A 143,910-nucleotide genomic window follows, 5' to 3' on the forward strand; every position below is an offset into this window, starting at 1 on the left:
TCTAGATTCTAGAGTCTAGATTCTAGAATCTAGAGTCTAGACTCTAAGCTAGGGGCTTCTGAAAGAGGGAGGGATGCACAAAAAGGATCTATGGAGGCCCATTTCTGCCACTCCGATCAAAAAAAAAAAGAAAAATCTTGTATTTTATAATTATGACTTGGCTATCTCAAAATTATGAAATATTATTTCAGAATTATTATAATAAAATATATTCAAATGTATTGACTAACTCATTTTATTCTAGATTAGCAAGATTATGACTATTTAATAATTATGAGTTGGATCTCATAAGATGTCCTGAAGATAAAATATTATTTTCATAATCGTGAGATACTAAGTCATGTTTATGAGATATATTAACAAGATGCAACATCTTTTTTTTTTATCAGAGTGGCAGAAATGGGCTTCCATAAAATACGTACCAGCACTACCAGACACACAATCCTTCATTCTGCATGGGAACTTTATCCAGAATAAACAATCAAACTAAATATGGGTGTGAATTGTAGATTTTAATCTATATTATTGTATCGCAAATTATCAGCCAACATTTCATGAGACTAAACATTTTTGTAGCAGTGTATACATTCTACTCAGTGTTTTTAAACAAACACATGTACAGAAAAATGTAGGTTAAATTAGTTTTTGTTTATTAAATATTTTGCTTATATAAAATCACAGCTGAAGTTGTCACACTGTGAAATGAGGAGGTTAGGACCCAAGATGCAGACCAGGATGACACAAGGCAGGAGTAGTGAAAACGTAAAATTCCTTTATTTAGGAGTAAATCCGAAGGGCTGGAAGCCAAAAACCAAAAATCCAAGAATCAAAACCCTGGGAATATCCAAAAACACAAGAGATCTAAAGAAATTCCAAATACCTAGAGAAGGGAACGAGAACAATGCTGACACAAACAATGGACCAACAACCACACTGGACAGGGTTATATACACAAGGGCTGGGTGATTAGGGAATTGTGCACAGGTAAGACCAATAAACAGAGGAAGGGAGGAAACCAGACCTAAAAATGGGGAAGGTATTCAAATGAACTAGAGGGAGAAAACAGACTAGATAAAACACTTAACAGAAGACTAATGATAAAAGGTGTCTAAGGAAAAACGTAAGGGAAACCTAGAGACCCTGGAGAGGGTTGGGGACACACAGGGACGCTGAAACCTGGGGGAAACGCCTAAGGGCAAAAAACCTGGAGTGGCCTGGGGAACACAAGGAGGCACATGAGGAGGGATGCAGACAAGGAGAAACATGCGGAACACAAGGAGACACATGAGGGAAACCTAGAGAGGGATAGAGAACACAAGGAGACACATGAGGGAGACGCAGGACGTAGACCATGACAGAAGTCTTCTCAGAGCACAAAACAAGCAGAAAAAAAGTTTACTAACTCCAATAATATGCAATTTATACATCTTTGTGTTTATTTAGTTGAATAACATTTCAGTCTAGATTCAAGCCAAAACCTACTGTGGCTAAAATAAAGCACTTGTATGATCCAGGACAGCTAAACACTAATTTTGTCTTTAGCTTTGATTGTGTTCTGTTTACTGTTAATCACTCTGTGTCAGAAATAAACATTATTATTTACATTTTATAGGTTAAAACCTGAAAAGTTTGTCCAATGGGGCAAATTTCAGTGTTTGTTTAATTTCAAATGAAGCATTTCTGTGTTTGCTGTTGGGAAATGCAAACAGATAATATCAAACAAAAACATTAAACATCAATAAATTGTGAGTTTATGGAAGTAAAAGTGTAAATAAATACTTAAATGATTAAAACTTTGATTATTTACAACATGATCCACTCACATCTAAACACGACAAAACAAAGTGAAGTTTGACTTTCTCAACCAACGCATTTTAAAGAATATTGAGATCTGTTTAGTGCAGAACCAGCTTTGCACCTTAACAACTTCACTTACATTTCTCAAACAAGACCAGTGCTGCATAAATGATGTATGAAAACCTGTGCATGTGTCTGAATCGAGTGTTAGTGATAATGCAGGCAGGCAGGCTAGCCGGTGAGCTGTAAGCTAAATAGTTTAGGCTCTCCTGGCTTCAGGCCAATAAACTCTACAAGATGAAAGCTGCCTTTCGGCCACCTTTTAGATTGGGCTGACATGGTCCCAGCTGCCTTTAACATCCCTTTAATAACTCATTATGTTCAGTTATCCACTTAAGCTGTTTGTAGGAGCAGGTAGCCATAGACTGAAACACCTGCTTTTAGTCGGCGACGGTCCCCGTTTAGTTTGATGCTGCTGCAGCTCTGGAAGTGTTGTCAGTTCAATGGGAGGTGCCGTTACGTGCTTTTAAAGTCCTTTGAAGAGGAAACCTTGGATGAGAGTTTCATATAAACTGTTTATGATCTACTTATATGTCCTCTTCAATTCAGAACTACTATATCACTTTGAGCTGGGTGTGAGGACAACAGCACAGAGGCTGACGCACCTCTGCCAGCACTCATTTGTTTAATAAGCACATGGAGTCGCTTCGCTGGCTCCTAGCTATTGGACGGAAAGTGCCACAATCATTAAGTTATTTAATAGTTCATTGAGTCTCTACAGTTGGCTGGTAATTAAACAACATTCGATCAGCACGGCGAGGGACAGGCAGTGGGTGATATTAAGCAGATGAGATGGTCATAACACTTGCAAACTGCTTGGGTCAACTGATTGGCAATTAATGTTCTCACCAGCTGCCACTAATGAAACCTGCTGAAATGACTTTGAAAGCTGAAAAGTTTCCAACACACTGGGTTTGTCTATCTAATTATCTTTTTTGTTATCTAAAAGCAGGATTTTGAGCATTTGAGCAAATTTAAATGCACAAAAAAAACCTACAAATTTCTCAAGAGAGTGTATTTTCTTTTTAAACTGATAAAGGATAAAAGTTGGTTTGGATGAATGCAAGAGATTGAGCTGATCTTCCTCAAACTAAGATCACTCTAAAGTCCTGGGATACGAGCAGGGTGTTGTCTGGAATGAGAAGTGGTTGTTATTTTGGTGGCGAGGATTCATGAACGGTCAGTCTAGGAAGAGGTGATGGTTCACAGCTTGTTCTAAATTAAGAGCGCAGGAGCAAGGTTGAGTGACCGGCAGAGGTGCTGCGTGGTGGCAGGCCATTGTTTGGTGCCCCCAGGCCTCAAGGGGGCCACAGAGGGCCGACAAACTTTGAAGTCAGAACCATCACAGCAGTAAGTCAACGAAAAGCTGTTATCTGACAGCACTGTTGGCTGTCCAACACTCCCTAACGGGGCTCATCTCCTTCCTCGTGACTGCTTTACCGCACATTTCCTCATCTGCACCGCCCTTCAGCATGCTTCCTAGTCTGCGCCGGACAACAGCGCTTTTTGCTTGGGGCCCCGTGTGTGCTGTGGGACTTTGCAGCTGATGGCCGATCCAGAGGTGTGAGAAGACGGAGGACACTGAGGACAGCTGTGGCAAAAGGGGCCGGTATAGGAGTGGAGACAGTCGAGTTGCACCTGGAACCCAAATGAACCAAGGTTATTGGTGGCATTAGTGACTCATCTGACAAAAAGTAGCTGTCCAGCTGCTTCTCAGGGTCTGATGAAGAAAGGAAACCAGGTGAGTCTGCTGCTCAGAAAGGGCACACCCATCAGAGGGAATAACATCTGTATTAGGAAATAACTGCAGCAGTGGCATTAATCCACTTTCATCCATCCATTTCCTGAACCCGCTTGTCCACGTAGGGTCGTGGGGGTGATGCCTATGTCCAGTGGTTACTGGGCAATCAGGCGGGGTACACCCTGGACAGAGAGCCAGTCTATCGCAGGGCAACACAGAGACACAGGACAAACAATCACACACACTTACACACACACACACACACACACACACACACACACACACACACACACACACACACACACACACACACACACACACACACACACACACACACACACACACACACACACACACACACACACACACACACACACACACACACACACACACCTAAGGACAATTTGGACAGACCAATCAACCTGCTGCAGCACGCTAGTGTGGTAGAGTTTTTAAAACAAACAAACCTTTTTTGGGGGAGCAAATGTGTTAAAGGGAGACCTAGCAACATTTTGATATTTTAAAATCATTTTCTTGAGCAAGTATGTGCTAAAATGACCCTTTACAGAGGGCCAGAATATTCAATTAGCAACGTGGCAGCTGCTCTGTTGGGAATTGAGCTGACATACTTGGCGCTGGAGTCTGGTTCCAGCACGTTTCCTGCATGCTTTAGATTATGAACACAGCTGATTTGTTTAATTTAGTGATAATCTGGTGCTGTCGACACTAATGAAGGCTGGGGAGACATTTCAGCTGTTAGACTAAGGTGTTAAAATTGTGAACACACAGCGAGCAGACAGGTTTTGCTTTCAGTTCTACAAACGGACACTAGAGGATGCTAAATCCAAGCCAAAACTGCCAAGTTCCACTTTTAAGCCTTCAGTTAGAAAAAGATTATGTTTGTGAATCGTGAAAAGGCAAGGACAGCTTTCACAGAACTAATAAAACAAACTGTTGTAAAGAAAATTATTCTTCAGGATTAGAACTGTTTCTCTGAGCTTCTTAATGAGAAAAATACTTATTTATCAGTTTTTATTGACTTATGTTCTATTTTGGCATTTAAAATGAAAATTGACATGACATAGAAAAATTGTTTAATTTTCTGAAAAATGGGTAAGATTCTTAAGCTGTAGTGTTCAAACAATAAATTCACACATTTTAAGTTCAATATTTCTCTTTAGTGTAAATAATCTACATAAATATGACAAGAAACGACCTGAAGGCAAAGACATTTCAATGATTATTGCTATTATTTTGAAGTATGTCTAAGAGTTTTCTTTATTTTCTTTTTTATTTTGGGGGTTAAAGAAAATCACACTTTAGCACAATGAATGATGCGGGCTAAGTTTCCCTGTGATGACAGCGTTATAATGATAGTAGAACTAGCTGTGACAAAATAATGGATTCTGAGCACTGAGCTCAATTCTCAGCGGGATAGCTGTTGTATTGATCATGACTGGTGAAGTCCCATGAAAACAGCTGAAAGGTCAAGGCGGCGGGGCTCTGTCTGCAAAGCACGAAAATATCCAGAGTTTTCTGTGATTATAATCAGTGAACCGCCTCATCTGCACCCTGCAGCCAGTTAGCATTTGGATGGGAAAATGTCTGGAAGAAATGTTACTAAAATGAGTAAAGTAATTGTTTAGTCCCCTTTTTTCTTTTTTAATTTTTGCTTGTAGTAATCCTGTAGAATTAACTTCAGAAAAAAAAACAACCAGATGTTTGGAAGAGGAAATGGAAGCCAGTGGAGATGGCGAGCTGAAAAAAAAATCATATGCAAAAGCAAAGAAAGACAACAAGGCTCTTATTTTTAGGGATGTCCCGATGCAACTTTTTTTTTTTTTACTTCCGATACGATACCGATAATGCAGCCTTCAGTACTGACCAATACTGATATCAATCCGATATGATATCAGCACAAATCATACATACTTTTACCTATTTCATACTGTACAGTGATCCCTCGTTTATCGCGGTAGATGCGTTCCAGACCTGGCCGCGATAGGTGAAAATCCGCGAAGTAGGGACACCATATTTACAGTACAGTACTATAATGAATTATCGTATGATCACATTCTCATTTTGTGGGTAAAACTCAAGAAAAAAAATGTTTTACTTGTTTTTTTATAGTTTTATTACAAAAAGTGCATTTTATGATGAAAATGATGAAAAAAACCAGAAGTTTCTTGATATTTCGCATAGAGAAATACCGCGAATCGGTGAAAAATACCACAAATTGGCAAATTTCCATTGAATAAGGCTCCAAAGAAAAAATCCGCGAAGTCGTAAATCCGCCATAAACGAACCGCGAAGTAGCGAGGGATAACTGTAGTGTGGAATGAATAACGGGCTTGATCAAGTGACAATACTCAAACAGAAAACAAAAGCCAGCAACAGTAAGGATAAAAAACTGACCAATTTTATTAACCTTTGGTTGCATAAATGTGAACAGCTGAGGTTAGGGACATAAGGAAAAAAAAACACAATATTGTTCACTGACCATCTGCTACAAGTTGAGTGAATAAAGTTTCAATTTCACACACTGCAAAAATCCTTATGCAATGTGTTGCGATCCTGCTTCAAATGCACGATGAGGTTGGACATATTAACCTTCCCCGGTTCTGTTTCACCACGGGAAACTTGTGCATGGCAAGTCCTGCACTGAGCCAAACTGTCTTTCTCGGACTTTAACAAAAAACACAGCCACATGGCCGACATTGTTCCTTGCTACTTTGCTAGCACATACTGTTCTGATCACATGGACTTTGCATGCTGGATCTTGGGGCTGTTAGACAGAATTGCTGCAATGGAATTTCAAGCGGAACGTGCTTCTAATATCAGAGATTTTTTATGCAGGCTGATATAATCCAATACAGTGTCTTTGGGCCGATATCCGATATCAGTATCTGAACGGGACATCCCTACTTATTTTATCTCAAACAGGTCAAAGAAAAACATAAATGTCAAAGTTTCAGTGATTCTAAGAAAACATAATTAATTTAGGTTTTAAAAGGAAATAGAATAGAATAAAATTGACTTATAAATCCCACAGTGGGGAAATTCACTTGCTACAGCTGCACCAACACTTAGAGAAAAGGAAAAAGAAAAATAATAACAAGATTGCAGGTAAACACAAAGGCAATAACTTATTACTGTAAACTTCATCCACTAAAAACATTGAATAAAATTAAAATTGGGTTTCCAGAACTTGATGGACACAAACATACTAATGGACATACAAATAGAAGATAAGCTTGACATGATAAAATGGTGAAGACTTACCACTAATGTGTCATCAGCAAACTTGATACGGTTGGAGCTAATCTTAGCAGTGCAGTGATGGGTCAGTAGTGTAAACAGCAACATGTTGAGTACACAGCCTTGTGGAGCACCCGTGGTCAGTGTGGTGGTGCTTGAGGTGCTTGAGAGGCTGTGGCCTACACGGACTGACTCAGGTCTTCCGATTAGAAAATCTAGGATCCTGTCATGACTCCCGATCTTTCAGCCTTCATGCAGCACACCTGGTCCCCTCATCAAGCTCCAGCCAAGCCCTGTTTCCCTAGCAAGCTCAGTCTGCACCTCATCAACTCCATTCATCTCACCTGTTCCTGTCATCAGCCTCATTCACCACACCTGTTCCTCCTGCTTTATAAGAACCATCCAGCTATCCAGTCACTGTCAGTTTATTGAACGCCAGTTGCTAGTACATTCTCCAGCCATTACTCACCTTGCCATCGAGGATCCAGAACCCTGCTCCGTCCTCGACTTCGCCTTTTGGAAATCCCTGTCTGTTCCTCAGCATCTCTGATCTTCTGGTTTCGATCCTGCTCCGTCCCCGACCTCGCCTTTTTGGATTACCCTGTCGAACTATTCCCACCTCAGACCTCTGGTAATTCACTCCTAATAAAGACTTTTTATTTTACTCACTGTGTTTGGCGTTATCACGGGTCTTCCGATTTCAGTTTGTGACAGATCCAGTTACTTTCATTACTGAGACCCAAAGTGTTCAGTTTGTTCATGACCTGTTGTGGAATTATTTTTACTAAATGCCAAGCTGAAATCAACTAACAGAATTATAACGTCAGTCAAATGAATTTGTTTTGGGTGAAAATTCTTGATAAAACATAAAATACAAAGACATATATAAAGACTTGCTAGAGCACATGGTTACTCTAATGTACTAATAATGTGAGTTATTAATGTTTATTTATTATTCAAACACCATTTCTCCATCGATACTTCAAGATACACATAAAATATGTTAAGTGAAAAACCTCCTTGTGCTCAGAAACAGCTAAACTGTTGATGAGTGGAAAAGAATAAAATTATTTGACAGCTATAAATTCCAGTTATATAATGATCGTCATTAAAAAAATGTCATTTGAAACATTCACATGTAAAAATCAAATCCCGTCTACTTTGCTCACAATGCAGCTTTGATAAAGTTAAAACTGGGTTAAATATACTTTTTCTCCCAAAACAACAAAACCAGTAGGGATTTTTTTTTTTCATTTTTTTTAAAGTGATACAATTAGATAAACAGTACTTATGACCAGAATCAAATGTGTCCTCATTCAAATTTAATTTTCCATCGCTTCTGCCCTTTTAATCATCTCCTTCCCGGTTGAAATGGAGCCAGACAGAAAGAAGTCATCTTCCAGCGGTTGAAAGAAAACAAGGCCCATGTGGCACACAATGAATCCAGTTCAAGCTCTTTTAGTCAATCCATTTCCTCCACGCTGTCTGCGTTGTTATCCAGACCCCTGACCTGCCGTCTGCCAATTCAGACCCACTGGACTGAGAGAAGGTAATCAAAAGTTCTGCGTGGACAAGAGATGAGGGGCTTTGGTCCGAACAGAGAAGTGGGCCATGCCCTTGAGATAGCAATAGATGGGAAAAGGCAGATCAGGGTTGTGCTGGACGGAGTCTTTGTTCACTCAAAGTGAGAATATAAAGTGATAGTACGGGGCGGAGGTGAGCCGTTTGGGTGAGAAAAAAGGGATTTCGACTGGAGGATCTCCGCCTCGTCTGCCACCGTCGAACCCTTTTAATGAACATTTAACATTCACAGGGAAAAGAAAATCGATACGAGGAGTGATTTTCCTGTGTTCAAATGATTTGCTGTTAGCTGCCTTCAACATCGAGAGAGAGAGAGAGAGAGAGAGAGAGAGAGAGAGAGAGAGAGAGAGAGAGAGAGAGAGAGAGAGAGAGAGAGAGAGAGAGAGAGAGAGAGAGAGAGAGAGAGAGAGAGAGAGAGAGAGAGAGAGAGAGAGAGAGAGAGAGAGAGAGAGAGAGAGAGAGAGAGAGAGAGAGAGAGAGAGAGAGAGAGAGAGAGAGAGAGAGAGAGAGAGAGAGAGAGAGAGAGGCATCATGGGAGTCACGGAAGAAAATAACTGAAAAAAAGAACAAAGTTGTTGTGAAAACCTTGAAATTTCTATCTTTTAAGGTGAGCCAGAAAAACTCTTCTTTAATTCTCGGCATCCTGCAGCACTAACTGTTGAACTCTGACATTTAGGCAGATATATTGTTGATTCTTTTTTTTTAAGATATATATAACGCTTTAACTAATCATTGTAAAAATGTATTGGAAGTGAAGCTGAAGACTTGATCTAGTGGCTAAAATAACAGTTCAGGATGAATTACAGCATCCCAACAGTAAATTGATGGATCACCATGAAAATGGGTATCTCTCCTGTCACCGTGAGATAAAGACATTGACTCTTCCTGAGCACCTGACTTTTCACTCAGTCAGAAATAGGTTGATGTTTAAGAGTTATATACAGATAGATAGATAGATAGATAGATAGATAGATAGATAGATAGATAGTTGCATAGATAGATAGTTGCATAGATAGATAGATAGATAGTTGCATAGATAGATAGATAGATAGATAGATAGATAGTTGCATAGATAGATAGATAGATAGATAGTTGCATAGATAGATAGATAGATAGATAGTTGCATAGATAGATAGATAGATAGATAGTTGCATAGATAGTTGCATTGATAGATAGATAGATAGATAGATAGTTGCATTGATAGATAGATAGATAGATAGATAGTTGCATTGATAGATAGATAGATAGATAGATAGATAGATAGATAGTTGCATAGATAGTTGCATAGATAGATAGATAGATAGATAGATAGATAGATAGATAGATAGATAGTTGCATAGATAGTTGCATAGATAGATAGATAGATAGATAGTTGCATAGATAGTTGCATAGATAGTTGATAGATAGTTGCATAGATAGTTGATAGATAGATAGATAGATAGATAGTTGATAGATAGATAGATAGATAGATAGATAGTTGATAGATAGATAGATAGATAGATAGATAGATAGATAGATAGATAGATAGATAGATAGATAGATAGATAGATAGATAGATAGATAGTTGCATAGAGAACGTAAACATTTTCTTTAAACCATATCACCTGAATTAACCTCAGAAAGGAAATAGATGAAAGAATGATTGGGTCTGAAAAATCTGGTTTCTTCTACGTCAAAGGCCAAATGAGTATTTATCGCCCCGCCCACCTTGGCTTATGACCGCAAAAGGCTGTATTGATTTTGCAGCTATCAGAAGCTAAACATTAGCATTAAAAAACTCCACAATATGGCGAAACGCATTCAGGCTACTGAGGGCAGCAGTAGCTCAGTACTGAGCGGGTTGTCCAGTAATCGGAAGGTTCCAGGTTCAATCCCGGCTCTGGACAGGGAATTCTGCTGTTGTGTCCTTGGGCAAGACACTTAACCTACCTTGCCTGCTGGTGGTGGTCGCAGGGACCAGTGGCGCCTGTGCTCCGCAGCTTTGCCTCTGCCAGTGTATCCCAGGGCAGCTGTGGCTACATTGTAGCTCGTCACCATCGGTGTGTGAATGGATGAATAATACACGGTAGTGTAAAGCGCTTTGGAGTCCTTACTCTGAGAGGTGCTGTACAAGTGCGGGTCATTTATCATACAGCTTGACCATATACATTCCATATGGGGCCCACCTATGTGTGCTGGCTGGGGCGATTAATATTGTTCAAATTGGTTGCATGGAACTAACATAAGTTTGATACCTGTGTATCTCTAAAACGGTGCTACATTTTTCTGTGTGTGCAATTACCCAAAAGTTAAGAGCAAGTAGTGTTTGCATTTAGCATGTGGTTGTATCAAACACAGGTAGTGTAGAGACAGAGAAGGAGCAAGCTCATGAATGTTTAATCTACTTTTTCAATGTGCAGTCAAAACAAGCATTTATGTTCCTCGAGTCGATATGCAGTGGGGATGCGAGGACGCTGATCTATGTTTAGCCATGCAAATGTGGGGATTAAAACTTCAGGCTAGGCTGTGGAGCGGAGAAGCATTTGCTGCTAAATTAGTCAATCCCAGAAAAATAAATTTGCAGGCACACTCTTAGAAATCCTGAGAATGAAACTCTTTTTTTTCCTTCTTCATTTTTGTTTTGCAGGTCTCTGACAGAATATAATGGAAAAACACTTCTACAAAGTGTTTTATGTCAAGAACGAACAGAATTTACTGACTGGCCATGTTTTCCATGACAAGCCACCCTGTTTGGTGAGTGATGGCCTCTGGATTTGGCAAAGCTCCATCATCTTGGAGACATTGCCCATCTACTTCAGCATCAATCAGCCTGAGGTGCAAAACCTTCCTGTGTAAACGTCCATTTGGGACTTTTCACTGATGCTTCTCCCTCAAAGTTGAGTCATTTGTTCCACTCTCAGACACTCTCTAATTGGATTGTAAATCTTTTGTGATGATTAATCATATGACTTGCTTCAGATGTGCTAATGAGGAGCTATTTTAGCTGAATGACATCATCACAAATCACCTCTAGCAACCCGAGGCTGCAGGTTTTAGCCTGTGTCTTTTTCAGTCGTCCAGGGACTTAAATTGTCCGTTGAATGCTTTTCTGTGACAACTTGAAACCTTAAAGGTCTAACTTTTTATGCTGTGTCAGGAATAGGTGGGCGTGTCACCTTTAGACATCTCTCTGCACATGCAGTTGTCAAACATTAAGTTAGTCTGTCACCCGAAAATGTTTTGCCATTTGCAGACTTAACTATTCATTACTGAAGATGCCAAGGATGAGTGTGTTTTACAGCTTGCCATTAGAGCATAAGTACTGTGTTATACTCGGGTGCTCCCTGTTCTTTCGTAGCTCATTATCAAAGCTTCGGCTTTCATTTGCAGGTTTTTTTTTCCATCTTCAGCTTTGAATTACAAAAAAGTTAGCTTTTTATCTGGGCAGTTGAAAACAGTTAGTGGAAAATAAAAGATGTTCAAGTATTTTCATTAATATAAAAATATTACTAAATTAGTCTCTGATTCATTGTCAGTTACTGGATCAATGATCTACTGTCTCATGTGTGTGCATATTCTCCCTTATCCTTACTGAGCGTCTGTGATACTTATTTCATGTCATTTGATCACTTTAAACTCATGGTGGAAGAGAATAAGTCCATTTTTGATGGTATGTGAAAATCCTGATGTGCTTTGTCCAGGAAATTTTATTAAATATATACAATACTTTAAATTGTGGACATTTGAAACGTTGCTGCAGTAAAAAGATGAGAACTGCATGCATGGGTGTTTGGTAAAAAAGTGATAGACTGGTGAACCTTGAGTTTTAACATTGGCTGAACAATTTTTTTTCTGTGTAAACGAGTATAACTTTAATGACATTTAAAATAGAACTCTGCTCATAGTAATTTCACCAACAAAATACTTTCAGATAACATAAAAATGTATAAAATAAACAGTTTGACTATTTTATAATTAGGAAACCGTAAGATCAGTATTTTTGGGTTTCTCAACTGCAACTGAAACAACAGGTTGAACTATTGCTAAAATAAAAATATTTCCCTTTTTCTGTAATAAGTTCATTTATATGGTGCCAAATCACAGCAAGAGTTGTCCAAAGGCATTTTACAAGGTAAACATTCAAATTAAACCTACTTATCAGGGCATTGAGTTCAGGTAATTATGTCAGTTATTAAAAACATTTAATATGTAAGAAAGCCCAGCAGAGTGCATCCAAGGCCACCTTAACCAGCTGATAGGCCCCGGGGCAGAGAGGCTCAGTAGGCCCCCCACGGGAGGAAATATGTGTGCATGGAGGAGCGAGGAGGTGATCTGGATAACCGTTTTTGTCATGTGCTCGGATTGTATTTGTGTTAGTGGTTGTCCTTCCCTTTATTTTTCTGTCCCTTAAACCCTAATTCATGTATTCATCACATCACAAATCTACCAATACAACAGCATCTTAAGCTGGGCGGACACTTAAACTCAAGCTCAAACTGTACGACTTCCTCGCAGAGCAGATCTCACGAGTCATGTGCTCACACTGTCTGACCCAGTTCTCGGACGCGACCTGACTGCTCACACTCTACGTCTGGTAGCAACACGTTGAACTTTAAAATGTGCTAAAAATAGCAGTTTTTACACAACACGTCAGACTTTTCTTTGTCTTGTTTTGCCTGTTGTCCTTCAGGAGTGCTGCAGGAGGACACACAGGGATTTATAGGGTTGGATGAGGAAAATGAAATAAAGTAAATCTGTGTTTTGTGATCAGTTTAATTTGACATGAACATGACGAACATGCTTTCATGACAATCCTTGTCACTGTGTGTAAAAGACGTGTAGAAATAAAAACAATGTGTGTTATTAGGGAAATAGCGGGTGAGTGGTGTTGATGCATGATTGTGCATGCAACATGAGCGGTTCTGGTACTTTTTGGGTCGCAACCGCTCGCTGCGCCGCTTCAACCCTCACAAGGAACGAGAAAAATATCAAACACTCTAGAAGTCCGTGCGAGCTCACGATTGCTGATCGGTAGCGGTCACGCGGTGTTAATCGCCTCTCGTAACCCCCTGTACACTACACGACGCTCAGCTCAAAACTCGCCCCGATCTTGTGGATTCTCGCACGAGTGGAAAATCGGCTCAAAAAAGTGAAAAAGTCACACAGTGTACACCCGGCTTTATATGGTGTCCCATCCGAATCCCTCACCAAACTTCAACACAACCAGAATATCCTAACTCACACCTGCTCCAACGACCACATCTCTCTTGTCCGTTCCACACCTCTATTGGCTTCTTCTCACCCAGAGCATCACAAGTCCTCCATAACCTGGCCCCCTCCTATCCCTGACCTGCTCCACCACTGTGCCCCATCCCACTTCCTCCTTTCCTTTTCATAATAATCATCTTCTGCACACAAACACCACAGAACATCAGCAGGTAAATAAAAACAGCTCCAACAACAAAAACATCTCCAGCTGGTGGTTTTAGAGCAAGAATAAAGTAAAATAGCTAAATATAAAATTTGCCAGAACACTAAGTTGCTGTAGGTCCGCAAAGTTGCTCGCGTGCACACACACACACACACACACACACACACACACACACACACACACACACACACACACACACACACACACACACACTCACACACAGAGCAGATTATTATTAGACTGAACTCACCAAATTAGATTTTAATCCCAGCTCCTCCGTTGTCGAAGGGGAATATTCAGGCTTTTTTAATCTTTTACTGAAGAAGTTTGGGAGTCGTTTGGTCTGGCTGGGTCAAATGGACAACTGTTATCCCTCCAGTAACGTGAAATGTGGAGTTGTGACACGTCTTTCTTTTATTCTTTAGTTTGAGCTCCGAACACCCGCACTGAACTACAAGACTTGTCTCCACTAAAACGTTAGCTTGTTTAACTTGTTTAATCAGTGATGACGTTTAACAGTTAAACTGACTGGATCAACAGACTTGAAAAAAAAATGTTGAGAAGTTCTCTACTTTTTTTTTTCCACTTCATCGTTGTTTTACCTTACAAAAACAGTTATCCAGAGCACATCCTCCTCACATTTAAAGGAACACACCCTGAAATAATCCAAACTGTTTGATTGGTCAGCTATGGTCCAGAGGTCACATGGGAGACGTAGGTCACTTGTAATCTGGATAAATCAGCAGCCTTAAATGAGCATCTAAGATGATTGACTGAACACGTGACAAATAATAAAACTGAGTTTTTTTTATGATTGTTTTGGTTTAACCTGAAATGATAGAGCTCTAAACCTCATAGGCCCCTGGCCACGGCCCTGGTTGGCCCATGAATTAAGGCAGGCTTGAGTGCATCGAGTCACTGACTTGTGTCAGAGACTTGACTAAGCAAGCATGTAGCAACAGTGGAGAGAAACACTCCTCTTTAACAGGAAGAAACCTCCATCTGTGTGACTCCCTGGGGGGTTTAAGAAGACAGAGCTTGAAAAAAACTTAAAAAAAATTGATGAACAGCAGTTGCTATAGACATACATCCTTGCAACTGTTACTTTGTCCTTCGTCGGTTACTGTAAGATGTAGATTTAAACATTTTGCCATTTTTGGTTCTAGCTTAACTGAATAAATTGCAGTGCTAACGATTCCCTCCAAGACCTTTTTGTAGTTTTCAAATATATTTTTCTGATGAACCTGCTTAATATTTGCTCCCTGAGGCAACACAATGTTAATTTCTTTCACATGCACCAAAGTATGTGCCGAGCCTATTTAGCATTGGTTTAGGCCAAAGGTCATTGTTTTTTCTCCACCTTAGCTACCAGGGTCTGTTAGTGATGCTGAAGTCAGGCATTGGTGCTATAGAAACTTGGTCTTGCCTTAGAAACATTAAAAATCTAAAAACACACAAAACCTTCAACTTTGTTTAAAGCACAAGCTGACCTTTCAGCTGTGTTTGCTGTGCTTGTGGGGAAACTCAAAGAACTTCAAGGCAGAAACCGTATCAGAAAAGCACTTTAGTAGATCAGTTGGGAAGGTTAAAAAAGTTTTTTGGTTCTATAAAAAAATGGCTCCCTGCAGTATTAAAACAGCAGTAATCATATGCAGTAAATAAAAAACATGAAACAAAAATGAAAATAATTGAATAAAACAAGTAAACTTTGGTTTCATCCAGGAGGGTGCTGAAATGTCCCAATGAGGAGAGTGATGTCGACGAATTGGAACCTGAAGAAATTGGAAGGATGAATATAAAAATAATTAGCGTATGTCAACGATGGAGGAGGAGATATAGACGTGTTTTAAACAAGATTTTCAAACTGGAGCTAGTACAGAGAAGCTCAGAAAAGAGAAGTGAGATCTCTCTTGGCAGCGCCTCTCAGAACTTTAACAGTACTGTGTTAATACACGGACCGCTTGATGGAAACCAAATAATCAGAGGCTTGTCTCACCTGTGGCTGTTACTAATCGAGTTGCCTGAGGCTGTTTCTATATTTTATGACATATTAAACAGGTTTGATTGCACATACTATGACCTGAGGGATGTTAATCAGCATCTATTAACACAATATGAGCAGGCAGTGCATTGAGATGTCCTAAACACTTTCCATACCATCTTGTAGATAAATCCCTTCTATTTTAATATTTTTTTGCATAAAAACATTTGAAATGGAAACAAAAGCAGACAAAGAAAGAATCTGACAATGGTTGCTCCAAAAACAGTGACTGTAACAGCGGTGATGTTTTCCAAATACAGCCGGAATCAGAGAACTGACTTGGCTCCAGAGAGGACGTCCGCTTTAGCCGACATCTGTAAGTGTGTAACACTTAACTTCTGAGAGCTCGGAACGGTGCTTGTACTCTGTGGAGAGGGCCGTACTTCAAAGCAAGAGCTGGTTTCTGAGAACATGCTAAAAATGGATGCACACCAGGAAAGATGTAGATCACACCCAGAGTCCAAAAGTGAGAACTTTATGATGAATGTTTTAAAAGAGGGATGGCGGTAGATCAGCAAGGAGAGTAACTTCCATGTCCACACTGAATAACCTCAGGCGAGACACTGGACTCCACTTTTTATTCTGATGTTCTCATCAGCATGTGTTTTTGATGAAGACAAATCCCTGTACAAAGTTGAATAGAGGAACTTGTGATGCATAGCCTAAAGTGGTCCTATATTTAAAACACATTTACCTTTTTGTTGTTAAGTATAGGCAGCATGGGGTATCAGTTGTAGCAAACCAAATAGTCTGTGCCATCTCCAACTTTCCTTCAGAAATCAGAATTATTGGAACGGTCAAGGAAAAGCTGGTTAAACACGGCCAACAAACACATACCCTTGAATAAGCACATCCCTACCCACTTCAGTGTTTAGAATTTACCAGTGGTGGTTGTGGGAATGCTAACGGCACAAAGAAAAAAAAACTGGAGCACTCACATTCCAGGATGTGCTGGGATTATACAGACGTAGGCCCTGTCCACACGTAGCCGGGGATCTGCCAAAACGTAGATATTTTTCTACGTTTTGGCCTGTCATCCACACGAAAACTGAGTTTTTCTCACACGAAAACGGATCTTTTTAAAAACTCCGGCTAAAGTGAAGATCTGCGTTTTCTCCGTTTTGGGTGTCTGCGTGTGGACAGACAAAACCGGAGTTTTAAGGTCCGCAACGTCACTTTCCGCGACAAAAAAATCCTGACATCACGTGTGCGACCTGTGTTTACACTAGCCGACAGCATGGATGCCCTCAGAGCTGCGCTCGCTTTATCAATTGTCCAAGCGCTTTTTGCGTGTTTGTTTTTGCAAGCGGAATTACTGCTCCTTGCGGAAGACCACAGACGAAGGACGAGGTTAAGAACGGGGGAAGTACTGCCACCTACAGGTCTGGCATGTCCTTAACAACGTATTTATCCGGGTACGTGTGGACAGAGTTTTGTTTTAAACAAGGTGGTGTGGATGCAAGTTTTTGGAGGGGCGGATATTAGTTTAAAAAAAAAAACAGCTACGTGTGGACTAGGCCTTAGATTGAATGCCAGAGAGATCCACAGCTTGCGGCCCTTGTTTTTCTGGAAACCCTCACAAGGCATCACCACCGGTTTGACCCTCACTTCACTGGACACACATTTGTCCCTCGTTCCAGACCGCATCTGCATTTGGTGTGAACGAGGCTTAAAACTCCCATTCAGCATGCGGCCCATGCAATATTTATGTTTGGTTGAGTGGGCGGGGCAAAGCATTCTTTCCAACGTAGAGGTATATTAGGGCTGCATTTGGCCGATTACAAGGGCTCCTTGGACATGTTGAGCCCCGATAAAGTTTTATATGTCGCACGAAAGTTCAAAGAGCAGTTCACAATTGTAGAAAAAATAATACTTTCTGGGATTGTTAAAAAGTTTTTTTAAAAATATATGCCATATGTCATTATTTTTGCCAGGTGTCAAAAAAAGTCCTCAAAGTTATGCAAGGACAAACTCATAATACCTAAAAAGCCTACAGTTAGAGCGTGCACATTACCATCAAGACAGCAGTAATGTCATTAAAGGGAAACTATTTTAGAAGGATAGTTTAACAGTCATCTCAGGCCTGTTTTCACCCACCCATCTGCTAGTCAGAGGTCATTTAGGGGGCTGGACTCTCCACCAAACATCCAAGTAGTTAATCAGCTTTGACTGCCCTGGTTGGCCTCAGCAGCAGGGCAGTCAAAGCTGAGTAGAGTTTTGCAGCAGAGATTAATCTCACTGTACTAAAGTATCGTCTTGGCAGCTGTCGGCATGTGCTGTCCACCCCATTGATTGAGTCTGTCTGTGTAGGCAGGGCTGAATAATTCTATTTAATGTATGAGGAGCAAGGGGTTCCAGGCCTGTCACTGTCAGTGTGGACTGATCCAACTGGCCTCATGCTAACTTGGCCTGGCAGGCCTCCCTGAGGGCAGAGTGTGGCTTCAGGGTGAATGGAGGCATACTCAACCTGCCCGTGCTGATTCATCAAAAAGGAAAGGAGAACTGTATCTCCAGGGGATCCAAAAAATGATCTGACAGCGTGAGAGAAAAACAGAGGATGAGGGCAAAAGAATATGACAGGCTAGAAACTGAGAGAAAGAAGGAGAGAACAGGGAGAGATTACTTCAAACTAGTTAAAAAAACTAACAAAAAGGTGTTTTGGGACATTGACCTGATTACTGCACAGATGGAATCAGCAAGGTGTGCTTGGCATAAAAGAGGAAGGCCTGGTCATTACTAAAGTGTGAATTTTGCAGAACATCAAACCTGGTGAATACATTAGTAAAGCAGCATGTCAAAATAAAGAATACCAAACCTAAAACTAAAGTTTCCAATGAAGGCATTTCAGATCTGTTAACAAAACTGTTTACTTAAAATGTCAGTATGCATTTTCCCTGGCGATAGGGGGCAGTACATACCTAAATCATTGCAAGCAAGCAGTATTTTTGTGTTCAAGTAAGACCTTATCAATGGATGGCCCTTAGGGTCAAAAATCCCTGGGAGCACAACCTCCATCACTGGAAACAAGTGAAGAGGTAAATGTGTAAAACGACAAACATCCATGAATAGTGAAAGGTTTGTAACCGTCACAAACCAGCAACTGCATTTTGTCCTCATGGGCTCCTGTAGAAGGGAAACATGGCGTCTAATGTGGCGTCGCCCAGAGACTCTCATGCATTTTAAACCAAATGTTATATGGTTATATGTTATGAAGCCACCAATTGTTTTAAATAACTGGGCATCACTGAATTCATTTTCAACACTTCTATGGGTATTTCCAGAGATAAATGGTAAAAACTACACATTGTCTCTAGCGTTGTCCAATGTAATAACTTTCTACTTTAATGAAAAAAGATTAGTCCGTTTGAACCGATGTAATTAAAAAAAAAAAACATCTAAAAATACTCCAAAAGTAGTGATTTATGCAATTTACCCACAAATATAAACTTTTAGCTCGATTATTGGGTTTTTAACAGATATCTGATTTACTGATATTGTCTCACTCTTCATTTCCGATATCGATATCTGTGGGGTCCACCCTAAAAATAGAAAAACAAAACAAAATATTTTGGGATACTAACATCACACATCGGCTTTAAAACTTAATATTTTCATTTTTTTTGTGCAAAATGACAAATACTTCTATTTACGTCAGAAACAGGAAAAGTGCCTTTATTTATTTTGTCTCCAACAGCAGCTGAATCTCATTCTCTAAGTGTGATGCTAAGATGTGTTCATTAGTTCATCATTAGTTAGACATTTATAAATTTGTTCAGATTAAAAAAGCAAGCCTTGGGAGAAGATTCTTGTTTAGTTCTAATCGTTTGCTAGCTGGCTAGCTACACGTAGCTACGTGCCTTGAGGACAGTGTATGTTCACTGCACAGGGACAATTTCTACTTCACAAGTTGTGCCAAATAAACTAAAATTTGTAAAGAATTTTACCTAAGACGTGTCATTATTTGACATTTTGAGAGAGAGGAGAAATAGTTGAAGAGTTTGATGTATAATACCTGTGTGTGTATTGTGACATCTCCTGAAATGAGAGAAACCATGCACCCATTTGACAAACAAATTTTGTTGTGCCAGTGCAACCAGCTGATTGGCTGCTTCAAATGTCCATGCCCACGCCCCTCTGTGGGGCGTGTCCAGGGAGCGGCCTGGGGTAGAACATGTCACCCTTGGAATCTGATTGGCCACCTCAGGTGTCACCACACTGAATTCCCTTTAAATAGGCTTTTCATTGTCCACAAAAGGCTTGAGGTAAAACAAAAAAGCATAACCACTGCTGCCACATATGCACAATGTAGTGCCTCACCTAGGCCACCCCATTTGAAAAGATCTGGACACGCCACTGCCTGTGGGTGCAGCATAAAAGGCTGTTTGGTGAAACTCCAAGGAGTTGAGACTGATCAGAGAGGTCTCCTTGATAGCCTCTGTCTGTGCGGCAGTTTGTGAGGCCCTTTGGAGACTGCTTTTAAAGTGAAAAAGACTCACCTCCCACAATGTGTCTAAACCTCCTCCTAATGTTGCAACCCCACAAGCCGGGTCGTAAGTATAGTGAGTAAAGGCCCGCCATTAAAAAACTGATACAGCAGTAGATCAGGAGATAGAGCGAGTTGTCCAGTAATCACAAGGTGGTAGGGTGGATCCCGGCTCCCACCTGAGAATGCTGCTGTTGTGTACTTGGGCAAGACACTTAACCCACCATGCCTGATGGTGGTGGACGGAGAGAATGATGCTGCCGGTGTACGACAGGCCTCGGCTCTGTCAGTGCCTCCCAGGGCAGCTGTGGCTACATTGTAGCTCATCATCACCAGCGTGTGGATGTGTGACTGATTATGTTGGGAAGGGCCTTGTGGGATTGTAAAACCCATGGAAGCCACTATCCAAATAAGGGCCATTTTTGCCAACATGAAATTTTAATGCTGATATTGGCTGATATAACCGTTATTAATGGCAACTCCCCCTTACAGCAGAACTCCTTCATGCTTCTGGTATTTATGGATGTAAAACATCAACACTGCAAATCAAACAGTCAGTGGTAGAGTCACGTTGATGTTAGCCAATCAGAGGCAAGACGTCTGAATATCAGGAAATAAGCCTTCAAATCTTGCGATCTTCTGCTCCCTCTGCTCTGCCTCACTTGAATAAGGAGCGGAAGAGCTTGTTTCCCACAGAGATGGACTCACAAGACATTCATTTATACAAGAGAACACTGCAGACATATTGAAATACACAAGTGAACTTGGTCTTTAAATAAAAAAATAAAATGTAAATATTTGAAGATTTTAAATTACGTGAGAATGTAATGGTCACAAATCTGTGAATTTGTAAAGAAAACAACATCAAATGGCAATTATTTGTATTTCAAGAATTTTCCATTCAAAGTACAGAAAGTCACCACTTCTAGGGTTAGTCCTACATTATTCCTACAGCCAGAAAGAAGCGACAAATCACATCTGGTTCTAAAGAACACAGGCAGCGACTATCTTTTGAGTGGCAGAATATCACTAAATCCCACACTCCGGGTGTTTAGGGTTTAAAAAAGGTGTCCTAATGAACATTTAAAAGAATCACATCAGTAAGATTCATCCTCTGGGAGCAGTGAATAACAAACAGGTGGCTGAGTTAAATGAGCCTACATCAGATATATGGATCAAAAGCCCTCTAGCTACTGCAGGAAAACACTGCTGAAGTAGCGAAAAGTAAAAAATGCATCTTATACAGAATGAGAGCCCTGAACGACATAACAGCTATTATTATCGTGTAGCTGTGATAACTATTTCATGTGATGGTGTTGTAGCTGTTGGTAAACGTTGATCCAGGGCTCCCCACCCAGCCTACAAAGACCATTCCAGAGTGAACACTAATCAAACGGTTGCTGTGCTCACGAAGCTTTAATCAATGCTTTTATTAATGGTTGACTGCTTACGACAGAAAGACAAGCCAGCTGCAAAGATATTTCACACCCTAATCAAGTTGAAAAATGGCTATTCCCCCACTAATGGCTTTGCCTACAAATATGTCACTGTTAATTTAAAAGCTTTTTATCCAGGCGAGCGATGGTGCCACAGTTATTTTTGGTCAATTTTCAAAGGAATGGTGCAAATGGGATTGTCATATACCCAGGTAGCATGTTGACTGTAAAATAGTGGGGTGTCTAATAAATGTTTTGCACTGATTTATCATTAGGATTCAGAATAAATAACCACCAAGAAGTTAATCATAGTTATTTGAATGTACAGTGAGACCGATTTGGACATGTCCTGCTGGCAGGAGTCCCTCTCGGTGACACAAGACATGCCAGAGGGAATGCAGGCTGTGCTGGAAATGTCTTGTGGTTCCACTGTAGGAGCTGGTGGAGACAGGGCAAATTTGAGCTTCTGTCTAAGGTTGCATCATCTTAAAAAGTGGAATAATAGCCCAGCACCTGCCTGGCCTCTCATCAGCACCAGTTGAAGCAAACAACTTCCTCTAAAACAGCCTATTTTCATGAAAAACCCAGTAATCTTGTTTTGTTTAACACATTTGGAGTGGTCTCTGGCATAAATGAATGCCTTGAGAGTGGATCTCTGTGGGAATAAAGCTCTCCTGCTACTGTTTCAGGAGGTAGAAGTTAGGCAGAGCAGACAGGATCCGAAGACAACAGGGTTTTGATTTTTTTTCTGATATTTGGACATCGATCGCCTCTGACATAAACACGACTCTACCACACATTTTATTTTAATTTTTTAACATTGATGGTTTATCTCCACAAGAAACACATGCCTGAAGGAGTTCTGCTGTGTGGTGGAGTTGCTAATGCAGTTAGCTTCTTCTACAAGCCAAGATGTTCTCTTTCTGATTGGTGATTGTAGTGGTTAAGAACCTCTCCTTACTGCTGACAACTGTTTGACTCCCTGATGAAGGCTGAATTGCCGAAACATGTTTGGAGTTTAAAAAAAAGTCCATACAGTATGTGACGTAGCCATTCCAATAAAGGCTTTTTAACTTTTTCTATTTGAGAGTGCCTTGGAGTTTCTCTTGTTTTTTTTACCGAATATTCCCATCCAAAGAGCACCTCAAAACAACTTATGTTGAGTCCAGGAGGTACTCTTTATAAAAGTTCTTTATAATCCAAGACATTCTCTGCTGTTTCCTGGATGCTAAACCAACAACAGCCTTCCTCATATGAAGCCAAGATGGGTGAGCCCATGAATGATAACATTTCAAAGGAACACGCTAGTTTTGGCTTGCTTTCAGCGTCCCGTAGTGGCAGTTTTATTTCACCGTCATTAAAACTAAACTTTTGAACTCTCCTTTGGGCCATTCCCATCTTTACCGGGTCGGCCCGAGCCGGGTAGCGTAGGTTGTTTACGTATCTGGGTGGCCTGGTATTTTTCCGGGCCAACCAAGGCTCATTCTCAGCCCTCTTCTCGAGGGGGTCTGCTTCAGGCCGACCAGGACCAACACACCCACTGCTGACAGCAAATTCACACCTTCCATTAGAGCAAGCCTCTGATTGGTGGGTAGAATCAGCCCACATGGGCTCAAGACAAGGATGTGTGGAATCAACCGGGCCAGGCTGGGGCCGACTGGGGCTACCCGGCCCGGGCCGACCCGGTACAGATGGGAATGGCCCACTTGCTGTGCGCTCAAGTTTTTAAAACCTCGATCTAACAGCTGAAACGTCTTCTCAGCTTTCATTAGTTTCTACAGGAGCGGCTCATCTTTAAATTCAACAAATCAGCTGTGTTCATGATCTAAAGCATGCTGGAAATGTGCTGGAAGAACACTCCAGCACTAGCATGTTGGCTAGCCACTTTACTGTTGACTAACAGAGTTCCTGGTAAATAGTATGACCAAGACTCTGAGAGGAGGAATTGTGCATTTTAACATTTACAAAGGATATTATATGTGTACTGAGTATATTGTTAAAAGATTCTTAGATTCCAGAGAACTATTTTCTTAAAGGTCAAACTGTGGGACATCTGTTGGACACATGTGACCTTTAAGCCTTCAGGAAGCACAGTACAAGAAACTTTTCCCCTACATGTTCAATAAAGCCATGTGGGCATGAGTACCTTTGTAGGATTCACAGTTTTGTTTTATTTATTTCATTTATTTGGTCAACCCACAGGTCCTCCCTTCTTTCCCTCCACATTTCTTTTTTTATTATACACAATCTTCAGCAAATAAACTTTTTTGCTCTTTAGCAGACCGGCCTCCTCAATTATTGTGACTGTTATGTTGCTTCCCCCACACCCTAGACTGGAGGGAATGTAACAGGAGGGTTAAAAGGTAAGCCGTGTAAAACAAATGTGTTTTAAAAAAATATGTTTATTGTTTTTGCAATTTGGAGAACTTCCCAATTTTACTTAAAATGCATTTTGTATTTGAGTTTGGTTAAAAATAATATATGTGATCTTTCAGTTAGGGTAGACCGAGCTAGCACTGGGTGGTGCACACAAATTAGGATTCAACAGTTGTTTGAGTTCAAAACTGGTTCAGTTTCAGAAATTCTGTCCATCAACTGAATTATTAGTTACATTTTAGAGTGTGTATAAATCAATTCAAGTTTATTTATATAGCGCCAAATCACGACAAGAGTCGTCTCAAGGCACTTCACATAATAAACATTCCAATTCAGGTCAGTTCATTAAGCCAATCATTAAAAAGTTTCCTATATAAGGAACCCAGCAAATTGCATCGAGTCATTGGTCGTGTTCGAGCTGAGCTGCGCCTCGCCTGGAAAACAGACGAGAGCAAATGGAAGCAGCAGGGGGAGTGGCTGAAAGCCGGCGTTCAAGTCGGACAGATTTCCCTACGCGTGTAGCTCGGGGGTGACGATAGCTGAAGATATCGCGTTAGAGTTCATACTTGTTTAATTATTTATTTTAATTCTGGTGCCTGTTAGCAGCTGAAACACATCCTCACGTGCTTGTGGATATAATATATTGTATATGGAGACCTGACTGTAATAATAAGTAAAGGTTATCAGCTGTAGGTTTAGTGTGCTCATAGGAAACGTGACAAAAGAACACAAAACACATTTCTCTTTATGGACTATACAGTTGTCATCATCAACGTTACATGATTTACAGAATACATGTGACCAACTAACATTTCTCATTCTACCACCGGATGTGTGGATCAAAATATGAACCAATCAGATGTTAGATCAGGTGAGAGCCAGGCGTTTCCCGTCATCCTCTAGGTTTTGCAGCCGAGGGAGAGCAACTGCAGCGCCTTGCTCCAAAATCTGCATCCGCCTTGATCTCACGAGGATATCGTTGCCTACGTATGCATGACGTCAGAGCAAGTCGGCGTCAAGTCGGACACAAATCTAACCGGCATGCACTGCTCGCCGATCACCGCTGATCTAATCCGCGCAGAACTGGCTCATCTCGAACACAGCCACTGACTAGTGTCAGTGACTTTACAGCAATCCTCATACTAAGCAAGCATATAGCGACAGTGGAGAGGAAAACTCCCTTTTAACAGGAAGAAACCTCCAGAGGATCCTGGCTCAGTATAAGCAGCCATCCTCCACGACTCACTGGGGATCGAGAAGACAGACACACACACACACACACACACACACACACACACACACACACACACACACACACACACACACACACACACACACACACACACACACACACCAAGTAATGTTTCTATGGTTGCATTGTGAAAAATTCTATTTGGTGAGAGATAAACTTTATTTTATTTATCCTGGTGAATCTATAATTAAATGGGTAAACTAGTAGTAGCACATCCAACGTCAAGGAAAGTAAAGTGTTATTATCAGCAGAGGGAGAATGTTTAAGTGGTTAGCAGCAGTGTTCAAGCCGATGGCCCCCTCCATGAGGCACCACAGTTCAGTAGAACATCATTGTAGCTTCTTCTGGGGAGAAAAACACTTAGAGAAAAAATAAAGTTAACAGCTGAAATTGCAGGAAACAATACAGTTAAAGTAGGAGACATCTAATTTTCAGCTGACCATGACCCCTACATATCAGCATCGGTATGAGCAATAGAAAAAAAACATGATCGGTCAACCTTTAATTTCAGTCCATGGGTTTTGGAGACACTATTCTACCCTTTCTACTTACAGTCATACAGTGCAAAAGCCAATCCTTATTGGTGCTCATTTCATTAATTAGAATTTATCGTTGTTGTTGTTTTTATAATAACAAGATCTTGATTAATTCATTAAATTGCTTTTTGAGTATAGCGGTCTTCATTCCAGCATGCTATATCAGTTGACAAACTTCAGGATCCAATCTTCTTATTTTTGACGCAGTCACTTGTCTTCTCCAAAATTCAGTCCAACAATCACTTTGCGGCACAGCCTCGTGTTGTTTTACGTTTTATTAATAGCAACATCAGAGTACTAAATGTACAGAGGACGAATCCAGTGAGAATCGCATTTACAGTGCTTGCAAATACAGAGCTTAGTAGTACAAGAGTAACCAAATCAAAGTCACCTGGAAATTGAAACATTTACCAATAACTACAAAAAGAAGAGATGTGGCTCATAAGACACAAAACAAAAGTTTTACAACGTTTAGTCGTCACAGAGACAGACTGGAGTCCCTTTTTTAAGATATTGTCGGAGGTGTGTGTGTGTGTGTGTGTGTGTGTGTGTGTGTGTGTGTGTGTGTGTGTGTGTGTGTGTGTGTGTGTGTGTGTGTGTGTGTGTATAGTCATAGGTCTTATACAAAAGGTAACAGAGGTACTCATTGATATATTAAACACAAATATAAAAAGTTTAAGAGTCACAAAGTACAAACTTTTTATTTTTATGGCGACAACACAACTGGAGTCATTTTCCTTTGTTGTTGTTATGAAATGAAATCATAATTCAGCTTCAGTGAAAAAACCACATGTGGAAAAAGTCCCCTCTTCCCTAAAAATAAGAGCTAAACATGCTTAATGTTCTCATCCCTGTGTTGTTTAGTTATTAACACTTTGATTTTGACTTTCAGGGAAATGGGCGACCAAGTCTTCATTTACTCAACTGCTCTTCAGTTCTGCCTCAGATTCCTTCGACGTGGCACTCGTTCAGGTCTAAGTGTCGTTGCAAGGCATCTTACAGCGCTGGAAGCCTTTTTGAATCAAGCTGCAGATTTGGGTCATGTTCCTACTTGCCCTCTAGCCGGGTGGATTATGAGAAAGTAGAGGATGCTGGAAACAAAATGCTTTTCTCTCTCTCTGTCTCTCTGGTCTTTGACTATGTGGATTAGCACTGACAGTGGTTTAGCTCTTCTGAATAGAAAGAAAAGTAAAAACATGACCCAAGCAGAGTCAAAGCCCTCCGCTGTAAATACAGTAAGCGCACAGTATGTGATTTTCCTGAAAAGACGAGGAAAAACCGAGTAAGGAGCTACAGTTTCCTGACAGCTAAGGATAATGATTCAGTAAGATTAATAGTCAGATCTAACATATTCCTCCTCTCGTACAGTCTTACCTCATTGAGCACCCTATTGACTTTGACAAAATTTAAACCCCTCACTTGTCACCATCAATGCCATGTGTGGAAAATGTTTCTTGGCTAACAAGACACCAAAAAGACTATAATGAAGGTGAGTCAATTCATTGATTCCTTTCATGGTAATGCTTCAAACAATATAACCGAGGCCAAAAAAACCCTAGACCGTGATATATTCAGCCAACATCGAATTCAAAGAACACATCAATGAGTTACACTCTGTTTGTCTGACATGCAACAGGAAGCACAGGACTCGTAAATATTCCTTTTGTTTCATCTCAACACAAGAGCCTCCTGATTTAGTTTTATAAGCTGCTGAAGAGATGGAAACAGGGGCTACAAAACACTCGATTGATGTCAGCAGGGAATGCACCCAGAGGTGGTTTCTAGAACATGATCTGACCGGCCACACGAGCCGTTTTCCTTCCAGGGACAAAATACAACCCGTCTGAGCTGTTGGGAGAGGAAAACTGACATGTTAGGATTTCTCTATATATATTAGCTTTCAGACAGAGGTGTAAAAAATGATGGTGGTGAATCTCCATGTTTTAAAACATTCTTTCACTAAGGAAGTCCTTCACTGAGAAACCATTTTTATGTATTTTTTTTTAAATCAAGGAGTTTATTGTGCTGGCTGAACGTGAAACTTAAGTCCTACAACTATTTCCTGCATTACCCTCTGAGAGGAGATAGAAGGTGAAACGCTTAGATTTGAAAAGCTTGCCCACTCTAAAGCCTAGTTTATGCTTCGGCGCCAGCTCCTAGGGAGAAACGCACACGCATTGACAGACGTTTTGCTTCGTCACCTGGGGAGCATTGCAAAGCAATTCCCCGCCGGGACAACAGGGGGCGTAGTTCTTTGGTATCCTGTCATGTATGTGGTCCAAGGTCGTACATTTACTATTGTTTTTTTATTGTGTTTTTTTTTCTGTATTTCAGATACTTTTGTAACATTTGTCCATCATTTGACACATTTGTCCCTCATTCTTCTTCACCTCTTCATGCGCTCGCCACCTCTAAACCCATGTTTCCTGTCATTTCCCTTTACGAATAAAACACTTGCACGTATCTTTTTCACTCCTGCAGTCACGGGTGAATAAAAGTATATTTTTAGAGTTTTTCCACAAGGTTTTCTTCAAGCTGCTCCATTTCTGCCACTAGATCTCTTTGGCTCTCTTTATTTTTTTGAGAGCAAAATGGAGGTGCTATTGACGTAAGCAGCGTCCTGACCAATCATGAGCTTCCGTTCTATGTCTCGTTTGACAAATGTTTAGAAAAGGGGGCTAGACTCCGTCGGTCCGCCTGCTGGAGAGCCCTTGCAAGGATAGATATGATGTTGTGTGTCTTCGTACCGACGCAGACAAATAAACTAGGCTTAAGTCAGGCTGTCGCTTGGACTAACCCACATCGGCTCAAGACGGGGAAGGCTGTTGTTTTAGCTTACAGGAAACAGCAAAGAACATCTCAACTAGTAGAAGCTAACCGTTAGCATTATCAACTCCACCACACAGCAGAACACCTCCAGGCTTGTTTTATTTATGGAGATGAAACATAAACGTTACAATGCTAACTGAGTCAACGGGAGAGTCGCGTTGCTGTTAGCCAATCAGAGATGATCGAGATGTCCGGAAATCAGGAAATAAGTCCAAATCATGTCGTCTGAAGCTACTTTCTTCACCAGCTGAGTTATTCATGCTGATACAGGTGCATCTGAGCAGCCCCCACCGTTTATTCCTACAAGAAACCACTGCAAATACGAGTGAAGGACCTCTGTAAAATATGTCACACATGTTTTGTGTCGTTGCATTTCTCTTTGATGTCTGCTTGGAATGCAATTATTTTAGTTAGCAGCTAGCTGTCAGTGCAAACAAGATCTTCAAGGCTAACTGAAGTAAAACCTCTGAAAACCATTTCAGAATTCAAGTTATTTCATTAATGTCATAAACAAAATCAAAGCCTATTGAGTAAAAAACTAGATAATTAATAATTTGTAACAGAACATTACTTTTTTCTTTAGGAAAGAATTCACAGGTAATCATATCATCTAAATGTGTTACAATCGTGTAAAGGCTTAATTAGGATTTAGAAACGACTTGAAATGAAGGATTGTTGTCATCTAGTCAATACCACTGGCAGAAAGTCAAACCACCAATGCAGAGCAATGTTGACCTTTGCAACGGACCATTTTTACACCGTGCATGTGCTGTAGTTGTTGTGCACTCAGTTGTTCAGTAATGTTTTTTGCATTAATGTCGCCAGGTAGATTAGATCATGTGATGTGAGAATGAAACCAGGAAGGATGTTGGCGAAGCCTCCAAACACTGAAAGCCGACAACTTTGTTTAAAAAAGCTGTTTGAGGCACAGAAGTGCTTTTCACCATATGCCTGTATGAAAACTGTTAACGCTTACACACCAACAGCAATGTTGTAAGTGTACATGTATGTATACATGATGTACACTACTGTGTACATCATTCCAGTTTAGCACCTTAGCATGCTTGTGATCCATTTATTTAGCAGAGGGACACTTGTCACAACTCGCATGCTAACACATGGTATGGCATTGCATGGCTAAATAATAAGGCTTAAGCTGAAAAACTGAAAGCTTAAGAAGTGAATCAATTCATGAGGATTTAATTTCTTTCACTCTCACCCAGCCTTTTTACTGGACGCGTAAGTTATGCGTAATGTAGACATGTTTAACTCGCGTGCACCATTCAAACCAGGAGCGAAAGCATTCCATGCAGCTGGTCCCACGAGGTCACAATATCATGGGAGAATTGGAACACCATGATTTTACAAGTTCACATGATAACAAGCACGGAGAAACTGGAACTCAGTACGTGACTTTTATTTTGACAGTTTCCAAATGTTTTATATGGTGTTTGTTTTTGACTTCCTTTCTGAACTCGATCTGAACTGTCGAGATTAAAACAGCGTCCTCAGCAATTTGGGTGCATCCCAGAAGTATAAAGCTTGGTTTATGCTTGACGCATTCACTTTCCGCGCGGTGATGCGGCTCGCGGCTGGAACGCGCTTCACAACTCACAGCGTTTATGGTTCATGCGGCTTGTCTCTGCCGTGAGCCAATATTCTCCCAAACTGTAGGGGGCAGCATGGAGCTCTACAGCATGCATCCAACACTACACCATAGTAGAAGTAGAAATTACTGTTTACAACATGACATTTCAGCATTTTTAACAGCGTTCTCGTCTTTTCCGACAGTGCGAGCTATTTCTCTCCAAGAATTATTAACAACATGTTGATCACGGTGATCTCTGAGAGCTGAATCATACAAATGTCTGTATTTACGAACCTCTGCCTTACTAGTTCTTGCCGGTCCGCCATGTTTTCCGCGTCCGTCCGTCCGCGTGGTTAGAAATTTTCCGAGGTGCACGTTGCGGAAATCTTGGGCCGTGCGGAGACGCGGTGGAGGGGTGTGAATGTTAAAATGACGCAACTTTTCCGCGCGGAGCCGTGCGGACCTCGTGGACGCGTCAAGCATAAACCACCCTTAAGAAGTACGTTCCACTGACATTGCACAACGTTTACGTGTCCGGTGGAAAGGAGGGGTTACTCTGCAGTGCTCGCAACAACAAACCAAACTACTGAGGACAATCTTCTCCTGATAATTACATGTAGCATGTTTCTGGTGAATAAATCATTTTTTCTGGGGAAACTGAGGCAACATGAATGTGCAAACACTAAAAAAACATAAAACGGGTGCAACCCAGCGTAGATCAAGTTTAGTTGGTTTCTTGGCAGCTACTGTTGGATTTGCAGATTAATTAATTAGTAATGTCAAATTCCACTTACGAATAACGTTAAAAAGAGCGAGTCATTGGTTCTCCAGTCAACCGTGAATAGATATACTCAAGATATTATCAGAACACCTGATGAAATCACTCGGCACTCCTACTTTCAGACATTCCACCTGAAGATGACTTCTCAATTCGGCGAACTATTGCAGCGTCTACTAAAGTATTGTACTGATTAGCTAAAGATATAACACACGTACTGCTGGAAAGTGCAGATAAGAAGCTTGGCACAAGGTTAGTTTTGTGTTTTGAAAGAAATACTTTAGATATACATGTAAACAAAGACTTTCCCGACCTAGCTGGAACCTTTCCCGAAAAAAAGGAAAGGTTTTGAAAAATAGAACACACCTGTACACAAATAGAAGCAAATATATAGAAAATACATTTACACGTGTAGAATTTACAGTAAGTTTCATTTAACCCTCTGACGAGTATGATAACACTCTTCATTCAAAAATAATGTATTTGTCTAAGAAGTAGTGTAGCCTGGCACACGTGAGGCTGAACGGGTATCGTTCATTCATGAGTGGTTTTCACGTTGTGAATGGGCCAAAGCAGGAGTTTTACACCACAGTGTTTATCCCAATCCTTCTTTTTAACACTTTGAGAACGGCACATTCGCATGTAGGCCATGTTCACACATGCATTTAGAGTCCATGTATGCTCCAGAGCTACTTCTGCTGTGTTTTTGATCTGAATTTCTAAGAAAAGGTGTTATTTTATTCACCCTCTTTTGCAAGAATTATTTCCAGATAAGAAAAATGTGTGTGCATTGGAGAGATTCTGTGGTGCATTCGCTGCAAGTGAGCAAAAGAGAGATTCTTTTCTGCTGACCTGGATGTTCCTTTCCACTCGTTCTTTGCTTTTCCATGCAGGAATGACAAGCACGAAAATGCTCAACTTGTAGCTTCATCCATCATTCTTAATGTGTTTCTAAAGAAAACGTATTGATTTCCACACAGTTCTCTGTGTATCACGTCCAGCCACTTGTGTGCTCTAGTAGGAAGCCTCTCCACTTCACCTCTATCTGTGAGAGCAAACATCCACAGGGAAAACTCTTCCGCTGTCAAATGCCGAGATGAACAGCCAGAGTGGAAAAAAATATCCAAACCAAACTCTTCTCCTAAACATCTTCAGTGTTCACGTGTGAGAAAGGCTAAACTGTTGGGACAACCTGTTTTGCTCATCCTTTTTAAGTCGAAGCACCACTTTACTGAATAACAAGTGGAAAAATTAATCGTAGACATCCAGTGAAACTGTACATATTGCTGTTTGCAGCCAGAAATGTTTACAAGTACAGAAATGTGTTTGTGCTTTGTACAAACCTACAGCTCAATGAAAGGTAGATTATTTGACAACTTCCACAAAAGCTTCGTAGCACAAAGGTTAATTGGAGCTTGAAGTTTCATAATAAAATCATTGGTACTAGAATCTTTTTCACCACAATGGACGTTTGGCTATTTCAACTAATATAAAGCAACACTAAAGAGTTTTTAACACATTCCGCTATCACTTTCAAAGTGGTTTCAGTTTGAGGCAGAAACTTTACCATTTTCTCACTGGACAGCATTCTGCTGCCTTCTGCTGACTAGAAACTGAGGTTTCTAACAGTTTTGTGGCACAGGTAAGTTCACAAGAGGCTGCTCTCTGCCTGTTTTGTGGCTGTTAGCTGTTTACACCATATTAGATATGAATATGTAGACAGGCACTGGAGTGCGTAACAGCCCTGCCTCCATACTGAATGGATTCCCTCACTCTCCAAACCCAACTGGACTGAACAGGGTGGGGCACTATGTACAGGCAACTTTTCTAGCCTACCTGCTGGGATTTTATATATTATTAAAATTTGATTTAAATATATTTGTATTTTGATTATCATGCCATACCATATGTCTGATTTTATGAAAGAGCATAGTAAAGTGTGTTGTTGGGTAAACAGTAGAAATAAAAGCACTGGGGACAAATGGGAACCCATCCAAGATGGCAGCCCACTGCTACAACAGCTCCAATAGGGAGCATAAGTCACTTCCGCATCATGGGCCCCCGGAAGAACGAAAAAATGAACGTATGTCAACGGGGCTAAAAATGCTATTTTTCTAATCCACTTTGCCTTACGCCCTGGATCACGTTGTACTGCTATTTAAATGAAAACCAATGATGTGTATTTCGACCACATCAGTCACATACTTTGAGATTTATCAGCTTGTAAATGTTTGTAATTAGCATGACTACACACTAGAAATCGACACGTCGCATATGTGACGTCACCACATAATCTCCCCCCCTAGCGTAGCTGCTACTTACCAAATTACCAGATTTATGGTGGTTATTTCCTCCTGTGGGATGTTTGCTGAACTTACAGCCTTTCCCCTCTGTTTTCTCCGTGTCTGAATCGATGACGTCACTTTCGTAAAGCGCATTTGTAGTCCTGGACTTATTTTCACACAAAACCTAAAATAGCGTTTCCCCCCGCTCGAAAATAAGTCCGTTCTTGGTATCAAAATGTGTCTTTAAAATTCACAGACATCATACGTGAAATCCATGGCACAAAACAAGCGGAATTAGAAAACATCGTTTTAGCCCCATTGACTTGCATTCATTTTTTTCGTTCTTCCGGGGAACCATGATGTGGAAGTGACTTAGGCTCTCTATAGGCAGCGTCAATCCACGTCGTGTCTACGTATTTGATGTATGTGGTTTACTGTCCCGGTAGCTAATTTAAAGGCTAACAGTTAGCGTTTTCAGTTCGCTGATGGTCAATAAAAAGTGTAAGAAGAAGATTAAAAATAATTTTTTGTTGGCATCATGGTGAAGCCTGGAAGCAACAGTAAAAGAGTAATGTCTTAAGAGGTGTCGCAAAAAGCTTAAACCAGAGTGAACATCGGCGTGGCCAACACTGGTTTGAGGGAGCTGAAGGAGGCTACGAAGTCACCAGTGACCTGGCATTTTTGTTACTGGACTTGTAAATAATAATGTTTTTTATCCGATTGTAGATCTTGGTATTTTGTGGCTTGTTTGGTATCAGTTAGCACGCTAGTGTTAGCTCGTTGCTATAGGAGGTTGCAGCAGGGTCTTTTACAACGGTTGTAATTCCATTTTCAACCAGTAGGAGGGAAAAGCGGGGAAACTCTTTAGTGTTGCTTTAAAACTGTAGTTGGTAATTGTCTTGTCCTTTTTCCTCTTTAATGACTAAATAATGGGAACAAAATGCTTTTTAATATGTTTGTTGCCGCAGTTTAAACTAACTGTGCACATTCCCAACTTCCTGCCTGATGAAGCTGAAATTCTAATATGAATACTTGTGTTTGTATTGTTCTCAAGTGCAGAGTGAAACTGGTTCTGGAGAGAGCTGACCTTTACATCACATTCCATAAGGGAATGCCTCCACATTTAGTCCCTGTAATTAGAAAAGAAAAGAAAAAACAATGAGATGAATCTCATTTAAGTCCTAAGAGATGCCTCAGTGGGACTTCCCCATCTCTACAGTAGACTCCTTTATAATCTTTGCAATACTTTTGAATTTAATTTGGAAAATTTATTTAAATTAAATTATAGATGTCTCGGCTGTCTAAACAGCTGATGTGTCAGTAATTATGAACTGTGCAGGAAAGCCAAACAGACCTGAATGTGTGCGAATGTGTCGTCATGCTCTAAGCAGTGTGTAGTTGCTGCTTTCATTCAAACTTTCCTTAAATGTCCTGCTGTGGGGTTTGTTAAAGCATGCCCTGCAGAAGCCTTCTGTATGTTTTCTGTTGACCTAAATCAGATTCAAGTGTCACAAAATGAGCAATTTACATGGAATTGACTTGCATTGTGTAGATGTTGTCAGGAATGGGTGGGGATATTTAAGTAACTCAAACAGTGGTCTCCGGTTACCCAGACATCCTCTGTTAGGGCTGTGGCAGGTTCTTCAGTGTACAAAAATAGACTTAAATATTCTGATTGTTAAAATGGGTCTAATATAAATTATTTTTTACCATCCAATAAAGCATTAACCACCTCTGATTTTCCATTATCGCTCTTCCAAAAGCTTATAGAATACTGATTTATATAAATATGTTTTAGATTCTTCTGCAACACATTTCTTAAAACTATTTGAAAACAATTCCAAATACATTAGTATTTTTTTTTTACATTTCAATAAAAATAAAATTAAAACAAAACAATGTAACAGGAGTTGATACAGGGTTAATATAACACTCTTGTTTGGTCCTTCGATTTTTGTAAAACTTCCATCTATCCATGTTGTGGCACATAGTGGCATTATTGGCACATTGTTCAGAAATAACTGTTCATCTTCCACCCAAAGCGGCTCCTTGGGCTCCTCATTTCACATCAGAAATGTTTTCCTTGAGACACCCGGGATGTCCACAGTCTTGTTCCATACATCCTTTAAATATATTCATATATACTCTATATCTAAATGAATGTAGATTTCCGGAGAGATGGAAAGGCAGCGTTTGCTGCTGCTCTGCTTGTAATCACTAAAAAAATAAATATCTTCACCAGTGTCTGAGATGTGATTACACTATTTTACAAAAGAAGCCGTTTTCTTGTTCCCAGACTGGATCCTGTGGGAATGAGAAGGAAACCCAGTTACTTTTTATTATCAGGCCAAAGCAACACAGTGTTTTTCAACTTTGCCTTCTTTTCTATCTACTTTTTTATTTAAAGGTGCAATATGTAAGAATAAAGGAAGGATGACATCCTGTGGTCAAATGTGGTTACTGCAGTTTGATCTTTAAGTAAAACATCACTCTCTTACTGTCATTCTGTGAGTGCCATGGCTGTTGCCAGTTCGGCTCAGCGCCAGCAGATTCTAGACGGTGAGTCATAAGAGTTCCACACACTTTCTGTCTACCTCTGCCACTTCCAAACATGTCCAGCAGAAGACAGGATCAGATTTAGCAAGTCACAAAATTATATACATATATTTACATTTACAGTATGTACATATATTTACGAAGATGTCATGACCAGAAGCCACAGTTCATGTGCGCCACGCCTCAAAGTAACACACAGAGGACCATTAGAGGCTTTATAAAGCCAGAGGGTGTCCTTCCTGACTTTGTCCAGCTGGAAGCAGCAACAAGCACACTCCCTAAAGAAGATAGTCTTCCCTGCCTGCTCCTAGAAAGCATTTACACATGATTTTGTGACTGGGTGAACTACGTGTGAGTGACTTTGTGAGAGGGTGATGTGGTTCATATCTCAGCCTATGGGATGAGCTTGGTCTTGTTTTCTTCCTGACTCTCCTAGCTTACGGCGTGTAGCAGCGAGAGCCGACAGACCTCTGTAGGATTGCGCTCCGCACCTGCCTCAGATCGAAGGCGCAAAAGCGGCTTCATCTTGGCATGAATTATTTACCTTAACTGTCTTACCTTTACTTGGATATACCGTAAATCCTCTAATACAGGCCTGTATTCAATTAACGGCCGGGTCTCATATTTTGGCCGGTGTCGGCGGAGGTGAATAATGGCCAGTCTCTTATTGTGGCCGGGTGGAATGTGGTAACAAGCAAGTACGGGGAGCGGTTGTGTCATCGTCTCACTTTTGATTTGCCAGTGATAGACCGCGAGGGTAACATTAACCGTGCGGAGACGAAGAGGAGGCGAAAATTTTATATCAAGTTTAAAGAGAACGTGCGCTGCAGAACACTGGGGAGCAGTAGGGGTTGTATGAACTAGTCGACTTCACTATGGTGACTTTTTATGCCTGTCATCGACTAGTCGCTGTCACGTGATAATGACCGGCAAGATGCAGCCCTCGGAAAAGACAGCAGCCTGCTGTCAGCAGGTGACAAGCTCCTGCGCTCGGAGGGGCAACGCGCTGTGCCAGAGCGTCGGTACTGACACGCGATCGTTCATGTCGGTTCATTTCCTTTAATGCTTTCTGTCTTTTATTTGCGCCTGATGTGTTTCGCTGCTGTGGAGCGGGGCCCATCACCTTGTCCTCCGGTGACGCACCGATCACGGATGCGGCCGCCAAGCAGGGAGCACTCCTCTGTTTTTGCGGTCGGTAGATCTGCGTCCTGAGCATGGCCACAGTAACATTATCAAATCAGGTGTCGCCACCTCAAAAACTAATTTAACATGCGATCGGTCATGTCAGTTCATTTCCTTTAATGTTTTCAGTCTTTTATTTGCGCCTGATGCATTTCGCTGTGGAGCGGGGCGCATCACCTTGTCATCCGGTGACGCACTGATCACTGATGCGGCCGCCAAGCAGCGCACACTCCGCTGTTTTAGCGGTCGGTAGATCTTTTAGAACTGCAGTTCAAAGGTAACTCATAAGGTGAATATATATGACCCCAGGTAGCAGTTTTTCTTTAGGATTGAGAGGAGATGCAGGAAGATAATAAATAGGCAGGACAGAAAAATAGTCAAATAAAAACAAGTTAGTTTTTGTACCTGGTGGTTGCAACAACCAGACACCATTGAAGGTAATCAGAAGTGAGGAACAGAAAATGAAATAATTATTTTAGTGTTTAGAGCAGCAGGAACTCCGAGAGGCTGTAGGCGCATCAGTGAGTTTGCGGCCACTGCGCAGGGGGAGGGGGGAGGGCTGAAGCAGAAACTACCGTTGTTAAAAGAAATGTGTTTAACTTTGAAAATGTGGGCGCAATTTTAATTGTCAAAAACTCCAGCGAACCATTAGTTCATTTTGCTCAAATAGAAATAGAGGCCTGCCTCTAATTCTGGCCCTCCTTCCAATAAAGGCCTGGAGCTCGATGAGCTTGAGTCAAATACAGGCCCGGGCCTGTATTAGAGGATTTACAGTATGTCAAATCACAATTGTAGTTTTAAGCCCCTTTTGTTGAAACAAGCTGAAACCATGACACTAAGTGGTTTCCTGGTTGCAAAATAACGGCAGAAATGCGACCAGCGCTCCATCATGCACCAGCATGTGGATTGACTCCAGAGTTAAATAAAAAATGCCGACATTGCAGCGTTAGCTCGCTGGAAACACGGCAACCCTGCAGACTCACTGATTATAAACAATGACTACGCTTGTCTTTTGTGTTTGTTGAAAGAAAAACTGACAATCCCCAGCACGCTGGGAAAGAAATCTGATTCAGTGTAACTTTCCAACACGATTGAGACATTAAACCATTTTGTGATTTATTTTTTTCACAGTAGAATTCTTACATATTGCTCCTTTAAGGGAGGCGGTATCCAAATGTGTCTGAAAAAGCAGGCAATCCATTTTTATAATGATGAAAGACAAAGGCTAAAAGTTGGACGCTGTCTAAAAATCAATAAGGTAAAGGTTTATTACAGCATGCATTTAAACCTATCACAAACATGTAGATGGATGAGAGGATGCATTTGTTTCATGACTCCAGCTCTGACAGAATCTCCTCCAAAGCTGAAGTAAATAATGTGTGCAGACAACAGTTAGGCCCTGTCCTCTCAACATTACCTGCAAGCAATATTCCTTTGGAAAATCTGGGTCAATAGCAAATTATGTCTCCCCCTGGCTTTCACCAACACTGCAGGGCCAGAGCATGTGTTTAATGTTGACACTTTGAATTTCAAATGCTAGGCCATTTTGGCATATATTAGTCAGGCATATATTAGTCGTGCATAAAGAATGAGTGAAATGCCTTTATGGTCCTCGAAATGTTCAGAACTCTATGCTTTTAATGTTTCATGACGGAAATAATTGTCACCATACAGAAGTGATATATTCATAATTAGGGTCTTGTCTGTGACAAAGACCTGAGATTGTGCTCTGAAATGTGTCTCCAAGCTTGTTTTCATCACTGCACGGAGTCGGGGGAAAGAGCATATCCGTGTCACAAACAACAAACATATGCCAAGTTCCTCTCTATTCCCAAAGTGGGGCAGCATCACCATGAGGATGGAGGTAGCTAAGGCTCAGACGCTGATTCACAGGGAGGGGACAAAGTGGAGCGGTACTCACCGGAGCGTGAATTCAGGATGTCTTTCCCTCAGAAGATGAAGAAAGCCTTCAGCTCGTCAACAAGAGATCTCGAACCATTTCTCCGACACGAAGGCCACAGGGATCAGTTGTCTTTCAGTGGGGGAGGGCCTGTTGGGTGAAATCAAATGAATTAGGCTGATTGAGGTGATGGTATTTGAAGAGCAGTACGTTTTTCCCCCTCCTGAGACTTTACGGGGAACATCCTCCACGGTCTAGTTACATCCCTAGTTACCCTTCAATGCCACAGTCAACACTGATGCTGTCCCATTCAGACACAAACATTGCTTCACTCACCAGTCGTGATTTCAACCTGCTCAAAACATCAGTAAAAATCTTTCATACTTTACAATTGGACACTGAATGCATCATCTCTGACACCCCTGCCAATTCACTGCAATGCATCTGTGACGGGGATGTAGGTGGCACCATCTCCGCCGGCCCTGTAGCTTAGATGGCCACATCTCTCTGCTCAATGAACACAGTCAATTCTCTATCAATTTACCATCAATCCTTCCACATAATGGCTACATGATTTCTGTCAGCACACCTGTCAGTTTAAAGGAGATGGAGGAGACACATCAGACGCCGAAGGAAAAAAGTTAACTCTTCTGCTTGTTGATTTGTTTTAAAGTTATACTACAGGGATAGGAAAATGAGTGTATGATGTTTGACACAGTAAGTTAAGAAGAGTTTAGGTAGATTCTATAGGTGAGAGAAACAAAACAGGCAAATAGAAGAATCCATGATTTCAAATGAACTTGTGTTAGTTATAATATAAAATGAGATTTAAAATAGTATCCTACAGTAACAGGCATCGACTTGTCAACACATTGTACATTTTTAAAGACAAGCTGCATGTGCTAGTATCTTACTGAGCTTCGACCTTTGGTGGCAACAGTCTGAGGTGCCGTGAGCCGATAGGCAGGGCAGGCTTGCTTGGAGACCCCAGGAGCACAACAAACTCTAAACGGAGTCAGAACCGCAGCAGTAGTGATACAGTGAAAAGTTGCCCTTTGACAGCAGTGTTGGGCATCTCACACTCCCTGACAGAGCACTTCTTCTCCCTCCTGATGGCTGAGGAAGAGACCAGCCCCACACTTCCTTGCACACCCCAATCCTAAGCCTAAGCAAAGGATTAAAAAGCAACTAATTAATCATTTTAATTCTAATCAACTCTTACACCCCATGCAGCATGGCTTTAGGGCACATCATTCAACAGAAACGGCAACCGTTTACTTTGTCGAAAGGGTTAAGTCTATGATAGACAGAGGAGGAGTGGTTGGTGCAGATTTTTTTAGATCTACGAAAAGCATTTGACACTGTTAACCATGATATCCTCCAGTCTAAATTTGTTCAGTTCAATTTTCACAATTTACTTGCAGCTGGTTCAAATCATATCACACTAATCAAACTCAATGTGTCAAAATACAAAATAACAGATCTTACATCTTGTTACAGGTGTACCACAGGGCTCAATCTTGGGTCCAGTTCTATTCGGTCTTTACATTAACGACCTACCATCGGTGTGTCATGGTTGTGAAGTGCTTATGTATGCAGATGATACATGATTTTTGTTAAAGGTGATGATCATTTTGAGGCAGCTGCACAACTTACAAAGGTCATGGTAAATATCTCAAACTGGTTGAATAGCTGTCATTTACAACTAAATTTCTCTAAAACTGTAGCGATGTTTTTTACTTAAACAAAAAAAGGTTTATACAGAACCTAATGTTTTTTTTCTGGGAAGAGGATTCAAAATGTAAATGAATACACATATTTAGGTATTATTTTAGACAGTAACTTGACTTTTAAACATGTTAAAAAAGTAACCAAATGTATATATTCCACACTTGCAAATTTTAAGCTCCTCAGAAATCATATGTCAACAGAAGCTGCAAAAATGTACATGTTTGCTCTCATAATATCTCACATAAATTATTGTTTACCTGCTTGGGCCTCTGCAAACTCCACCACTTTAAGTAGGTTAAAATCTTTATATAAACAGGCTATCAAAATTCTAGATAAAAACCAAGATCCTTTCATCATTGCACAATCCTTAGTAAATATGGGCTCCAAAATAGGAGCAATCTAGTCATTTTTAAAAACTGTTGTCTTATGTACAAGATCAAAAACAGCTTAGCTCCACCTCCTCTTTGTAGCCTTGTAGAACCTGTTACACGTGTTACTCGAGGGGCTGCTGGAGTGGATTGTGTGATACCATGCAGGAAAAGTTCCTTTGGACAATCAGTTTTCACCTATGAGGCGGCTAGAGTCTGGAATACAATTAATCAAAACATGAGACTGTCATATACAGCACATTTAAAATACAATCAAATAAATTATTTATTGACACTCAAATTTGTCAGCACTATAATTTTAAGAATCAACGTATGAGTGTTATTGTTAGAGTGAATATGATTGATTTTGTATGTGTGTATGTGTGTGTGTGGGGGGGGGGGTATCTCTATGTAATGATGTTTTACTTGTATTGTTTTTAAAATGTTTATAACTTTAAATGTTGTTTTATACTATGTGCCAATCGGCAGGGGGACTACCAATGAAAATTAGCCTTTGAGCTATATTTGGGTACATTTACACACTGTCCCTCTACATCAAAAAAAAGTTATTCAATTATTAAATTCAAAGAAAACTGCTGTATGCTGCAGACAAGGAAGTGTGAGACCAGTTTTTGTGGAACTGAGGCTGGGGGAGGGTGGTTGGCACGACATGTTCTGATCAAGGGAAGGGGAGACTGGGAGATGGTCAATTGACGCATTCACATCTGGATCGTCCCAGTCTAGCCCTGGGTAGTCTGTGCATTCTCCGTGGTCGGCCGACCGTTTTTTTTGGACCTGCTTCCTGGTGGTCAACATCGTGTAAAACTGACCCAACACACCCACCAGTGACTGATTGGTGGGCAGAAGTTCTACCTACCTAGTAGAGGAAGCCTGATTGGTGGCTGAAATTAGTCAGCAGTGGCTTCCCGCATATGTAATTCATTATCAGTCTGGATGCAGTGGAGTACTGGTGTGAGGAGCACACAGGGGAACATCATGGTGTGAATCAAGCCTGGCCGGGGGGGGGGGGGGGGGGGGGGGGGGGGTGAAATTGCCAAATATAAACCTGTTGACCTGGAGCCCCAAGCAATTGCATGCCTTGCCCACTGGCACACGAGACCTCTGTGCAATTTGACACAAACATTCAAATGACATCTACACCGTTGTTACAATAATCTTTTACTTTTTTCCACATTACCCCCAGGACCCAACCATATACTAAACTTGCTGCAAATGCGTTGTAGATACCAACCGAGTGTGATGTTTATTAAAAATCTGTTGCATCCCAGTGGGATTCGGTCTGGTCGTTTTTCAAGGGTATACAGTTGTTTCAATTAAATGCTAATAAATCAGATGCAGAATATTATGTGAAATTTCTTAGTAGAACTATGTATAATATCAGCTAGCAGACCAACTCTTCACGTCAATGCTATCCTTCTGAGCAGAGTGGGTAAAGGTAGAAAGAAAAAGCTTATATTTGACTGGAACTAAGCCTCAAATGCACCAGAATGAGGCTCAGACTGAATGAGATCCGAAGTTAGACACACAAATACCAACACTATGAACATTTGCTGACTGTAACATGAAAAGTCTCATTTAGTCAGTCCTCCACAGGTGTACCTGTTTCCGTTGTAGGCGGTTTTATAGACAGGTGTCTGCTGGATCATCTCATCAGTGTAGATGGGAACAGCAGTCCGAACGCACTCGTGTGAGCACTGAAGACTGTCGTTGTAGGCAGTGAATATGTCCACCTTGCTTGGCACGCGTGCCGGAGTGAAGTCTGTCAGGTTTTGGCAGCTTTCCTCCTGCTGGTGGATCTTTCTCTGATGGCTATTGTGGCGGCCATTTCCAGACTGTGCACAGCTACAAAAACACGCACCAAAGACATGAAGCAAACATAAAATCATACCTTGTACCTTTGGGCAAACTAATAGATTTCTATAAAATAATGGAACAAAGTTCTGCAGCTCAGAGTCAAAAGTAAAGGAATCTTTCCTACCAGTTTTTGAGGACGAGTGTTGTGATCAAGGCTGCGATAACCATGATGAGAGACACAGTGATTGTGATAATCTGGTGAACTGCCAAACCTGCAAAGAAACAAATATGAACGTTACAAAAACAGAATCTCCTTGCAGTTGCAGGGTTTCAAGGAGAGCTTGCTAAGAAAATGAAGGATTCCAGCAATTAAACAATTACATTTCAGAACAAAAATATCACCTTTTTGTGTAACTAAAGAAATTCAACCCAACTCAAATGCATTTTTCAGCAAGGGTTCCTCTCAGAGAACTAGTATGCTTTTGGATTTACGCTGAAAGTAAAATTTGCTCAAAGGTTTTAATTTCAGAATTAAATGGGAGCAATTGTTAATATGTCATATCAAATTAAAAATGTGATCAAAAGATTATCCTGCAAGGTAATCAGACTTCTTTGAAAATGAAGACAGATAGAGGCAGTACCAGAGAGACACTTTAACTGATCTGCTGGGCCTTTGAGGGGGAAATGGCAGAGGAACCTGTTTAAATGAGAAAAATCACCTCTGTGGAAATGGCAAACATCACAGAAGGTGTAGTTTCACATTCAGCTTCCAAAACAACATTGACATTCCTTTAGAGTTGTTTTTGTGCTCAGTGTGTCGAGATCTTCTTTTAGTTTTGTTTTGTATTCCTTAAATCACGAAGAGAATTTTCTCTATTTTGTTGCTAACTTTGTTTGTTTTTATTTTTTGAATGGGTATCACAAAGTCACTTCATTAGGGCCCGATCTGTGGAATAAGGTCATTAACGGTGAAGTCGGGTCTTTCCCATTGCTCATTGTACACATAAAAAATAAATAAATAAATAAATAAAAGAAATTAGGAATGCTTTGCTTCACCTGTGATTATTCAAGGTTTCCACTAGCATTCTGATTATTCGTCTCTAAACCGAGAATCTAAGGCCTCCATCACACGGGATAAAGATCTAGCTCTGACAAAATTCTCTCAGAGCATGGGCTGTCTTACAGAGCCTTGGCAAAGTCTTAAGGTGCATATTAAGAACCCAGTGGGCTTCCTTATATCACATGATAGAGTGTGATAGGTTGAGAATTGTGAGCATGCATAAAAGTTCCATGATGAGATTGTGGAGGGTTATTATCATGGTGCCAAAGCTCTGAGGTCCTACGGGAAGTGTGGTAGCAGTTGCAGCATATTCATGAAGTAGGACACCTGTGCACTGGTGACTGGTCGCTCTGATGTAATGTCTAAGCCATGATCCCATGATGCCATCATCATCATCATCATCATCATCAGGCAAAGGTGGTGTGATGCATTTACATCCTGATACAATTTGAGAGTAGCAGTAAACTGGGGCCCAGGGAGCAAAGTAATCCTATGTAGGACCACCAAGGCAACAAGCGGCCAACACATGATGAAAATGCAGGAGAACATCCCAGAAAGCAGAATACTGAAAGTGTATCTATTGCATGATATTCATGAAGATTTTGAAAATCGAAGTTTCAGTGTTGCTACTGCTCATTTGAGCACTGGGGGTGCCCCCAAACTTGAACAGAAGCTTTGACATGTCCCAGAGAAGACCTGCAGGGACACTGCAAAGGACCCTAAAACCTGAAGGCTTTGGTAGATGACGCATACTTAAAGTGAAAGTTCCTTTGTGGACAATGTTGAGTTTAAAGATAAAGTTCAAGGACAAACTATTTTTTACTTGTTATTTTTTAAACTTGATTGGCCACTCTAAGTTTAACAGGCAAGCTAAATTTGAAAAATTTCTTCTACCCCTTTTCCTGCATTAGTTGCTGATAGAAAGTAGACAGGGAAATGTGCAGATTTGAAAATCCAATCAACTGAAAGTCATATTTGTTGATTTAGCGTCCAGGAGAGAGGAGAGTCTGTCTCGACTAGTAGAAGCTACCGTTAGCATTAGCAACTCCAAAACATAGCACACCTCCTTCAGGTTTGTGTTGTTTGACATTGCAGAACAATCACTGTCAGAGGTGGAGTCGTGTTGTTGTTAGCCAATCAGAGACGAGATGTCTGAATATTAGGACATAATCCTGTTGTGTTCTGCTCACCACTCCTCTGGCTCACTTCTAGTTCCTGAAACAGGAATGCCAGATCTTTTTGCCCACATAGATCATCTCACAAGGCATTCATTTATACTACAGTCTAGGGGTAGATCGATATTTCGGTCGCCTGATATTTCAGGCCAATATTCCTCCTTAAAGACAATTTTTAATTTTATTTAGCAGTTTTGAAAATTTACTATGTGGTTGGTTTACTGACTTTTTTATTTAGTTAGAAGTCTGATTTTACCACAAAATTAAGAGTTAACAGTTGGTTTAATTCAGTTTTCAAAAATGAATTCAACTTCTGGAAGTTTGCATCAACCGATCTTATTAGTGACATTTTAGCACGAAAATAAGGTGGAAATGTCTAGAAATGGACCAAAGAGCGAACTTGGTCTTTAAAGGATTAAATACACGATGTATGCTAAAAAGGCTACTAACAACAACCATAAAATTACTTCCTGTAGAATTATGTAAACGCTCTCATTCATTTGACGAAGGACTACCAATCCGATCAAGCTCCATCTAATCAGTCAAACTAGTGAAAAGCATTTAATCATCATTTCACACCCTAAATCTTTCTTTATATGTCTATTCTGGTAAACCGAACAATGAATAGCTCAATGAATATTTATTATATTCAAATAGAACAATTTAACCTGTTTCTTATACAAGACAAATATGCAACATGGAGAATAAATGAGAGGGGAACCCGGTGCTCTCATTTACATTCTCAAGACTCTTGTGTGTGCTGATCTCCCCATTTTTAATCAAAGACAGTAATCCACAAACAGAACAGTGTAGTACATGTCTAAAGCCAGGATTAGTTTGAGTCTACTGAACCATGAATTAAAGTGTGTTTGAGTAGATGAGCCTGAGAGCAAACGGGACGACTGGCACACGGCAGGGGGACAAAATAAGGAAACAAATGAATAAATTATAGAAACACTGTTTTGATTTAAATGATGATGCAAGCTATATAGGTGAGGGATCAGACAAAGAGCTCCACGAAGACCTCTTATGATGAATTATATAAATGGAAACCGTGTTCCTTTGCCCGGACGTGGGTCACCGGGATCTCCCTCTGGAGACAGGCCTGGAGGTGTGGCACGTTAGCGAGCGCCTGGTGGCCAGGCTTTCACCCATGGAGCCCGGCCGGGCACAGCCCAAAGAGAAAATGTGGGTCCCCCTTCCCGTGGGCTGACCACTCGTGGGAGGGGCCAAAGGGGTCGGGTGCAGTGTGTGACGGGTGGTAGTCGAGGGCAGGGACCTTGGCGGTCTGATCCTTGGCTACAGAAGCTGGCTCTTGGCACATGGAATGTCACCTCTCTGGTGGGGAAGGAGCCTCAGTTGGTGTGTGAGGTTGAGAGGTTCCGACTAGATATAGTCGGACTCACCTCAACGCATGGCTCTGGCTCTGCAACCAGTTTCCTTGAGAGGGGTTGGACTTTCTACCACTCTGGAGTTGCTCCCACTGAGAGGCGCCGAACAGGGGTGGGCATACTAGTTGCCCCCCATCTTGGTACCTGTACGTTGGGGTTTACCCCAGTGAATGAGAGGGTAGCCTCCCTCCGCCTACGTGTGGGGTGATGGGTTCTGACTGTGGTCTATGCTTATGCACCAAACTACAGTTCAGACTACCCACCCATTTTGGAGACCTTGGAGGGGGTGCTGGAAAGTGCTCCTTCTGGTGACTCCCTCGTTGTGCTGGGGGACTTTAATGGTCACATGGGCAATGACAGTGAGACCTGGAGAGATGTGGTTTTGAGGAACGGCCCCCCTGATCTGAATTCGAGTAGTGTTTTGTTATTGGACTTGTGTGCCAGTCATGGATTGTCCAAAATGAACACCATGTTCAGACATAAAGGTGTCCATATGTGCTCTTGGCACCAGGATACCTTAGGCCGCAGCTCGATGATTGACTTTGTTGTTGTTTCATCTGACCTGCGGCTTCATGTCTTGGACACTCGGGTGAAGAGAGGGGCGGAGCTGTCAACTGACTGTGGTGAGTTGGCTCAGATGGTGGGGGAGGATACTGGTCACACCAGGCAGGCCCAAACGTATCGCGAGGGTCATCTGAGAACGGCTGGCAGAGTCTCCTGTCAGAAGGAGCTTCAATTCCCACCTCTGACAGAACTTCCAAAATGTTCCGGGGAAGGTGGGGGACATTGAGTCTGAATGGAACCTGTTTCGTGCCTCCACTGTTGAGGCGGCCGAATGGAGCTGTGGTCGCAGGATCATCGGTGCCTGTCGTGGTGGCAACCCCCGAACCCGCTGGTGGACACCGGCGGTTAGGAATGCTGTCAAGCTGAAGAAAGAGTCCTATCAGGTCTTTTTGGCCTGTGGGACTCCAGAGGCAGCTGACGGGTACCGGCAGTCCAAGCGGAACACAGCTCTGGTGGTCGCCAAGGCAAAAACCTTGGCATGGGAGAAGTTCGGTGAGACCATGGAGAAAGACTTCCGTACAACTTTGAGGAAATTCCAGTCCATCATACGAGTGCCTCAGGGGGGAAAAGCAGTGCGTTACCAACACTATCTATAGTGGGGACGGTGTGCTGCTGACCTCTACTCAGGACGTTGTGGATCGGTGGGCAGAATACTTCGAAGACCTCTTCAATCCCACCAACATGTCTCCCAGTGAGGAAGCAGAGTCTGGGGACTTTGGGTTGGCCTCTCAAATCTCTGGTGCTAAGGTCACTAAGGTGGTTAAAAAGCTCCTCTGTGGCAAGGCTCCAGGGGTGGATGAGATCTGCCCGGAGTTCCTTAAGGCTCTGGATGTTGTGGGGCTGTGTTGGCTGACGCGGCTCTGCAATATTGCGTGGACATCGGGGGCAGTCCCACTGGACTGGCAGACCAGGGTGGTGGCCCCCTTATTTAAAAAGGGGAGCCGCAGGGTGTGTTCCAACTACAGGGGGATCACACTCCTGAGCCTTCCTGGTAAGGTCTATTCAGGGGTTCTGGAGAGGAGGGTCTGTCGGATTGTTGAACCTCAGATTCAGGAGGAGCAATGTGGTTTTCGTCCTGGCCATGGAACACTGGACCAGCTCTATACCCTTAGGGGGATCCTGGAGGGTGCGTGGGAATTTGTCCAACCAGTCTACATGGGTTTTGTGGATTTTGAGAAGGCGTTTGACCGCATCCCTCGGGGGGCTCTGTGGGGGGTACTTTGGGAGTATGGGGTACCACACCCTCTGATATGGACTGTTAGGTCCCTGTATGACCAGTGTCAGAGCTTGGTCTGCATTGCCGGCAGTAAGTTGGGCTAGTTTCCAGTGAGAGTTGGACTCCATCAAGGCTGCCCTTTGTCACCGATTCTGTTCATAACCTTTATTGGACAGGATTTCTAGGCGCAGCCAAGGTGTGGAGGGCATCCATTTTGGTGGCCTGAGGATCAGGTCTCTGCTTTTTGCAGATGATGTGGTCCTGTTGGCTTCATCAGAACGTGATCTTCAGCACGTGATCTTCAGCTTTGCTGGAGCGATTCACAGCCAAGTGTGAAGCAGCTGGGATGAGAGTCAGCTCCTCTAAATCTGAGACCATGGTCTTGATTCGGAAAAGGGTAGAATGCCTTCTCTGGGTCAGGGATGAGGTCCTGCCCAAAGTGGAAAAGTTTAAGTATTTCCGGGTCTTGTTCACGAGTGAGGAAAAACTGGAGCGTGAGATCGATAGGTGAATTGGTGCTGCATCTGCAGTGATGCAGGCATTGTACCGGTCTGTCGTGGTGAAGAGAGAGCTGAGTCAGAAGGCGAAGCTCTCGATTTACCGGTCGATCTACGTTCCTTCCCTCACCTATGGTCATGAGCTTTGAGTAGTGACCGAAAGAACGAGATCGCGGATACAAGCGGCCGGAATAAGTTTTCTCCGAAGAGTGGCTGGGCTCTCCCTTAGAGATAGGGTGAGAAGCTCGGTCATTCGGGAGGGGCTCAGAGTAGACCCACTGCTCCTCCACATCGAGAGGAGCCAGTTGCGGTGGCTCAGGCATCTGGTCAGGATGCCTCCTGGTGAGGTTTTCTGGGCACGTCCAACCAGGAGAAAACCTAAAGGTAGACCCAGGACACGGTGGAGGGATTGTCTCTCACCTGGCCAGGGAACGCCTTGGGATTCCCCCGGAGAGCTGGCCCAAGTGGCTGGGGAGAGGGAAGTCTGGGCCTCTCGCCTTAGGCTACTGCCCCCATGACCCAACTCTGGATAAGCGGATGAAAATGGATGGATGGATGGATGGATGGATGGATGGCAAGCTATATACATTCCACTGTTCATCAGCTGAACTGCTGATCCAAGTGGAAACGTCTCCTGGAAATTCTCAATAAGAGCTATATTTCGTCATTTTGGTACATAACAGAACTTCTCTCCTTTCCTCCTGCTGCCTGGACTGGAGCCTCCTATGGCTAAGTTCTGCAGACACAGCCATGGGAAAGTCAAGCTTGATCAACCTTGGATTAATTATATCTCCAGTTGACTCTGGCAACCTTTGTCTTCCCCATGATATCAAGTCACTTGGCATAACAAAGGCACATAAACTTTATCTGGAGAGTCATTTGCATTTTCAGCGAGCCCCTTTTCTATCTTCCATCTGCCTCTCTGTCTTTCTCTGGCTCACTCTGAGGTTGAAATTGTTCGGTCTATAAAGCACATCTGTTCAAATTCAAAAACGATTGAGATTACGTTTGATTTAAATCAGTGGCTTAGGTGTCTGCTGAGAATTGCTTCGCCCTGCGTTGATGTCACATTCAAAACCAGGAACCTTCCAATTGGCAGAATTTGAATGAAAGGCTGCACTTAGTAAATGTATCCTGTAAAAATGTAACAAATTTAATCACATTGTAGGACCAAATCGGGTTCTGCTTCATCTCACCTTCCAATAGCAACTATTCTATTAATTTAGATAAGAGGAGGCTTGCTGACACAGCTGGTAAACAAGAACAATTTGTATGGAGTTTAGTAGGGGTACTTAAGTCAGAGGAGCTCATTAAATGCTGCATCAGGCTGCAAAATATGCATACAATCTTGGTTCAGTTTTTTAAGGAAACAGATGAAGCTCAAATTTTTGCCAAAATACGCATCATTAAACCAATCATAAACTGATGTTTAAGGCTAACTTAAAAAACTCAGACATGAAACATAACAGAAATTATGAGTCAGGAAGTCAGTTATGGGTTCATCCAGAACTGCAATCTGGCTTGGGTATCTAAAACTCAGTGATTTTCAAATTCACCTTTGGCACTCACAGACACTCCACTTAGGTTTTGTTTGACCAAATCAGTGAAACAAGAAAAGGTTGAGTGGGGTGTGGACAGAGGGAGAAATGGGAAAAAAAGAAAAAAAGATCACTTGAAACAGAGGAGCAGACAGGTAGTTTGTGACCTATGACAGCAGAAACGGAGATCCCATCAATGCTCGTAGTACAAGAATAATTGGGATTATGGTTTTTTACCTTCTTACCCATGACATTACATACCAACAAAAAGCATGTGATAAGATTTAGCAGTCACCTCTCACATACTTTTAATAAAAGAGCACCAGCTCAAATAGAATAACTCAACAGGGAGTTTATAAACACGGCTCGGTTTGGAAAGCAGACCTTCTAAAGAGTCACATCATTAGCATTTTCAGATCAAACAAACATGTGTTATTATCAATGGGGAACACTGCTCATCACAGATGGTAACAAAATGTTAAGGCTAAGAAAACTCTCCAGTCTACATGGAACTGTAAATTAAAACCCTGTTCAATGCTGCATAGCATCTCAACTTTCATTCAAAGAAGATATTAGCTCCACATTTCTTGTGTTGTGTTTAGAAAATACAACTAAGATCACTCATAAAATTTACTTTTGAACCAACAATGCGACTGCCAATGTCCCGTAAGAGGAAAACTTGGATTCAAGTAGTTGATGATGTAGGAGCCAATTATGCATTATGTTTTTTATTTATCCAGGTGTAATTTTGGTATGCACATTACAGGTAGGCTATATGGAAGCTATTCCATGTTATCGTCAATTGTTTTGACCGCAATAGCGGGTGCATGAAGAGCGCAATACAAGCACAAAAGATAGTACGCTCATTCCTGTAAACAATTACATTATTGTGTGGCATCAGAATTGCGTTAATACTGATTAATCAAGTTATAATGGTAACAAGGATCAAAGTTGTACATCAGCAAGCGCATCAACCAAGTAATTCCATGCAAAACGCGTCAGGCCACGTCCTCATTGGAGGCATCAGTGGTGCGGAACGGCAACGAAAGGTCGCTGCTTCAAATAACATCCAATAAAGTCTATGAGGTTGATCCAAACCGGCAGAACATTCCAGGCTCAACCCAGAAGCAGCTTGCCACACTGCACGGCTAAAAATAGGACTGCGTTCAATTTTCGTCGTAAGCTGCTTCAGGAATGCGTCAATTTCTGTATTCAACATAGGGCATGACAGGAAATCATACATGGTGTCAGTGACTGCGTTTACATGCAGCCAATAACCCATTCATAACCCAGTTTCACAAAGCCATGTAAACAAAGGCAAAACCTGGCTATGCTCATAACCAGGTTTTTAAAAACTGGTTATTACCCCTGGGGTAACCCTTTTCTAACCCGAATATCACATCATGTAAACTCGTATAGGGATAACACTTTCAAAAGGTGCACTCTGTGCATGTTCTACTCACAAGGAATCTTTTGTGTAGATCAGGGGTCGGCAACCTTTTCCAATCAAAGAGCCATTATCGCCCGTTTCTCACAGTAAAGAAAACACTGGGAGCCACAGCAGCCACAGCGTTGTGGGTGGGTCTACCGGGCCTGAGCAGGTGCCGATTTTTTAATGCATCAACTCCTTTTAAAACATGTTTAAACTGTTCAAAATACAAATCAAGGCTCCATCTTGTTGGATTGTTTTAATTAAACAGTTCAGAATGAAACTTTAAATTAAACAATTTGTTTGTTCCCTCATTTGCAGTGACGGAGATAACGGTGCAGTGTGCATGGTTCTGGTGTTAATCAAGTTTAATTGTTTCTCTTTGCAACAATCTTCACAAGAAGGCAAAACAGTTAAATGGCAGGGTTCGCATTGACCACATATTGCCCACATTTGATCATTTATTTTGACAGAGAAATCTCAAAGCTGTTGGTCGCTTTGAAAGAATTATCCCAACACGTGTAGATATGCTGAAATTGGAATCATAACGCACATCGCGGAGGTAGCTAAATCAATCAAGAAAAGATTCCCATCAGAACATCTGAGTATTATACTGGACACTGCTCAGTGTAACCCTCTGTCAGCGCGCACGTAAGGTGGACAGCGAGCTGAAGATGTAGACAGGGGCTTGAAGCATGTTGGTCACAGGCAGCAGAGGAAACAGAGCGCATGCGGGAAGATTCCTCTCACTGAAGTGAGTGTTTTCCAAACCCTGTCCCTCAGAGAGACTTGTCATTTAGAAAATGTACCCTGATGATGAAACTTTGGCTGAATAGCGCTTGTTCCTTTCTCCAATGTGGTGATGCTGTGATGCATCCATGAACCTGTCTGAGGCAAAGTCCGGAATCGCATATCCTCTTCAGCTCAGGAATTGACTATAGAGACATCTAATTATGCACAAGCTATGTAATCAGGGTATTAGAAGTTCCATGTATACAGGGGTAACTCTTTTTGCTTCTGCATGTAAACGGGTTATTCCGAATGCGGACCTTAACCTGGTCAAAACCCGAATACAGGCTGCATGTACACATAGTTACTGTAAACTATCTGGTAATTGTCAAAATTTGTCTACTGCAGAGTTTCAATGTCCTATCTATGTGGAGTACGTCTATACAGGTACTGTGAGACCTCTTCAAATGGTCCAGAACGCAGCGGCGCGTCTGGTCTTCAATCAGCCAAAAAGAGCACACGTCACCGCTCTCTTCATTGAGCTCCACTGGCTACCGCTAGCAGCACGCATCAAATTCAAATTGCTAACACTAGCATACAAAATCCGAGATGGTACGGCTCCCATCTACCCGAATCATCTTGCAAAGGCTTATATCTCGGCCCGGCCGCTCCGGTCATCACAGGATCGTCGGCTAGCAGTGCCTACACCACGCTCAGGACAATCCAGACTCTTCTCATGCATCGTTCCACAAATGTGGAATGACCTTCCAAGCACTACCAGAACAGGGGCTTCCTTTTCAATTTTCAAGAAACTCCTGAAGACCCTTCTCTTCAGAGAGCATCTTCTTGACTAGCACCCTCCCTGCACCCATCCCCCCTCTCTGCTGTCCACTCCTTCTTCCCTCCTCTCCATTATTGATGTCAAGTTGTTGTTGTTATTGTTGTTGTTAGCCTCAAGGGCAACATGCCGATTATCACGTGTAAGTCACTTTGGGCAAAAGCGTCTGCTAAATACATAAACATAAACATAACATAAACATGTGATCTGATGGCTTATTTACTACCAGTGTCTTTCAAGAAGTTCAACGGTGTGGTTAGGGCTTTAACCATAACCCCAACGCTAGGGCCTTAATCCCAGCAGTGGATGACATCAAACTGTGAAAATACAGATAACAAAAGGATCATGCCTTGTAGCACTGTGGAATATGCATTCACCCCCGGCACCAGCTCTATGTGACCCTGCACTAAAAAAAGCAGGTGTAGATCCAGTACATTAAAGTAATTGTGTATGAACTCCAATAATAGATTTTAGTGGAGATGAAACAATTACGTGCAACATACTGAGGGACTCTATTCCTTATTGCTCTACTCTCAGGAGTAAACAGTTGATGTAAACCACACGTCAGCCATTTAGAGAATTCTTCCACTTTTGACATAAAACAAATTCATGAAGTCTTATAAATTTCTAATTTTTAAAGGACTTATTTGCCTTTATGCAGGTTAAAGTATGATGTATGGTGAGGTGTAAACTTTAACTTTTACTAGAAAAAGGCTGCAACAAGGCAATGCTGGACAAATGATGTACTCATTAAATGGCTATTAAATTATTGGCTATGTATGTGTGACTTATTTGTGAGCATGCTTGATTGTATTTATGTAGCAGAATTCATCATCCTGTGCAAAGAGCCGTTTAGAGCTAATGGTACAAACACCCACTTTGCTAAAAAGCTTCAGAAAAATGTGGGAAATGCCCCTTATTGCCAACAAAGTGGCTGCTCGGAGAGCTCGAGCCTCCTCGCACCCACAAACCACAGAGCGCATTAGCACCAGCATTCTCAATACATGCTGATATTCTTCCTGACCCCTCCAAGATCACTTCCCCCGCAACCAACCTTCTCAGGACGGTGGAAGAAGACTTCAGTCAAAGGTGGAATGTTGATAGCTAGAAATTTCCAATTAACATTGATGTCAAAGTGTCAATCTGGGCTGATTTCCGCTGAGTAACCAAGCAATTTAAACCATTGCAAAAATAAAAAGCAGAGATAGGGGAGTGGGACAGAGTGAGGAGGTAAGTTGAAAAGGGAGAGACCAGACAAAATTACTCTAAATACCTTTTTACTCAATGTCAAAGACGTTGCTGTATAATTCAGCCAGCCTGGTGGCAAATGGTAAAATGGCCTCAGAAGTGGCAGCCCGAGTTTATTGCCTCAATGATAGCCACCCATAAAGGGAGATCTACTCATCTTGAGTCTGTATTAGAAACAGCGGGGAACACTCTGGAGCTCATCACACAGCAGACAAATGAAGATGATGGCAATTTTTCGGTGGATGCAAAAAGTCATTGTGTCTAATGAAGCTTCAAACAGCCACCCTCAAGTCTGCATGCTGTCATGTTGAGGAGAGATTTCATTTTTATTCAGAAAATTTGTTTACCTGCATGATTTTCATACTGTGGTACAAGTATAACCGACGGGACTTGGAATCTCTTTAGTGGCACTCAAAAGAAAGTTGGTATTGATTCAGTACAAGTTTAATAATATCCTAATTAACCTCAATAAAGTTCAAGCTGCACTGTGTGGGTTGCAGAGGATTAATCAAAGAGCAAACCATGTGGCCATTAGAGGAACTGCAGTCAGCAAAATGCACATTCCTGTGATGTTAAAATGTGTTTATTAATATTTACCTATTTATTTATTATGTACCACCACCTTAAACTCAAGTAAGAGATAAAGCTGTGTCGAGGGGAAACGTTTGAAGGAGAGGTCAATGAGTGTCGCTAGTAGGGAGAGCACCGACAAACCCACCCACCACCCTGGTTCTCCAAACTTTTCAAAGTCGGCTCAAATGGTAAATGGTAAATGGCCTGTATTTCCCCAAGGCGCTTTACAACACAGTCATTCACCCATTCACACACACATTCACACACTGGTGGGGATGAGCTACAATGTAGCCACAGCTGCCCTGGGGCACACTGACAGAGGCGAGGCTGCCGAGCACTGGCGCCACCGGTCCCTCCGACCACCACCAGCAGGCAACGTGGGTTAAGTGTCTTGCCCAAGGACACAACGACAGCGACAGACTGAGCGGGGCTCGAACCTGCAACCTTCCGATTACGGGGCAAGCACTTAACTCCTGTGCCACCGTCACCCCTACTAAGCTCAAAGGAGCTTAGTACCAGACATGATGTGAGGCAGTGCAGGCCTGGGGCAGAAACAGGAGGCCATGCCATCTCACAAATGCAGAGATCCAGGCTGGAACTGCCAGCTTTTAGGACCACTTCTGAGCACCTGAAATTGCCCAGAACCACGAGGAGGAATGGCCTAGGATGGATGTAGAGAACCAGGCATCTGAGTAAGGGAGGGATTTCCTGAGAAATTTGGTAACACCTTTTAATCTTGTCAAATTCTGATTTGTCTAAATTTGTCAACAACAGTTACCGTATTTTCCGGACTATAAGTTGCACTTTTTGTCATAGTCTGGCTGGTCCTGCGACTTATATACCAAATTATGTACACCGCACTGCTGCGTGCCAGCTCCGGACCAGGAATGAGCTCCCCTGCCCCACCATCACCTGCCGGAGACCGTTGTGCGCTGTTGCGGGCCGACTCCGGTCCAGGTTTCAGCTCCTCTGCCCCGCTGGGAGGGTTTCAAACACTGCCATCCTCTGCTGGAGACCGTGGCGCGCTGCTGCACCCTGATTGTTTATTCTGTTATTGTTACCAGTACTTGTCTTGCAATGTGAAATGCTTGGTCTCAGATTTTGTAAGAAAAATAATAAAATGTATCCACAAAATGCAACTTATAGTCCAGTGCGACGTATGTTTTTTTTTTCTTTCTTCTTCATTATACATTTTATTGCTGGTGCGACTTATACTGCGGAAAATACGGTAATAAAAATAGAGGTCACTTCCTGATCTAGTCAGTTCTCCGCTGCCTCCTGGTTCGGCTGACCGGGTGAGCAAGCACTTGGGGCCATCCTCTCTTTTGATTCAAACTCAAAGCCACTCTGCAACACAAGTGTATAAGATGCGAAATAGATACACTAGCTTCTTGGCATCACATGGAAGCTGACCTACTTGTTCTGTTACCCAGAGGTCCACTCTACTGGCAGTGTCCATACTGACCTCTTGACCCCCTGGATCGCACGAGGGCCTTCAACACAAAGAGTTTGTAGATCCGCACACTGGCTTCGGATGAGTTTAGGAATAATCTCTAGCTTATTAAGCCATGCAATCAAACTGATTTTACAACCCAGACATCATAAGATCTCAGATCTCTGATACTTACTAAGGTTTTGCTACAAACATCTAGCTTACATCCCATCATATCAGTCATATTTTGTTGTGTATAATCAATAGTTTAGAAAAACAGAATTAAATTAATTTTTACAAACTTAATACTTGACTCTGTCTGAATTAATATGAAGTGTGTCCAAAGAACCACAAAGGTAATATTAAATCTAATATTCAAAGACCAGTCAGATTGATAATTTATATTTATATGGAATTTCACATCTTATTGATCATCTAATAAATGTAGCTAATCGTCATCGCTACATTATCTAACGGCCAGCCGAAGGATAACACAACCTCCTTGTGAACACGAATGCTTCACAGCACTCTTACAAGGTGGTACTGGCCTGAAGCCTTTCAAAATAAATGTAATTACTACCTTTACATGCCTTCCTGGCATGAAACACTAGATTCAATTGTGTTAAAAATGGATAAGGTTTAAAATAAAGTTTTGTTTAACCAAATATTGCTTCATGCTTTTTTAATGTTAAGGTAACAATGCAGAGAAAGCCCAAAACAACATAAGAGGCAGAAAACTCATTTTTTAGTTGCTCTAAAAGCAGAACTGGCAATGTTTTTATCAATCCGGGTGGTAAAATAGGAACAAGACGGTGGAAAAAAATATCCCAGTTATCACTGTGGGTCAGAAAAATCTAAACTGTAGTCTATGTGTTTCTGTTTGCAGAACTAGGGGTGTGTAATATGATATTAGATCATGAAGGATTTGAACGTGTTGACTATCTGCCAAAGCAGAGAGCTCACTGAATCGTCTGTGGGGCACGATCTGTCAGAAAGACTGAGAACAGAGCGTGTTTAGGGCTCGTTTCTGCCAGGACTGATTCAGTTGTGACACACTCCACGCAGTATCACTACTGTGTTTCTCATGAACAAGAATAAGTAATAATAACTTACTTGATCATTTTCTTTACATTTGTACTTTTGAGATGGCATAATTGATGTTTTAGCACTCTGTTACAAAATAAAAAAATATATATAGTATATAGTATAGTTTAAAATAAATTTAGCCTAGAGACCAATTTTATTTCACTCTAATCATGCTACCTTGTTCTACTGCTCACTCCATGTATGAACTATTAAATCCTAGACTCGGCCATTTTACCAGGGTTAGGGTTATGGAGTTTGGCCAGTTCGCTCATATATGTCAAACATGAACATAAGCTTGTATCATTTTACTCCTAGTTTTAAATGTCTGTCACAATAATTGGTACTTGGGATTTAGCATTTCCTGTGGTGGTTCTCATAAAAACTGAGAATCACTAGAGCTGAACTAACAAGTGAGAAGCGGTGAAATACACTACATGCAGACCAACTCCTGCTCAAATAACCGAAACTTTTTTAACAAAAACAAAACTTTAATGTAAAAAAATGAAAGATTTTTTTCAGCTTTAGCTCCTCTGACTGGCAGAACGATCTCCTGCATCCAAAACAGTGTCTCAGTCTACACCCATTGGCCGCTTTGTTGGGTGTAACTGTACGACTGCTTGTTAACGCAAATTACTCATCAGCCAATCACATGGTGGCAACTCAATGCATTTAGGCATGTTGACATGGTCAAGATGATGTGCTGCAATTCAAACCGAGCTTCAGAACGGGTAAGAAAGGTGATTTAAGTGACTTTGAATGTGGCATGGTTGTTGGTGCCAGACGGGCTGGTCTGAGTATTTTAGAAACTGCTAATCTTCTGGGATCGCCACACTTAACCATCTCTAGGATTTACAGAAAATGGTCCAAAAAAGGGAAAACATCCAGTAAGTGGCAGTTTTGCAGGCAAAAATGCCTTGTTGATGCCAGAGGTCAGAGGAGAATGGCCAGACTGGTTTGAGCTAATAGAAAGGCAACAGTAACTAAGAACCACTCGATACGACCAAGGTATGCAGAAGAGCATCTCTGAATGCACATCACATTGTACCTTGAGGCAGATGGGCTACAGCAGCAGAAGACCACACTGGGTGCCACTCCTGTCAGCTAAGAACAGGAAACTAAAGCTGCAACTCTCACCAAAATTGGAAAACAGAAGATTAGAAAGCTGTTGCCTGGTCTAACGAGTCTCGATTTCTGTTGCGACATTAGGCTGGTGGTGGTGGTGTAATGGTGTGGGGGACATTTTCCTGCCACACTTTGGGCCTCTTAGCACTAATTGCTCATTGTTGCGACATCACAGCCTACCTGAGTATTGCTGACCATGTCCATCTCTTTCTGACCACGGTGTGCCCATGGTCTGATGGCTACTTCTATCAGAATAATGCACCGTGTCATACAGCTTTCTCAGACTGGTTTCTTAAACATGACAATGAGCTCACAGTATTCGAATGGTCTCACAGTCACCAGATCTCAATCCAATGGAGCACCTTCGGGATGTGGTGGAACGGGAGATTCGCATCATGGATGTGCAGCCGACAACTGCAGCAACTGTGTGATGCCATCATGTCAATATGGGCCAAAAGCTCAGAGGAATGTTTCCAGTACTTCGTTGAATCTATGCCACGAAGGATTAAGGCAGCTCTGAAGGCAAAGGTGGGGGCCAACCTAGTACTAGCAAGGTGTACCCAATAAAGTGGCCAGAGAGTGTACATCTGTTCTTTGTGCTTCTTGACTTTCAGAGCAAATGTGGCACAGAACAAAAGGTGGTGCAACAGAAAGTGAGGCAGCATCTGCCCGGCCTAGTCTGTTCATCTTTTGGCTGAGCTGTCTGTAAATCAGAGACAGAGGGTTTGACTCTGCACGCCTGTCACCTGGCATCAGCATTTACGTCCAGATTTAACGCCTGAGAAAAAGAGATTCATTTTGCCCACTTTATCATGAGTCAATACAGAGAGAGCTACGGCAATATTATTGGATTGCCATGGTAACTGTTGGGGAAAAGTGCTTTCTTTACGTCTCAGTGTGTCTCTCGCTGTTGAGGAGGCTGCACTGTGCACCTCTACAGATCTACCACAGGTCAGAATGCTGCATTTCAGTGTTCGCATCTTTAAAACTGTATTTGTGAAACACTTAACATACATTTTACTCCAGCTTATAGAGAGCCTTCTTACCCATTTTTGTTCATTTAACCCTCTCATCTCTTCTTGATCTTGATTTATTGCCGTGATCTTCGAATATGCTTCGCTTTTTGTGATGATTCACTTGTTTCTCAACATTTTTTGGACTCAGGATTTCTTTGAGAGTCATCTGACCATTTTGTACACCATCAAGCAACCCGTAGCATTCTATCTTACATCCCACAGATGATCTAACAACACCAGAGTCATCAGCAGTGGTTTGCTGACCGGAGTTTTTAATCATTTCATATCCATAATGGAGCTGACAGTCCCATCTGTGTGGAGCAGAGGGGAGTCAGGGTAACAAGCAGCACAAACGAAGAGAACAATCAGCGAGCATCTGGAATGGTCACGGCTAAACGCCTCAATCCTCCACCCTCCTCTTCCTCCTTCTTCATCACCTGTATAATGACCTGAGCAGCAGGAAAGCAGGATCAACAGGAGCCATCCAAAAATATCCGAAGCACCTACGCTGAACTCTGATCCAGACGAACTAAGACAAGCCCGATGCTGATTATTCACACGGTCCTGATAGGAAATCACACATCGCCACCAAAATTGTGTTATGTCTGGTTATTCAACATTGATGGCTGTGGCCTGCGGCAAGTCAGCAGCTAGTTAAAGAATTACAGCCAACGTGGGCTGAAAGTCATTAAACTTCAAGGGAAGTGACAGCAGGTGATCTGCAGGAGAATTGTTCAAGCTGGCTAAATGAGCCAGAAAAGCTCCTACGTGAAGGCCGTTTCATTTAAGAGCAGCTTCAAGTAATGTTGAATACAACCCCCCCCTTAAATAAATAAATACATGGTACAAAGGATTTCATTTTGTTGTCCGGCATTATTTATGTCAACAGTGCGTGGGAGTTAACACATTCAGAGACAAGAGTTATTATCAAGGGCAGCTTTGCTTCTGATTGCAGTTCAGAATTTGCATCTGTGGGGTTTCCCGGTTCCAAAATGGCACAGAACCAACTCAGGCACAATCAGCTCCTTTTAGTAGTGACCAAAACAGTCTGCAAGGAGCTGCGTGAATAAGAGAGAAGTCAAAAACAAATAAACTTGAGTGGAAGCAACCTGGAGGAGAGACTGCTGGTGACTTTCTACAGAGCCACCATAGAAAGCATCATAACGTACAGCATAACAGCATGGTACGCAGGGTGCTCAGCTGCAGACAGGAAAGTACTGCAGAGGGTCATCAACACAGCCCAGAAGATCACTAGCTGCTCTATGTCCAGCCTGGAGGTCATTGCAAAATCTCGGTACCTCAGCAGAGCGAGTAATATCATCAAGGACCAGTCTCACCCCAGCAATCAAGTCTTTCAACTATTACCATCAGGTCGACGGTACAGGTCACATAAAACCAGGTCAAACAGATTCAGGGATAGCTTCTTTCCCAGGGCGATCTCTATAGTAAATAAGCATAAAACAATTAAACCTGCTTAGCGACTGTCAAGGTCACCGTCAACTATTATGCTGCTATTCTAATGCCATTTTTTACATGATATTGTAGCTGCTATTCTGTATATATTGTGATATTCGGTATATATTGTACTTACTATTGTTTTGTTTTAGGGGACCTTCTATATTTAGAAGTATTAAAGTATTGTGCACCAAGGGAGTGGCACTCCAATTTCGTTGTATCCTGTACAATGACAATAAAGGATATTATTATTGTTATTATATTATTATTATTATGTCAGCTTTGAGTTTAAGAACGAGTCATCTGTTTAAGCAAGTACACCCTCCTCTTTTAGAATTCATTAACAAGTAGCTGCTAATGCAAGAAAACATAGTTTGACCCAAATCTGCAGCTAAATACACATACGCTTGAAAAACAACAGCATCAGCTGCTGTTCCACCTCTGGGAAATTTCTGGGAGTGAGGAAGGTGATGCTTGGTCCTCTCAGCTGTTGCGTCTCCATAGATGCAGGTCCTCTCGGGACTTAGCCTAGGTGTCAGCCTATCGAGACCGTATCAGCAGTAAATGTTACTTGTAAGTGCCAAAAGGTGTCCACAAACTTTGTCCAGGCACGGCATAATTTAATCCATTCAAGGGTCGAAGAGAGCGCCTGTGAGACATTTAATGTGGCATTTAGCGACCAGAGAATTTTTTTTTCTATGACGCTATGTAGGAGATCACACAGCGCAAATGTTGGTACTGCGAAAGGATTAGCAGCACATTTTGTAATGTAGGAGTTTAGAAACAGTGATTTTGAAGCCTAATTTCCTTCCATTCTGCTTTGCCAGCAACTCTACCAATTTTAGCAAAATCAGCTTATATCATTCCCCAGCTACAATCAGTCAGCATGAGTTAACCACAAATGGTTCAAATGAAGGCAACTGCTCTTCTTTGGCTTCTCACCCAAGGAGCTTTGTCAATTCTGACTGGAATATGAGAGTCGAGCTTATAAACTGTGGCTCTCTGATGCTTAACGAGCTGACACTACCTATGAATACCCCTCCTCCCATAACACTGATGAGTCATTTATGTTGTTAGTCTGTAGGTCGCACCCTCCTTCATCTAATCAAAACAACCACTTTAACACAATAAGACCGAAGAGCTTTCACCAGCATATTAGCCACAAATCCCACCCAGACTCTACCAGCCCATTTCCAAGTAGATATCCCAGTTCAGGAACTCGGATGGTCGCTGGAATGTCCTGGTCAAACTGTGAAGATTTGGTAAAATCGCCTGAAAGTTCCTGCAGTAGAAATGGACCAAATATTAATGAACCCTGCAGTGGCAATGCCATTTATGATGCACACACATGTTCTGTTACCAGGATGTTCACAAAACTCTGGCTGTGGGAATTTGATGGAATGGGAGTTTATTTTTTTTAGTGGCATCTACAGCTAAAACTGCATTTTTATCATGTTTTATTATTGAGAAACCTTTGCAGTACTGATACTGCGTCCACTCATAATTACATTACTGGTACATATTTGATATTGAAATTATTAAGAAGCAGCATTAAAACTTAAATGCAAACTATTACTACAGCCTCCTATGATACTCTTCATTCCTTCAACACCTGTTACTACAACATTGGTGGGGAACCCTCAAAAGGGAATGGGGGTGATTCCTGCATTTGAAATGCCAATGTCAAGGTTAAAGTTTAGATGAGATGTCAAAATATTTCCATAAGGAAGCCAACATGTTGAGAAAATAGCACAAGCTGTATTGCTGTTGTAATGAATGATGTGAGCTTTGATCACACAGAGCTTCCTTCAATACTTCACATTAAGAGCCTCAAACATGAACAGGTCAAGTATTCTTAATATAATTAAACTTTATGCTGCAGCATGTGGAAAGAATATAGGCACGCAAAGACAATGTTGGGGTATATGATAACCATTTAAAACAAAAGAGGAAGTAAAACTTATTCAAATCAAATGTTTAAAATGCATGAAAAATCTAGAATGAAGATGCCATTTTTGTTCTTGTTTTAGTTGGAGATTCCTAGATAAACTGTTTTTGATAAATTTACAGCATTTCTATACAAAGAGAGGAAGACATGTTGATGGTGTACTTGCAGATGCCACCACATTAAATTAATTGCATCACTGCCTCCCCAGGCTTTGTCTGGAGTGACTAAAACTACTACTAATTGATTATTTGTTCAAGACTTACAAATGTTTCTTTAGGACATACTTGTGGTTTTTAAAAAGGGTTTTATGCAAAAACTATCAAGCATTAATTTTTTATTATTTTTCTAAGTTTAACAAAACAATTCCTACATTTACCCCTTGCAATGCTCCACTCGTGGTTTTGACAGACATTTGCAACGTGTGCTGCAAGGTCACAACATCTCACTGAATGTAGGGAAACAGCTCACAACCACCCTGTTGACCCATTGAATGGTTAGGTTGATCAGTGGGACACGCGTGACACATTTTGAAAAGTGTGAAGGGTCACATGACATCTTTAAAGCCCGGATCTTATTGGCAGTTGGTTAAAAGTGAAGGAACATTTCATGCAGAAGATGGAATAAGCAGCCATCTTTCTCCTAAATTTGTCCTTTATTTGATTTCATCCATCCATCCATCCATTTTCTGAACCCGCTTGTCCACGTAGGATTGCGGGGGGGCTGGTGCCTATCTCCAACGGTCAATGGGCAATCAGGCGGAGTACATCCTAGACAGAGAGCCAGTCCATCGCAGGGCAACACAGAGACACACTGGACAAACAAATCACACACACACACACACACCTAAGGACAATTCGGACAGACCAATCAACCTAACAGTCATGTTTTAAGACTGTGGGAGGAAGCCGGAGTACCCAGAGAGAACCCACGCATGCACAGGGAGAACATGCAAACTCCATGCAGAACGATCCCAGGACAGGAAGCGAACCCAGGACCTTCTTGCTGCAAGGCAACAGCTCTAACCACTGCGCCACTGTATTTGATTTCATATCATTTTACAAATTCAATCTCATTTGATTTATTATTACCACTAAATTATGAGTGGCACATTGGCCTTGAATCTCTACCACTTTAGTAAATTATTTGTTTTTTAAAGGTAATTTTGAAGAGGAAACACAGATGGACCGGTTTGCGAACTGCTAACAAAAGGCTTTAGAGTAGGCCACATACTGGTTAGTGTAATTATACGTCTCTTTCAAGCCACGAGAACCTGTTATTAAACAGTTTTAGCTCCCTGAACTCCTAATTGGCAATAAAATATATTCACCAAAATGACAACATTCTTGTTTGCTCCTCTGACATTCACATTCAAGTGATGAGCGAGGCACTAGGTCCATCATTTGTAAGGCTAAGCACTAGAAATGTTGGAGTTAATTTAAATACTGGTTGCACATTGGATGTGCATGCTCAGTTGGAGACTAACTTGCTATGCTCATTAACATCATTTTGCACAAAAGCGTAATTTTGTCTCTAAACCTGAACTGGAAATAATAATCTTTGCTTTTGTCTCCTCAAGCCTTGACTATTCTAACTCCCTCTTTTCCTGTTGGATTTCTGCCTCACTGGATCATGTTTTAAGTTGTTCAAAATGCTGCAGTCAGACTTCTTACAATCTCCAAAGTACTCCCATGCCAGACCTCAACCAGTACAGCTACACTGGCTTCCCATTTGGTTGATTGGCATGATCTATAAAATCTTGCTCTTGACATTAAGTGCACTGCACAATCAAGCCTTTAGCTACATAGCAGACCTACTGACCCCCCATGTGCCGAAAAGGTCGCCGAGATCAGGCGATCGTGGCCTGTTGCTTGTGCCTCACACCAGAATGAAAACTGAGAGCCAGAGTGCATTTTCAGCCATTGCTCTTGCTCTCTGGCATGTCCTCCCTGCAGCTCTAAAGTCAGTAAACTTGGTGGAAGTATTTAACAAATTTCTCTAAACGTGTTTTCTAACTACTACTTTTAAAGCTGCAATGCCAAACAAAACGAGATGAGAAAGCTAAACATCAGTCATCGTTTTCTACATCCAAACATCTTTTGTTGTCTGTGACTTCAAATGGTGTTTTTCTGTTTGGGACTCTGATAGTTTGTCCTAAAGTTGAAGTGGTAGCAGCCGGCTGTTTCTCCTTCTCTGAACCTCTCACCAGTGGTGTTCTGTTTGCTAAACACATGAGCGCAGTGAGGGCAGAACCCAGGTAAATGAGGAAGTGCAGCAGTTCGGTGAGACAGACAACTGGATGGTCAAATCGTCGGTTTCAGTCCGAGCTGTGTTATTGGCTGAGGCTTTTAGAGACACTTTTTTTTTATCTCCACAATATATTTATAGCTACACTATGTTACAACGTTGTGAAGAGGCACAAAAATGTTTATGCTAGCTCGTTTTGCCGAAATGCCACTGTAGTATCCCATGTTACTTGGTGCAATAAACACAAAACTAGATATTAAACACAGAAATATTGCCAACATAAGCAGGAAAGAAAACAGGACATGGGATTAAATTAACATACAGCTGAAAGTACTGTTGGATGTTTTCTGTCTACTTAGCAATTAAAACAAAGATTAGAAAAATAGCTGAAAATAAGCTGCTTCTTTCAGATTTTTTGCAGTAAAACACATTTGGAAGCTCTTGTTCTAATAAATGATTTCACCCAAATGACTGCAAAAAGCTTGTTGTAAGCTAACGATCATTCTCGCTAAGTACTTCAAACTGCAGCTCACTGCTGATGCTGTGGATGCAGAATTGCTGTTTTTATTCTGGGTGTTAGACGCTGCATAAACAGAATGGGTCTGAGATACAGAGCTGCTTTAATGTACAGTAAAACTCGGTGTGCATTACTTCAATTAAAATGTTCTGAGCAAAATGATTTGGTTGTTGAAATGAACATGATGATCATCTGCTGGCACACTTTTCTCCTCGTGCTGACCCCAGATCACCACTGTCGCCTGAAATATTTTATAAATAAAATAAATTATGAAGTGCTCCTAAATGGTTTCATTTACCCCTGCATTAATCCACTACAATATATGATATAGGGGAAAAAATAAGACACAATGCATGTGCTGAATACACTATCCGTTCTCTAAAGGGATTTATTAACATTTTTGCTTAAACTATCCCACAGGCCCAAGTTTTATTAACACTTTGATGCATAATGGTCACTACAGTGGACAGGTACTCAAAATTGTTATTTATTTGTTTTTGCTATTAAGCACAGCTGTTGAAGACTTTATTTCATTTGAGCCCCTCCATTTGGACTTCGGTAAGCCAAGCCAACATATTTCATGCTCAGAATGCACGCTGTCCACTGAAGTGGACATGTAATAAATTATTTGTAAATTATAAAAATTTACAAAAAATATTTGTTGAAATTTGTTTCATTCACACCTAAAGACGAATGAAAAAAATTGTTAAAAAAATCATGGTTGAAGATTTCATAATTCATGCATCAAAGGGTTAATAAATGTAACAAAGTTATGAATCAAACTGTTTCACAGGTTTTGTTTGTCTTACTTTGATTAAAATCATTCAGTTTAGGGAGTTGTATGTAGTAATTTAGGGAATGTCCTCTAATCAGATTTGGATTACCCTTATCAAAATTATTTTTAGTATATAAAAGTAAAAACATCCCGTGAAGACTTGAACAAAAAGGGACAGAAAATCTTTTGCAATGGTTTCATTGGTGATTCAAGGCTGTGCTGTTGATGTGGTAATTATATCTTTTGCTTTGGGGCTAATTTGAGGCAGACGTGGGTTAATGTGTTGTGAAGGCAAAGGGAAGTCTTTTACAGCAGTATTACTGAGGCTTTTCTTCAAAACATCCTTCTGTTCAGCTGCTCAGACAAATGTGTTACTAAAACCATGGTGTGCACTGATTTAGACAAAAGAAACTTCCCAAAATACTCCCTTTCTGTCTTTGCTACCATTCAGTCAGCCATTGCCGGGTTTCCTCCTAATATCAGGTCAATGCTTTAATCACAGGTGGTCTTACCCCCAATCAAGGAAGCAATCAAAAGATCACCAAGGATGCTGACAAAACTATTACAGTATGTACCGCCATTTCAAATCTATACAGCCTCATCACAATCAGTGGACGTGTATTTTTGACTGTGACCTTCAGGGATGTGACAGGAAAGAGAAAAAGAAAATAGGGAGCGGTTCAGGGTTGATTTTCACTAAATCTAAGATCATTTTAGAGTTTTATGGGGCTCCTACACTCATTTCATTCAGCTGTGTTGAAGAAGGATGTAGCCCTGAGGATGAGAGTTGGTGACCCCTGGTTAAGAATGCATTCATAAAACGGAAATCTAGAAGGGCAAACAGAAATGGAAATGCCATATGTTTGAATGTCTGAAAGGGTTTGGGTGGTGTTCCCTTTTTTAATATGCTGTTTAAAGTCTTTCTGAAATAATTTTGTAGTGTAACGGCATTTATTACACTTTGGGTCTAGGACAAGCCCTCTAATGCAACAGTAACAGTCCATCTAACTTCTTGTTTGTATTCAAACATCTTTTTTTCTCAGTTTAAAATATACAACATCTGTTACAGAGTATCTAAAACAAAAAGGAAAGCTCTGGCAGTGGAAAAAACAAATCGTCCAGCCACCATGTTTGACTTTATGTCGGCTTTGAGAAGATAAATGCCTCCTCAGCACTATCGAGGAAGTGCGTGTTGGGCCGGCTGATTCCGGTTACAGGAGTTTGGATAATCAGTGAGAGTCAGGCTGGTTATGGAGCAGATCGCGTAGCCTGCAAACCATATGTTAGTATAGTCTGGCCACGACCCATGGACAGAGCTTGGTTGTGGAGCAGGATCTACAGTTGTTTTTCAAACTGTCCACATGTTACTGGACAGCAAACATGACATACTCACTACTACTGATGTCAGTCAACGGGTAAGTCCGCCATACACGGTTGATAACACAAATACTGGCCCAGCAAACCGACAGAGCACTGTTATTGGCCCACTAAACCGGAGGAGCGCTATGATTGGTCCACCAAACAGCGTTGTAATTGGCCCAGCAAACTGATAGAGCGTTGTGATTGGTCCACTAAACTGGTAGAGCACTATTATTGGCTCATCAAACTGGTAGAGCAATGTGATTGGCCCACTAAACCAATAGACTGTTTGGACCTGCTGGGACTCCAATGGGGCGTGGCTAGACTGACATGCTACTGTCTGTCTAGATTTCTAAGCTGAGGATTGAGAGCTGTGGATCCATCTTGCACTCATAGTATGGATAATAACACTACATCCTGGGAAATTTATTGTCCTCCAACATTCTTCTTCCTCTTCTGTTTTCCCCCACCCATACAAATTACAATAAGATACTTATTAATGTCCAACAAGCACATTCGTGGCAGCTTATGCTAGTGTTAGCAGTAGCACAGGCTAGCATTGTTTTGTGGTTAGTATTGCCATAGCCAACATTTATTATTGCCAATTTTGAAGTGGGTTATAACATTTAAATTTAAGGTGGTGTGTTTATGACGTGCTATGACCAGCTTTTATCAGAACAAACAGTTTCGAAAGCAGGTAACAGACTTTTTTGTATGCTGCATTACACGCACCAAGCTGCCTAAAGTCAACAAGGTAACTGAATTTAAATGGGTTAGGGTTCCTTTAATAGAGGAAATACTAGTGAACAGGAACAGTTCGTATGCAATTATTGAAAGTGTGATCTTCACACACAGAGCAATTTCACAACCATCTTTAAGACTGTTTTTCTACGCAACATTGTTGCTATGCTAGGCTACCAATTACAGCCCAGTCATTATTATATAGCAATACAACTTAGGTGTGAAGGTAAAGTGTTAACACGCTTACATCATATGTGACTAATTCACCAGCATCTTAAGTCATCTTAAAGGGAAAAAAGTGGAAGGTAACCAAAGACTTCCATCACATTTACTGTTCAGTGCTCACATCGATGACATTTCCGTTATCACACCAATGAGCACAAGTTTAATTAGCCCAGTTGGCATTCATACGATGCTGAACATGACTCATTTTTCATTTACATCTATGAAGGAGTCATGTTCTCCATAAATGTAATGGCATGTTAATTGTGACATGCCTAGCGGAGAGGTATGACTGTCATGGATTGCTTCTGCATGGACGAACTGCCCATAAATGTCACATGGGCCCATGTTCAGCGTTTCAGGCACGCAAGCCTCTCAATAGTCAAGGACATATTCACCATGAGAAGGGGCCACTCACTGCACCGCAATGTTCATGAAAGGTGTTATACATGTTCACATCTCAAAAGAATGTGTTCACAAGTCAGTTTTTGTTTAAAGTTTAATATCAAGAATTCTAAATTAGGTTTGCAACTCTTAAAGCACTTGTTGAAATTCAGTTTCACACATTTGAGGCAGTAAAGTCTGATAAAAGAAATAGTTAAATGTCAGTAAATATTTCAGGTGCTAATTTGCATGTTTATTGCATCATCGGCTTGCTTTTGCATTCGGCTTCCTGCAAGCCTGCTTCAGCCATTTGCGTCTCTCCTATCTCTGTGCTCACGTCTAATAAATCCCATGTAGCAATAACTTGTCAGAGACACAAGTCTGAAATAGCTACTAAAGAAAACCCTGTTTTAGTTATTGAGAGGCTCCTGCTCTGCTTTAACCAAACCCTGATTTTCTCAGGTGAAAATTTTAACCGTGGAAGGTCACCAATACAAGTTACATCATTATTTAGGTAAAAGTATTACTTCAAATGTTGAATACTGTAGTACTGAGTGTGTGTTTGTATGCATGCTTGTACAAAGTGTGGCTGTTCATAGGGTTACATGTGGTGTGCCCCAGCATTCAATTTTAGGCCCAGTGCTTTTTCATATAAGACACAATATAAAATAACAGGATCTAACAAAATAGTAAAAGTAAGTAAATCAATAAATGAAATTATAATAAATATTAATCTTTGTTCCAATGTTTCCTCCATGGGGGCCCTCTGCCTCGGGGCGGTGGTCAACTATTGCTGCCTGGGTGCTCTCCGGGTAGTGCTTGTGTGGAGGTGGAGTCTATTTCCTCCCCTGCGTTGGTACCTCGGCTGCTGTGGTTACCTTGCTGCTGCAGGGGCAGATGGCTCCTCTGATGGTGTTTCCTTGCTCTACCATATCTGGATCATCTGAACTCAGCCCAATGTTGTTTTTACTGATGTTAGTGTGTGTGTGTGTGTGTGTGTGTGTGTGTGTGTGTGTGTGTGTGTGTGTGTGTGTGTGTGTGTGTGTGTGTGTGTGTGTGTGTGTGTGTGTGTGTGTGTGTACAAGGTTGGGGGAGGGGGGTATGGTATGACTGTGCCAATGCTTTTAAATTGGAGTAGGAGGAATAGGAATGAGGGTTCTATAGAGTTGTTTTAATCTGTAGCACTTTAAGTTGCATTCCTTGTAGAAAAAGCACTTTATAAATAAAGTTTGATTTGATTTGTTAACCATTTTAATCACTCACTTTGTTCAAACTCCTTTTAAAACATTCCTGATTGGGGAATAAAAGTTCAGATGGTCCTGTTCGAGGACATAGAAGTGAGCCGGAGGAAGGGAATTTTAAGTCTTATTTCCTGATATTTGGACATCTCACCTCCAGTTGGCTAACAGCAACACAACTCTACCACCGACTATGTTTGCTTTGCAACATTGATGTTTTATTTCCACAAAAAGCTTGAAGGAATTCTGCCGTGTTATGGAGGTGCTAATGCTAGCGATTAGCTTCTAGCCAAGACAACCCTTTTAAGGAAGTTCAGCCTGCTGGGCAGGGAACCCTTGTGAACTTTTAGAATTATAAGAGTAAAAACAAGTGTTGTAGGTGTGTTAGCTGCATCACGGAGCCTGTCTGTTTTATTTTACAGTAAAAACTAAAATACTGTAGGTTGTTTCTGAAGTGAAACCAGTCTTTGTAGTAAGACTGGCATGTATGTGCAAATTGCACACATTTGCACATGAAAGCAGCGAAAATAGGAAAAAAAACATACATTAAACGTAGCAACAAAAAATTAAAAATTATTATTTTACACAGAAATAAAAAAGATAAGAAAAAGAAATATCTCTAACCACATTTCAAGATAATCTTTTTATTCTGTGTGGTCAATCTGAAACTCAAAATCTGATTTTTTTTTTGCTTCTTTATTAACTTTTTTATTTTAGGTATGTTGCCTTGCAACAATAAATGACTGAATATGTTTCCACATAATAAATGATTGCCAAGTACTGATAGTAGGCATTAGTACGTATTAATAGTAATTAGTACTAATTAGTGTAAGCAAAAACAGATCTTCCGTGGGGAGATTTTTTACTTTCAAAATGGTATTTTTTAAGTTAACCAGGTATTTTAAGTATTTATTTAAACAGAGTTCTTTCACATGAATCAGAATTCAATATCAGTCCTTAAAAAAACAGAATTTGTGCATTTTTTTAGTTGTTGTTTATTCCACTGAAAATAATTTGTTTTAATGCAAAATTTAAATCATGAACACTTAACTTGTTTAATGGCACATTGTCCTCAATAACTGTCCCCAACCCTGGAGACAAAACCCTAGCTGCTGCAGGGCATCCCTGCAGGACACATGCTGATCCAGGTGTGGACGTCCAACTCAACATCAGCCTTCAGTTTTAATGGTTACGTGCAAAGCAGGTGGAAGGAAAATGCATTTAGTCCGTAACCGATCTCCTCAAAGATGCATGCCAAACTTCCTGCTTCTCATTTACTTGACCTCACACAGCACGCACACAGCCCACAACCCGATCCTGCTCTCACAGGGCAACATCGGTGACTCTCTTCACAATGACGAGTCTGAGGTGTGACCTAAAACACTTTCACTTAAAAGAACAGTGCTGTGCTCACTCCCCGCTCGTCTGTTAAAAACAGCTTCTTTGGGTCAAACATCCCTGATATGAAGACATTTATGGACAAGATCATGCCTGAATAAAACTCAATCCTTGCAGTGAAGAGATAAAAAGAGATCATCTTGCAGTGAGTGAGGTACAAGACACATATTTGTCCTTCTTTGCCAGACTGGAATATTCCTAACTCTGGATGCATTTCATCTCTTCATCCTGCGTGACGCATCGTGTTGCCTGATTCATCTTTTTACTTGTCAACAAGGAGCATCAATGGATGTCAGTCGTTTTTGATGCCATTGCATACACAAGAAGGAATATCAGCTATCAAAACTAAAGAATGTGATCCCATTTCACGTTTCAGCCTCCGCGGTACTGTCAGCACACAATCGTTTGATGATGATGGCTGTAAAATGTCCGCGTGTTGTTGATTCACACAGAACAGCTCAGAGGTTAAAGTCCTGATGGAAAGAAACTTCTTCTAAGTTCTTGCAAACAAAACACTATCAATGAAAGTGATCTTAATTTCTAGTTACCAGTTTGTTTCTTTTACTTGAACCTTAAAACAATCAGTGATTTGTTCAGATTTTTTATTTTGCTTAGCCTTACCTGGTGTTTCCACATATGGCTTTATTGGTTTGGGAGTCTCTGCTTTGCTGTTAGCGGACTTGGTGGTGCTCTTGGACTCTGTTGTGGTCGTTACAGTGAACGTCCTTTGTGTGGTAGTGCTAGCGGTTGTTGTCATTGTGGTCGATGAGGCCCTGGCGGCCAGCGTCACATTGACTTCCCCTTTGTCTTCATATATGCTATCATTCCCAGTCGGGCCCCAGTCAATAAATCCAGCCACTGTGGTAGTCCGGCCCTCCTGAGACTTGTCAAAGCTCTCCCATTTCAGCTGCCTCTTGGCTCTAATTAACAACCTCCCACTCGATAAAGCCACCGGAGCTTCTGCTATTCCAGCCAAAGGATCACCTGTTTCTGTTTGAGAGTATCTCAACCGGCACTCCTTACATGCCACTTGTCCCTTATGTGCCAGCTTTCGATGGTTTTGACTTTTGACTTTTGGCCAAATTCCCACCTTGTTGTCTTGAGGTGGAGAGACAGGGTGGAGAAGCCGGCGTGCTAATGGGTTCACTGTTCTCCAGTGGAGCTTGTTGGGCATATCCCAGAGAGGCTGCAAGCGAGGCCGGGAGCGAGGCACCGATTTAGGTGTGAGTTTGATCCCCAGACCCTGTCTGAGAGGGCTGCACACGGAAAAGTCCGGGGAGAGGTGAGTCATGGCCAGCAGAATCCACACCCAGTGTCCCACACAGCTGCCTGGCCTCAAAGAGGATGAGCTGCAGAAAAAACAGCAAAAAATAAATGAGAAAAGTTGTTTCAGTTAAGTTAGATTAACCTCCATCTTTGAGTTACTGAACAGTTACACACATTAGCAGCTTCTGCTCATTTCTTAAAGACCCAATTCATACAATTTTTCAATGCATTTGCAATGTTCTCTAGTATAAAGGGATGCCTTGTGAATTGATCTATGGGGATAAAAGCTCTCTTTGCTCTGCAACGTTGATGTTTTATCTCCACAGATAGCAGAACTTATTCAGGCTTGTGCTATGTGGTGGAGTAGCTAATGCTTGCAGTTAGCTACCACTAGCTGAGACATGCTCTACTCTCTCCTGGATGCCAAACTACCAACAGCCTTTCCCGTCATAAGCCAATATGGGTGAGTCTAACTTTCAGTGTGAAGTAGGTATGATTTGCTTTTCTAATCCGTGTTTCCCCATCTAATACAAGTAAAACATGGTTTCTCAGTGAACTTGGACTTTGGCATTTTACCCCTCTACCTCAAACATACTCAGGTCATTTCATACAGTTATGGGTTTCATAAATCACTTCTTAAATTACAGTAGAAAAATCAGCCAAAGTCACTTCAGAATTTGTGCTTTTTTTTCCAATGAAATGCTGCTGAAAACTAAAACTTCTCCCATGATTTTACAGATTCATATCAATCCAGGGATGATTACAACATACAAGGTCAACGATGCATCAGCTGATCGTCATATTCAGCATCATCTCCCCCAGACACAAAGTCATCTGATTCCCAAAGGGCAGATTGATTATGCAGAGCTACATTTGGGAGATACTATGCTCTACTGGAAGAAGAGACAAAGTGATACTGCAGAAACTTTCACCTTTTCAGAGGCAGTGCATTAATTTACTGAGTAGCAACGACCAGCTGCTGTTGGTGTAAAAACTTCACTTCTGATGGCAAGGTGATAGATGGGCTGTGTATTCAGACTGAGACCCGGCAGTTGGCTGTTTTGCAAGACAACCTTCAGTGGCCCCTGGACAAAGCCACACATTGATTCAGAAGGGAGAAACCTTATTATGGGCTATCTTGAATCTCTGCTGTCCTTGGCCGATTTAAGCCCAGAAGGAAGGCTCATTTTAGGAGCCTCGCTGAGGTGATGACAGTCTAAAAAGTGCAAACAGGTTTGTCAGCTGTGCAAGGCAGCCCAAAGACTTTTGTTGCTCATCTAATTATAAAGCGGGCCTGTGCGAGTCAGCTCTGTCATTTGTAGTTAGTTTTAATGAGGCAATGTGTAACAGGAAAGCAGGTCCTGTAGAAAAATGCTGATTCATGGTGATTCGTCATGTGTTTATTACGTGTGTGTGTGTGTGTGTGTGTGTGTGTGTGTGTGTGTGTGTGTGTGTGTGTGTGTGTGTGTGTGTGTGTGTGTGTGTGTGTTAGACCAAATGTGTGGTAAAGCCCCTTGGGGGGCTGTAGAACCCGAAAAGGTGCTATACAAATACAGAACATTCACCATAATCTTCATAATTATCACAAATAAAGACTTGAAATGTTTCATAACGAGTGTCTCATGTATTAGTTTTACTTTTTAAGTTGAATAACTGAAATCAATTAACTTTAGCACTATATTCAAATTTTTGGAGTGTCACCTAAAGGGATGGGCAATCCTGGTCCTTGAGGGCCACTATCCTACATGTTTCAGTGTTTTCCCTGTTTCTACACACCTGATTTCAATCACCAGGTGATTAACCGGCTTCTGCAGGGCCTGATGAGCTGCTGCTCACAGGTAAATCAACTGTGTTGGAACAGGAAAAAGATGCAGGATACTGGCCATCGGGGACTGGAGTACCCACCTCTGGAAGGATGTTTCTATCAGACCTGCTAAAGGCCCTTTAATATTTGTAAGACAGACTTGTTCATTCTCAATTAAGACAAAAAATCAAAATAAAAAAAGATCAGTGTTGGGAGTAATGCGGTACAAAGGTAATTAATTAATGTAATGCATTGCTTTTTGCTGTAATGTGGTAATGTAAGGCATTACAGGGAAAGAAAATGGTAATATTTACTCGGTACATGTGTCAGTAACGCGGTAATTACAATGCATTTTTAAACCCAGAATCAAGATGTGTTCCTTAATAATTCAAATTGCGGGAAACCTGAAGAAAGATCCAGTATCTGCATATATTACATCATTTATGGACTCAGCTTTGCGGGCAGAGAGGACGCTGCGGTAACGGCTCAGCTGCGTCCTGCACGCGGCCGCTGTAACATTCACAAAATCGCTCCACTAAAACAAAATAATTCACTTGCAACCGTTCATATCAGCGCATATTCTCTGGTATTTTGTGCTTTTCTGACGTGCTTTGCCTCAGCTGAGTTCATAATCTGTACCCCGGTGATTTCAACTCATTACTGCTGGAGTGCCGCGCATGTGAAGATCCCTCTGGCTGATCGTTAGAAAGTAGGAAGTCTAGGAAACAGTTTTTTCTGGAAGACGGAGCATGCAGCATGCAGGAAGGTTAGAGAGAGAAAGGGCAGGAAATTATTCAAATAAAATCAAGAAAAAAAGAAAAAAGTAGGTAGATTTATCCCCAATACACATTTTTACCAGTGAAAAGCAATAATATATAAGCATTTAATATTTATACAAGTGATAGAATCAGATCACCCCAGAAGTCAGTCCCACATCCAGTGCCGTATCAAGGCATTTGGGGACCAAGGCAAATATAGGCTTGGAGCCCCCACCACCTCACTCCCTGCTCAGTTAATGTAAGATGGCAGCGTGTTGAGAGTACAGATTGTTGTTGCTTTTATTTTATAAACAATCATTTTAAAGCACTGTTATTAACAGCAATCCTAGCTCAGACACCACATCACTTTCCACACATATGTCATGAGCTCACTGAGCGTCAGATTACCAGATTCATATTGAAGTTGTTTTGGTGAAAGTAACTTAAAGTAATGCAAAAGTAGTGTAATGCCTTACAATTTAAAATCAGTAATATTGTAATGTAATGAATTACTTTAAAATGAGGGTAACAAGTAATAAATAATACATTACAGTTTTGAAGTAACTTGCCCAACACTGTTTTGCAGATTAAGAGGATTAAAATTTGTCTCTTTGACAGTTCATCTGTTTTTGCATATTTGCCATAGGTTGTGTGGAGGAGTGTACATAATGCATTGTATCTTTATGTAAAGGAAAATACATGGTAACAAACCACGCTTCCTTTTACAGTACAGTTCCATCTTCCTTACATAATAAATTCTGGATAACTAGCAGGTTAAGATATGATATTTTTTTAGAAAATATGTGGTAATTACTAGGGAAGTATGAATTATTACCAAGTAACAATGACACAGTTAAAACTGCCATACCAGTAACACTACTACTAATTACCAGGAAAGTGCATGGAAATGTGATTGAAACAAACCACGCTTCCTTTTGCACTACAGTTCCACCTTCCTTACAGGGTAACTACTCTGTAAAACTTTAATATCACTCTGATATTTACCTGATAATTACGAGGGAAATATGTGTCAGGTACCATGTAAACTACACACCCTGATGGACGTTAGCGGATTATAACCTACAATTACCAGGAAAGTGCATGGTAATTAGGGCCTGCACGACTTTATTTTTCTTAAAGTCGACAGTCAAGTAATGAAAGTCGAGTCGACTTCGACTAGTCGTTGATGACGTCATACGCCGGAAGCTGCGACGGGGGGGGTGGGGGTGGGGGGGTGGGGGGGCTCGGTCGGTAGGTTCGCTGGAGTTTTTGACAATTAAAATTGCGCCCACATTTTCTAAGTTAACACATCTCTTTTAACAACGGTAGTTTCTGCATCCTACTTCAGTCATCTCCCCCCTCCCCCTGCGCAGCAGCCGCAAACTCACTGATGCGCCTGCAGCCTTTCCTGCTGCTCTAAACATTAAAATAATTATTTCATTTTCTGTTCCTCACTTCTGATTACCTTCAGTGGTGTCTGTTTGTTGCAACCACCAGGTACAAAAACTAACTTGTTTTTATTTGACTATTTTTCTGTCCTGTCTGTTTATTATCTTCCTGCATCTCCTCTCAATCCTAAAGAAAAACTGCTACCTGGGTTCATATATATTCACCTTATGAGTTACCTTTGAACTGCAGTTCTAAAAAGATCTACCGACCGCAAAAACAGCGGAGTGCCGCTGCTCGCCGGCCGACTACAACGGGACCGTTTTTGCTGCGGAGTTCATGCCGGAGCGGGGCGGAGTGGAGATAGTGGAATCTTGGGGGTGCGTCACCGGAGGACAACAGGTGATGCGCCTCGCTCCGCAGCAGCGAAACGCATCAGGCACAAATAACAGACAGAAAACATGAAAGGAAATGAGCCGACATGAACGATCGCGTGTTTAATTTGTTTTTGAGGTGGTGACACCTGATTTGGCGGTGCTCAGGACGCAATGTCTGGAGCGCACGTCAACGATCAGAGCTTTGCATGCGCAAACTGGTTAAGATTAGGATGGGGGTGAGGGGAAGGTTAAATTGCAAGAGGGAAAAGGTCACAGTTTGGTTAAATGTCCGTTTTACCGCCGGTGTCAGTACCGCACAGCGCGTCGCCTCCGCCTCGACCCAGACACGCAGGGGCTCATCGCCTGCTGTCTTTTCCGAGGACTGCATCTTGTCAGTCAGTGTCACGTGACAGCGACTAGTTGATGACAGGCATAAAAAGTCACTACATAGCCGTGAAGTCGACTAGTCGACTAGTTCATACAACCCCTAATGGTAATATGATTGAAACAAACCACGCTTCCTTTTACAGTACAGTTCCACCTTCCTTACAGGGTAAGTTCTTGGTAATTACCAGGTAAAGACCAGAGTGATTACTACCCTCACTGTCACTGCACAGGTTGATTGGTAATACATAAGCTATAATACTATCATAATTCCTGGAGAAATACATGGTGGTTTGCAGTATATATCTAGTTAATACCAGGTAACTAGTTGATATTTAGCAGGTAAATATGAGATAACTACCAGGTAACTACCAGGTAAATAATGTGATAATTTATACCTGGAAATTACCTGGTAAGCACTGGGTAATTACAATGTAACTACATTTAATTACACTGTTATTACTTAGTAAATACATCTTATTGCCCGATAACCCAAGGTAAATATTTTTAACTACCGGGTTTAAAATCCACAATATACAATTCCTCCATATCTACAAGGTAATTATTGGGTACACCCCAGGTCATAGTCAGAAAAATATCTTGTAAATGCCAGGTAATTACCTGGTAAATATTGGTGATTGCAATGTAATTACATTTAATTACACTGTTATTACTATTAAATACATCTTATTACCAGGTAATTACCTGGTTATTACCAGACAGTAAAAAGAATGGTTACCACAATAATAATAATAATAATAATAATAATAATAATGGTTCTCTTGCAATTGTCTAAATCCTTCGCCAATAGCATGTTTCAGACCAAAAGCAAATGGACCATCTAGAGCTTGGTCTCGCCAAACTGCCACACTTTCCTCGGCCCTCTACTCATTATGCACACATGTATTTAGCAATAGAACACCACTGGTGTGAGAGGTTCACCGATCAATAATATCAGAGAAGGAGAAAAAGCCGGCTGCTACCACTTCAACTTTAGGACAAACTACCAGAGTCCCAAAAATAAAAACACCATTTGAAGTCACGGACAACAAAAGAGGCCTAGAAAACTGCCAATGTTTCTCAATGCCAAGGAACCTTGCCTCTATGTCTCATCTTGAGTTGGCTGATCAGTGACATCACTCACTGCCAAAGCAGTCACAATTTGCTGACGTCTGTGCAAGTTCTGAAAGGGCTGGATTTGAACGGAGACACAACAGCTGAGAGGACTTGGGCATCCTATCTCCTGGTCAAGTTCCCCATCCAAGGAAATACCCTGGAGTTCTGGTGATGGAAACATGCCTAATGTCTTTGAAATTATGCCCATCATTGACATTCTAACATAAGCATTGTTTATTTTAGTTGATAAAGTGAACAAACCAATTCTACATTTTCAAGCATAGAGATTGTTGGCCTGACAACAGCATATACCATGCTTTTTTATCTTTCACTGAGGTGTGAGGGACCACCAAGCTACTGACTGAGGAATAATTTAGAATGGCATTTTAATTGAGCCATAAAAGGAGATGGATGCGATCACCAAAGGTCTGTGACAAGGTCAGAGTACTATCGACAGTAAAAAATATGGCTGATTATTTGTCTTGTAAGAGTTTTGGCCCTGACTTCCAACCAGGATCCTGGCACCGGTCCAACCTGCAGGCTCGGGATGACTCGGTGTTAAACTCTGCGTCCAAATGAATGCAATAGCCAATGTGGGAAGTGCTTGTCATTATTAAGATGACTTTACAACAGGAGACGTCGAGCTGTGAAGGCTTAAGGAGCATGTTTGCTAAACACTTAGCCCTCAGAATGAGGCTTGTTTGTGATGAAATTTTAGAGAGAGTCAAAAAAAAAATGCTGAGAGGTGATAAAAAAGGGGATTTGTTAGTTTTCAATGCAAAACAGTATTTTGTATTATTATAACGTAAAGACATAGCCCTACAGTATAATAAATTATATGATTTATTTTCCTATTTATGCTTTTAAATGTCTGGTTTCAGTTATTTGCATATAAAGGTCAATACTCACATATTCAACATCTATGTATATTTTGTTTTTTAGACAAACTAAACATTCTACCTTTAGTGTAACAGTAGTAATACTCTACGGCAGGGTGTTGGTGTACCTGGGAAAGCAGCATCTGGAACTATGCAGGTCAGAAAGGGACCCCACAGTGGAGCTAAACAGAAGGTCTTGAGATGATTCCAGCAATAAAAATAATAATTAATTTTAAAACAATTGCTGAAGCTATATTTCTAGCGTGACTGAAAAAAAATACTCTATTCAATTATGGGATATAAGTGAATTTGAGCTGAAGCCTTTTTTTCCATGTTCTGAATTATTTAGTAGCATATTTGTATCGTCAAATCAGATATCTGGGGACTTTGCCTCTGTCCGTGCGCCCCAGGGCAGCTGTGGCTACATCTTAGCTCATCACCACCAGTGTGTGAATGTGTGTGTGAATGGATGAATGATACACTGTAGTGTAAAGCGCTTTGGAGTCCTTACTCTGAGAGGTGCTATACAAGTGCGGGTCTTTTATCATTTATTTATCATTTGACTATCGCTATTTTGTGGGTCTGAAGCTGTTTTAGTTCTAGACTAAATGCTAGTTTAGCAGTAAAACTTAACTCATAAAGATACTTCATTCAAATGTTTATCTAAAAAAATGTATCACTTTATGCCAAATGAATGTTGTTGCTTACATTTTTATTCTTTAAAGCTGCTTTGTGCCACTACTTATTGCAAAGACACATTGTGCAAATGTGTCTTAAGTTAGCTAAACTGCATGAACAATCTTTATTTTACAGGCGTGTATGAAGTTAATCAGCTTAACTACTTCGTTATAATTAACAATTTAGAACTTCTACCAAGTTACACCTCAAAGTAACAACTTTTTCTTGGCCACTTACTGAAAACCAAGGCCAGATAAAACATGTTCGCAAACAGACACTTTTGCAGGCAGCAGAGATTAAGTTAGACCATGCAATGCTATTATTAACGAGGATTAGAGCCGAAGATCTACAATCAAAGTGTCTCTTGAAGGATATCCTTTGTTGAGTTGAACAAAGCATATAACTTGGCTTTAATAAAATCCGTCCTTGAACTGTTTAGTTAGAGCCAGAAAAATGTTTTGCACATCCAGTCTCTTAGATATTAATGTTGGAACATGAGTCCATTTTTGCAGACCTATCTGGCTGAATATGTTATTAACGCTTATTATTAAAACAATAAATTAGCGTCAAAGCTAAAGACCAAGTCACCCCTATATCAGCTGTATAAATGAGTGTTTACTAGTGCTGTAGACATGTGCAGTCCTTATTTAGATGTTTTATCTTATTTAAAATTTAAAACAAATTTCTGCCTAAAACTATCACTATTGCTCCCTCTTCAGGTTAAAACTTTGCATTACATTGAATTTGAATCAGCCATTATTTATGGCAAACCTCTTCTTTCCAGCGGCCGTGAAAGCAGTCACGTAATATTATAGAGGCATTTTACCCACAAGCTCATTCCCAACCAGGTGGCAATTCTGACGCGAAACAGGAGCAAAAGCATTCGACACAGCTGATCTTGTGATGTCACAAAATCATAGCAATTCTATCAATCATAACAATAAGCAAGGAGAAAAATAGTTGGTCTGTTCTCTTTTGTTTACATCGGCTACGGGGGTATTAACAGGAAATGGCATACATTTACCTGCATTTAGAAAATTTCCAGATGTTTTACCTGCTTTTGTGTTTGACTTCCTGTTTGACGCTGTCTAAACTGCAGAGTTTGAGGTGTTTTTGAAGCAGAGCATGTAAAAAAAAAAAGAATTGAAATGTAATGATAGCATCCCCTTGTTTCTGGGGTGTGTCCAAAACGTCACTCCGCTGGGGGAAGGAACTCATTCACTAGAATGGCGGCTAATTGCTGTGTAGAATGTTTCACAGCCATTTTGCATTGATTTCGTGATTGATTGCATTGGACTGCAGCCGAATCTTGGCCACGACTCCAGCTGGCTCGGCCAAACTTGAGCCAACACCAAACGATACGGCTCAGAGGCGACGCCTCCTTTAGGTGCATTTCTCAAACCGAATATAAGAATGTAAGAAGGTAATTAACCAGGAAAGAGGAGTGTTGCTGTTCTAGCTAAACCAAAGTTAAATTTTTATAACAATTATTTCATTACTGTATTTTGAAATTGTAAAATTAAACATTGCAATTGTTATTCTACAATAACCCACCCCTCCGTTTAGTGTGTAACTCTGACATTCAGAGGTGCTGCCTGGATCTTGGTGTTTGGATTACATACCTCTTATATAACTGTAATCACAAGAGCACATGCTTGGGATAAAATATCCAAGCTGGAAGTAATATTTTCTAAGAACTGCACTTTGATAATTTACGAACCACTAACCCACTCTGACATCCCACATAATGAAAATATAATTTGGAAGTGCTCTGCACAGATGGCAGAAGTGCTACAGTCAAGGCTTGAACAAACCAGATTGCTTTCTGATGGGACCGCGTGCCTGGTGTCCTATTTTATGAGCACATGCTACATCATGCTGTCATTGCTTACTCCAAAGTTTAGGTAAGCTTTCACAATATGGCAAGACATCCCCGTGGTGGGCCGTGTGACACTGACACACCCAGAGCTTCCTCACAGTTTTATTGTTAGTGGTGAGACATTTAATCCTTGTTGAGGTAGTTTATGACAGTGGAACTTGGCCAAAGCAGTTATTTTGGTGAGGGGGAACATTATGCACATGTTTACTGAAGAACTGGGAGAATTCATAGCTGCAGGTAAACCACATGATCTCTTATTTTTGCATTATTTAGCGACCCTACAGGCTATCTTCAGCCCTGGATCTCAGCACGCCCAAGCCTGCACTTGAGCCAGACACACTGAGAATCAAATTACTTTGTGAAGTTATGGAGCAAACCTTTAATTAGTGCATTCAGTGGCCTGGAGGACTTGGGTTTGAAGGTCAGCAAAAGACTTGCTGCACTGATGATTTCAACCAAGACTTGACAGACGGCAGATGAAAGAAGCACCTTGGGCTTTGATTCACAGACACTCGTTTGCTTTTCCTCAGAAGGATCGCAGAGAGATGGTGCGAGGAAGAGAGGCGGGGAAGACCCTGGAAAGGGTCACACAGGGTGACAACCAACCACTCAGTTACACCTGGGGTCAATTTAGGGTTGCCATTTAAACCTAACATGCATGTTTTTGATCTATGGGAGGAATCCAAAGTACAAGGTTTCTGTAAAACTGAATATCCTTCCCCAGTAACAAAAAATAAACAAAATACAACTTGGGTCCAAATAACCTCATTTTCAGCAATAAATCCAGTGCATTGTGAAGCACATTCTTAGGCATGCCTCGCCTGTAGGTGGCAGTAGTTGGTGTCTGCTGAAAAACATTCCTTGGATGTGGAATAACTAGAAGGCAGGGAAACAACTGTCTATAGGGTTTTCCTTTGCCTGTTGTCTTTGAAGCACACGTGTCAATTTCAAGGCCCGCGGGCTGCATCCAGCCCGTCAAGCCATTTTACGTGACCCACCAGGGCTTAAAAGGCATTTTGATCTGTGCTTCTGCATTTTTTAAAAATGTGTGTTTTATGCATAAAGCTTGGTTTATGCTTGACGCATTCACTTTCTGCGCGGTGATGCGGCTCGCGGATGGAACGCGCTTCACAACTCGCAGCTTTTATGGTTCGTGCGGCTCGTCTCTGCGGTGAGCCAATATTCTCCCAAACTGAACGGGGCAGCATGGAGCTCTACGGCATGCACCCAACACTACACCATAGTAGAAGTAGAAATGACATGTTTACAACATGGCATTTCAGCATTTTTAACAGCGTTCTCATCTTTTCCGACAGTGCGAGCTATTTCTCTCCAAGAATTATTTACAACATGTTGATCACGGTGATCTCTGAGAGCTGAATCATACAAATGTCTGTATTTACAAACCTCTGCCATACTAGTTCTTGCTGGTCCGCCATGTTTTTCCGCGTCCGTCCGTCCGCGTGCTTAGAAATTTTCCGAGGTGCGCGTTGCAGAAATCTTGGGCCGTGCAGAGACTCGGTGGAGGGGCGTGGTTGTTAAAATGACGCAAAACGGCGCAACTTTCCGCGCGGAGCCGTGCGGACCTCGCGAACGCGTCAAGCATAAACCAACCTTTAGCCTCACAGCCATCATGCAGGAGGTGGATGGACAATTTGCAAGTCCCCACATTGGTTTGAGTTTTTGAAAGAACCGTTTAGTACATTTTCACTTTGTGTAGGTGACAGACCAAACCGTAGCATAGCCCAGAGGGATGCCCAGCTGTATGGGTCTGAAAGCTCAGACTCAACCCTCTCAATGTCTTCATGGGTGACCCCGCCAGGAAAGAGAGTGGGAGGGTTAAAACATATTCTTCCCTGTTCGGAATAAACTTTCAATCCAGCAAACATGATATTTGATTACTTTCTATCATGCATGTCCAACTGCTGAAGTGTCTCCATGTGAAATGTTCATAGAAAGTGAGTGATGTAACAGGAGATGTAACATGTAAAGTTTCTGAGCCGTATTTTTAGATTCTGCTTTCTGGCCCTGGTATGAAAGAGAACTGGAGGAGGGTTCACCAAGCTTGACTTCTCTCTCTGTCCTCTGCGCCAGTTTAAGCTGTACTATATTAAGAAAATCTACTTCCAACTTATTCTGCACTTCTTATGAATGCTTCTGTCAGGGGGGTTTGGATTAGTTGCTGACAGTCGCTCCAAATGAAACGCATGATCCTCCTGCTCGAAAACTGCAGCCTGAATTACAAAAGCAGGGCCTTGTTTTATTAAAACATCACCAGTCAACGGCTCAAAGTCCGATTTATACGACTGAATAAACAGTTTAGAGTTAGTGATGAATGATCTGAATTCTACAACTATTTCCCACTCGGCTGTTGACAAAATATGCTGTGCCTTTTAAATTAAGATCTACAGTTAGATCTTTACAGTTGGAGACATTTTTAACAAGTAGAAGCCGTAAATGTGACACTGAAGTTAAATCAACGAAACAAACAATGAAGAATCATCTGAAATGTACAGAATAGCACATACAAATCTTCAGTGGGTGGTTGTTTTGTAGCAAGATGATATTTTTATCCATGTGTTTAGCCCTGGTTGTCATACGGACACATTTCTGGCGTGTCTCGTGGTCGGCTGTGTTTCTGCATCATCCCCTTTGCACCTCGTTTGTGTTGCATGCAGAATTAGCTGCCTTTCATGTCTCTTGTTCTCAGCAGCACAGTGACCAAGGCCCTGTGGATTAAGTAATTATATTTCCCCTCCTGTTAAACTTATGTAACTATACTTTGAGGGTTTCAGACGGAGATGCTTAAATGGGTTTTTGACAGTAAAATTCAGGGTCTGTCCAAACTGATGTTATTTGCTTGTTTAAATTTGTCACGGTGTATAAAGCTCCTCCGCACTCTCAGCACTTACACGCTGCTCCAAGACAGCTGTGGATGCTTAGAAGAGCAGACACTGGTACAGCATTATCTATAGGGCTATAAAATGTTAAAATGTTTATTTTTAAAATGAAAATGCTATGTAAAAATAAACTAGCATTAATTTAGAGCTGCTATAATAATTTTGGAAAACAAATTATCGTAAAACATTTTTACGTGCCTCAATGTTCTGACATAGTATAAAAAAATTTCCCTCACATTTGTCTTAAAACCTCTGCCATTAACCATCCGGTTGTCAGTCTAGCCCAGTGGTCCTCAATAGGCAGCCCGCGTCCGAACCCTGCACGAGTATACTCATAGACTAACTTGTTAAATCAACAAACACTGATCTGGTGTAGTTTAGGATCTGAAATGAATCATTGCAGGAAAAATGTTGTATTTAACACATTCCTGATTAATGCACACATTATTCCAATACTTTGGGATTGGAACAAATTGTTCATTCAACAATTTTGATTATATCAACCTATAAAGTTGTCAAGTCATTTCTGATTCAAGGAAGATGAACGTTATTCAGAGTGACAATGCAGAAAGTCTCGTCTTCTGCATGGCCTTGTCTTCCAGCACTTATTATGGCTAACTTATTTGGTTGCGAGGTCGTAGGTCCTTGCTTTTCTTGTTTGGAGGCCAGACAGATGTAATGCTTGTGTCGGCACATTAAAAAGTTAATTTCTGTACATTTTGATGAAAATACATGACCTTTGGGTACGCTACATGACAAACTACAAGTCCCAAAAAGAACAGAAAACAACTTCAGTCAGACAACAAAAGACAAATCTGGGCCACAGGGGTTTAGCTCCATCTCGTTTCCTCCGGCATCGCAGGTTTCTGGTTCTGGCAGAAGCATCTCAGGAAAGATACCTGAAGGGAGGGGTGAGTGTTCCATAACTGTGTTTGCATTCAAAACCTAGCTCACAAATCTGTTATTACAGCTTCAAGGAATGCACATTTCATGCCTGAGTTTTAAATTAAGATTGATTTCATTGAGAGATGGTAGAGTTGCATTCACTGTTTTGACCAGAATTGGCTAGATTTAACTGTGGTGGCCATTTTTAATGTGGCTGATTCTCAGCCTTAAAATCCAAATTCACTTGTTTGTTTTTTCAACACATCTGCAGTGGTCTCTTGAATAAAGGAGTACGTTGTGAGGCAATCTATGTGGGAAAAGCGCACTGGCGCTCCTTTGTCAGGAACTAGAAATGAGCCAGGGTAGAAGATGGCAGGATTTGGAGTCTCGGGGTGTTTCTCAATGCCAAGGAAGCTAGCCTTGATGTCTTGGCCCCGCCCCGGATGCGTAGGAGATACAGGGACTGCAGAATTATTAGGCAAATGAGTATTTAATTCACATCATCCTCTTCATGCATGTTGTCTTACTCCAAGCTGTATAGGCTCGAAAGCCTACTACCAATTAAGCATATTAGGTGATGTGCATCTCTGTAATGAGAAGGGGTGTGGTCTAATGACATCAACACCCTATATCAGGTGTGCATAATTATTAGGCAACTTCCTTTCCTTTGGCAAAATGGGTCAAAAGAAGGACTTGACAGGCTCAGAAAAGTCAAAAATAGTGAGATATCTTGCAGAGGGATGCAGCAGTCTTAAAATTGCAAAGCTTCTGAAGCGTGATCATCGAACAATCAAGCGTTTCATTCAAAATAGTCAACAGGGTCACAAGAAGCATGTGGACAAACCAAGGCACAAAATAACTGCCCAAGAACTGAGAAAAGTCAAGCGTGCAGCTGCCAAGATGCCACTTGCCACCAGTTTGGCCATATTTCAGAGCTGCAACATCACTGGAGTGCCCAAAAGCACAAGGTGTGCAATACTCAGAGACATGGCCAAGGTAAGAAAGGCTGAAAGACGACCACCACTAAACAAGATACACAAGCTGAAACGTCAAGACTGGGCCAAGAAATATCTCAAGACTGATTTTTCTAAGGTTGTATGGACTGATGAAATGAGAGTGAGTCTTCTTCTCCAGCCTTCAGAGAGTACAGACGCTTTTTCTCAGCTCCCTTATCTGTTTCCCCAAGGCTCTTGTCCTGTCAGCCTACAGAGCACTTCTCTGCATTTCTCCTGAAACCACTACTCTTTTTTTTTAAATATGGACCTAATTAACTGGTCATTCAACGCGATTGATAAATTTTTTTCTACGATGAGAACGGAGAAGGGGGCTCCCACCTGTCCCGAGAGGACATTCACAGCGGGATATGCACTCGATTCTTGGGAGGTCTGGCAAATCGTGTGCCTTTCTCAGTTGTCCATCAAGGACGTGGAAGATTTGTGGACGTACGGCCTGATGATCACTGGATTTCTTCTGATTGGAGTGGGAGGATATCTGGTTTTCTGGAAATTTGGGAAGACGGGAGCGATTGGAGTGCGACCCGCGCCCATGGAATGTGCCGCTCGTGCGGTGACCTCACAGACTGGGACGTTACTCGAGGTGAACCGTAAGCTGGATAATGTCCTCGCGGCGTTGCCTGTATTAGTACGCAAGATGGATATCATCTCGGAAAGGGTCGCCAGACGATGTGGGGATGTTTAGTAACATAAAATTGGCTCACTGGTGGACATGAATGACAACTTATAGAATCCAAGGCAGAGAGGAAAATTATCTCTGCCTGCCCCAAACAAAAACATGTTTATCCCTTATCTGACGCCAAGACAGCCTCTCAAGGCTGCTCAACACTCCACCACGAAAGGAGAAATGCTGACAGATGCTGTGTCCCGACCTTCCCCCCCGCCTTCAGATTGTGACTTCTGCTGAGGTCAGCGACCTGCGGGAAACTCAATGTGCTCTCTGTTCCTTATCTCTCCCTCCCACCTGTTGGTCTGCAGCTGGTTGATGCGCCGTACCGGCAGCTCCCATTGGAGGCTTCAGGATCCCGCCCATCCCCGCCTCCCCATCGGACTCTGATGTTTGTATTTGTGCTGTGTGTGCTTCTATGTCAAGGAGTTTTTTTTTTTTTTTGTATAATAGAGTTACTCCCCGTTGGGTCTAACTCTGCTATGCCTTTTTATTTACCTTACCCCCAATTATCCTCATGTAACACCCTTTTCATCTATCTATTAAGGTAGCGCGACTCATGTTGCGAATGACCGCAATCACCAATTCTTGTCATGTGTCTTACCCATGTATGTCTGATCTCTGAATTGTGTGCACTGAAACTCAATTCCGTTTATCTGTATGTCCTGCACATGTGGTAGAAATGACAATAAAAACGACTTTGACTTTGACTTTGATGGACCAGATGGATGGGCCCGTGGCTGGATTGGTAAAGGGCAGAGAGCTCCAGTCCAACTCAGACGCCAGCAAGGTGGAGGTGGAGTACTGGTTTGGGCTGGTATCATCAAAGATGAGCTTGTGGGGCCTTTTTGGGTTGAGGATGGAGTCAAGCTCAACTCCCAGTCCTACTGCCAGTTTCTGGAAGACACCTTCTTCAAGCAGTGGTACAGGAAGAAGTCTGCATCCTTCAAGAAAAACATTATTTTCATGGAGGACACTGCTCCATCACACACGTCCAAGTACTCCACAGCGTGGATGGCAAGAAAGGGTATAAAAGAAGAAAAACTAATGACATGGCCTCCTTGTTCACCTGATCTGAACCCCATTGAGAACCTGTGGTCCATCATCAAATGTGAGATTTACGCCGGGGAAACACCGGCCGCGGAAGCGCCGCGGAAGCGCCGCGAAGCGCCGAGAAGCGAATCGCTCACGAAATTCGGCCACTGCTCGCCGCTCCTCAGTTCAGATCAGACGCGCCCCAGTCGAGGCGCGCCTCAGCTCAGCTGTAATTTTTCTTTTAAACACTTGGTGTCCTCCATTTCCTCTCGGCCTTTTCTCTGCTCTTTTCCTCTACGTTTGAGTGTTTGTGCGCGCGCGCGCGTACGTGTGTGTGTGAAATAATATGAGAGGGTGCTCGCTGCAGAACTACAAAGGCGGAGCTGCACCATAAGGTGGAGCTGCACCAGAGTCAGCCCCGCCCATTCACGCAAACTCAGCCTAGCCCACTGACTTCCGTTTTTGTTTTCAACTTTATCGCAAACTGACCTGACCCACATGAATTACGGCTGTTACTAGTTTACAGTCGTTAATGCTATGTTCTATGCTCCAATTAAACAAGATAAATATAACTTGCTACATGACAAAGTCTGAATATATCCCGAAATAAAAAAGTTTCTCTTAGCGAATGTCTGCCCACAGCCGCTCTAATAAAACTCCTGTACAACAGCATGTACCATTGCCATGTGGGTTCTGGTAGTCCAGTGGCAAGTTTGTCCGACTTAAATTATGCTTTCCCCTCAGCTGATGCTGGTTCGATTCTCGGAGGGGTCGGCAACAATCTATTTAGCCAGCTGAAACATTTAATTTGTTCATATTTTAGTTGTAATGTTCATTTTCAGCAAAATATTTATGTCTCTACAAGTTCTTTGAATTTGGTCGTTCCTAAACAGCATTTTAGTTGAAACTCTGCTCACAGATGGACTCACACTGGCTCAATAAACGAATGAATAAATAAAAAAACACAGTAGTCATTATATGTTAAACGGCATACCAATAAATTGTTGTAAACATAGTACTGGCAAGTGTAGCTAGAAATCAGGAAAAGAGAATACGGATTATTTCCACTGCTGGGAGGCGAACCTGCGCAAAACTGCATGTCAACCTGACACCATCACCACTACACCACCACATCTGATAAAAATTAGGTGGCGTTACTCTTTATTTCCCTATTTGTTGTGTCTTTGTAGATGGGATGTATGATTTTTCTGGCGGTGTCTCAGTAGAAGTCATTTCAGAAATAATTTGTCAGAAAATTCACAGAATATCCAGATTTGAGAACCAAGACCAGACCCGCTTCGGGGGAGGAGACCAAATTGAAGCTGAGATGGGAAGAAAATGCATGAATGAGGCCAAAAATGGCTTTGGCGTGTTTCTTATGAGGAAATGACAACATAACATGATTAAAAGTTCCAAAAGTTAGATTTTTAATTATATGGAACCTTTACAAAATCTGTTCAATTCACTTCTCAACTCCGTCCTCAATCTTGCATTTTTTAGCTATAACACCCTCTTTGGTTCCAGAATGTTATAAAGTCTGACAACTGGAAGGAATTGGACTGACAGAATGGGCGGGGCTGATTCTGGAATGGGCGGGGCTGACTCTGGTGCAGCTCCACCTTCTGGTGCAGCTCCGCCTTTGTGGTTCTGCAGCGAGCACCACTTGAATAATATTATAAATAAATATTTTCCTTGGACGTGGACACTGTGTGTGTGTGTGTGTGTGTGTGTGTGTGTGTGTGTGTGTGTGTGTGTGTGTGTGTGTGTGTGTGTGTGTGTGTGTGTGTGTGTGTGTGTGTGTGTGTGTGTGTGTGTGAACCTATGTTTCTGCCAGTTGAATCTCTTGGAACCCGCTCCAATTCTGCAGCTATATCCTAGCAGTTTCTTCCGAAATGGGTACGTAAATAATCATGTTTTTCGGGGGTCGTACAGCTCCTTGTGTTTCTCAACTTCCATAATTAATTTAAAGTCATCCAGCTTAACTGCTTGCCTCAGACTTTCTGCCTCTCTGTCCTGTTTGCTCCGTGAAAAGAAGCCCAAAACCACACACCCCTTCACGCGGTCACACACGCACACAAGTTCGATGTGTGTATGTGTGTGTGTGTTTGTGTGGTTTTTCTGCAGTGTCTGATTACGAACACATTTGATTGCGTAATTTTATTTTGAAATGCTTTATTTTGTTAACTTTACCGGCCTGCCTCTTATGTCTAGGTTTGACTTCCTGCCAGAATTGACGCGATTCACCCGCGGCTCGCGAAAAAAATAGAGCCGACGCCGAAATGATCGCTGCACGGCGCGAGGCGATTCGCGGCGCTTCGGCGGCCCATGTGGTCTATAGAATAGCTTAACAAGGGCGCCAAATGAAGGCGGTCCCATTTTCGCGGCGCTTCCGCGGCCAGTGTGTCCCCGGCGTTACAAGGAGGGAAAACAGTACACCTCTCTGAACCGTGTCTGGGAGGCTGTGGTTGCTGCTGCACGCAATGTTGATGGTGAACAGATCAAAACACTGACAGAATCCATGGATGGCAGGCTTTTCAGTGTCCTTGCAAAGAAAGGTGGCTATATTGGTCGCTGATTTGTTTTTGTATTGTTTTTGAATGTCAGAAATGTATATTTGGGAATGTGGAGATGTTATATTGGTGTCACTGGTAAAAATAAATAATTGAAATGGGTATGTATTTGTTTTTTGTTAAGTTGCCTAATAATTATGCACAGTAATAGTCACCTGCACACACAGATATCCCCCCAAAATAGCTAAAACTAAAAACAAACTAAAAACTACTTCCAAAAACATTCAGCTTTGATATTAATGAGTTTTTTGGGTTCATTGAGAACATGGTTGTGGTTCAATAATAAAATTGTTCCTCAAAAATACAACTTGTCTGATAATTCTGCACTCCTTGTACATCATCGGGAGCCGCCAAGAAGTGTCCCAATGTTCATGTTCTACCGAGGCATGTGTTTTCCATTTTTTAGCCATTTAGCTAGCTGAGCAAGGATACATGGGAGGTGTCTTGTAGCCTAGACTTGGTCAAAAATTACCCAGAATACACCGCAGCATTTTCAAAAGGATGGCAGATCACAAGCCGGCAGCTACTTTGGGGGAAATTTCAAGTTTAAAAGTAAGTCAAATTTTTTAAAATGCTTCATTTAGATGCAAATAAGTTATCTATGGTTGGTTAGTTGCTTAGTAGCTGCAGCTTTGGTGGCTAGCGGGTGGTAACTCACTTATATATTTAATTTAACAAACATATACACAATTTAAAAAGTAAAAGCCTTGTTATATATTTAAATTGAAACTTATACGTATAAAATACAACGTTATCTCCCATGTCACATGACGTTACATGATCGCCGTGGAAGCCGCTGTCACGTGATCCAAGTCTGTTCCATTTAACCATTTTCTTTAAACAAGGAAGGACAGTGTCCTCGTAAGCAAGGCGTCTAGCCTTGCAAGGCATCGCCTCACGAGGCCAGGTGCCTTGACATTGAGAAACACCCTCAGTTTCTGATATTTGTACATCTCGCCTCTGATTGGGTAACAGAAACGCGATTCTACCACTGGCAACGCTGATGTTTTATCATCACAAGTAACACAAGTCTGAAGGAGTTCTGCCTTGTTGTAGAGTTGCTAATGCTAGCATTTAGCTTCTACTAGCCGAGAGGTGCCCTGCTGTCTCCTGGACACTAAACTAACAACAACCTTCCTCGTCGTAAGCCAAGATGGGTGAATCCATGACCGCTATTTTTCAGTGACTAGCTTTTCTATTGCACAACAGGAGAAATAAGGGTAGAAGACTATTTTCAGCCTGCATGTCAAACCAAAATTGGCCAGTCATATTTCAAACATAACAATAGAAGTGAACTTGGTCTTTAATCAGCTGTAAATGAGCATGCATTGGCTATTTTCTGCGGTATCTATCCAGTGGTTCATGAGAGATTTTCTCATGAGCTTGACTCAATTTTTGAGTTAGAATTAATCCCAAAGTTGTACTACAACGTCAAATTTAATTTTGATGTATTTTACCAAGTTATGGTTGGTTTTTGTATTGTTTTCCATGTTCAGCTGGCTGGTGTAGCCTTCTTTAAATATATTCATTTTAAAATCTTTAATCATCCATCTGGTTTAGAAGATATTGTTCCTGCTGCTAAAAGACAGGGTTATCCTTAAAACGCAACCACTTAAATTGAGGAAAAATATAGAAATAAAATCTTGTGCAGTCTGGAGTAAACATTAAGACTCTAGGATGCCAATATTTTAGCAATATTGTCAGAAATCACTCAAATCTAACCATTTTCTATCAGTTTCATGTTAATTAGCTGTAAGGGGCCATGTTGAGTTTAGTTTTGTTTGACTTCAAAAGAATCAGTTGTAGACTTAATACAAATAGATTCTTTAGTGGACATAGTGGCATCAAGCGGTTATGGCTTTAACTGGAATAGTGCCATGAAAGGCTGAAAAGGTACCAAAAGACTAGAACAAAAAATTCACTGGAAGGCTGAACTTGTGAAAAACCAGTAAACTGAAAGACTGAAGATGATCCAACAAGCCACACGAGAAACAAAGGGGAATATATGCAGGTGCAGATTATTAGTGGAATGAGGAGCAGCTGGGCTGATTACCTGAATCTAATTCAGGTGTGACAGGTAGACTGACCCAGGTAATTGAGGGGAAACACTGACTAAATCACCAATCCCAGTTCTCAACATGCTGCAGGTTTGCATGCTTCCTGCTCCAAAACACTTGAATAAACAATTTAATCGCTTTCCTAAAGAGCAAGTCAGATTAACTGGATAAATGGGCTGTGGACATGTGTGTTCTTTATTTTGGCAATTTAGTACATATTTTTTAAAATATAAATATTCTGCCTGAAACCATCAGTAGCACCCTCATCAGGTTAAAAGTCTGTTCCACATTTGAATTGTACTCAGCCATCGCTATTGGCTCAGAAGTGATTGGTGAACTTAACTGATATCTTTGGCATAGCTGAACTGCACTCCAGCCAAGTCATGGCCACGCCTCCAGCTGGCTCAGCACTGGTTGCCTCGGCAACTCATGAGCAGAAGAAATGATACAGCTGAGAGCTGCTCGCCGCCTCTCATAAACCTCCCTCCCTTTCCTCTGGGAAAGAGAAATCCTCCAGACTAGGAAGATTGCTGCTGTTCCTGTCCGAGAGACGCTTGTGTGTGTTTGTTGGCGGCTCGGTTCTCCAACAGGCGGGTGTGTGTGTGTGGAGAAGGGTGGGGGCTTTCAATCACTGTCACAGCGCAGCTATCTCGGCCCACCAGGCAAGTTCTCATTATGGCAATTTTTTCAAACAGGAAGTGTGGGTGGAGTGAGACTTGGGGGGGGGGGGGGGTGGGTCCAACTTGCTCTTTAACATGTTGAATTCTGCTGAAGTTTATCTGTTAACAGTTAACTGTTAATGTTGATGACAGAAATCACAAGATAGAAACTAGCAAATGAACCTAAAAATGCTAACAGATAACAAAACTACACACTAAACTCCTGAACCCACAGAGGCAAAACCAAAACGGCTTATCTAAAGCTGTTTTTATCAAGGAATTTCAGTGTTTAACTATTGTTAAAAATTAAGATGAACAAGGTTGAAATAGCCCAACAGAAGCAGGCAATTTAACAAAAAAAAGAGCTAAACTCATCTATTGAGAATTAGAGGTTAGTAAAGAATAATCTGACTTTTTGAACTCTTCCTATGCACCCAGTAAAACAAACTATTATCTCAGCAGCTAATCATATAATGCACCTAATTATTGCTTCTGAATTGAATCCCTGGCCTACTTCTTGTCATCTACTACTGTGATCTCCTGCACAAAGTAGGTCTTAATTAGAAATGGTTGGGAGTGTGCAGGAGCGAGGCCTCCACAGAAAGGTTTGCCACCTGAGGGAGGTGAAAAAGCTACGCTTCCTTCAATCCCCTCATCTCGTGTCCCCAGGCGCCATCAGTAAAACTTTTATCAGCGTGGTCTCAACAGCCCTGCCGCTGAGTACACATAATTTCCAGCCCATGCAGTCATTTAAAGGTGCTTTGTTTGAAGGTGACTCCACCTCTGCAGAAAAGCTCAGTGTGATGGCAGACTCTATCTGCCAGGCGGGATTTAGACGGGCTTTTTTTTAACTTCTCACTGGGATGTTTTTTTTTTTTTACCTGTTCCCAGAAAGGTGCTGCTATTCAAGGCTTCTGTTAACAATTTCAAAGTACAAAAAGTAATAATTTATTCAGGGTAGTGCTGGCAATTGTTAGGATTATTTACAGGCTGAACTGTGGTGTCCATGTCACTCCCACTCACTTCTAAAGTAAGCAGCTGGAAGAAAAAAGGCAGATTCACTGGGGAGGAGGTATACCAGCAACAGGTCACGAAGTTTCAGGCTGCTGTGGGAGGTTTTCTCTCGTGGGTCTGAACTGGCACAGCGAGAGGTTAAAATGAGACTTTGTGAGTACATGCTGGAGGATTAAATATAAAAACCCGCTTGTTTCAACTCAGCTGGCTTTCTCTTTCTACTGTTGAAATGTGAGCTTAGAACTGTGAAACAGATGCACTCACATTTGCATTTCTCTAGACCAGTGGTCCCCAATCTCATCAGCGGTTAAAGTTGCACTGGCAAATGTTGGAAAACAAATTAGTTAAAACATTTTTTTCATTCCTCTCAACAACATTCAAACACAGCTATAAATATGTTGTGGAGAAAAAAAATGAAAAAAGTAACAGAGTGGTTCTCTCGTATTTGTCTAAAAACCTCCACCAATAACTCGTTTCTGACCAAAACCAACTATTAGACCATCTGCTAACTGTCTCGCTGAGCTAACACACTTCCACACTTCCCTGGGTCCTCCACTCATAACACACTCCTATATTTAACACCACTGGTGTGAGTTAATAATGTCAGAGAGGGAGAAACAGCCGGCTGCTACCACTTCAACTTTACTTCACAGCAAACTTCCAAGAAACCCCCTAAAAGATCAAACTACATGAAAGCTTTCATTCTATGGTTGTACTTTAAGCTGGAGTTTTGCTTCATGACCACTTTCAGATATGTTAACTTCTTTGCTTAACCAATACTTGAACTGAGCAAAACAGGCCTTGCTGCTCATTTTAGCGCACAGGAAGTCACCCAGTCAGCGTTTGCAGAGTTTAGACAGGAACTATGTTTAGTCTGATGACCTACAAAGGCTTCAGAACTAAATACATAACAACCTAGGATGTTTTCTTCTACTTTAGCAATGATATTAAAAACTGCCATAGTAAAATGAATTGGCTCAAAGGAGACAAAAACAGACTAATGATGGCAGGTGTGTCAAAAACCATGTGAGAAAAGCACAATAAAGGCTTGCGCACAGCATGGATTCACTAGTGGTGTGTTTAGGTGCACTAGGAGGTGTTTTTGAGCCCAAGAACTTTTCCTCAGACCTGTAATTAAGCAAGTACTGAAGTCCTAAAGTGTATACATATTTTGTGTTTTGTCCAAGCTCTGTTCAATTGTTACTAAGCAATCATTCATGCCAAAAATATACATGTCCATCTCTTCTGGCACTCACAGAGTACAGACGCTTCCCTTTTTGCTCCCTTATCTTTTTCCCCAAGGCTCTTTGTCCCATCTGCCTACAGAGCGCTTCTCTGCATTTCTTCTGGGAATCCCTATTTTTTAGAAATGGATTTAATTAATTGGTCATTCAACGCGATTGATAAGATCTTTTCCACGATGAGAACGGGGCTCCCACTTGCCCTCAAGGGACACACGCAGCGGGTTATGCGCTCAATTCCTGGAAGGTCTGGAGGATCATTTGTCTCTCTCAGCTGTCCATTGAGGACGTCGAAGACATGTGGATATTTGGCCTGATGATCACTGGATTTCCTCTGATTGGAGTGGGAGGATATCTGGTTTTCTGGAAATTTGGGAAGTCAGGAGCGATTGGAGTGCGACCCGCACCCATGGCAAGCACCGCCCGGGCGGATGCCTTACAGACTGGTACGTTACTCGAGGTGAACTGTAAGCTGGACAATGTCCTTGCTGTGCTGCCGGTATTGGTGCACAAAATGGATGCCATCTCGGACAGGGTCACTGGACGGTGTGGAGATGTTTAATACCTGAATTGGCTTCACTGGAGGACTTGAATGATCAATACAGACTTTCAGGCAGAGAGGAAAATTATCTCTGCCTGACCAAAACAAAGTCTTGTTATCCAATCTAACGCCATAGCAGCCTTGGAGCTGCATGCTACAACCCCCACGATGGAAGGAATGCAGACAGATGCTGTGAAAACCCGACCTACCACACCGCCTTCAGATTGTGGTCTCTACCTAGCGAGGTCATCAAAATGCAGGAACTCAATGTGCTCTGTGCCCTTTCCCATGACCTCCCACCAACCTGTGGACACAGTTGGCGGGGCTGCTCCCACTGAGGAAACCAGGATCCCATGTTAGCTTATTATTCATGTTCAGTGTATTTGCCATTTCCCTGAGCAGAGTCTGTTCATAAAACTATCAGAGCTTTACATTTGTTTAAAGGGTAGGGGTAAAAGCAGAAAAATGGAACAATCTATAAAACCATCCATCCATTTTCGGCTTCTTATCCGGGGTCGGGTCGCGGGGGCAGCAGCCTAAGCAGGGAGGCCCAGACTGCCCTCTCCCTAGCCACTTGGACCAGCTCTTCCGGGAGAATTCAAGGTGTTCCCTGGCCAGCTGTGAGACATGGTTTCTCCAGCATGTCCTGGGTCTTCCTTTAGGCCTTCTCCTGGTTGGACATTCCCGGAAAACCTCACCAGGGAGGGGTCCGGAAGGCATCCTTATCAGATGTCAGAGCCACCTCAACTGGCTCCTCTCTACGTATAGAATCTATAGAACTATAGACTGAACCAACCTAGAACTAATCCCTTCTTTCCACTGGAGCGTGTAACACAATAGCAGCACTTTACCCACACGCTCCCTCCCAACCAGGAGCCTTTCAGATGTGAAACGGGAGCAAAAGCATCCCACAAAGTCACAAAATGCACCACCATGCATTATTTCAGAAGTCCACACAATAACAAGTGAGGAGAAAGACAGCTGCATGTGGTTTATTTTCTGTTGTTAGCACTGGCTACAGGAAATATAAGTTTATCTGTATGACTTTTATTTTGGATCCAATTTAGGACACATCCAAAAGTCACACTTTGCTGTCGATGAAAATAAACTCTTCCACCATAATGGCTAACTGCTGCGTAGTGCGTTTTGCGGCCGTTTACCGACGCTTCCACGTCCAGTGGAAAGTTGTGAGAGTTACCTGACTTTCATGCTTCTGGACTTCATCAATCAGTAAAACCCATGCAGACTTTGTAAAATCAGGCAGAAACTGGGCAAGATTTTATCTGGGGACTTTCTCACTGTGAGGTGACTTCCAATCACCGCACTGCAGCGCCAGCCGCCCAACAATGTCAGCCACCTTAAACACTGTAATATACACCAGCTATGTGGTACCTCGTATAAATTGTTAGCAAAAGGCCAAAAAGCCATTCAGTAACTGAGACTTTGTGTGGGTCGTGCATTTTTTTCCTGTGCTGCCCCCATTAAGTTGCTGCCGTGGTCATCCATCAAAACTTTGAAAATCTCCTTAACTTAACTCTCCTCTGTCTCATTGATTTATAGACTTTTCTGCTTTCATATAATCTAGCATGGCAACAGGCAAATGAGAGGTTTTAAAACAGGAGTACAAACCAATTCCCAGAGGTTTCAGTGCAGTGAAACACCATTAGATGTTGGGAACTTAACTGTATGTGGAACACGGCCTATTCAGGGTCTTGACAATAAGAAACGCTCATTCTACAATTCAGCGCCTCTTTGTATTAAATAGTATTTAAAGCCAAGTTGTGTACGAAGCTTGGCACTGTCATGTCTTTCCTCTGTAACCTCAAGGGGATTTGTGGATGAATTACATCTTCTTTTTAAGCCAAACACTTTGGGAAGACTATTAAGCAGCTTCAGTAGACATGCTGCAAGATTCGACACCTTTTAGGGATTACAGACGAGAAAACACAACCGAGACACTGGAATGTGGGTGAGCTTGTGCATTATGTTTGCATTAGTCCACCTTCCCTGATTCTGCCAGCCCCGAGCACATAGGCCACACTGGGGAGAAGATGCTTAAAATAGAGATGGAGGACAATGGAGTGTGCATTTGCATTACCCTAAGAGAGTGGCAGGGATGGAGGAAGAAAAGAGTGAACACCAAAGGAGCCGTGTGGTTGTCTCACCCCTCTGGGGCGTAAAAACTCTGTGATAACATTTCTGGCCGAACAGCAAGGACACGTATCCACACAAATGAGTCGCTGCGAGTACTGCACTGAATGAGTGCAGACTGGACACCAGCGGCACAGCAAGTTGCTTTTGACTGATTCATCTAAATATTAAAAAAGGAGGTTAAATAACAAATACAGACTTACAAAGGCGCTACAATGTAAGATGCAAATGAAAGCAAAATGCTGCATTCTTTCTGTTGTAAATAGGACTTCATTCATAGTTAGTAAAATATCTCTAAGTAATAAAAACAGTGTCTGAACACAGAAGCAGACTGGCAATCTGTGACCACAGAGAGATGACGAAACCACCCTTCGTCACAATTTTTGACAGGTATACTGTTCTTTGACCTTTATGACCATTCCACCAAACCACCTTATGTCAAACTTGACAGGTGTATTGTTTTATAACCTTTTGGGATATGACCTTTAATGACCCCATATGTCAAGAAATGAATTGATGACTGTTGTGTAATGACCCATGAAGTTATTGATTGTAGTCCCCAAGACCCTTCTGTCAAGATGTATATTGATGATTTGCTTTGATGTATTCAATCTGCACCACTTTACGTCAAGTTAGGATTGATAACTCTTTTGTGTTAGGATACCTCACCCCACAGTTCCCACAGCCCCTCGCTTTCATATGTGAGACCCTCCAACACTCCAACCCTGCACACACACACACACACACACACACACACACACACACACACACACACACACACACACACACACACACACACACACACACTTGGCTCCCAATCATTTCACTTACCAAGCATCAACTTACGTTTGTTCTGTAAATGCATCCAATACATGGGAATCAGTGGTGGTGGTGGTGGTGTGGGGGGGGGGGGGGGGGGGGGGGTATCCAAGCAACTAACTGCTCATTCTCTTTCTAAGCACTTTCAGGAAGTATTTGGATGGACAAGCTCAGTTCATCAGATTCAAGACATAAACCAACCACATTCCAACAATTGTCTCCTCAGCTCACAATCATTTCACCAACCTAGACAAAGCATTGACTTACCTTTGTTCTGTAAATGCATCCAATACATGGGAATCAGTGGTGGGGGTTGTTGCCAAGCAACTAACAGCTCATTCTCTTTCTAAGCAGTGTCAGGATATATTTCGGTGGACAGGCTCAGTTCACCAGATTCAAGACATCAATCAAGCACATTCCATTTAGGTTGGCTTCACATGTAAATGAAGGCATCAGTAGACAAAGCTCAGCCACCCCCCATCAACCAATGATGGCTTCCACTAGTAAATGAATGCAACAAACAGTCATCTGACAAAGCTCTGCCAGAAAATGCTGGAGGTATCAGTTTACAATGAAAGAAAAAAGTTCCCTTTTTAAGGCTATGTCTGTGAAGGTTCTCAGTCATCCAGGTCATTGTAGTATAAGGAGCTTTGAAAGAAAAGCGTCTGGACTTCTTTGAGTTGCTTGAAGACGTTTCACCTCTCATCCGAGAGGCTTCTTCAGTTCTAAGGTCAAATGGTGGAGAGTCCCAGATGCAAACCCAGTGGGAGGTTCCCGCCGAAGAGGGAACAAAAGACCCTGAATTCCTGAGGTCAGATGGCCCAGGATATGCGTGGGCGTTGAGGCATCTGGGAAGGGATCTCAAAACTGGATTATAGATGGCAGACAGTTGGTGTCATAAACCACCGCCTCTGTTCAAAGATGGTTGCTCACAGTGGACATAAATGGCTTCCTTTACTCCTCTTTCAAACCATCTGCCCTCTCTGTCCAAAATGTGAACGTTAGCATCCTCGAAAGAGTGACCTTTGTCCTTTAGATGCAAATGAACTGCTGAGTCCTGTCCCGTGGAGGTGGCTCTTCTATGTTGTGCCATGCACTTGTGAAGTGGCTGTTTGGTTTCTCCAATGTAGAGGTCTGGGCATTCCTCGCTGCACTGTACAGCATACACCACATTGTTCAGTTTGTGTTTAGGAGTTTTGTCTTTCGGGTGAACCAGTTTCTGTCTGAGTGTGTTGCTGGGTCTGAAGTACACTGGTATGTTGTGTTTGGAGAAAACCCTCCTGAGTTTCTCTGATACACCGGCTACATAGGTGATGACAAGGTTGTTGCATCTGTCTTTCTTATCCTCCCTCGCTGGTGTCTGGTCTTCTTTTCTGTGCATCTTTGCTGACTTTATAAAGGCCCAATTAGGATAGCCACATGTTTAAAGTGATTCCTTTATATGTGTGCGTTCCTTCTTTTTCCCTTCCGGCTTAGAGGGAACATGTTCTGCCCGGTGGTGTAGGGTCTTGATTACTCCAAGTTTGTGTTCCAGAGGGTGATGTGAGTCGAAGAGGAGGTACTGGTCCGTGTGTGTGGGCTTCCGGTACACTTCAATGTTGAGGTTGCCATTTTCTTCAAAGTGCACAGCGCTGTCTAGGAAACGCAAGCAGTTGTCCATTATGTTTTCCCTGGTGAACTTGATGTTTTTGCCCACGGCGTTGTCTATGCACAGAATGTAGATTTGCGGGGAGCACCACCCCCTGCAGGCAGCTGATGGATCACTATGGATCTTTCACAGAGCAAGGTCTGTGATAGCGGCGACGGCATGTCCACACTCTCCTCTTTCACCTCCTTCTCCTCTCGGGTAGAGGTTGAAGCATCGGTTGTAGACACTTCATCCATCTCCTCTTGCTTCACCGTTTTCTTAGAGGTATTTCTTCGGCCTTTCACCATGCTGATACGTTCTCAGTCTGTCCGCTGAAATGGATCCGAGTTTTTAAAGAGGCAAGCAGGGTTGGAGGGAGGGATATGGGGTATTACGTATGAAAGGGATGGGGATGTGGGAACTGTGGGGTGAGGTATCCTAACACAAGAGAGTTATCAATCCTAACTTGGCGTAAAGTGGTGCAGATTGAATACATCAAAGCAGATCATCAATATACATCTTGACAGAAGGGTCTCGGGGACAACAATCAATAACTTCATGGGTCATTACACAACAGTCATCAATTCATTTCTTGACATATGGGGTCATTAAAGGTCATATCCCAAAAGGTCATAAAACAATACACCTGTCAAGTTTGACATAAGGTGGTTTGGGGGAAAGGTCATAAAGGTCAAAGAACAATGGACCTTTCAAAAATTGCGACGAAGGGTGGTTTCTTCATCTCTCTGACCACCCACATTTTTCCAAACGGAGCCCTCGGGAACGCAACAGAGCAGGGAGTAGAAAGGGAAAGCAGAGGGAAAATAATGAGCTGCGCTGTTGGAAAAATGACTAGATCGAACCGAGCCATCCTGAATCATCCCGAGTAGTGCTGTTGGAAATGGCCGACATGTGACACGCACAGTAAAGGAGAAGAATATTGCATAGAAATTTAAAAAGCAGCTCATACGAATGTATTTTTCTTAATTTACAAAAAGCAACTGGATCTCTTTCTTTCTTTTGTCATCTGTTATCTAAACATTTTTCTATAAATATCAGGATTCTGAACAAAATAAAAAGCATCTTTAAGCATAAAGGTTCACAAAAACTGTATGTGTTTTCATTTTTAAAGGGATACTTTGCAACATTTTCATATGTTTAAATCATTTTCTTGAGCCAGTTGTGCTAAAATACCCACCGCCCATTGTGGCCAGAATATTGCATTTGCATTTTCAGAGTGCCAGTCTGACATCAGTTACACTTATAAAAAATACTTGAGCTGGCATACCCGGAGCTTCAGTCTGCTTCCAGCACATTTTTTCAACGTTTTAAATCAGGGGTATTCAAATCTGGGCCTGGAGGTCCGTTATCCAGCACGGTTTTGTTTTAAATCTGTTTCAACACACCTGATTTAAATCAGCAGGTGATTAACAGGCCTCTGCAGAGCCTGATGAGCTGCTGCACAGGTGAATTAAGTGTGTTGAATCAGAGAAACCATTAAAACGTGCTGGATACCGGACCTCCAGGCCCGGAATTGAATACCCCTGTTTTAGATCATAAACACATTTGTTTCATTTAGTGACAAATCACTCCTGTAGACACTAATAAAGGCTGGGGAGACATTTCAGCTGTTTGATTAGGTGTTAAAAATACAACTGCAAAGCGAGGAATAAGGTTTTGCTTTTGCTTTGACGTGTAATTATTAAGGAACATTAGCAGGTGCTAAAAGCAAGCAAAACTGCTAAGTGGGCCTTTAAAATGAAAGTGTGTAGTTTCCTTGGCAAAAGTGGGCAATAGATACCTGAATCATTGCAAGCAAACATTGTTTCTGTGTTCAAGTAAGACCTTACCAACAGGTGGCCATTAGGGTCAAAAATCCTTGGGAGTGCAATCTCCAGCAAAAACAAGAACAACAGACTCCCTGTCATCATTTGCAATGAGTGAAGAGGTAAATGTGTGAAACAATAATGATTGTTAATGCGGAAAGTTTTGTAACCATTTGTTATAATTCAATAAATGTATTCTGTCCTCACGGGCTTCTGTAGAAGAAAACATGGCATCCAATTAGGTGTCACCCAGAGACTTAGACCCGCCCCCGTGTATTTTAGACCTTAATTTTATGATATTTGTTATGAAATCGCAATGTTCTTCAACAACTGGGTATCTTTTAATTCATTTACAACATTCCAATGCATATTTCCAGAGAATATTGGTAAAACTACACATTGTCACTTTAAATCTAAGAAGATATTTTAACTTCATAACACACACAGGAAGCAGAAATGGCTAAAATATTTATATCATTGTTTTATTTGCTGTCCCAATCATTTGCAAGGAGTGAATGGGACTTCAAACAAGTTCTGCAACCAACCACTAGGGGGCACTTTAGTTCTTTTTTGGCCTCAACATCTGTGTTAAACTCTTTTCTACATGTCCATGGTTTCAACACAGAATAGGGAGGTTATACAGGTTATACAAAATCATTTTAGTTAATTTACTATTCTAAATGTAAATACATTGTATTGCTCTTTGTGCCACATGTTACAGATGTGCTTTATTCACACCTCTGGTGAACTGTTGATGGTACTGCTATTTGTATCCAGCAAGCAACCTAAACATGGACATGCGTTTTTCTGTCACACTGTTTTTAGTCAAAAGTGGTGAACACAATAAGTCATCGCACTGAATCCATCTAAAGTAAGGGGAAGTGTCAGTTACAGCTTTGCACAACAAAAAATAAACCTAACCATACCCCTAAAAAAACAGAGTCCAAATTACAAAAATATATCTAAACGTCTATTAGGAGTTTGTATGTTTTCATTGTTTTACAATAGAAGTGCATGGAAACTTAAGGGAGTTGAACAAATCCTGTTTACTTTTCTTAATGCCTTCTCACAAGTTCAGGAAACTTAAAAACACAATAAAAAAAACTCATAACTGCTCTGGGTTAGGAGAGATGAGGAACATCTCTTTTTGTTTAAACCAGGCCATAATAGCGACCCTCTTTTACCCTTCCCAGCTCCATTTATTTCAGGATGTAGCTTTAAAACAGTCTGACCTAGAATAATCACAGTTTTTTTCCCAGATGGGGTCAGCAGAAATGTCCTGCTTAACAAAGGATGCTTTAAACAACAAAATTTTAAAACAGCTTCTCCTGTCAAACCAAACAAGGTGAGGTACACAAGCTACCAAAACATCCCGGCACTTTAAAGGGAGACCAGGCACTTTTGGCTTGTTTTTAGCACCCCCTAGTGTCTATGTAGTAGAACTGAAAACCAAATCTCCTCACTATGCGTTTGTCTTTTTAACACCTTACGTCTCTCAACTTTCATTAGTTTTTACAGGAGCAGTTCATCGCTAAATGAAAGAAATAAGCTGTGCTCATGATCTAAAACAAGCAGGAAACGTGCTGAAAGCCGACTGCTGTGCCAGGTTTGTCAGCTCAGTGAACGACCCGGACACTCTGAAGTTGCAAGTGTGATATTCTGGCCACTGGGTGTGATAGGTGCTGGGTGGCTTTTCTTTAACCCAGTAAATGGTCATTTTAGCACATACTGGCTCAAGAAAATGATTTAAAAATATGACTAATTTCCTAAGTGTCACTTTAAAATGATAATTTTATATCTAGTTCTAAAGAGAAAATCCAATCCTGTAAGCTGTAAAAATATGAAATATACAAACTTCCTTGTATTGGAGCATACATTTTATTTTACTGGTCATGCAAAATGGTATATTTCTCTCATAATGCATGGCAGAAACAACATAATACCCCAGAAATAAACAAAAAAGAGAATAATTAGGTCAGACAAACTCTTGTCATAGGTAATGTTTTTTTTTTCTTTAAAATGATTTATTCTAACTAACTTTAACCAGCAGCATACGGTTGTAAAAGTCAGTCCGAGCAGTTTGTGGACTGTTTGCTTAACAGGCATTTAATGAACTGTTCATAAGAAGATCAGATTCAGCCGTTTGATCTGTGAAAGCCTGACACACACAGAGCAGGAGGAAGCAGAGCAGCAGAACCAAAAATCACCCCTCTGAACTAGATTGTAAGTGATGCTATTAAGCTGTATTCTGAATTTATTTCTCATGAATTTCTTGTAGAGCCCTTCTCTCAGCTTGAACCCTTTTGTGAAATTCACAAGCTCCAGATGAGATTGTCCCATCATGCACTTTAAGGGAAGGGTTAGTTTGAAGATGGTTGAAGAAAACATGGAACTTACAACTCAGACCAACTTGTTCAAAGTTTTAGTGGATAATACAAAACTAGTCTACAGTTGCCATAATAAATCTAGTTAGTTTTTAACCAAAACTAATTAAACATGTAAATAAATAAAACATATTCATCTAATTGGTGGCAAACATCATAAAAAAACAGTGTTTCTAAAAACTAAATGAACATCTTAAGTAAAGTTACCAAACACGTTTCACTACTGCAAATAGCAACTTTTTTGCGGTGATATTGTAACTAAAAGTCTGGATAAAGTTTTCCTTCAGGAACATCTCTGAAAAAAACATTAGCAAAGATAATGCCCCAAAGCTTTGAGTGCCAGATATCCCAGATTCACCACGAACCTGGAATAAGTTAGTAAATCTGTAACAGCTTGACCATCTGTCAGCTGCCTTCAGCACGCCACCAAATGCTAAGTGAGTTGGCTAATGTTAATGATGTCATGAAATTGCATATAAAGTCACTGTCTCTCTCCATTTGATCATTACTGCACATGTCATCAAAGTGGTAAAAATGTGTGTGAGCGTTTCATGTCAAAAAGCTAAATGCGAGCTAATACCGCAGCGCCGATAATTGTAATTTGACGATGGCCGGCAAAAGCTCCAGAGTTGTTTAAAGTGGTTGCAGTAACCAGATTTTACCACAGGATGTCATTTTTTATCATTTCTACGTTATGCACCATTAACTCATTAACTGTCAGCAGTTTCCTCAATCAATCAATCAATCAATCAATCAATCAATCAATCAATCAAAGCTTTATTTATAAAGCGCCTTCCGCAACCCTGTCAGGAAGCCCAAAGCGCTGAACATGGTACAGTTGTAATGAATAAATCAACAATAAAAGAAATTCAAATTACAAAATACAAATTACAAAATACAAAATGGAAATTACAAGATAGATGAAACATTCTGGTAAAGGACAAATGTGTGAAACACATTTGGATTGAGTGTACCAATGAAAACTGTGGAATGGATTCAACATAAAAGAGGGCCAAAATCAAACATGGTCTGGAAACATGTTTCCTGATCAGGAAAGCTCTTCGCTGCTGTCATTTTCACAGTTTTTTTAAGTGTCACAGAACGTTGCGCTCTATGATGATGTCAACGCCAAAACTACCAAAACAAAGAGGAGACTCACCTCTTACATCAAGAAGAATCTGCGCATTTCGAGCGTTATCTGTTGTCATAATCCGTTGTCGAAATGCAAATGACGACTTTAGTCGTCATTGGCAGTGAAGAAGTTAAGATAACATTAGCTTGATACTTAAGCTTTTGTTGCTATCACCTCGGAAATTCCGAAGTCTGAATAGGAAAAATCAACAGTTTGAAAAAGAACAGCAAAAGGAATAATGATACGGAGTAAATTTTGTTCACAGCAAAGATGTTTGCTTCAGTTTAACTCATTCACTGCCAATGACGACTTTAGTCGTCATGGGCTTTTTTTTTAATGTGTGGGCGTCGGAACGAGCTCCCGCACTGTGAGAACAAACATCCCAGCTCTAAAGCCAATCTTCATCCGCGTACGTCACACGTCAGGAAGCATCCATGTGTTAGGAGATCGTTTTGGGCCGCTGCTGTATAATAAAGGTGAGGCGCTAACCGGAAAAGCTTCTGCCAATCACAATTCGACTACGGATTATAAAAGAACGGATAACGTTCAAACACGTGGATTCTTCCTGATGTAAGACGTGAGTCTCCCCTTTGTTTTGTTAGTTTTGGTGTTGACATCATCATAGAGCGCAACGTTCTGTGACTCTTAAAAAAACAGTGAAAACGCTGAAAAACGCTGGCAGCGAAGGGCTTTTCTGATCGGGAAACGGCTGGCAGTGAATGAGTTCATTTGCAGTTTATAAAACTGCAAGGACCCATCCATCACACAAGTTGTCCAAAGTAGAAAGGAGTACATGGAGCTGGGTCTTAGTTTGTGAAACACCAAAATATTAAAATACTAACAGCTGTATGATATCAACGTTTGTTTTAGTTTCATTTGTAGTTTATTATACATGGTCTCCTCATCACTGGTTCCAGAACGCACTGTTATGTAAAAAGAACCTTTGGTCCTTGTGTCTGAGCACTTCGTTTCTAATTTTTTTCCACAACCAAATGCCACTTTTACTTCTGATGTCAAAAAAATTTAAAGATGATGTCACACGCAAAATCTCTGAAAATTTTATTTACAATATAATCTAATATGATATGAATATGAACGGGGAAAGCAGTCTTCCTCTGATCAGAAGGTGACAGGTTCAATTCCAGGCCAGGAAGACATAAATATTTAAATAATGGTAAAGTTTTTATAAGCTGATTTGTGACGGCTAAAATTTGAGTTGTTTATCATCATCCTCATAATGCAGGGAAACTACTAGTGATGTCTGATATTATCGGTGCACCTTTAATATTGGCCGGCTGATATCTGCATTAGAATGTAATATTGGAAAATATCAGTATCGCTTCTCAGTCCTTTTGTGACCCAACTTTTACATACCATACACATCAAACTGTTCAGCTACTTCTCCTCTCTCTCAAAATGCCTATAGCAATGTTAGTAACCTGAAATGATTTTTCATGGGGTGGGAGACCCCGTGTATAGTCAGACAATATGTGTATACCACATATCGGTTAAAAAAGCCAGTGACAAACATCCCTAGAAAACCTAACCCTACAACATATTCATGAGCCAGTAGTGCTAAAATGGCCTTTTACATGGTAAATGAAAGAGGAATTTACTCAGAATGATAATCTTTGTAAAGACTCACCATAAATCAAGGATACAGTTCACCTTTTTCCATCCAAGTATTTTTAGGGGAGATGTTGTCAGTTTTCGTTGTCCAGGGTGATAAATATCTGCATGTAGCTGTGTCATAGAAACCTACTGACTGTGAGTTATAGGGGCTGAGTTGTTCTCGGTAGTATTAGGCAGATAAATACCACCATTATATCACAGCTTTCTAAAGACTTCTAGAGATTTATGGATTGCTTCAGTGCAGCAGGCCACTGGGAGGCAAATATTGTACCAAATCTTCTGAATGTCTCAGCACACACACACACACACGCACACACACACACACACACACACACACGCACGCACGCACACACACACACACACACACACACACACACACACACACACACATAAACTCCCTCTATATTTTTTAAGGCAAAACTGCAGCAGCTGCTGATTTAAAGAAAAAAAAGTACACTGTTATGTGTGGTTAAAAGGGGTCCAAGATGCAACAGCTAAGGGTGTTGCATCATCCCATTAATTACTCCCTTTGCACAATGCCCTCCAGTACAGTGTGCATGACCCACATGCTTAGAAAGACAAGCTGGGCTGTTGGGAAGAGAGTGAAAAATATGAAAACAGAAAAGTGGTCAAATTGCTCCAATCATAACAGCCTTTCCATGAAATCATTCTTATTGTCCAAAGCTGTAGTCCACCAGCATTATTGAAGGATGTTAGGAACAAAATAAAGTGTTTATTAAGGAGTACTGGAGTAGTGTAGGAGACCCTCTGTGTCGAGCCTAGTAATTTGAAAGGCCATGAAGGATACATCTGATCATTTGTAGAGGCGGTATTGATCCAGCAAAAGCTCTCTATATTAATCAGCTACAGCCTGAGCTCTGTGCAGGTAATTATGCTACACTATAGGAGAGAGATACACCTCAGTGCTACAACAAGCTGGCGATTAAAGGCATTGCTGAGGGCAGTTATGATGTAGGGCTTTAATTGAAATTGGACTTTTTGCTGAAAGCGTTTTTAGTGTGTGTGTGTGTGGGGGGGGGGGGGGGGGGGATTTGAAGACCTCTAATTTTATCTCAGTTTAGTGAGATTGTACAAATATTACAGAAAATGTTATAATAAAGATCAAGTTCACTCATCTTTTCAACACATTTGCAGTTGTGAGTCGAATAAAAACCTCTGGCGCTCCTGTTTCAGGAACTAGAATTGAGCCAGAGGTGAGCAGCAGATGATGTCAGCGCGTGGTGATGAATGAAGCGGATGCAAGGATCCATATGCGGGTGAGGGAAGCAGGTAAGCAGGCACACAGGAACGATTAAAGGTTTTAATGGAGAACACGCTAACATAGAAACAATGATCCAACACGAGACACAGAACTGAAGGGGTTTAAATACAAGAGGGCTGGGAGCTTGGGTGATTGGAAAACGAGAGGCAGGTGGGACCAATTAACAGAGACACATGGCTGAACCAAACGGGGGGACAGGACAGGGTGTGACAGATGACAGGATGTGGAGACTTCATTTCTAATACCCTGACATTTTGCCTCTGATTGGTTAACAGCAACATGACTACCATTGACTCTGTTTGTTCTGCAACGTTGCTGTTTTATCTCCCAAAAGTAGAAGGAGTTCTGCTGTGTTGGAGTTGCTAATGCTAGCGGTTAGCTTCTACTAGTCGAGACATGCTCTGCTGTTACCTGGATCAAAAACAGCCTACCGCGTCGAAAGCCAAGATGGGTCAGTCCATGAATGCTAATTTTCAGTGACATGTAAATGACCGAGCGTGCCCCCATCTATTATGTTGTTCTTATATACACTGCGCAGTAAAACATATTGTTGTTTACCTTAAAGCTGACATGTTTCAGCTAGCAAATTTTGCCTTCATCAGAGCTTGCGGTATTGGTGATGTAACTTCCGTTTACCTATGGGCAGCAGAAGACAATGTTGCCCTTTACTGCCGATGACATTGTCTCATGCGTGTCCCAACGTTTATGTTTTATTGCAGAGTTTGTATGGTATTCCAGTGCGAGAAGGAAACATGTCTGAGACACACAAGCAGCAGAAAGTACAATAAAGAAATCAGCCATAACAGACCACTGCACAAGGGAAAATCATATAATGGACCGGGACGGTACACGGATCATAAAAATAGAACAAAAATACAAAAGATGGATCAAAGAAGCGATAGAAATAGGAAGACGTGGACACAAAACAATAAACACAGATGATGTGCACATTGGATCACGCATGGGACTATGTCATCAGCAAGGAGGCTGCAGACAGTAGAGGGCGACATCGTCCTCTGCTGCCAGCGGATAAACGGAAGTGATGCCACCAACACCGGCAAGCTTTGATGAAGGCTAGAGTTTGTGGCGTACCGTTTAGTTTTCACAGTGGCTCTAATCTTTATTTGCCGATAGGACGCGTGCACACAGAATTTTCTCATCGTGGCACTCCTTAATTAGCTTAGCTAAGCTAATTAATTTCAAATTAATCATAGCAGGAAAAATATTCTTTTTAACACATCAATGATTCATGCACACATTGTTCAAACACTTTGGGATTTACCAAAAGATCATATGACACTTATGTAATCATCACGTTACAAAAAGTTATTTATGATTCAAGAAGGATGAACGTTATTCAGTGAATGGAAAAGTCTCGTCTTCTGCATGAGACCTTGAGCAAAGATATTATGGCTTCCTTGTTCGGTAACAAGGTCTTGTGCAGTGCTTTCCGGTTTGGAGGCCAGACAGATTTGGTGTTTGTGTCTGCAAATTAAAAAGTTAAATCTGGTCATTTTTTGGTGTAAACTTGACCTTTGGGTATGCTACATTTTGCAAGCTGAAACATGTCAGCTTCAAGGTAAACAACAGTTTTTTTAATTGTTCTGTGTACAAAAAGTACAAAGTAATGGATTATGAAGTTACACACAGAACAAATGTACAAAAGAGTCCCTCCATCTATTTTCTATCAGCAGCAAATGCAGGAAATAGGGGTAGAAGACTAATTTCGTGTTTAGCCTTCAAAAGGAACTCAGAATGACCGATCTTATTTGAAAAGTAGGTAAAATATGTTTTGTCATTGTAAAGACTCTGTTGGTTGTGTCATAGAGTAAAGCAGATTGGGCACAACGCATGCTTCAGGTGTAACACAGGAAGAGAACAGGATGACAGCAAATAGAAGATATTGTTAAAAAATGGTTAAAAAGGTTCAATTAAGTCAATTTTCTCTATGAAAGTATGAGAGCAGAACGTTGTTTCTACATGTACTTTTGTCTTGAACTACAATCCACAGTATACCAATCACAGGCTTTAAAAAGCAAGCATTCACTGATGTTTCATGTGTCACAAAGCTCAAGATTCAACCCGGACATCTGCAGGGTGGGAGCTGTCAGCGCTGCCAATCACACGCAAGATTTATCTAACTTCAGCAGCAAATTGATGGCTGTTTGCTGATGCAGTCAAACTGCAAAGCTGAGCCTGTAAGGAATTTTAAAGGGGCAGTCCATGCACTTTTAGCAGAAGTGTCTAATGTTCTTATATTTCCAGTACCTTCATGAACTTAAACTGTTTAATGCAATCCATTTTGTAGCATACGTAGCATAGAATGGACACTTATAGAAGTTTGAGTTAAATCAGCTTTATAAAAACAACCCTAAAAGGAAACCACCAAATGGTGAATGCTGTGTTTTAAAAACCTGAAATTAAATATCAGGACCTGGACATGATAACTGTTAAAACCATAATAGCATCTGTCATTGAACCACTCACTTACATTTGTAATCTATCACTTTCTACTGGAAATTTTCCTGATGCAATGAAAACAGCGAAAGTCATTCCTTTGTATAAGAGTGGTGATGAACATAGTTTCAATAATTACAGGCCGGTGTCACTGCTTCCACAGTTTTCTAAAATATTGGAAAATGTATTTGTATCAAGGTTGGATAAATTCATCGAAAAAATTAATATTTTAAACAATGAACAATATGGGTTTAGAACTAAACATTCCACAGCAATGGCAATAATGGAATTAACGGATAAAATATCAACAGCAATTGACAATAAAAATGACTTTGTTAGTGTTTTCATTGATTTGACAAAAGCATTTGACGCCATTGATCACTTAAGGTTACTTCGAAAATTACGTCAGTATGGAATAAGAGGTGTGGCTCAACAATGGGTTAAAACTTATTTAGAAAAAAGGAAACAGTTTGTTCAGATAAAGGATCATAAATCAAAAATATGTGATATTAACTGTGGAGTGCCACAAGGGTCGGTCCTCGGACCAAAACTCTTCATTTTGTTTATTAACGACTTGGTAAATGTATCGAAGACACTCAGTACCATTCTATTTGCAGATGATACAACACTGTTTTACTAAGGATCAAATATTGAGGAGGTGGCTAAAGTGATAAATGATGAACTGATTAAAATTAAAAACTGGTTTGATATAAATAGATTGACACTGAATCTTAATAAAACAAATTTCAGACTGTTTAATGATAAAAAAGAACATCGATGTGTCATTGGAAATAGATGGAATTCCAATTCAAAGAGTAAAAGAAACTAAATTTCAAGGAGTTCTTATTGATGAAGACTTGTCATGGAAATCCCCTATTAGTTACATAAAAGGTAAAATTGCCAAATCCTTAGGAGAATTACATAGAGTCAAGTTTTTACTGACTAATTCTGGTTTGTTGGCATTGTACAATTCACTGATTGTTCCATACTTGACTTTTTGGTTAGAAATCTGGGGAGCAGCATACAAAAACTATACAAAACCCCTTATTTATTTGACAGAAAAGAGCTTTGAGAATCATCAATTATAGTGGCTGTAGAGATCCATCAAACCCATTGTTTATTAAATTTAAATTACTGAAATTTCATGATTTAAAAGACTGGAGACCTTACAAACTGTGTATAAAGCCAATTTAGGTAGTCTGCCAACAAACATTCAGGGGATATCTGAAAAGAGAACTAGTAATTACATGCTGAAAGAAACTGATGTGTTTACAGAACCTAGATTTAGAACTAAAATTAAGGAATGGAATATATCTGTAAATGTTGTTTAGTTATGGAATAACCTTCATATATTCAAAAAAAAATGTACCATACTGAGTGTACTAAATAATTATGAAAATGTTAATTAATTCAATGATCATGATTGCTCTGGAATTTAGAACAGAAAATAGATTTAAATGAATCTGTATGTGTGTCTGACAAATGGAAATTGTATATAAATAGATAATTTCTTCTGGAAAAGGGCGCAGAAATTATAAGATGTTTTTCTTCATTCTGCTCCTTTTTGTTCAAATTTGATTTTTTGTTATGTGTATCTTATTGTTTATATGTTTTATTTGTTTTCATTTTAAATGAAATAAACGAATATATATATATATATATATATATATATATATATATATATATATATATATATATATATATAAGAATGGAATATATAATTTTTCTAAACTAAGAAAAAAGTCTGACCTATCCTTCTAATGGTGAGCAGCTGCAGTCAGAGGTCATATCAAGATGGGACAAACACACACACACACACACACACACACACACACACACACACACACACACACACACACACAGTGTTACAGATATTAAATGAGCCAAACATGTAAAGGGGAAATGAAGCATGATGAAAACTGAGGACTTTCTATACAAAGATGGGTGACATTGATGCCGTCAGTCTTGTTAGAGCTGTCATTGTTTCCATGTGAGAGACTAGTGAAGGCTGCACATTTAAAAGCCATGACGTGCAAATATCAAGGAGCTAATTGACATGTTTATTCCCACACACTTTCCTCTCTTTTACCAAGTATTCAAGCAATGCTTGACATCTTTTGAAATGAGAATATGTGGAAAGATTATGAACTATTAGCATCGTACCTGTCACGTTGGAGAACGTGTCTTAAAAATTTAAATCTGAAAGTTTTTATAAGATTTATGCAAATGCTATGCATAAACTTTACATAGCAATACAATTCTCATTTCATGGTTATTATCATTACTAGGGATGAGCCGGATACTCGTTTCAGACGAGTATCCGGTACGGATAAAGCATTTTTACGAATACGAGCATGAAACGAGCAAACCTCGTAAATATCTGTAATCGTGCTGAAGGAAAATACTCATTGGGTAACTGACTGCCTTCACGCTCTGTGATTGGCCAGTCACATAGAGCATCCGCCCCTCCCTACACACAAAACTCTCTAGCCGGTCGGGAGCGCAGTCCGTCCGGCTCATCCACGCACACACACAGACAATAACGGATCTCGCTGTAATTGCTTCATTGTTGCTCACGTTTCTTCAGTTTTCCCTAGGTTTTCTTCATCTCGCCTCTTTGTCGGTTGAATATTTAAAGTTACTTTTTTCGTAATTTACATGGTGCATTTGACAAGACAGAGCTGACGTGCACTACCTCCGCTCCGGTTGGGTTTTTTGTTTTTTTTTTAAACTCCATCTCTCTCCCTCTCACCCTCTCTATCTCTCTCAGACACACACACCTTAATCAGCATTGTTTTGTTTAACTTTGTGTGGCAAAATGCCAAGAACGTTAAGAAAAAAATCAGTTAATCAAATTAAAATAAAACAATATACATAAAGTTGTGTCTGGTTCTAGCATTTCATATTTCCTAGTTCCTACTGCATGTGTTCAGATGTATTAATCCATGCACTTAAATATTAATGTTCTGATTTTATTGCCACACTTGTTCTGAAATAGTTCCTTTACTATTGTGATCAAAAATATTTAATCTCAATTCTGAGGCTGCTCTGTAAATAGTTTTCAAATAAACAATACATATATCAACTTCTGATCAATTCATATCAATTTCAGACTTAAAATTATATATTGATGTAAACCACACCCACTTCCAGTTAAACCACGCCCACTTCCGGGTTATGCCACGCCCATTCCGAGTACAGATACAGATATTTTAGTTGGTTGAACAGATACAGATATAGATACAGATACAGATAGTGGTGTACTCGCTCATCCCTAATCATTACTATGAAATGTCTTCCAGGTTTGCAGAAGTAGCTAGCTCTGCAGCCAAGCTCCACTTCAAATAACCACAGAATCCTATATAAATGAGCAATGAAAAAATGTTTTTAAATGTATCCACCATGAAGTTTATGAAATGTCTTCAAGTCCTGCTTTGAAGTCTTTGAGATTAGAAAAGCTACACTAAAAAGTTTCCCGCTTCTCACCCCTACAGGTTAAAAGTGCAATAACAACTGTCATAAAACAACCCTTCTGCTGCATGCTGTAGCTAGCACCAACATGAGCCAACTTATACTAAATAAGCCATGAAGAGAGAATATCCAGAAGAAGAATCCAAAAAATATTATTCATCAAATATCCAGAAGCAACAAAGTCAGGTCACCATCAGTCCATGATTTTGTAGCCTCCTTTAACTCCCTCAAACAAGCGTAGGCTGCACCGATGTTCACTCTGGTTTCAGCTTTTTGCTTCATCTGCAAAGACATCACTCTCTTACTTTTACTTCCATGATGCCAACAAAAAAGCAAACGTCTTCCTCTTCTTGCGCTAAATACTGACAGTTGGTGAACTAAAAAGCTAACTGCTAGTCTTTGTATTAGCAATCGGCATAGTAAACAGCCAACAGCCATAAAGCTTCTGGTCAGCAGAGGGCTGTACAATGTGAAGTTGCTCAAGTTTCTACCTCAAGAATCACTGAAACCCACTTTGAAAGCAATAGCTTCAAGTGCTTTAAAACAGCAGAAATATTCTGGAACTGGCCCCACTCCAACTCGTTTGGTTGTTCAGATGACTATTTACAACAGAGGCATTAATTGTTCATAATCTTTAACTCTTTCGCTCATCCTAAATTAGTACTACCAAATCAAATGCATACCTGAACTTTCCTTATTTCCTTGTTTTGTTTAAAAACAAGAAGAGCAGAAACAGGCAGAAACATGACTAATAAGCTGTGAGTCGGGCATTTAGCTGAATAATGATGCAGTTTATTTGTCTGTAAATTTGATTTCTATTTCAAAATGTCAGAGTCTGTTTTTGCCATGTTTGGGTCATAATAAATGCATTATAGATGCAGTTTGAGCTACTGTTTGTTTTCTACTTTGACCACAGTGGCTCCTTTAAAGTACCCCAGTGGTATTAGTTGTCCCAAGGCCATGTAAACAAATCTCCAGCCATCTCCTCTCAAACATCCAATATGCAGTCACAGTCAGAAAGTGAACTTCAACTGCCATTATTTTCTAAATCTGCCTCTTTCCTTTCACACGCAGCTCCGCCAGTCAGCGTTACATCATTTATGGCTCACCCTTATCCTTAACAACACACTCAACACCTTTTTTCATCCCTGTTTTTTCTCTCTTAGTGGCATTTCGAGTCTGGTCAAATGAGCCACAGTGGTCCATGCTGTTTTGTCTCTTTCGCTGTTACACAGGGACAACCTGTTCTGGTCCTTCTGGATTTAACAGACTGCTGAGCACAGGGTGTTAACAACACACACACACACACATACGTACATAGACACACATCCACACACACACACACACACACACACACACGCCCCCAGAGGATAGGATCTCAGAGAAGCAACACAGCCTATTTCACTGCAAATTAGGTTAATCACGCTCCAGAGAGGCCCAGTTAATAACCCTCATAGAGACTATTAAGATGGCACCTAAATCATAGGAAGATCTGGATATCTGATGCCCACCCTAGATGCACTCCTGTCACCACTGGGGCTGGAGTTCATGTAAAAGCCACGTTCTGGTCACATTAACTCTTTCCGCTCTAGACTGTTGATATAATACAGTTTATGAAGTCTCTTATGTTCAGAATGGATTTTATTTAGCGTTTAAACTCGTTTTAAAAGAGCAGTTACACCGATACGTGATCACAGATGAACAAAACTCCTGTTTTTAACAACATTCCCTCAGTTAGAGTAAAACTCCTCATGAATCTGTAGTACTTAAGAAACCTCTCTAAACGAGTCCTTGTCAAAGACAGCTGGTGTTCCTTCATGATGCAGCCGTCGTCTTCAGGAACCTGGTAGCATCTCCTGTGTGGGACTACAGCTCACCACGGGGAACTGAAATCCATGTGATGTTCATGAAAGATGAACATGGAGCCACCGACTCTGACAGTGACGGATTGTGATGGGTTCATCCTCAAATCCTTAATTCTGAGACACTTGGATGGCGGATTATTAATAAACGCATGTTTCATAAAAAATATTAACAATAAATCACAAACATGAGACCTGGCAGCAGGTGGGTTTTCATTTACACTGACATTATTTAACGTGTGTGTACATTTTTTTTAAAAACTACACTTTATGCAACCAACATACACTGTTCCCAACCCACAGATGTAAACAACTACCTCACTGGAGACACAACCACACACAGAAAGGTCACTTCCACCTGAATCTCCTGAAACCACTCTGCTGGGCAGAGGGCAGGAGTTCATTCTGATAAATCTGATAAGATTACAGCATCAACGCCCCAATTAAAATCTGTAATGATGATGATAAAATCATTATCATCCAGACTTCATTTACAGATGGTCCTAATGAGGCTTTCCAGACAGAAAACACAAGCCATAAGGAAGCTGAGAAGCCTGAGTTGTATCTCTCCATCAGTGCTTTTCTTCTGGTTTGCTGAAGTCAGTGTTGTTGCACTTACGCCCACACGTCTGCTTTCTGTGGGCGGTTTGTTCTTTCTCTTCCAACAGGTACAGGAGCTTTAACTGCACACAACTCTCTCTCTTTTAATTCAGCACAAACCCAGGGGTGGAGAGTGAAACTTCACCTGGGATGATCCACGAGTTGGTAACATATGACGGTGCAAGCTCTTGGCCTGTGATGAGAAACTGTTTAATGGGAGCTCCAGTTTTCCCATCATTCCACGTGAAGTCAGTAAGTGACAAAGAGATTCCTGAGTGGAGCTTATCTGTGCTTCTGAGTGGTGCATTCTGAGATGGGAGACCTGAACGTGTATTAATTTTATCGCCCTGACTAACGTGTGAGGTCCATGTGTGAGGTCAGCCCGAGATGTGCAGAATGTGTCATGCATGAAGTCTTCAGCTGAATTAGAGCTACTAGCAGAAAGGAGATCCAGCAGGTGGACAGGCAGGTCTCTTCTACTCACGGCACAGTTTAGCGTTCCATTTAAACCTATTTTAGAGGAAATTACTGGGGTTTTGTTCGGAGAAAGAGGAATTTCTGCTCAGAAATCTAAGAAAAAAATAGAATTATATAATATTTAGTAAAATATCAACAAACCTGCATTTTCAGCTCATGTTCTTCACTTTAAAAAATGCTTATTCTCCATCACAACCTAAAAAAGTCAACTTTTCCACCTTTCAACTCTAAACATGTAAAAATAAAACTTCCCAAACGTCATATATGTACTTTTCTCTACCACTTGCTTTTACTTTCCCTTCTAATTACACCAAGATCGCGCCGTGCGCGTGTTTGTTCACGCAGGTGAGCAAGAGCTCCCTCCAAACCTAACCTTGAGGCAGTGCATGCGCGCAAAGATGTTTGGAGCGCGCGCGTTGCATGCGCCGTACTTCTGGCGACTCCTAGCGTTCCATATGTGAAAGAACTAATCATATTTCTCTTAAAAATCACCCGACAGCCCATCGATTCAGTCCTTTCATGTACATATTAATTACTATGAAAACAAGAAGTTTATTTGTCCGTTTCTGTGCCAAAATGAGCTTCAGTGTCTCCAAAATGCGCGCGTCTTCGTTCTCGGATATGATAAAGATAATCAGCTGCAGCCTACTCTCATAAATTGCCGTGGCGTAGGATTAAAAACTGAGACATGTAGTCAAAGAGCAGAAACAAAGATGAAATCTAGATGTTTTTTTCCCAGCTCGCCCCAATCATTCCCCGACAGCATTTTTTCACCTCCCTTATGTTTATTCAGGAGGAGTCTTACCTGCGCGCAACACTTCGTTTTATCCACATTTTTCTCGACTGCCAAATCCGACTCAGTCCTCCAGGTAGCCTCCCATCTGGACGGCTTTCCACCAAAGTCGGCAATGCGTGGTTGAGAAAAACACTAAGTTACGGACCTTGCTCCAGCTGTCATCGCGAACATCGCTTAAGCCTTATCCGTCACCGTTGCGCACGTAGAAATCATCCAAGAACGCAACCAAATTCCGTGAAATACGTAAAAAAAGATGCAAAATACCACAACAGTCAGCTGTCTTAGAAGTTGTTCATCTGTTGCCAACGCTCTTCTTTGTAAATTAATTTTAAAATATTTATGAAAAATAAAGAGAAGCAGGTGGACAAGTAAGCCTGGAAAACAGGAGAGGTGCCCTCAAACTTTGCCTTCACGCAAATAATTCATTCCCACCTCCCGACAGGAAAGGCAAACGCACGCAGGAAGCGGGGAAGGAAAACAGGACAAGGAGTTTGCATCTTCACCGCTGAAGTGGCACCACATCATCTACTTGGCTGGGAGGCAGACGAGCGTCCAAAACATAGAAAAAGGGGAGAGAGAAGAGAGCCGAAGATGAGGATGTAGGGCTCTCTGAAGCGCGGAGGATCCAAGTCACCGGAAGCAGGGGCTCCTTATAATCTACTCACATCTCTGGAGGTGTTGAGGACTGTGGAGAGGTTTGAGAAAGTAAAAAAGAAAAAAAAGAACAACTGAAAAAAAAGGATGAGGGACACGACGAGGGAGAATCCAGAAGGATGAAGGTTCTTCCAGAGGAGTTGGAGAGAGAGAGAGAAGGGTGGGGGGATGAGAGCTTGTCATCAGAGGAGAGGATGATGCTCCGTCTCCTTCTGCTGCTCCTCTTCTCTCAGACTGACAAACGACCTGCCTGCTGAGCCCCGCGTTGCCGTGACGTCATTTTAAAGCCAAATATGTCGTGTGTTTTTTGGGAGAGTCTCGCGCTGTGTGAGATGGTTGTCAGATTTGGGACAACGCAGTCTAGCGCTGTATTCCTTCAGTGACCCTAACGGGTGAAGGGTAATCTGAGGGGAAACAGAAATCTGGATCACACATCTGCTCAGTGGCTCAGCTGATCAAACCTCACAGGTTTTCAGGCTGGATGTCATTCAGCCCATCTGCAGGATCTGCTGCAGCCAGGTCTGCACGGGACGGAGCTTGTACGGATCAATACATCCACCTTGTAAAACAGGCTTCAGCTGGAGTCACAGACCTGCAACCCACACTTTCATTCTCAACATTCTTTACTTTGATTTGACTATAAATCAACAATGAATTGTTAAATAGCAACAAAGCTACTGGTTACATTTTGTTAAAAAAACATTAAAAATCTAATTCAAGTTGCATTTAAGCATAATCACAGCATTATATATGTTGTTTTATGACTTTATTTGTCTTATTTGTTGAAACTGCAAAATGCATAAAAATGTTCCCATATGTAGGAATATATTTGATATCTAATTTGAATTGATTTCCTCTATTTATTTCTGTTCCAGTATAGCCATACATACATACATACATACATACAAACACAATTACATGTAATGTGCTGCAGCATCACAGCGAACAATCTGATTACATGTGCATCACATCACATTATACGTTTATAGCAGCTATAAAACTATAATAACTCATTTGGCTACATGAGGTTTTACTGCCGCTATAATCAGTACTAAATGATCCACAACAAGTGTCTCTGCTGAAAATATTGATAGCTGAGTTTGTTGAACACAAGTCTGCAAAGTAATAAAACTATTTAAAACATGGGCAACAAAAAGGTGGGAGCTGGTGGGTTTAAGTTGCATGGTGGATGCATCCTCCAGGGGCGCGTCCAGAAAAATATCAAAGGAGAACTAAAAAGGGCTCTGCTAATCTTTGGGGTGGCACACCAAAACCAAAAACCATAACAGAATTTCTGTATTTATATCATGATTTTCAACAAACTATGAGTTAGGGAATATTGACCGCCTTTTTTTTTTTTTGCAGAAGCTTTTCATACAAAGGAAGACAAAAATATATGTCCAAATATGTAAAATTAATGCTGCAAATCACTAAAGTTCATCTTTTCCCTTGGAGGAGAAATATTATAATATGTTCTTAAGGGTTGATAGTTCTATGGCCGATACAAAACATGTTTATGATTTTATTTTACAGTAAATCCATCTCACGTGAATTCATTTCAGCCGTTTTTTTCCTGACGTTTTCAGTACCTGCCAGAATGAACCAGGTCAGGGCTCTGTCACTTTAAGAAAACAAGCTGGAGCTGGCAACGTCCACCTCAAGAACCTCCATGTCTGGGAGGGACTCGGAGAACAGCCGCTGCTCCTCCAGCATGAGCTCTCTCCTCCAGGAGAGAGGTGGGTCTATGCTAATTTTCCCATTTGTGACATCACAATGACATTTAGAAATGGATCATTTTTGGCACATGGTTCCGAAAATCAAACACTGAGGGAAAATAAATGAACTTGTTTTTTAGGTTTGAATTGTTTATAAAGGCTTGAGAGAACCACATGGCAGCACAAAAAGCAACACATTCTCACTCCCAGCGCGTCAAAAACAAACGCTTGGTCAGCGACCCTCCACGTCAGCCCCCTGACGCCAAAAGTGCCCTTTTTTGTCACTTATGTGGGAAAAGGGGTTTTTCCCTTTTGTAACTGCAGATCCCAATGCAGCGTAAAACTGACGTGATGGGATATCCGCTGATGCGGCACCGAACCAGCTCATTTAACCGCACCTAAACCTTAACGTTTCATTATTTATAACCTTACCCTCTCCCTCATCCTAACCTTAACCCTCTTGCTACCTAAAACGTTACTCTCACTGTGATCAAGCGTTTGTTTCCCATGCATTCTGACTGTGAATTTCCGTTTTTGCCGCCCAAGGGGAACGTTAGAACATACCATCTGGCGAGGGGGAGGTTACACATACCCTCTACTTTTAACCTCCACCGTGGTAGTTGAAACCTCCCCCTCGCATTGGCTCGGTCAAAACTCGACCAATAACGAGGCGGCTCCCGCCGTTCACTTCATAGAGCCGGCTTTTAGAGCGATCGACACATCACTAACGTGTTTGCTAGCTAGATGGCTAATTTTAGGATAGGGGTGAGGGGAAGGTTAAATGAGAGGATAAGGTTAGGGTGAGGTACAATGAGCTTGTTTGGTGCCCTGGCTGCGGACATCCCATCACGTCAGTTTTACGCTGCATTGGGATCTGCAGTCAGAAAAGGGGAAAACCCCTTTTCGCACATTAGTAATGAAAAAGGGCACTTTTGGCGTCAGGGGTCTGAGGCGGAGGGTGGCTGACCAAGCGTTTGTTTTTGATGCGCTGGGAATGAGAATGTGTTGCAAAAAGATGCAAAAGGTGAGGTTTAAACATGTTTTTATAAAGTTTTAAATATTCAAAAACACAATAAACCAAGAGAAAAAGTGGGCCAGTAAGTTAAATGGAAAAGGTTGTTTTCTTGTTGATGCCACTGCTCAGATCTGATCTAGTTACATATTAATAATGATTATTTGTAATCTAACTAACTTTAACCGGATAGCCAAGCGGGGTGCAGCAGTGGCAGTTGCCGAGGCAAAATCTCGGGCGTGGGAGGAGTTTGGTGAGGCCATGGAGAAAGACTATCGATCGGCTCCAAAGAGGTTCTGGCAAACTGTCCGGCGCCTCAGGAGAGGAAGGCAGCAACTCGCTCACACTGTTTACAGTGGGGATGGGGAGCTGCTGACGTCAACTGAGGCTATAGTCGGACGGTGGAAGGAATACTTTGAGGAGCTCCTCAATCCCACCAATGCGCATTCCGAGGAGGAACCAGAGCTGGGAGGCCTGGGGATGGACTGTCCGATCTCGGGGGCAGAAGTTGCTGAGGTAGTCAAACAACTACACAGCGGCGGAGCCCCGGGGGCGGATGAGGTTCGTCCTGGGTATCTCAAGGCTATGGATGTTGTAGGGCTGTCATGGTTGACACGTCTCTACAACATTGCGTGGTCATCGGGGGCAGTTCCTAGGGAGTGGCAGACCGGGGTGGTGGTCCCCATCTTTAAGAAGGGTGACCTGAGGGTGTGTTCCAACTATAGGGGGATCACACTCCTCAGCCTCCCTGGAAAGGTCTACGCCAAGGTACTGGAGAGGAGGGTCCGATCGATAGTTGAATCTCAGATAGAGGAGGAGCAATGTGGTTTTCGTCCTGGCCGTGGAACTGTGGACCAGCTCTATACCCTTGCAAGGGTGATGGAGGGGGCATGGGAGTTTGCCCAACCAATCCACATGTGCTTTGTGGATTTGGAGAAGGCTTATGACCGTGTCCCCAGGGGAACCCTGTGGGGGACGCTCCAGGAGTATGGGGTGGGTGGCTTTCTGTTAAGGGCCATTCAGTCCCTTTACCAGAGGAGCGTGAGTTTGGTCCGCATAGCCGGTAGTAAGTCGGACCTGTTCCCAGTGAGGGTTGGACTCCGCCAGGGCTGCCCTTTGTCACCGGTTCTGTTCATCACTTTTATGGACAGAATTTCTAGACGCAGCCGTGGTGTGGAGTGTGTCGAGTTTGGTGGCAGGAGAATCTCGTCTCTGCTTTTTGCGGATGATGTGGTCCTCCTAGCTTCATCCAGCTCTGACCTTCAGCTCTTGCTGGGTAGGTTCGCGGCCGAATGTGAAGCGGCTGGGATGAGGATCAGCACCTCCAAATCTGAGACCATGGTTCTCGACCGGAAAAGGGTGGCTTGCCACCTCCGGGTCGGGGGAGAGGTCCTACCTCAAGTGGAGGAGTTTAAGTATCTCGGGGTCTTGTTCACGAGTGAGGGTAGGAGGGATCGGGAGATCGACAGGCGGATTGGTTCGGCGTCTGCAGTGATGCGGACGCTGAGCCGATCTGTCGTGGGGAAGAGGGAGCTGAGCCAGAAAGCCAGGCTCTCGATTTACCGGTCGATCTACGTCCCAATCCTCACCTATGGTCATGAGCTTTGGGTAATGACCGAAAGAACGAGATCGCGGATACAAGCGGCCGAAATGAGTTTCCTCCGTAGGGTGGCCGGGCTCAGCCTTAGAGATAGGGTGAGGAGCTCGGACATTCGGGAGGGACTCGGAGTAGAACCGCTGCTCCTCCGGATCGAAAGGAGCCAGTTGAGGTGGTTTGGGCATCTGGTCAGGATGCCTCCTGGACGCCTCCCCGGGGAGGTGTTTCGGGCATGTCCTGCCGGCAGAAGGCCCCCGGGTCGACCCAGGACACGTTGGAGAAGTTACATCTCCAATCTGGTCCGGGAACGCCTTGGGGTCCTGCCGGAGGAGCTGGTGGACAAGGCCGGGGAGAGGACGGCCTGGAGCTCCCTAGTTGGGATGCTGCCCCCGCGACCCGGACCCGGATAAGCGGAGGAAGACGACGACGACGACGACTAACTTTAAATGTTAGGCTCAACGTAACGATGTCAGAGTTTACTCTACAAGCGATGCGAGCTTCAGAACACACAATAGAGCCTTTTCCATCTTTATTCCTGTTCCAGAAGCTTGCCTTTTAAGGAGCGTGAATTATTTATTTGGTGAGCTTATTTTTAAAACCTAACTAAAAACAATGGCTGCTCACATGACTGTCATCCGTGATTGGCTCTGATGGCTTGCTATTCCTGCCAATTTTAACACGACTCATTTTAGGCTTATTTGTTTCTTTGTCTCAAAATAATTAATAATTGTGCCAAAATTAGTCAAAGTTCTGGTTTTCTCTTGTGTTTTGCCGTCTTCTGTGAAGTTTCTCTTTTTTCCCTGGAGCTAGAGTAAGATATGGTGCAATGTACAGTACAATAAAACAGATGGATGTTGTAAGAACTCCTAACATCAGTATCAGTCATTCTGGGATGAGAAAAGATGAGGTGAAAGGTGTTTTACTGGTACCCTTTTTATTCCAGCTTGATGCAGAATCTGAAGTGAAAGCTGTATTCCAGTGTGGGGCTGATTTCTCCCATCTTTCCCATTTGACATGAATGCAGCATTAAACTGTCACCCCAGAGGCTTTTTACACACCTGTACTGCAAGAAGTCAGCGGTAGGCGAAAATCCCTTTTCGTTGGAATCAGTGTGCTGACGTGACCGCGCAGAAAGATGGGTGAAAATATTATCCGTGACAAGATCAGGTCTTGCGTGAGAAAAAGAGAAAAAGGCAGCCTTGGTTGTTCACCTCAGGGTCAAAGTGTCAAACCAATGAACTCATCACACCTGCTTTACCCTTTGCAGCCACTCCAGCCTTTCCTGGAATACAAATATACATATGTGCTTTACGGTTTGTCGTATTTGATGCACAAAGTGCTGCCTTTGCCTTACTGCCTCTCTCTTAGCTGTCTGCTTATGAAAGGCGTCCCTGTTCTCCCAGTGAGATGAATTGCAGCTGCTTATAAAATCGACCCCTCCAACACATGATGGGGCAACTTTCCTCCCCCGTAATCGTTGCTATAAAACACACTTCTGTTAAATGCACTCATTACTTCATTACCGTGTGTATGCATACATCCTGATCCAAGTGAACGTCTCTGTCTGAGGGAAACCATCAGCAGCTCTCCAGCAGATGGAAGCTGTCATCGCTCTGATTCGCTTTCACTTCCTCCGTCTCTTCCCTTCTCATTCACACTCCATCTCCCACACTTTCTGCTTTGCGTGTCGTCTTCACCCCGTCTCATGTTTGTGTGCGAGTGTCCTTGTCCTCACTCGTTTGCCTTTGCTCATGAATTGAACAGACGCATGTGCGAACAGGCTTATTTTGGCTCTGAAAACGAGAGTCGCAGGTTGTCATGTATGTTTGGGACTGCAGGTGTTTCAATCTGGCGTGGATCTAGACGCAGCATAATAAACATGTGTTGTGTAGCAATTAACACCCCGCCATGAGAGTGCGCAGTAAAAGAAAAGGGATCCGAGTATTGCTGTATCTGTAAAACTGGACTGAGTCTCTCTGAGCAGCAGTTGTGGGTACTGTTTTGTGTGCAGGCTGAATCACGTGCTGCTTTACGGTGTTACAGGCAGAGAACATGATGACTCCTTGTGGTTAAAACTGAGAAAGAGTTCAAAGGTTGTCCAGAAATGATCTGCTTAAAACATTTATGTAACAGTAAAAGGCTGAAAATGCTTAAACTATATTCCAGACTTCACATAAACTGACCTTATAACTAAATGGTTTTATGTACTGGAGAATTACAGTTTCAGTCAGTTATATATAAACCATTGCCTTTTCACTGAGAGCGTTTCGGATGCAAATTTGGAGCAAAACTGTTCCATGCAGCTAGTTCCATGACATAATAACGGAAAATTGTTACATCACGCGTGATTTGGGAAGTTTACACGATAACAAGCAAGGAAAAAGATGGCTGCATGAATCCATAAAAAGTCTGTGGTTTATTTCCTGTTCTGTTTACCTCTGCCACAGAGGTTTGACATGAAATGATGCATGTTTTTTGCTTGTTAAGCAACTGGAAATCTGCGTGTGACTTTATTTTGAAAATTTCGAGACGTTTTGCACTGCTTTCGTGTGTGACTTCCTGTCCGGCTTGATCTGAACTGGAGAGTTAATGTGTTCTGGAAGTGTAGCGCGCAACACATAGATCTGAAATGTAGGCACAGCGTCCTTATGTTCCAAGGACGTGTCTAAAAAGTTTCAAAGGGAACACATGAATGTCTCCAGCCTTATGGACTCCTTCAGCTTTACCCAGCATGTTTCTGGCCCCACACACACCAGGGGGCACACTCTAGACCTTCTTTTTACCCTGAGTCCAAATGCTAACAGTGTTTGTCCTGAGGACGTTTATATTTCAGATCACCATTGCATTTTCTTTAACTTCTCAGTTTCTGCGTCCCCACCTCCTGCTCGCTGTATGGTTAGTTCTCGTTTTCTTAATGAGAGCACAGCTAGCAATTTTTCTGCTGCTTTTGATCCACCCTGTTGTTCTGATAAAGACCCAGATTCCTTAACTTCTCAGTTTAATGAGCACTGCCTCTCCATTCTGGACAACATCTGTCCTGTCAGAACCAGATCAGTTCCTGCAGTGAACCCTACTCCCTGGTTTAATGGCAGCCTTCGCAGCCTGACGCGCCAATGCAGAAAAATTGAGCGCTTGTGGAAGAAAACCCATCTCCACACCCATCTGCTGCTCCTAAAGGACCTTCTGACATCCTTTAACTCTGCAGTCAGAGACGCTAGGGTTTCCTATTTTTCCAACCTGTTGTCCCAGAGCAAAGGGAACCCCAAGGTGCTGTTTAACACCATCAGACGCTTCGTCTCTCCTGCCTCTCCTACAGCCTCCATCCACTCTGTTGCAGACTGTGAGAACTTTCTGTCTTTGTGGACAAAGTCAATAAGGTTAGATCTAGCATCTCTCCTTCAGCCTTATCGCCGCTTCTCCCGACTCCAACCAGGCCCATCATCCTAGATAGCTTTGCTCCTGTTTCTTTGCCTGAGTCAGCCAAGCTAGTTAACTCTATGAAGACCTCTGCATGCCCCCTCGACACCTTACCCTCATCTTTGTTTAAAAGTGCTTTTCAGTCCATCGGCCCCAGCGTGCTCTCTATAATTAATGCTTCTCTGGTTTCTAGTCAGGTTCCTGCTTACTTTAAGAACGCTGTAATCCACCCGCTTCTTAAAAAACGAGTCTCGACCCCTCTCTCCATAGCAGCTTCAGACCCATCTCTAAACTTCCGTTCATCTCCAAGATCTTGGAAAAGGTTGTGGCTGAACAACTCACAGCTGCTCTTGATGAACATAAGATCTACGATCGCATCCAGTCAGGTTTTCGTAGAGCTCATTCTACTGAAACTGCTCTTCTTAGGGTCTCTAATGACCTTCTGACTCACAGTGATGCAGGGGACTGTTCTGTTCTGGTCCTGCTGGACCTGACTGCAGCCTTTGACACTGTTGACCATCACCTGCTACTGGAGAGGCTGAGAGACTGGGTAGGCCTATCAGGATCTGCTCTGGAGGGGTTCTCCTCTTATCTTTTGGAGCGCTCCTTTTCTGTAGCCATCTCCAAGTTTAGGTCCTCCACCACCTCTCTTACCCATGGTGTCCCACAAGGTCCTGTGCTGGGGCCTCTGCTCTTCCTCTTCTATCTGCTTCCTCTTCAGCACATCCTGAGCTCCTTCAAAGGAATCTCCTACCGTCTTTATGCAGATGACATCCAACTGTACATCTCCTTTAAGCCCCATGAGACGTCTAAGCTGCAGCTGTTACACACCTGCTTAGACTCTATCAAAACCTGGATGGCTGGGAGCTTTCTTCAGCTGAATGAAGATAAGACTGAGATCCTCATCTGGGCCCCAGACAAGCTGGTTCCCAAACTCAGAGACTCTCTTGGTCAGCTTGCTTCTCACACCAAACCTTCCGTCAGGAATCTTGGCGTGTCCTTTGACCCAGCTCTCACCCTGGATTCTCATGTCAGTTCTCTTGTTCGCTCTTCCTTTTTCCATCTCAGGAACATTGCTAAGCTGAGTCCCATTCTGTCCTGCTCTGAACTTGAGACAGTTCTCCACACCTTCATCTCCTCACGCTTAGACTACTGTAACTCTCTTTTCACGTGTCTGAACAGAACCTCCCTGAACCGCCTACAGGGGGTTCAGAATGCCTGTGCTCGGCTTCTGACCAAGTCCTCCAAACACACCCACATCACCCCACTTCTCCTCAAGCTTCATTGGCTGCCAGTCAACTTTAGGGTTCATTTCAAGATCCTGGTTCTAGTCTATAGGGCCTTATATGGACAAGCACCATCTTACATTGGTGATCTTCTTAGTCCCTTTACCCCCAGCAGGTCCCTGAGGTCCAGTGATCAAAGCCTATTGGTTGTGCAGCACCAGGCTAAAGACCAAAGGTGACAGATCATTTGCTGCTGTGGCCCCCAGACTCTGGAACTCTCTCCCCCTGAGCCTGAGATCAGTGGACTCAGTGGTCTCCTTTAAAAAGCAGCTGAAAACTCACTTGTTCAAGCTGGCTTTTGTATGACCTTCTTCACCACTCTCTCTTTATTCTGCTCTCCCCACCTATTCCATCTTCCTCAGGATCCACTGATTTCTCTCTTTCCTATTCACTCTCTTTCTTTCTTAACATTTTTTAATCACAATTGTCTATTTTTCTGCTCATTTTAAATATATTTTTAACCATTTTCTAAATTCTTTTTATATTTTTACACTTTTTGTTTTTGTGAAGCGCCTCGTGATTTTTATCTTGAGAGGCGCTATAGAAAAGATATTTACTTCTTCTTCTTCTTCTTCTTCTTCTTCCATCATCTTTAACGGCAACTAATTGCTACAATTATGCTTTACGGCACTTTTGCATTTGGCAGTAAGTAAAGGTAAGGCTGCTAATGCATTTTTAAGTTCTTTTGATGAAAACAGGAAAGGTTTTTTTTTACCTTGCTGACAGTTTCAGTCACACCTGCGATCTTCATCATAGCTAGCCGCTAATGGCGGCGTCACTTCCTTCTCCGTTTGTCCATTTTTTACTTTTTAAATGGCTGTAATATCACCTGCTTGAAGGAATGTTTTTCTGACTGTTTTGTTTCAATGTCCCCTTCAACCTGAATAAAACTCAGCTATAACGAACAGAAACAATCTGTCCAAACATTTTGGCTGATCTCTGAAATGATGAGGTCTTGAGATGTGTGTCAATTCCAGGTTATCGGCAGGAGATTCATGCCCCGCGCCTTCCAACAATCCTAAGAGTTGTTCACAATGACCAAAACAGCCCTAAAGGTAATCTTATCATATTATCCTACCTTGTGTGGTGTGTTACAAGCACTGTGGTCTCCTTGACCCGAGGTGACAGAAGCGCACTGTACACTCCTTCCCCATGTTTGTTTACTCTGAAGTCACGTTTTATCTCTAAGACTTCCTAGCTTGTGTATTGTGTGTCATTTTTGCCGCAGCACACCACACACTGTAGGACCAAAACCTGTATATCCCTCTTTTTTTTATCACCACACGTAGGATCTCTCATATTTAAATAAACAGGGGCTTATTTAACAATCCTGCTGTGTGAACCAAACTTTAGGTACACAGTTGACTGTCATTAACAAGAGTGCAGTAGGTCACAGAGAGATGTGAGCTTGCACCAAACGGCCATTGCGTGGTTGTGTTGGTTGGTGGCAGGTTCTGGATGGAGCCTGACGATCTGCATGCACCAGTGCTAAGAAGCTGAAGCAGGACTGGCCACACTGGTTTCATGTTTTTAGGCTAAGTTAGCCAGTCAATAATTCTGCATGTTTATGACAAAATATCTTATGGCAGCTATGTTTATGAAACAGCTGTTCACTGGGATTCAATAGTCATTTGCAAGACTCATTCTCCCCCTGCAAACATACTTTTTTCATCCACTCATCGATTAACCTAATGTTGGTGTTTTGGGTCAATGGGAGGAAACCGTAGGACCTGGAAAAAAATCCACACATGCACATGAACATGTAATCTCCATTTAGAAATGTCCCAGCCCGATGTCAAACCTGCAGCCCTTTTGCTGCTAGGCACCGGCGCTCCTTTAACCCAGTAGTTTTTCTTTATTGTTCTCATCTGCCGTTTTGCTGCTAGTGAGAAAAATAAAGGAGGAGAAGCTGCTGAGCTTTTTCAGTTTCTTCAAGACGTTTCAGCTGTCGTTTGAAAGGCCCGAGGAAGGTTTTTCGTTCTGGGAACCGAAGAGGCTTTTTACACAACAGCAGAGATGTTTTCAGACTCGAAACAAGTCTGCTTGAGCTTGTTTAAAGGCTCTGTGCTACAGAACAGGATAAAGATGCTAATGTGTTTGAGGATAATGTTTGATCATATTGTTAAGTCACACATAAATCTGTTTTAAAGTAATTTTGTCAAATATTTTACATTATGATGAAAACAATTATGAAACCCTGCAAGTACAACAGGGGCAGGTATGTTTTTAACTTCAGTGAAAAGGGAAACAGTCTAGATGCGTTGGACTAAAGCTCTGATATGCATTCTACCTTCACTGCTCCTTGCAAACTTCATACCAACAACATATATTTCAGATTAATGTATTTTTACATTCATCAAAATCAATTTTATGCAAGAAAGTGTTTCTTTTACGGTGCAATCTGACCACCTACTTAAAAAAATGCATATTTTTCTCATTTTTAAAGGGACTTTATGGACTTTTGAATTTTTATGCTCGCGATTGCCCCCTCAGGCCAAAAGCGTAATGGCAGCTTCAATAGTAGGCTCATGCACGAAGTGCGCAGGCTGTACGTGCACACTCCTTAACGAAAATAACAGCTGAGATAGTCCCGTGTGTGTGTGTGTGTGGCCCGGAGGACAGAGGACAGGAGAACGTGCAGCTAATTAAGTAAATAATTTGGTTCTGTACCTTTCTCTTCAGCACAACCAACAACGGATTAAGATGGGTCAGTCTGTCAGCTTCACAGATCATTCCCTTCCCTTGCTTGAAAAATTGTTCCAAAATGAAAGTTGAACCCACATCTTTTTTATCTGTGAATTCAATGCCGTTCGGCGAGTCTCAAATAAAAAATTGGGCATCTTACTGTAAAAAATATACCATTAATGTAAAAAATAAACTCTGAATAAATTACATTCACATCCAGAATCGAGCCTGGATCTTCTGCACGAGAGTCCGACGTCTTACTAGGTGAGCTAAAGTGCCAGCAATGTCTTTCATATCTGTAACATTTATATCCTTGATGACAGCTGAAACAACGTTCAAAGAACAGTTCGGAGCGAAAATGGCTATTTTGTTGCTAATTTGCAGGAAATATCTAGAAGAAAGTAGCTAAGAGTCCTCAGAAATGTAGCTAGGTTCATCACTAGACGTTAGGAACAGCGACAAATTCGCTGAGTTGGCACTACCTCTCACTCTGCTGCTAAAGCTACGGATAGCAAATGCTACGGGCTATGCCTGAGCGTGAACGCGCATGAAGCAGCCTGCTCGACCCGAGCAGCTCTCTTTTTCTGTCGTTTTACAGAAAAACAGGCAATCACAGTAAAAATGCCAGGGCTCATTCTACAGGACCAGGGCATTGCAGGAGAATGTATGAAGAAGAAATTTATTATTTCTATACATGTTTTGGCTGTCAAACTTCCATAATGTCCCTTTAAGGGGTCCCTACCGGTGGATTCAAACTGATCAGTGAGGCACGATTGAAAAATACATTGCTTTAGTTTCTTCCTTCTGCTGCTGGTGCCAATCAGAGCAAGCTGGCAGTCATAGTTGCCTGAAGCTGCAGAAAAAAATGAAACGTTTCTTTCTAGCATAGGGATCTACATTCCTGGAAGCAACTTTTTTTAATAATAAAGAAGTACTGATCGCTTTTCAGCATAAAATACAAGGTGGGACCAGCAGGGATTGAAAAGAATACATCAATTTCTGTTTGATTGGCTGTTTCTTTGCTTAAGGTGAATTCACACAGGGGTCTTAGTGGCTGGGTGGGAATTAAATAATAAATGTGCAAATCCCAAAATGTCCATATTTTCTTGAAATTGTATAATAAATAAATGATATTTATTGTCTTGTAATGTGGGAAAATTTAGATTTGATTATTTCTGACTGATTAGAGTTCAGTTTGTCACAGATAACCAAGTTGTCCTTCTCATGAGGGCACCTTAGCACCATGTCATGGAAATCTGACAATCATTACTGTTCCTGGACTAAAAAAAGGACATAACAGATAGACAACCTGAAGAGTTGCTGTAGCAACATTAGTTCAGCTGACATTTACTGGTAGCTATGCAGCAACCTCTCAGGAACTGCACATGTTTATTAAAGAACTAAAGTTTCTGTAGAAATAAAACAAAATGTTAAAATGAATGATCAAAAAAACTGCCTGGGAGAAGACAGATATATTTTTTGTTTTGGAAGCAACATTGTGGCCATCATCTCGAGCATAGTATCATTATACGGAGCCACAAGTGAAGAAGTCATTCAGGTGTTGAATAGACTGAGTGGATCTGAGGAATTTTTTATACTTAATTTTTTATCTTGGGAATGTTTTACTGCTAACATTCGGCATTTCAAGCAGGCATGTCCAAAGTGAGTCTTGGGGGCTTAGAAAAGGTCCATAAGACTGATTTTATGCGGCCCCCAACTACATTTCTTAAATGTTGATTTTTTTTTCTCCAGTAGACTTTTGGTGAAGATCAGCAGTTTCTAACATTTTTATGTTCAGACTAATACTAATATGGATATTAGGACCTATTTTAAAAGTAGTACAAAATAAAAAGTTACCACCATTAATTACTTTTTAATAGATAAATAGAATTTTTGTTGCCTGCAAGAACCATTTACTTTAAAAGTTTAGACACCCCTGATTTAGAATGAAAACTAGTTAATCATCCAGAATAAGGTTTTATTTTCAAGACTGTCTTTATACTGAAGTTTCAAGTCGAGTTCAAGTCCTAAACTGGAACATTCAGGTTCTGAACAAGCCATTTAGAGTAAAAGTCATTTTCAGAATGTCTTTCAAGATGCATTTATCAGATCGAGCAGGAAGCGATCACAACTGAACTTCATGTAAAACAAAGGAGTGCTTATGTTGCATTTCAAAAGAAATCTGAACTTTTTATGACCCCCTTAAGATTGAGTCCCAACTCTTTTATGATTTCTTGTAAACGTGTTCAAATTAAAGTTCAGCTTGAAAGTTTAAGACCACTGACAATTCTTCGGATAGGAAAAGAAAACAAATATATAAGTTAAGAACATATTTTCTTTAGAAAAAAACAAAAACTTTATGAAGATCAGAATTAAAGGAAAGACACTAAAGTGGACATTTTGTGGAACTAAAGTGAATTTGCTTTCATTTACTGATGCAAAATCTTTTTTATGTCCATCTTTAATATATTCAGATAAGCTTTCCAACACTTTGACCGATACACACCTGGGCCTTCAGGAGGATTATTCCTGATACTCCTTTGAGCTTTATTTTGCTATCCTTATTTTGCTTCATTAAATAGGCTAATGAACGTCAGCTGCCTTATGTGGGACTTGTTTCACGCCGGCAGATCCTGTTTGAACCAGAGGCAAAGTCAGTTGACTGAGTGTAAAAGGCTCTTTCCTCACTGGGTTTATTTGGGTTATTTTCTGGAGTCAATACTAGGACAAAGAGTGGGATGATCGGCAAACAGCAACATGGATCTAATGAACGGCAGCAGCTCTTGTGCTATATAAGCTGCACAGCATCAAGCCAGTACAGAGCTGTTTGTTCAGTGAGCGTATGCTTCGCACAAGCTGCACACGAAATTAGTTATCCAGCTGGCTCCTCATGCACGCACATGACACTGAAACATTGCATTAGACAGTAGATGGAAACTGGATTATTCTAAGAGTGATTATAAAGGGATACCATGCAGCATTCTCATATTTGTAAATCATTTCTTGAGCCAGTATGTGCTAAAATTACCCTTTATATGGTTAATGAAATGTCACTTAGACCTCTACCGCCCTCTGTGGTTAGAATATTGCACGTGCAACTTCAGAGTGGCGGGCTGCCACCTGTTGCACTTAGAAAAACAGTTTTGCTGACATGGCTGGCCCTGCAGTCTGCTTCAAGAACGTTTTCTGCATGTTTTAGATCATGAAAACAGCTGGTTTGTTTAATTTAGTAATGAACTGCTCCGGTAGACACCAAGGAAGGTTGAGGAGACATTTTAGCAGTTAGATTCAGGTGTAAAAAACATACAAACGCACAGCAAGGAGATACGTTTTGCTTTTGCTTCCACTAAATGGACACTAGGGGGTGCTAAAAGCTAGCCAAAACTGCCAAGTGTGCCTTTAAACATCTGTAAGTCACAGTAACAGATGTTTCTTCTTGAGTTTTTATCCAAATCCTCAGAGCAGGAACACATGAGTAATTTTTACTCCTTGTTTTTGAAAATAATCAGTCACTCTTGAGTTCACCATGCAGGCCGAACATGAAAATAGTCTCCTACACCCATCTCCTGCATTAGCTTTTGATAGAAAAAAGATGGTGAAACTCTAGGATTAGAAAAACGTAACCGATCTATGTCACACTGTAACACTTAACGTTCATGGACTCACCCATCTTGACTCACAACGGGGAAGAGTGTTCTTGGTTTAGCGTCCAGGAATCAGCCGAGAACATCTCAGTTAGTAGAAGCTAACCATTGGGATTAGCAACTCCACCACACAAGAGAACTCGTCCAGGCTTGAGTTATTTGTGGACATAGAACATCAACGTTGCAAATCAGTGGTAGATTTGTGTTGCTGTCAGCCAATCAGAGGCAAGATGTCCAAATATCAGGAAATAAGAGTCAACATGTTGTCTGAAGCTACTTTCTCCTCTGGCTGAATTCTCTATGCTGAAATAGGTGCACTGGAGCTTTTTTTCTCCAGAGTACGGCTTACAAGGCAAGTTTTACTTTAAGATCTGGTTTGGATCCTAGAGTTAATTCCAAGGATTTTTTTTTTGCCTTTATTAAAAATATTTAAAGCTTCCTGAAACTTTTCTCCAGCTGTCATTTGACTAAGCTGACTGAGTTTGCTTGACATTATATCTGGGACTTTTTGCTCTCAGGGTCTGATAGTGAAGAGCTAAAAGTGTGAGTAATCACAAGTAGGGTGGCTGTTTGAGAGTGTGGATGAGCCATTTCTCCTCTGATATGCAGCCACCCAGGGCTGTGATGCTCGACGCTCCCTGGAAAAATGCTGGTGTCAAGTTGGACAGTGAGTCTTATTCTGTTTCCTATTAAAACACACACACATGCACACACACTGTCATCGCAGTGGGTCGGAGCCCAGGGCCACTCAACTATTTTTGGTGAAATGTCATATCTTCTTAATTCAAAAGCAAACAAACTGTAGCAATTCAACTCACCATCAACTTTATATTTACAAGTAACACACCTAAAAAAAGCATTGGGTTTACAGTGTACTGCGCAGAATTCCAATCCTTCCTTTGTTTGCCTGTTTTCACACAGCTACAGCCGTGTCACAAAGCTTTTTCACATGCCAAACTGAAAGGATATTATTTGCTACGTTTGCTGCTCAGAATCACATTTATTACAGGTAAATTGCAGGAAAACCCACCTATACAAAGATACAGATTAATGTCTTTAAAGATTTGGTTTGTAGCTTGACATCAAGGAGATTTTGGCTAGAACGGCTAGAAAAATCTTTGATATCATTGTGCGCGTGTGCAAGTGGTTGGATGGCAAGAAAACAAACAAAAAGGCCTGCTGTCAAGATGCAACAAACATTTTTAAACTAGTTTGTGGGCAAAATCCCCAATGTTTAAGTACTTTTGCATCTGAAGACAGGAGGGGTTTTAGAGAGAGGCTTAAAATCTGTATATAAGACTAAATTGAAGCCAGTGAGATGTAAGGTTATGAAGTTCATGGTTTTCAACTCCATACAGCTGGCCCCTGGGCACAATAACACCGTGTAGAAAAACCAAGGTCGGGTTGCTCCTCAGACTGTTTACATTCCAGGAGAAGAGTCCGAAGGAGAAGAAGAAGCTTTACTTAATCAAAGTACTTTATTTGTGATTAAAAATATTAAGCAAAACAGATGTTGATCAACAATAATCAAGTGAATGATCTGTGAAATAAATATGTCATTAATTATGTTTAATGAAACCAGGACTACGGCACAGACAGACTGACCCTCATCTCCATAGAAACGCATGACACATTGTTCCAACCAATCAGAGCTTTCGGCTGCCGTAGGAGAATCTGGCTTGTTGACTTAAAGTGTCCAATCCACTTTACTAAAACTTATCAACAATTCAGAGATATAAAACAAGGCAACGCCATTTTAAGTCAGTTCCATTTTGACTTCAGTTCTATTCACCATCATCCTAAAGACAAGCGCAGCCTGGCCGGATGCGTTTTCTTTAAACTAAGAACTGTGAAACGGGAGATTTTCGTCGTTTAACAACCAGACGACGTCCTTTCAAAATAAGAGCACCCGCTGACGCCGCTGAACGGTACCGGGCCGACCCTCCAGACGGGCTTTGAAACGTTGTGATCGCTGCACCGACAGCTCCACCGTACATCCGAGGTTTCCAGACCTGGCAATTCCTGATCTACTTGGGAGACCCCCACTGGGTACGTACACGGCAAAATAGCGGCTCATGTCATCACTTTATAAGCCTCGTGATATCTAGTCATAACAAAGACGACCAGATTCGATTACGTCATCCTAGAGAATCTGAACCAGACACACACACTCACACACACGCACCAACACAACATCCGAATCCATTCTCATCCATCACAGAGTAGTCCTGGTAGATTGTTTAGAATTTATAATTCAGAAATTAAAGATTCTCAAACGATCCCATATCTCTCTCTTTTCTTGTCTCAAAGTCAATACAGAGTGTTTAATTAAACTCCCTGATGATAAAAACAGCCTATTCTTCTGTTTATAAAAAGTGAACTACTAACAGTGTATTAAAATACAACTTTAGATAGTTACATCACTTTGATTCCGTTACAATATGGCGAGCCAAGCTTGATATCTGCACAGTTTATTACACTTTGTGCCGACTCTGAGACATTTTGGGATTATCAGTGTCTGTGTGTTAGAGGAAAGAAAAGGCGAGCGCTTCCTCCTTCAGCTCTCAGAAAGGGGGGGGGGTGCACATTCATCACCCTCCAATGGGAGGCGCTGTTTCATCAAAACACCTTAAGTGCTGACGTGTGCTGGTGGCCATTTTGAGGCCTACATCTAAGGGTAAACATTTCTCCTGTTTTATTGCATTGGAACCGTCTGTTTATTGTTTGTCGTGGTGTTTGTGACACTGTGTGCGTCCATTTGTGTAATCGGAGACAGAAGACTCCGTCGGAAATTTATTTCCGTTCGATGAGCGCAGAATCCGCGCTGTTCTTAGTCGGAATTCTCGTTAGCACCTGCCGTAGCTTGATTTGCTCGGTAAACGCTGTCAGCCGAGAACAACCGCAGAGCGATACTGCATCCAGATTGCGTACGCTATTGAGACCCTTTCAATCACGGCGCGAGATGCCCGTTGGTTGATCGAGGCAATTTTGAGACCCTGGTCGCAACAGGGCTTTCGCTAGCATTAGCCGACGAGCTAACTAGCCACTCTTCTCGGTGAGAAGGCTCGGGAATGCGTCCCGCGCAGCTTTCTAGCCGTTCCGACGCAGCGGAACTGCGTCCTTTAATCCGCTAAACCTTCCGGTACGGAGTACTTTAAGGTAACGTTAGCGGCGGTTCTGAAACACGCTGCAGTGTTCAGAATCGTGTGATTGCTACGGGGATCCAAGCCGGGTGTCGGACGACGCATGCGCGGCGGTCCGCCATCTTAGGTGCCCGACACGTAGCTCGACCCGCCATCTTGGGCAGGTCAAATGGCAATGATATTTTTGGCATTATTGAACAATTTTGCCCAAAATAATCATTCACCAGCCAAGCTTCCCTGTGACTACTTCTTTTAAAAAAAAATCTACAGGTAAGGTTGTTTCTAAATAAACATCTAATTAGAAGGCAAATTTAAAGAGTAAATTAGTAGATAAAACAAAAAAAAGACTATTTACTATTTTGGAAAATGGACTCAGAGGTAACGATGCAATTATCATCTCAGCTTCAGGCGATGCAAAACACTTTCCTTCCAATGATGATTAACATGATGAACATGATCTGCAATCTTCAGAAAGACGTCGAGGGCGTCAAACAATTCATGCGTGATTCTCAGGCGACACGGGCGGCAGCTCCGGGTTTGCCTGAGACGGCACTAACTGAGACTGGGATGCTGCAGGTTGATGTTTTCACAGGTTCTGATTCACAGGAAAACAACAACACCTCAAAGGAAGGAGACAACACCTCTCCGGTCGTTCCATCCGTGGCGATGTTAGGCGATGAACCCGCAGATGACGACCGCAGTACCACTACTACCACCGCCGTAAATGAGAAAATTTTGCTTGCACCTCTGGTCGTGAGAAAGGGATCTAATAGGCCCGCAGTGGAGGTCACTGTTAATCAGAGACATCGCTGTGTCGCATTATTAGACACAGGAGCGGACATCTCGCTCATCAGCGGAGCTCTTTACAGCAGCATGTGCGAACAAAGGGGGGAGGACATCTCACCCCCCACACTCATTTCGGGCCCAAAGGATTTTGACGAGTTCTATGGCGCTCCCTCGCCCGCGGCTGCGACGACTGAGGTCAACATCTCGATAGGAGGCATGTCCTTTAAACACCTCGTGTACATCACCGAGGATATGCCGATGCCCATGCTCTTAGGGTTGGACTGTCTCCAACGCCTTGACGCTAGAATCAGCGGTGCGTCCAGACAACTGTTTGCACGTGTGCGGCAGCCAAAGCCGTACAAACCGTGGCCTGACACAGGCGGACGCCCTTCGGTGGCATGTCTTTCGCGGGGGGACGCGATTTCGACCTCACCACCGCTCTCGAAGCCACCGGGTAGACCCCCGGAACTTCTGTTTCAGATTGAGAAGGTCATAGACCAAGCAGATGCTCTCAACAACGATGTCGAGCGAGACCAGCTAAGACGACTTTTGCTAAAGTACCAGGATTTTCTTTCACTTGACTCCTTGGACTGTGGTCTGACCACTATCCATGAAGTCCGGATTCCTTCCAGGCCCGATGCACCGCCGTCCTTTGTGCGGCAATACAACATTCCCCTGGCGTCCATAGGACCGGTCCAGGAAATCATTGACAGCCTCTTGGCTAACGGGGTCATTCGACCCTGCAACAGCGCCTACTCGGCTCCGTTGTGGTCGGTACTGAAGCCTAGTGGTAAGTGGCGACTTACCATTGACTACCGGCAACTCAACAAACAGGTCCCCTTGTCTAGGTGGCCTATGGCACGCCTGGAGCAGGAGCTTCCAAAAGTGAAAGATGCTAAGTACTTTTCCACCCTTGACATTGCGTCTGGATTCTGGACGATTCCCGTCCACGAATCGGACCAACACAAACTTGCTTTCTCCTTTGACGACGCCTTTGCGTCAGTCCCGCCAGCCAGGCCCCCTCAGACTCTTCTAACCCATCACTTCTACGACCAGAGCCTGCGAACTCACCTGCTTGCAGCATTCTCGTTCGCGCAGGCGTCTCTGGAAAAGTCAGCTGAAGGCAGAAAAACTTATTACGATAAGAAAGCCTCACATTCCGAACTCGATGTAGGCGACCAGGCCTGGTACTACATTTTCACTCCCAAAACGGGTAACAACAATGCGACCTCGGGGAAGCTGGCTAAGAAACTTTTGCCCAGATGGTCGGGTCCATACCTGATTACAGATAAGATCTCTCCGGTCGTGTATCAGATCAAGATCGCCGACAAAAACAAGGCGCCCGTCTACAAATGGGTACACAGGGACCATATCAAACTGCACAAGGGTCCCACAGATTTGGCCGATACCAACAACAACAATCCACCGACTTCCAAAGGGGGGTGATAAATACGTCCCGTTGGTGCCACAGATTTCTATCTCTGATTACACAAATTTGTTTGTTTGTGAGTGTACATGGTTGTCTTTCCTGTTATACGTCATGTGCAGACTTAAGGTGTGTTGAGACGGACGTGCTGTGGGCTCCTGAAGTCAGGTAACAGTGAGTGGGTTAGGTCACATAGTACTGTTGTCCAAAATTTTTTTTTTTTTTTTATCTTTACTAATCACAATTCCTTAGGGGTACATTAACATGAACATGATTACTGACCACTGATTTACATTTTAGTGCTGATTTACATTTCTGTTTTTTATAGTACCTTTGACCAGTTGATTTTAACAGTGAAAAGTATGTTTGTGATCATCAATTCTTTGATTTATCCTGCGGGGCTACAACCAATTTTGCCCCTGTCCTGACACAAGTGTTTACAGTGAGGATTCACTGATGCCAGTTGGAGTTTCTTTCATTTTTCTGCTTCTCGCATCATCCCTTATTGCATCTTACACAGTCAGGGTTGCATCCATTTCTTCGCTTAATGGGTAATTACACTTAAAACTAACACATAGTACAAAAGGCACTCATAGAGTTAGGTTTTTATTATTTTTTATTTCTTTGATGACATGAAATGCACTTTTGTCGTGTCTACATTGAAGTGCCTACACTGTGCTCTCTCTCCTCTGCTGAGCTTGTGAGGATCCTGCGTCCTGGGGGTGGATCCGTGACTCGTCATCTGCATCGACTACTCCTGGGTGGTGCTCCGGCTCGTTGGCCTTGGACGACTGTGGTTCCGGCAGGGCTGCTGGGACACCTCATTCGTTGGGATTACTGTCACCTGCTCTTCCCTTTTTGTGGATTACGATAAGTACTCTTTCAACGTTCAATTTTTAATTGGAATACTACCCTGTTCGTGGATACGTTCAAGATTTGCTCCTGCTTTGCTTTATTGCCCGTGAGGATATGACGTTGCTGTTGCTTCGTTTATGACTTCCATGGGGAATAGTTAATAACCTGCTGACTTGTGTTCTTCCTGAGGAGTGTGCGAGACTGTTCTCCGGCGTGGGGTTCGTGCCTCACCACAGACGGCTGTTCCCTTGGGATCGCATCCGGTTCTGTTGTCGAGATTCTTCATAACTTGGGTTTGTTCAACGACCAAGTGGTCTCTTGAAGGACCACATTGACCTTGAAAAGGGGGGATATGTAAGGTTATGAAGTTCATGGTTTTCAACTCCATACAGCTGGCCCCTGGGCACAATAACACCGTGTAGAAAAACCAAGGTCGGGTTGTTCCTCAGACTGTTTACATTCCAGGAGAAGAGTCCGAAGGAGAAGAAGAAGCTTTACTTAATCAAAGTACTTTATTTGTGATTAAAAATATTAAGCAAAACAGATGTTGATCAACAATAATCAAGTGAATGATCTGTGAAATAAATATGTCATTAATTATGTTTAATGAAACCAGGACTACGGCACAGACAGACTGACCCTCATCTCCATAGAAACGCATGACACATTGTTCCAACCAATCAGAGCTTTCGGCTGCCGTAGGAGAATCTGGCTTGTTGACTTAAAGTGTCCAATCCACTTTACTAAAACTTATCAACAATTCAGAGATATAAAACAAGGCAACGCAATTTTAAGTCAGTTCCATTTTGACTTCAGTTCTATTCACCATCATCCTAAAGACAAGCGCAGCCTGGCCGGATGCGTTTTCTTTAAACTAAGAACTGTGAAACGGGAGATTTTCGTCGTTTAACAACCAGACGACGTCCTTTCAAAATAAGAGCACCTGCTGACGCCGCTGAACGGTACCGGGCCGACCCTCCAGACGGGCTTTGAAACGTTGTGATCGCTGCACCGAAAGCTCCACCGTACACGGCAAAATAGCGGCTCATGTCATCACTTTATAAGCCTCGTGATATCTAGTCATAACAAAGACGACCAGATTCGATTACTTCATCCTAGAGAATCTGAACCAGACACACACACTCACACACACGCACCAACACAACATCCGAATCCATTCTCATCCATCACAGAGTAGTCCTGGTAGATTGTTTAGAATTTATAATTCAGAAATTAAAGATTCTCAAACGATCCCATATCTCTCTCTTTTCTTGTCTCAAAATCAATACAGAGTGTTTAATTAAACTCCCTGATGATAAAAACAGCCTATTCTTCTGTTTATAAAAAGTGAACTACTAACAGTGTATTAAAATACAACTTTAGATAGTTACATCACTTTGATTCCGTTACAGAGATCTGGGATGATGAAAAATGTTCACTCGTGAAAAATAAAGGCTTTCAAAAGTTTGGAAGCCCACAATGACTTTTTCCAAGGAATGTTGGGCTGATCTTTTCTGAGAAACAGAACAGAGGTCAGACCTGGCCAAGCAGAGTCAGTGTCATCACCTGTGGGTGATTGATGAAGAAAACAGTGAAATCCTCACTGTGACCGCAAAAGTGGGGCAAGTCTGCATTTTCTTTTTTTACTTTTGGAAACGATTGCAGTTTGGGAAACCTGAATATGAACATGAAAAAGATTTATGGACTTTAAAATATGCAAACTAATGTTTTCAAAAGAGGTCCCGAGTCCGAAATCTGAAATTAATTTTACTGTGTTTTATGACGAATTTGTTAATTTTAGAATATCCTGTGATGAACTTGTTTTAATTTTTTCCTTTCTTTTGAGGGAGGTGGTGTTACAGTTGCTG

At 41.7% G+C, this 143,910-nt stretch overlaps 1 protein-coding gene across 1 annotated transcript; it reads right to left on the reverse strand.

Moving 5' to 3' along the window:
- Positions 1-35,618: 35,618 nt before the first annotated feature.
- ajap1 (adherens junctions associated protein 1) lies at positions 35,619-119,995 on the reverse strand. Its single transcript, XM_015967463.3, has 6 exons — positions 119,832-119,995; positions 72,820-73,547; positions 43,188-43,275; positions 42,809-43,051; positions 39,111-39,239; positions 35,619-35,755 (listed from the first exon to the last, which is right to left on the reverse strand). Exons 1-5 carry the CDS (start codon positions 119,858-119,860, stop codon positions 39,167-39,169), a joined length of 1,161 nt encoding a protein of 386 aa, XP_015822949.1. The 5' UTR covers positions 119,861-119,995; the 3' UTR covers positions 35,619-35,755; positions 39,111-39,166.
- Positions 119,996-143,910: the final 23,915 nt, after the last annotated feature.

The sequence above is a fragment of the Nothobranchius furzeri genome, chromosome 15 (genome assembly GCF_043380555.1).
Source record: "Nothobranchius furzeri strain GRZ-AD chromosome 15, NfurGRZ-RIMD1, whole genome shotgun sequence".
NCBI classification, from domain to species: Eukaryota; Metazoa; Chordata; class Actinopteri; order Cyprinodontiformes; family Nothobranchiidae; genus Nothobranchius; species Nothobranchius furzeri.

Bases quoted from the DNA above. Each gene is read 5' to 3' on its own strand.
- ajap1 (XM_015967463.3), bottom strand. From the start codon at position 119,860: ATGTGGATAAAACGAAGTGTTGCGCGCAG. The intron at 73,548-119,831 runs GTAAGACTCCTC...TTTTTTCTGCAG, and splicing joins AAACGAAGTGTTGCGCGCAG to CTCATCCTCTTTGAGGCCAG. The intron at 43,276-72,819 runs GTAAGGCTAAGC...GTTTCTTTGCAG, and splicing joins GCCATATGTGGAAACACCAG to GTTTGGCAGTTCACCAGATT.